Below are 144,179 nucleotides of genomic sequence, written 5' to 3' on the forward strand. Positions count from 1 at the left end.
GTCACTGCCTGGAGCTTATCAGAATTGCCAAGGTATAGGCTGCATCTTCTAAAACGATTTCTCTTTAAATCCACGATCATTACCACTTTGAGATCTTTATCTTTGACTTAGTTTTCTACCCCCCCTCCCCCAGCATAGACATTCTGTGTGTAGAGGCGCATAAGGAGCAGAAAGGAATTCTTTGACTGCAACTGTCCTGGAAAGAATCCTATGACTATTGCAAGATATGACCACTCATGAATTTGCATCAGCTAACAGAAGTGGTTTAGAAAATTAGAACCAGAAAATTGAAATCACTAAAATGAATCTACTAAAGGTTACTCTTTCTTTCTTCCTTCCTTCCTTCCTTTCTTTTTTTCTTTCTTTCTTGCTTTCTTTCTTTCCTTCTTTCTTTCTTTTTTCGAGTGTGTGTGTGTGTGTGTGTGTGTGTGTGTGTGTGTGTGTACGCATATGTAGAGGCCACAGGTAAACCTCTGGTATCATTCCTCAAGGGTCATCCACCTTCTGAGATAGGGTCTCTCACTGAAAGCTGGGACTCGCCAATTAGGCTAGGCTGGCCAGCCAGTGAGCCCCAGAGATCCACTTATCTATGCCTCCCCAGAACTAAAATCACAAACAAGCCTCACCTTGTTTGTGTTTTTTAAAGTGGGTGCTGGGGATCAAACTCCAGTCCTCAGGTCTAGTAGAAAGGACTTTACCAGCTTAACTCCTCAAGCCCCTCCCCTTAAGGTATACCTTTCCTTGCATATCTGTATCAACACAATGGTTTTAACTCTTCACCTGCTGTGCATGGGGACAGAAGTTCATAATCTGGGGGTGAGGAAATATGGAATAGACTGTCTCAATATTCAGGTTAAAATAAATCGTCTAAACAAAAGCCTTGGTGTTTCTAAGCAGTATGGACACGTCTACAATATTTAACCTAGTGAAACCCAGAGCACCTTCCATCCAATAACCAAGCTTGTTCTGAATCATGAACATATTTGAAGCTGTTTTGGCAAGAATAAACCTTAGACTTACATGGACTGAAGTGTGTGTGTGCCTCTCCCACAAATTCCTATGCTGAATCCATAACCTCTAGTGCCTAAGAAAATAATGTGATGTAACATTAGAATCTTCACAATCAAGTCACAATGAGGTCATTAGGGTAGGCTTAACCCTATATGACCAGTATCCTAAAAACGTAGTCATGTAGAGTAAGCCATGGCAAGAAGTTTGCAACACCCTTTTTTTTTTTTGGCCCCAGAAAGAATCAGCATTGCCAACATCTTGAGTTCGGACTTGTAATTTTCATTACTGTGAGATGATAAATGTCTGTTGGCTTCAGTCACACCGATTGAGGTTCTTTGGCACAGTACCCAGAGCATGCTATCATGGTACCCAACTATCCCATCGGGATTGGAGCCACTGGTCCTGACCAGAGCCTGTGCTTCCCTCACCAGGGTTGTTGATGGCAGCATAAGGGCTCAGGAAAAAGAGGAGGAGTCCAATGTGTCGAAACAGAACAACCGGAGGGATATGGAAAAGAGACACAGAGACACCAAACTTGATTACTCTCATGATTTATTTAATATTCAGATTGAAAAAGGAGCCTTACAGCCTCAAGTTACGCTAATTGGCACATTTGCTTTATTTATTTATTTTTAAAACAAACCGGGTTTTTTTAATTTTTTTTTATCCTTTTTGTTCATTCCATCACATTGAAAATGAGGAAACAGAAATGGTTTTGAATTCACTTAATATTTTGGACTCCTCAGAACGGAACATTGCACACACACACACTTGGAACAGAGAGAAATAGAGAGGAAAGTGGACTCCCACAGGGCCACACGCACCAGATCAAAAAACTGGGGTACAGTGCAAGAAGTTCCCAAGATGACTGCATCATCATTACCAAAAACTCGCCATAACACCAAGAAACAAAATGTTTAAGCCACACTGTTGGACTTGGGATCTTTCCTGCGTTTTTTTTCTTTTTAATGTTTGCCACAGAGGGGGGCGGGGGCGCTTGTAGGTAGGAGAGGACAGGCTCACGCACGTGAGCAGGACAGGAGAGGAAACTTCAGAGTGGAGCTGAGAAAGGGCAGGAGAGACAGGGTTCAGGTGGGGGCAACGTGGAAAGCCATTTCTTAAAGTTCAGGCATGTTCTTGGTCAGCCTCGGGGTCTTCTTTACCCTCGTCCTGTCGGGCACTTTCCTTAGGTTTGGCTTCATCTACAGCATCTGAGAAAGAAAGCAAGATGGAGGAGGGAGAGGAGGGTTAGTATTTTTGTCTCATGAATCGCTTCAGTGGCACAATGTATTTCTTCTCCCCGAATCACCGCATGAGGGATTATGATAACGCCATGATTAATATTCCAGTAACACCAATACCAGGAGATTCTGTTCCAGGAGGCTGCCCAGGCAGCAGATACTACATTTCTTTAGCATTGTTTAGATCAGAGGACAATTTAACTTACAGGGAGTCACTTCTCTCCTCCCACCCTGTGGGCCCCCGGGATTGAACTCAGGCTTCAGGATAGGCACCTCCACCTGCATCACAGCATCCGCAGCCCACAGCCGTGACTGTCAACCTTTTAGCCTCACAACCGAGGCGTCCACAATAACCTTGTTTGCCTGTTGCTTAGTGTCAGAATGATGGAGGCAGATAATTCGCATGGCTCATTGAGCATCCGTTTCAAATGATAATAAATCTTATCATTTATTTCTAGCAGCAGTACATGAATTTGGACCCCTTGTTGGAGCAATGGGCGACAGCTTCATTAGGAGTAAGGAGAATCTCCCTTGCGAGAATGGAGTTGGATTTTGTCTTTCGTGTCCTCCTCTCTCCAATAAAATGAGCACCAAATAATAGCTGGAATTGAGCACCTATGTTATGACCACAGAGATACAAAGGGTACACTAGAAATGGTGGAACAGAAAGAAAATTTATCATTGTGTGTACCACTCTGGAACACCTTTCCCTCACCTTTCTCATGGAGGGAGATGACCAACCACTGCAAAGGGCTATGACGGTTTACGCCCTCTTGCAGCTGAGTACATCCCAAGGGAATACAGAGACCCGGTCTCGAGTATTGCTTTGCTGAATAAGGTAGGTTTATATCTTTCTGAAGGTAAATTCCCCCAACTCCAAAGCTTTCCCTACAGAATGAAGTCCACTGGTTATATGCTGTAAGGCATTTTACCAATATGCCAGCCTGTCGAAAGAGAATTCATTTCCCCTAAAATTACTTGGTAACAGCTAACCACTTATCTTATGCCCCATATGTACAGCACCCCTAAGTCCAGTGATTTTTCAGATAGGACTTGTAGACTCAGCAAACGTCCCTATCCGTGGTTATAATTTTTTTTTTCAATGCAGTTTATTCAGGAACATTGAACAATCCTCGGACCCCGGGGAAAGCCAGCCCACAGCTTAAATAGCCTCTGGGTAGCCAACCCAGGCGTGCCACGGGGGCAATGCAGATAGGTCCACATACATGGAAGCAAGCCAGATCCTCGGCCTTAGCCAAATGTGGAGTTGTTCGTGACAGAGAGCACTCACCATCGGGAAGGTGGAAGGCAGAAACCAGCTCCATCTTTAAGGCATAGCATTCCGCAGCTCTCTACAGTTCCCCCTTTTTGTTTTAGACGCATCAGGCAAGAGTAGAGGTCTGATCTCTGATATTAGAAATAAATTGGGACTTTGTACAGATGTTCATTTAGGTGTCATCCACCCAAAGAGCATCAGACCGTCCGATACCTTTTTCTCAGAGGCGGGACCTGGGGCATCAACCCGCATGCAATCAGACATGCTCTTCTCTGGGTCCAAAGCGGCTGACCCTGAGTGCAGTGCTTAGCCTCGCATCCTGAGCGTATCATTTTAGCTTTTTATGGTATCCAACAGCTGAGAGTGGCCATTGTCACAGTAAATTCTACCGGAGTGGACGCAGGACTAGCCACAGGATTATCAACATGGATTGCTGCAGCCATGAATCATCTGAAGGAATGGGCGGGCATGGGAGGGTTAGCAGGCCTTCTGGTGTTGGTCTCCTTGGTTTGCCTGTGGTATATATGCAAGATTAGAGTCTCACAACAGTGTGATGCAGCCATGATCATTCAGGCCTTTACAGCCATTGAAGCAGGACATTCTCCCCAAGCATGGTTGGATACCGTGGTTATAATTTATGAAAGTGGAATGACACAAAACAAAATAAGCAGAGGTCGGGAGACGGCATGGGGAGAGAGTGGGACAACAGACACAAGGGGCCATGAGTCTTCTTCCTATGATATGCTTATTCCTTCCACCCATGCACTGAGAGCCCACACCTATGATAGCATCTACTACGGATATTCACTCAAGCCTACAATTCAGATATGCACTGGGGGCTGGTCACATAGGCACCTACTGCCTGGCACGAAGAGAAACCAGGCCCCCAGAATGAAAACAGAGTTCTGCCTAAAGCACCCTATTTACACAAGATTTTAGGCTCGGGGAATCACCTTTATCAAATAAGGGGTTGTGAGAACTCTTGAAAGTCCTAGCTCACAGGTGCCAATCATGAGTCAATTTTATAATCCAAGCTAAGGACGAAAGCACCAGGCCTGCTATGCTAACATTTGTTTTCTACAAACTTTCTGGTATTAAAGATACCTATGCCCTTTAAAATGTACCTTGTATTATCACCTTTCCTCCTCTTAATACCTACTAGCTGCCAGTTTTTTTTAGACAGATAAACTGGAGTCAGCAGGGTCTTAGTAGCCTGGCAGATCTGTATTTAATTAAAAGGCAATGGGTAGGCTTTGAAAACACTAAAGCAAAAAAAAAAAAAATGTATAATAGATATTCTTTAAACAAATTAAACTAACAGTATTAAATGGAATGGATTGGTATAGGGAGAAGATGCGGAGTTTAGCAAAATGGACCTCACTTAGCAGGCCATTAGAAGAGTTATAAAAATGTATGTGTGTTTCAAGTCACTCAGACATAGACTAGGGTTCCCTCAAAGCTGAATATTTGCATCTAAGTAAGACTACCACTATCAAACATACCATTGGAATTCATTCTTCATAAATATATTGAAAAAAAAATGTCCTTCAAGATATACATGGTTTCTATTAAGAAGCCATCCTCATCTGGTCAATAATGTAAGTAGCTTTGAGGAATGTCTTAATTATACCCAAAGTTTTAAAGTCTTACTGCTTTTGCAAGTTCACAATTCAGTGTGAGTTACCTCTGCAATGCAGTAGTTACTCAGAAAACTCCGTTAAGGGCACAGCTTACCAAAGGACAACTATTAACTTTTGAAGCACATTGTCTTAATCCAAGTTTTTAGATAAGATAAACTCAATTTTGTCACCATAAAATTGCATGTGCCAGTATCCCCTAAGATACAGACTTTTGGTGACATATTTTCCAGAAAGCTTCCCGACTTAAGTCACTGAGATCCTTGTGTAGCAATCTAGGCTTCTTTTAGAAGATTCATGTGGTGTCCTGCCCTGCCCAAACCTTTGGATATTAAAAGTATACCAAAAGTGGTTTACTATCTTTGTTGGCTCCAAGAAGCAATTTTACAGCAAAATTCAAATGACCCAACAGCATATGGAAGGGTCAAGTATAGAATTTCTCTTACTGAAATAAAACCTTGGGAACTATATGATTTTAGGCAAGTTACAAAACTCAAGAGAAATGAGGTTGTATGTGACATGAGAAGGATTTTGTACTTGCAGAATATAAAGGAAGGAAATTCTAAGAGAATAAACAGAAGACAAAGATGCCCGTGATTCTGGAAGGCAGCCATGCTTCTGTCCTTTGCTGAGGTGGAACCAGGTTAAATCCTCTTCAATTCCAATACTTTTTCCTGCCCATCCTTTGCCTGGGCCAAGGACAAAGATAAAAACTCATACAAAGCTGTTTGTTATGATACAAAGTCATTGCTGACAGTTCTCTATTAGGAGAGCTTTGAGACCTACAATTTTTCCTTGTTACTCCAAATTATATGTGTCTATAAATATGTATTACACATGTATGTAAATATATAAATATTCATATATATTTACTTAATTTATGTGATATACATTTGCAGTGTGGCAAATATTCTCCTATGTGTTGAGGAGATATGAAAACAGTAATAAACATCCCATCCTAATTGAAATTGTTGATTACTTTAATTTAACAGAAAAATATTTACAGCTACAGAGTGTGATCAATGTAGAGGGCCTTTAACATAACAATTCAGATATAAACACCTTGAGGCGGGTGTGTGTGTGTGTGTGTGTGTGTGTGTGTGTGTGTGTGTGTGGAATCTACTCTTGTTCCATCTTGAATCCCTGGTGTCCAGCACAGACTTAATACAGGGAAAGCCCTCAATGAGTGTGGAGTGAAACAATGAATGAATATCTTCATTTCAGAAATGAGGAAATTGAAGTACAGAAAAAGATGGTCCTTAAATCGTATGGTTTTCTGGAAGCCAGGGCTAAAGCACAGGCCTTCTACCTGTATTATATCAGTGGAACAAATGTGAGGAGCAGAAGTTAGGAGAATATCCAACTTACTGCTTAAACATTTAAAAAAAAAATGGTAGCCAGAGTCTAGAAGCTTTTGGTTCCCTATAAAAGGAAGATTTTTTATTTTTTTAAATAAAAGACTCCTTAATGTAAATACTAGAACATGACAATTGATGAGATTCAATTGAAATATCAGTCATCTACCCAGAACTTAATTCAGAGGAACACATAAAATTAATTCTGTGTGTATCTTATTTTGCTTGCAACACGAGTAATTTTTCTGTCTAAACAGAAAGCTCATTTTTGTTTGAGATGAGGAGCTGACTACTTCACGAAAATAAAATGTATCAAACCAGGGGGCTCAGTGAAGCTTTGATAGGTGCCCAAGAAATTATGGCAAAGAAACATAAAGATTGGAAGGAAGAAACCTGGAAAGTACCAGTCTCTCACAATTATAAGGTGAGGGCAACTAAGAAGAACCCATAATATTACTAAAGAAAACCTTACATACCAAAGGAAAAAAAACCACAGTGAGATGTAGGCTATACCAACTCTAACAGGATCCACTTTTATGGACACTAAATGCAGTCTGTGGAGGATCTGAGCATCAGACAGAAGAGAATATGCTAGAATCCTTATAATTTAGAGTAGATTCATTTGAACCTGCACGCTGAAAAGCACTTCTCTGTGTTATTAACTATTTCATCCCCAGTAATGCCAACCATAAACCAGTCTTACAAGACAATAAATCAGATTGGCCACTCAGTTGTAGATATACAATTTTGTGTTATTTTCACACAGTTATTTTCTGGAAATAACTGTAAATTATGACAGTCCTGGCCCTCTGTGTAAGGTATTTTGCTTAAACTAATGCATTTAAGCTGTTGTCAATACTCAGGAGAGTTTTAAGTAGATTTCTATTGTTTCATTTCTATCCTGCAGCTGTGTTAATCACCTTATGTCACCTCTGGGGAATTTGAGACAAAAGATTAATTTATATAAAGTTGTACATAGGGATTGTAAGTGGCAGTTTATCTCAGCCTGTCATAGAACCTGTTCAAGCCTTCTGCTTGATAGCACACCCTTTGCTCTCCCTCACTTTAGCCCAATCAAGATGGATGGATTCAATGGGAACTGTGACACAAGTTCAGAGTTAGAGTGTCAGTGCCAATAAAATCTAGAAGTTAGACTTGCTAAAAGTGGCTCAAAATGGTGGGAAGAACCCTGATTAGTATTTGGTAATATGAAAACAGGCCTTGGCACATTCTGGTGCTAATTATGTAATTTGAAAATGCTAGAGATGAGTTAATATGTAATCTTTGGTATTCTGAGGAAAAAAAAAAAAAAAACTTCAATCATGGTGATGAATGTGAAAGGCATGAATGGCTGAGGCCAGCTGGTCACTTCAATTACCATAGTCCAATTAGCATAAATAACTGCATTCCTCTTGTGGACCATCACCCTCCCTCTGTGACAATTGTTACTTTAGAGGCTGAAGAAGCTAACTGACTGAAGTCACATTCTCCGTGGTAAGTGACACCAAATATAGGAGCAGAGGCAACAGGGCTCAGAGCTGGGGAGAGATTCTGACATGGGATATGGAAGTAAAGGTCAAATCCCATAGGTTAAAGAATGGAGCACGAGCCTTCTTAGCCATTTAGCTAATCACATTAAACACACAAAAATAATACTAATGATGATATTTTGGTCAAGTTATCATAGGAAAAAAAATCATAGCACTATGGTCTGAATGTTTGTATTCCCCCAAATTTGCAGATGTAAATCTTGATCCCGTGTGCTGACATTATAAAGTAGAGTCTTCAGGCAATGACTAGACCGCTGGTTGGAGCACTCCTGATTTGGCAGAGCGTTCTTAAAAAATGGACCACTGAGCACTCGCTATTTCCTTCCACCATGTGAAGACACAGGGGGAATTTAGAGTGTCAAGACATCAGGCCCTCACTTCACAAAGCGTGTTAATTCTAAGCTTGATTTTAGATTCACTGGTTAACAAACACTGAAAAGTAAACTTCTGTTACTTGAAAGTCACCCAATTTTCATATTCATTTTTATATCAGCCAAGCTGAAATTCTTTGACAATACACACATGTATATGTGTGTATGTGTGGAGGAGTGTATCATGTGGCTAGATGATGTATCCCCAAGTTGGTCTTCATCACACCAAAATCAGTTTCTCAAATCTGTTCCTCTTATGAAAACTGGTGATGTGTTTTAGTGGCTTGAGTTTAAAAGAAAAACATATATATTTGTGTGCTGTAAGATATGAGAATGAGAGAACTTTCAAATCAAACATGGTCATATTTTCAAGAGTGAAAAATGTTGAATTCTACTTTCGCCTTGTCATAATCTAAGTGATGTGGGTACCACCCAGTTATAAAAAGAATGCTGGAATAACTTAGACAGATGACTTTAATATTTAATAGTTGTAACTTGCCTCTCTAGCATTTTAGCCTTTGGAAAAGCATGCTCTTCTGAACCCAAAGTCCTCTTAGAAATCATCATGATTATAGGAAGCCTCTTAATTTTATCATTTATTTATGTGTTAACTTAAAAGAGAAAGTCAATATCATAGAAAATAAGGCCATATACTATTTATTCATGCTTCAAAGCTAAAAGACACTTCAAAATGAAGAAAAATGCGTGTTTGTCCATTCATTAATGTATCTAATGAAAGGAAGTGTGCTACATACTGTCCTATGAATTGGGAATACACCAGTGATTACAGTGAAACTCAAATTAAGAATGTCTGTCTTCTGGGGCGGTATATACTACCAGTTTCTAGAATTATGTCTTGTTCATTGGAGAAAATATAGCGCACAAAAGATTAGCTTGGTTAAGAGTTCAGCATGGTTTCTCTTGAGTCACTTCTCTTGAATTTGCAAAGTTGAATTTTCTTGAAGATTGTCCTACATTAAAAAAAAAAAGACTATCATAGTTTCCGACATTTGTGACCCGTGACTACCATTCTCTCCCCACACCATTCTCAGTGCTTGTGAACCCAGGGCCTTGTGCATGCTAGGCAAGTGTTATGCCACCGAGCCACAGCCCTAACTCTACGATTCTATGATTACCGTTCTTAAAACGTGATCAAGGTCACATTAAAAGAACAGTAAATGTGTAAAACACTCCTGTACCATTTGCATAGTGTAACGGTAGTCATGAACGACAAAACCACAACAGAGATTTGAGTGAACAATTGAACCGTTGTCATTCAAGGTGTATGTCCACCTGACTCTCCGATCCTGGCTGAAAAAAAGAGAATCTGGAAGCCGTTCTTGCCTTTGATGGGCTTTATGCCGTTCCTCGAAAGGGCAAGAATAACATGCCGGCGCCTTCCTTCTGTTGATGAGCAAACACCAGGAGCATATGCAGTGGCGGCTGCCTGCGTGCCCAGCCAGGCAGCCTGGTTGCAGGATTGCTGGAGGGATGGCGGTGTTCCCAGCTGTCGTCGCCCACATGGAGCTCTAATGGCCCTGATTCTTGGCTCTTCTCCAGGTCCCTCCACAGCCCTACATTACTGAAATTAGGTTGAGTGGATTTCCGAGTAAAACATTACCTCTTGGGACCTGCCCTGCTCTCCCCAGCCTTGTCAACATTGATTAAATAGAAGCTGCTATCATCCTGGGGCCATGCCCACAATTACTCTACCAATCACCACTGGGCTGGAGTATTCTTCCCTTTCCCTTTTTATTGTCATCTTTCTTGGATATTAAGCATCGGTACCTCAAAAGCTCAAAGGGAAGCAGTGAGGAGTGGTTGGCGCCTTACTTACATATGGCCATTTAGTGACTCACTCCATCTTTTCTCAAGCTTTACAACAGATGTCAATCTGGAGCCTACACTAGCTTTCAGTTGTCATGGGGACCATATTTTTCTTCGTCATCACTTTGTTTCATATTTTAAATTATATTAAAATGCCAAGCCTGTATACATAATTTTTGATGTCAGGATAATGATCTAAATTACACCTTCACCCTTGTCCCTTCTTTTCTGAGCCTTTGAAAGAGAAAATAATCTTTTGTGCACTTACATTTTTTCAAAGAGTAACAAGGAAGCATTCAATTAAGAAGAGATGTCAAAGGCAGCTGCAATGGAGTCTCAGTGATACCCAAACATGCCATTGCCATGTTCTCTTCTGCCTTGGAATTTTCAGGATTAAGCAATTCTACCATTTACCCTGACACTTCCACCACTAGCCATTGAGCTCAGAAAACTTGGATTTCCTTTCTTTGCCTTAGTTTTCTAATCTAGAGATAATAATATGGACAACTGTGCCTGCTCCATCTAATTGCAGGCTGTGGGGAAGTTGTGAAAAGATATTTTAAAATACTTACTCTGCTGAGTATTTTAACCAACCATGAGTTTGATTTCTTCGACCTTAATCTAACTTATGAATTTTTGTAACATTCTCATTCCAAGACCCATTACCCACCTCCAAAAAACATTTCCTAAAGGAAAAAAAAAATACCTATTTTTCTCTTTACTTTTCTACATAAAACAAGAGCCTCCATAATACTTTTGTCTGTTTGTTTGTTTGTTTGTTTGTTTGTTCTGGAGGGCAGAGTTTCTCTGTATAGTCTTGGCTGTTCTGGACTTGCTTTGTAGACCAGGCTGGCCTTGATTTCACAGAGATCCACCTGCCTCTGCCTCTCCAAGTGCTGGGATTACAGGTGTGCATCACCACACCTTCACAATACTTTTATATCTCTGGCTGAAAAAGATACATGTGTTGTAAACAGCTGTACACAGAAAAGCAGACACTCAGAAAAGGATGATTATGAACCAAGGGAAACCACTCCTCCAGAAGCTAGAAGGGAATGCATCCTTTCAACCAGTAAAATGAAAGCTGGTGTTTTTATTTGAAAGGAAAAGAGATCCAAAGATTAAAAACAAAAGTCAAAAAGGATAGGTCAACTCAGTCTGAAACCTCTTAAAATTTATCTGTATATTTAGTCTACACAGTCATCAAGAAATTAATGTCCTGCCTCCTCCCATCACTGATAGGCAGAAAGAGCAACAATTACAACTTACATAACTTGTCTAATACCTGTCAGTCATTTCTGGCATAAGATGCAATAAATATATAAAATTAAATGATTTTACTTGTATTTTTATGTATTGTGTAGGTTATATATATATGTATGTGTGTAGATTATGTGTGTGTGTGTGTGTGTGTGTGTGTATGTGTCTGTATATGTATGTATGGTGCTGGGGACTCAAACCCAGGGCCAGGCAAGCTCTCTACCTGCGCTACATTCCTAATCCATTTACTTCATTTCTTACTGTGATTAAAATGGAAAAGTCAACTTCTGGGAGTAAAAATTCAAACCCCAAGCTTGATAGTGTAGTGTTTTCACAGAAGCATAACCATAAGATAGACTTATCCCTGCATCTCTCCTCACAGACAGATTACACCCTGAAATGGCAGTCATACATGGAGGCGTTAGTCTGTAATACACCAGAGTGATCTGGTGGTTGACCTTCGTTCTAAGGTGTTAGTTCTGTGAGAGAGGAGAGGAAGAGTGTAGAGTTAGCACACAGATAAGCATTTCTGGCACCAGCAGCACAGGAATTTTTCAAAATGTGACATCAAAGATAGAAAGGTAACTATGACACTGAGTGTCATTCTAACATAGTTCAGCCTCAGGACATTTGTTCACTTCCTTTGTTCCTTTATGGTCTGATCTATGGTTCTAAAAGTTAAAAATTCCCATCTGACAAGACAGGTAAACACCTCCAGGCTTCATCAGAGACTTTTAAAAACCTAAGTAAGTTTCGTCTCTGTGCTCTCAAATTGCAGAAATCTATTCTGTTTGCTCTAAGTAGACTGCATGCAATCATTGTAATATTGGCCCAGTTTAACCTTTTCCTTCTGACCTTAAATTTTCTTTTTAAATTATTATAGGAGACTAACACACACACACACACACACACACACACACACACACACACTTACTTCAATATTCTGTTGAGAATGAGTAAAATATATATCTAATCTTTGATTTTGTAAGTAGCATACCATAGCAAAAAACAAACAAACAAAAACTTTTCTCTGTGTTACCTTTTTCCTCATTTGGCATTCAAACCTACTCTGCATCTGTGAATATGTACTGCTGCCTGTCAGAGGTCTTCTGTACATTGTAACTGCTGCTATTTGTGACAAGTGCAAATCTTACCTTACCAGGCCCTGACTCCAGCTCCCAGTTGATGTCGATTTGGCTGCCCAAACCAACACCTGCCTTCTTGACCTATAGATGCAAATTGGGAGCCACCTCTACCTTGGGGATCATGTTCCCCTGCATCTCCACTTCTTTGTCGTGCAATCTCTGCTTCAGAGTTCTTGGAGGAATAAGACAAGACCACACTCTCAACTCTCATCTTTGACCATCTTCTGCTGCCCTTAAATAATTCTTTTCAGTTATTACTTATTTTCTTAAAGGGTGTCGTTAATACTTTAGTTACACAAAACTTTCTGATCTCAAGCTTTGATCCAAAGTTATCCTTTCACCAAAAAAATGGATGTGGTTGGAATACATATTAGCTTGTAACTTACTCAATGTATACAGAAAATACTCAAACTTAAGTCATTTGAATTTATGCTCACCAACTCTAATGACCCAGGTCGACGATATTGCCCATTTTAAACTACTCTAGGGAGAATTAATCACTCTTTTGATATGGAAATTATAGTTCTTACATTATATGCTTATTTGTGGTGTCTTTTCTAGTCTTCAGTTGATCATAAACTAATGTCATTTTGTTTTCAGGGATATTGTTTACACAAATTTTTACTCTGCAAAAGCAGGATTTTAAAAAATTGATTAGCCAATGAATCCTGATGCTTAAAACATGCTTGAAAAAAAGAGCACGTATCTGTATTGTCTCCACATCCTAGAATCATGCTCAATATCTATGCTCACAACATACTAAAAAGAGTAAAAAAACAGAGAAGAATCCATGAATGTATTTTAAATATAAATAAAACTTCAATAACCTCAGGCAGGAAAAATGTGGACCTATAATGAAGCTCCAACTTTTAAATTGGGGTTACAAAATGAATCTCAATAAACCAAAGTTCGTAGCCATGGAAAACTTCCTCCATTTCCTTGCTAATTTTAATTTTATGGTTATTAATTTTACCAAGCTATTGAGATATGCAAGAAAAATATTTAAATGAAAGATATTTTAAGCATAATAATTCTTATTGGCCTAGAGTAGTAGTTATGAGATAATCCCAGAAACAGATCATATTAAATTCCCTTGTAACATTTTACTATGGCTTTGGGTAACTTGCTTAACCTCTTGTAGTTTCAACTTCCTTATCTATAATTGGCAGTAATGTTGGTACCTCTCTCATGGGGTTGTTATAAGAACTAAATGTGTTGATTTAAAGTCCTTCACAATGCACTTCATGTTTAAATCATGTGCTGGCTCTGAAAGAAAATATTGTTCAATATTTTCAATATGCCAAGTATTATATTTAGGAGCTTGGCACAAAACAATTCAATATGTACATTCCCTGATTTTTCATGTTTTCACAAAGTAAGAACAATAAATTCACAGAAATGAAGGAAATGGAACATTAAATGAAGGACCAATAAACTAACAGTGTCACGTCTTTGCTTACACGGATGCTTAATAAATGAGGTTTTTTATTTCTTATATCTTTTTCAATAGTGAGTACTTAGGCAGTCTTACAGAAACTTTTTTCAAGTAATCTAGCAAAAGGAAAAGAAAAGGCTTTTGCTTACAGAGTAAAAAAATACAAATGGAGAGAGTTCTTTGGGGGAAGAAAGCTTTCTAGTTGAGACTAAAGCCCAGAAATGATTTCAAAGGCAAAGATGGACCACTGGCCAAACTGTCAGGGCAGCAAAACAAAGAATCAGAGGTTGGCAGGATAAGAAGAAAGGCTGGGTTTTTTTTTTTTGTTTTGTTTTGTTTTTCCATATGAAACTGAGAATTTTTCTTTCAAGTTCTGTTAAGAATTGTGTTGGTATTTTGATGGGAATTGCATTGAATCTGTAGATTGCTTTTGGCAGGATGGCCATTTTCACTAAGTTAATCTTACAGATCCATGAGCACAGGAGATCTTTCCAGCTTCTGATATTTTCTTCATTTTCTTTCTTCAGAGACTTGAAGTTTTTTTTTTTTTTTTTCAAACAGGTCTTTCACTTCCTCTATTCTCAATAGAGGAATATCAAATGGCAGAGAAACACTTAAAGAAATGCTCAACGTCCTTAGTCATCAGGAGAATGCAAATCAAAATGACCCTGAAATTTCACCTTACACCCATCACAATGGCTAAGATCAAAAACTCAAGTGACCAACACATGCTAGAGAGGATGTGGAGAAAAAGGAACCCTCCTCCATTGCTGGTGGGAATGTAACCTTGTACAACCACTTTGGAAATCAATCTGGCGCTTTCTCAGAAAATTAGGAATAGTGCTACCTCAAGATCCAGCTATACCACTCCTAGGCATATATCCAAAATATGCTCAGTATACAACAAGGACATTTGCTCAACCATGTTTGTAGCAGCTTTATTCTTAATAACCAGAAGCTGGAAACAACCCAGACGTCCCTCAACAAATGAATGGATACAGAAATTATGGTACATTTACACAATGGAATACCAGTCAGCAATTAAAAACAAGGAAATCATGAAATTTTCAGGTAAATACTGGGAACTAGAAAATATCATCCCGAGTGAGGTATCCCAGAAACACAAAGACACACATGGTATATATTCACTTATAAGTGGATATTAGACATATAATATAGGATAAACATACTAAAATCTGTACACCTAAAGAAGCTAAAAAAGAAGCAGGACCCTGGGTAAGATGCTCAATCCTCATTCAGAAAGACAAATGGAATAGGCATCAGAAGAGGGAGAAAACAGCGAACAGGATAGGAGCCTACCACAGAGGGTTTCTGAAAGACCCAGCAGGGTATCGAAGCAGATGCTGAGACTCATAGCCAAACTTTGGGCAGAGTTCAGGGAATCTTATGAAAGAAGAGGGAGATAGAAAGACCTGGAGGGAACAGGAGCTCCACAAGGAGAGCAACAGAACCAAAAAATCTGGGCCCAAGGGTCTTTTCTGAGACTGATATTCCAACCAAGGACATGCATGGAGATAACCTAGAACCCCTGCACAGATACAGCCCATGGCAGCTCAGTTTTCAAGTGGTTTCCCTAGTAAGGGGAGCAGAGATTGTCTGTGACATGAACTTAGTGGTTAGCTCTTTGATCACTTCCCCCTGAGGGGGGAGCAGCCTTATCAGGCCACAGAGGAAGACAATGCAGCCAGTCCTGATGAGACCTGATAGGCTAGGGTCTGATGGAAGGGGAGAAGGACCTTCTCTATCAGTGGACTGGGGGAGGGGCATGGGAGGAAAAGAGGGAGGGAGGGCAGAATTGGGAGAGGATGAGGAGAGGGGCTATAGCTGGGATACAAAGTGAATAAATTTAAATGAATTAATTAATCAAGTAATTAAATGTTTAAAAAAAAAAACACAGAAGGCTGGTGAGCAGAACTTTAAAAATTAGCAATATCTCTACTGAAGCCTCAGCTTACATTCAAAGGAAATCCATTTCTTACCTCAACTTCACACTGGTCCATTTCGAATGTAATCGCCCTTATCCTGGGGCAGCTCTGTTTGTAGAAAATATGTGCACTCATATTGAATGAGTACGAGCCAGTCTGCCCCTTGTCCCTGGCTGTGTAGTGAATCTTGTACAATGGACAAGTTACACAATTAAATGATGACTTTTCCAGACATCAGGTTATCATAGGCAATTGTAAGAGAAAAAAAAAATCTTTCATCCGGTCATGTTTATTAAATTCCATATTTTAAAAGTTCATTGTGGAAGCTTTAAAAGGAATGATAGAGTGACATTTTCTAGCTCTGTTATGAAAAAGATTTTTAATTTCCAGGAAGTCTTATGGTCATCTGGGAAGGGGCATGAGTTGAGGAAGGGAACCCCAGAAAGGATGTCTCTGAAGTGGCCATTCTTTCCACTCATGCACAATAGTTCTTCATTTCTTTACCTTCCCAAGCAAATCCCACCAGAGTCTGAATGTAAACAGGCAGGCCAAGGAAGAAAGTGACTGTCTTCTAAAATGACTTCCCAGGCCAAAAACGTCGTATTTCCTTAGGAGCTTTTGTCAAAAGTGACAGAAATTGGCACTTCTCTTTCTCCTCCTCAACCTAGAAAATATTTTCTACAGTTCTCCCTGACACATTTAAAGAAGTTACAATTAAAAAAAATCAGATATAATTCCCTGCCCATTATGACAGATTGTACCCTCAAACTGTGAGCCAAAAAATAAAAACTATCTTCTTTCCAAAAACAACAAAAAGAAAACCCAAAACCAAACCACCCAGACATGATGTATTCAATAGTATATGTTAGGCTTAAAACACGGAAGAAATTTAACAGAAAAAGCAGTCTTATTAGTCATTTTCATTGATATGCTCTCTTGGTTCTGTTTATCAGAATATTTCATTAATTTAACTGCATATAAGCTCTATACGGCTCATTTAAATGAGCTTCCCCATACCTTATCTACCTTTTTTTATAGTTTCCTTGATTTTTTTTTGAGATAATAATAGTAAGGATGTCTGAAAAAGTCATAAGGAATTAACTATCTACCTAAAATAAAACCTATAAGTAAATCCATATATAAATGTACTTAGGGAATTTAAATGAAATTTTCCCATGTGGGTTGACAATGCTCCCTCTAAGAGCCAAACACTGTCTAGCAAAAAGCCCAATAACAGACATGAGAACCTCCCCCTACCTTTTTATTTAAAATTCAGGTAACTTTCTTAAACCCTATCTACATTATTTATTTGTTTGCTTGCTCGCTTGTTTGTTTTTTACATATGGACTGCAGTTTTCCCTCCCTCCTCTCCTTCTAGTCCCTCCCCACCACCATCTACCTTTCTTCCAGAGAAACTCTCTTTTGAGACTATATACTACCTATATACTTAAGAGACTACATACCCCCTCAAAAAAAATTTTATAGGCTCTTGGCCTTGGTTGACTCCCAGCAGTAGAAGATTAGTCCTTATTCTTGAAGACACCACACACTTCAGAGGCAGGGCCCAGAAACTGACCTCAAAGCCTCCTCCTGTGACTTGTGTCTTCAGACTTTGAGAAAATTTAAAGAGCTGTCTTCCAGGTTGTAGTGTTTTTTATTTAGAAGAGTCTACCCTGATCCTCAATAATGTTTTCAAATATATTGGGCTAACATCGCCTACTATAAAGTTGATAGTCCCAACATTAATCTTTAAAGGCAAACAAAACAAAATGAACAAACAAACAACAGCAAGACACCTCAAGATTTGCTAAATCCTACAATCTGATATCAGATGATATGATCCAATTATCTGATTCCGGGGCTGACATTCAGAAATTGAAACAGGGCATGTCTCCAATTCTAGGAGAGTGACAGTGATCATGTTACAGAGGGCTAACAGTCTCTCCTGCTTGTGAACACCCACTGTCTAGGTGAGATGTAATCTTTTAAGATGAGAGCACTGTACCCATGGATCACACTCAGTTTCTTGTCGTGACTCGCCACCGTGACGTGTTTGGGTAGAACTTGAGCCTAGGCAGACAACTATTTATCCTTGTTGTGTAATTTTCCCTTATGGCTGTGTCTACACAGCCCAGAGAAAACTGGAAACTTGGCAGTTGTCTTGCTAATTTTATCAATGCAAATGGCTGAACTACATAATTCAGGACAGAAAAACACTAAGTCTGTATATATTATCACAGACTTGGCTTGTGATGATTCATAAAATTACAGTAAATTGTTCATGTAATTAGTGAAAGCTGGGGGAACCTTTTAGCTGATCTAATCTCAGCTCCTCCTTCACTGAGAGAATAATGAATGACTGGGATTTGCTTACAATCACACTGAAAGTCAGAATGCAAGGGTCCTTCCAGGCGAGCATAGTGGGTTCTAATGCTGATTTTATTTTCTACCTCTCCCCTATAGTCCTAAATGTGCCGTATATCTCTATTCCCTCCATCTCTCTCTTCTCCCATTCCCATTTCCTTTCTGACATGCAAGGCAATTCAATATAATTTTACTTTAAGAGCTATCAAAAGTAATCTTTGATTCCCTGGAGGCTCACAGAGCCAGTACTGAGAATTACTGCCTTGTAAAATTTCAGTGTTGTGCTCAGTTTGTAGGAGGTGAAATGGAAATCCTACACAGAAAGGGAAAAAAGGAAAAAAAATAGGGGTCTCTAAATGAATTCATGAGGCTGATCATAACTACAGATTATGGTACATTTTATAAATTAAATAATGAGTTACTGAGTGGTCAAAGTCCAGAAGTGGTTAAAATTATTACAAATACTGTTGTATTTATGAAGCCCTAAAAGACCATTTTTATGTCCTGCAAAGGATAAAATAAAAATGAATATCATTCTTCTATCAACCACCCCCCTCTAGATTCCAGTAGTATCAGAACATTACAAAACCAACTGTGAAGGTTTAACCCCATTTTGGAGTTAATTTAAAAAACATTATTGTAACAAGTAAGCCCCATCAAAGGTGTTTGTATTATAAGCTTACACAAGAGTAAATAGATACAATCCCCACCTCTTACTGGGGCAATTCATTTTGTACTCATTGTATGCTTTGGTTTCCTGGGGCTTGTCAAATTATGGTGCTGCCTTTGAGTAAAAGAATTGCTTTAGGAATCAATGGCATTCACTGTAGCACAATCAGAACTGTATTGGAAAAGTAATATTAGTATTTGCACCGATTTTTTTTCTCTTTTTAGTTACAGTCTTCAAGCTCCTCTCTTACATGTATTGAAAGAATGTTACAGCTTTGGCTCTCTGAGGGCATTAGGAGAATAATCAGCAAAAGAATAAAGATTCCTGAGTCTGAATCTTATCTAGGATAGAATCATAGATTCAGTATTTAAAGTGCAATTTGAAAATTTATCCCTCAAGCTGAGCATGGTGGCTCATTCCTGTGATCCCAGAACTAGAAAGGCTAATAGAAGAGGATTTCCATGAGTTGGAGACCAGCTTGGACTAGAGTGAGACTGTCAAAAGAAGAAAGAAAGAAAGAAAGAAAGAAAGAAAGAAAGAAAGAAAGAAAGAAAGAAAGAAAGAAAGAAAGAGAGAGAGAGAGAGAAAACCACCCCTCCCTGTTTCTCTACCCAAAGTTTTCTCTCCAATAAAACCATTCTATAGGGCATATCGTATATAGAAATGATCTACTATTCCTCTTTTTCAAATACAACTTTTGAAATTATTTGAAATTGGTTAGGATATGTACCAACAACACTTTAGTGTCAAAATGTTCTTCGAGACCCTACCACACTCTCAGTCTGTTGCAGGTATCCACACGGATACCTCCAGAGGTGGACAATCTCTACTTCCACAACTCTGAGTATAAATTTTCTCTGGTATTCCACAGAAATCTACCACCATAAGCTTTATGTAGTCCGCCTTCTGGAATAACATACACCAAATAGATTAGTAACCTCTCTTCTATCCAATGCCTTTCATAAACTCCAGAGCAATCTCTTTTCTGGTGGTCCATACTGTCCTATTTATTCTTTTTGTCTCCAAAAAACAAGCTTCATGTGAGGAAAAACTATATTTTCTTCACTCCCTCTTCCCTAATTTTCTACCTGTGCTCTCCTTGAATTCACCAAGAGAACAATTACATTCTAAGCTATAAACCTCAGTTTTTAACCTAGTTACCCCTATTAACAAGCTACCATTGTTCTGGACCTTTGACTGTTTGTTTTTCTTTTGAATATTGACCTTTATCTGAGATCTATGACGGAGAAAACAGCAATAGTTAAGAAACTCGACCATTATTTGGCTTCCTGAACACCCCCTATCCTTTTGTACTCCAGGAAATGGCTAACCACAAAGAACCTCTCCATATAATTTGCTGTTCTCACAATTGAGGAGCCCTGTAAAATTTCAGGATGCCACCCTTGTTTACCTATAACAATGCCAAACATTGACCTTTGCCCCTTTGCCTAAACTACTGACAAGACTGGACCGGACACAGAACCTCTAAATCGGCATTCTTTGTCTATATAATGTTAAGTGAGGCTACAACTGTTGTCCCTTTGAAATGAGCTGGACACATGGAAAATAAATATTCAATTATGTAGGCTTAATTGAATAAAATTCCTCTTATTTCAAAGCAATCCCAACTGTAACTCCCTTCACCAGTAACCAGTCTATTCCTGCCTATAACACTCTTAAAAAACCCCAAGATACTATGATGCCTGTGTGGGATGCCAATTGCTATAACCTACTAAAAATCATCTCGTAGGGTATTGGCACAGGTTGGTTTTTACTTTTTCTTACACTACTTTTCTTTCATATGTTTAGTTAAGAATAGTTTATGCATTTTTTTGCCCCTGTAGAGCCAGACCTCCTTTCCTTGCACCCTAAAATGGCTATAACCCAAGATCCAGCTCTGCATCATCTTTTCAGACTGTTTCAAAGACTCCTTCCTCTAATGACCTTAATGTGAACTGTTAAATGCTGCTACCACCTGTATATCATTTTAATTATATTTATTTTTGTTATGGATGTGTACAAACATATATTCCAAGGTATGTAGGTGGAGATCAGAGGACCAATTGCAGGAGTAAGTTCTCTACTTTTCCTACGTGAATTCTGGGAGTCTAATTCAGGTCATGAGGTTTGGGGGTAAGGACTTTTACTGGGTGTGCCATCTCACTGGTCCTATCACCATATTCTAATCTTTAAATACTCTTGTAAACATATTGATTTTTTTCCAATCAAAACTTTGTCTTTGCATCACATTCCCTAAATCCCAGATTCTATTGCCAAATATGTTTCTATAACCTTAACTGCCTTGGTAACTTCAGCCATATTTTAACTGAACATATACTGAACATCAAGTGGCCATTCTCTCTATAAATACAATCCAACTGGCCTTATCATATCATGGTGACCTACATAAATCATCTATATGTATCGATATCTTTTCATTCTTTTCTCCCTGGCACACCTCCTTACCTGAGGCCATAAATATGAAATTAAAAACTATGCTGACTAAGTAGATGGAAAAGCTTGTTGGATTCAAAAGGAATACAGATGGGCCACACAGCTACTAGTTTGGAGTGAAGCCAGGGAATAGGCGGAAGAGGGTAAGCAAAGTATCTGAAGTACATGGTTAGGGGAATAGTCCAACAGCCAGGAAGTAAGGAGTAGAGACTGTGGGAACACAGGAATTAGAATGAGGCCAGCTTATATCAATCAGAGCTAAATTATAGAAATCTATCAGTAAGCAGGAGAGTCCCTGTCATCATGTGTTTAAGAACAACCGTTATTTCTAGCTCTGTGAGTGTAGATGGCAGAGAGACTGGGCTTGAGTCTCAGATCATCTGGAATTTTAGAAAGAGACAAACGATGTAGGGCCTGAAGTAATGCAAACTAAAGCCTGGTTAGTGGAATGGTTTCCCAACTGTTGATTGGCATGAGCTTACTCGATGATTGTAAGAAGAGCTCTTTCAACTACCTTCACCTAGGAGCAAGAATATTACAAAGTCAGGGACAGAACCCTGCCTGAAAGACATATGGTAACTTCATTAGTGTGACTTACATTGCAGAGGGTAGTAGAGAAGACAGTCACCTCTGAACTAATGGAATCACATCTTAGTAAGCCTTTCTGCTCTCAAGCAGCTAAAACACTCACTTAGAGCTGATAGATGATAATGCAAAAGAGAAAAGAGGTAACTGAAGCTCCAAATAATTCTTTGAACCTTTTGAATCTGAAACTTGGGACATAATTTGCCTTCGGAGCTAAATGAAAGTGTACTGAATTTGAAAGTTATAATATTGCTGCAACAGGTTCAGATTCAGCTGTCTGTCTGATCCACATAGCCCAACTACCACTGCCAATTTCCTTCTAAAGAGTAAAGGAAGAAGTTCTCAAACTCTCACTGCCCTGAGTCATCATCTCTACTTGGTAAGATAAAAAATGAAAAGGTTTTAAAGGAAAAGTCAATTTAATGAATTGTGTTTCTTGAATATTTGTTGGGTGGTGGTGAAGAAGATGACATACATGTTTCAGAGTGTGCACATGAAGTCATAGGACAGCCTCGGATGTCAGTTTTTCCTTTCCATTCGCATTGAGACCAGGTCCCTCATTATTTCCCACCTGGAATAACTGTCCTGCAAATTGCTGGAGAGTCTGTTATTCTGTGTCTCATCTGCCATGGGAACTCATACATTACACACACACAAACACACTAGTATGTCTGGCTTGATTCTAGAAATCTGACCTCTGGTTTTCAATTTCTATTTACCCACAGAGCCATTTCTGCAGCTCTAATTCTGTTTCTAAGTTAATTTTTATAAGATTTTAGAATTCAGTGAGGTATATTTAAAAATAACAACAACAGAAAAAAAACTGTGGAATAAAAACTCATAAAATAATCAAATGTATAAGAAAAGTACTTTTCATTGAAGCAAACAAATAAATTCTATGGAGCATCAACACTATACAAAAAGACTGCCAGCAGTTTCCAGGTTTATTGACAAGTTGGAACCATGAAAACATCCACCATGGGGAACCATGAGACATCTCAGAAGAATCAGAAATGATTTGAGCTTGTGTTTGTGTTTGGTGAATTAGATGAATTTGAGTAAACAGAACACTGCTTGTTCTGCATTGGAATAATGTTCTGGATGGGTAATTTTATGACTGGGCACCTCTAGAAAAACATCATTGTTTATTTAGCTGGACCTAAGGATATAGCTTGCCATTTTGTAATCTGGACAATATTTATACTTAGACTATGTTAAGATACAATCGTAGCTGTATTATATAAAGTGTCTATGTCTAAGTTTTGTGCTGTATAAAATGGCTATATACACAGGAAAACTCTAAAAAGACTAAGAACCAGACTAGACCCTGGTTGTTAAGGACTGCTTTTCTCTTCCTCAGGAGAAATAAAAAGAGTTCAACTTGACTTTAATAGATGTGAGGTGTCACTTAAAGTCCTTTCTTGTATTTTCCTATAATACCAAAGACATGTAATTCCCCCAAGCCACATAGAAAGAGAAATTATATTGATTGCCTGGTGCCGGTGAAAAATTCTGCCTCACCCCAGTGTATCAGCTGAAGCTTTACCCTGAAAGTGCTTTTATTGGCTTTTAAAGATGCTTATGACTCCCGGTGGACTAGGGGCTCTGTTTTCTAATTTAAAATATTTTAATTAAATAAAATCCTTCGTGAGAAAAAAAAAGAGCAAGCGTGATCAGTCTGTCAACTCAGTTGTCCTCTTACTGAACTGATATGACAAGACAGTACGTTTGGTTTCTCACCCTCTCTCTCTTCCCCCTCCTTCCTTTAATGGTCTGTCAAAAGGAAACCTCATCCAGTGTTGGCACTAATGCTTGCTGTAAATAAAAGGGAAATGGGAGGAAAGAGGAGGAGGGGTGTGTGTTAGAATCTAGATTTGCAGTTCAATCGCAAAGCTTCTCTCTGAGTGTCTAGACACCAGCTGCCTGGTTGCCATGGGAACCCACTAACTTTGGCTGATGGGCTGAGTAGCAATGATTCTCTGGAGATCTGGGTGGGAGCTTAGTGGTGGGGGGGAGACAGAGAAAGGTTGGGATAGATGGCACAGAGGGTGTAAGAATGACATGGGGCAGAATAAGAGGAAACAAAAGCATTTTGTGAAAGAATAGCATTAAGTCGGTTACAGGTTCTCACAAACACCTTACTCATGGTGACAAGCTATAAATCTGATGTACCCAGCAGGTGTCAGGACACAGGTTGCTAAAGATGAATAGCTGAGCTGGAATGATTATATTCCCATCAGCCTCCCGCCAGTGCCAAAGTACTTCCTCAGTGAGCCAACGCTTCCCACAGTAAACAGACTCAATGGAGAACCGTCAACCCAAGTCTTGGGAGTAGGAAATCTCCAGGCATGGCTGCCACATTTCCAAGCACTCAGCAGTGAAGGTTAATCACTGCTCTTCTCTCCTTTCCCCACCCCCACCCCGTACTCTTCCCACTTACCCATGTAATAAGTAAGGGTTGGGAAGCAGTTTCAGGAGGTCGTGGCTATGCTGCAAACTGAGTAAGGAATGATAGGTTACTGGTTTAGTCAAAATAATTAAGCACACAACTGAATTTTGTTCTCTTCTTTGCATAGAGTCTCCCATCACTGGACATTCTCAGCCCACAGACTCAGGAGCTTTACAGTTGCTTCCTGGCACCCTGGTCCTTTCGGACACAACTTCCTTCTGGATTGTGATTGCTGTGCTGACACTCTCACCCCTGGCCTCTCTCATCACTCCCTGTGCTCCCAGTTCACACCCTAGCTTCACTCCTCCACTTCACTTTCTAAATGCAGCCATGCACAAACGTCCTCACAGTCCTTTCTCATCAAAGTTCACGCACAGTCATACAGACTAGGTTTATTGTTGGTCTCAGTGTTGTGCCTTTTTACAGGCACCTTTTGTAACCACGGTCAAAATCCAAAGAATCCACTGAGGTTACCGACAGGACTAGGTAAAGCACTGTGCTGGTTGGTTTTTGTTGACTTTGGCACAAACCAGACTTCTGGGAAGAGGAAGACTCGGTTGAGGTAATATGTGTCAGACTGACCTATAGGCAGTATTTTCTTGACAGTTGATTGATGGAGGAGGATCCAGTCTAGCTAGTGCCACCCCTGGGCAGATAGAAGGCATAAAGAAGGTATGAGGAAGGTAGCTGGATATGAGCCTGGGAGAAAGCCAGTGAGCAATGTTCCTCTATGGTCTCTGCTTTAGTTCCTGCATCCAAGTCCTTGCTTGAATTCCTGCCATGGCATCCCTCAGTGAAGACCCGTAATTTGTAAGATGAACTGAACCTTCTCCTTGTCCAAGTTGCTTTTGGTCAGTTTTTATCACAGCAGTAGAAAGGAAAGTAAGATAGAATGAAGAGTAGTAACAGGAGAGAGTAGTAATAAAACGATTTCAAGGTGTAGGAAGTGACTGGTTAAGTATCAGATGCTAGGCAGAAAAGGTGAGAACTTAGAAATGACTATCGGATTTCCCACTGTAGAAGACATCTGTGATCTTGGACAGGGTTCTTCTAGTTGAAGCTGAGGAGATGGGTATTACCATTGGGAACCAAAAGGAAACAAAAAAGCAAACTGGAGTCCGAGTGTAGGCAACCCCTGTGAGAACTCAAGACTCAAGAGCCAGGCTGTGCAAGTGTGAATCTGGAAGGTGTCACTTCCTAAGTGTGATGCCCTAAGCACCTTATGTAATGCCTCCACACCCTGGCTTCCTCAGCTGTAAACCTTCAAAGTAGGGTTGTTTCGGGGTGTGAGGCACAGAAACAGCTAAGTAGTCAAAGAGATTGTCACTTCAACCTGGAAAAGATGACTGTGTTATCAGATTCTGTTCCAAGTCCCAGAGTCCAAAATCACAAATATTACTATCTAAGCAACTTTGGTGAGAATTCTGCCAAGGCTGTTCTAGTCTCATAGTGCTTTGTGACAGCTATGGATTGAGTCACGGCAAGGGCTTGTCATATTCCATTCTTCTGGTTAATGTAACGTTCAGGTTTTTTAAAAAGCAGCCTAGTGATTCTGCATAGTTAATGCATTTGAGGTTTTTTTTCCCCCTCAAATTTCTTTATTTTTGAAAGACCCCCCAAAAGATTTCTTTTCTGATCATGTTGGATTTCAGTGGTGGCTTATGTAAAGGACTATTCAAAATGTTAAGGCAGACATTTCCATGCTACAAAGTCACTCCGTCTGGCATTCTGTCAAACAGAAGTCTTCATCAACTAGCACTTCAGCATTACAATAAAAATTGACATCTGTGTAACGCTCCTGAAGCATTTTATGAGTGTGATTATTCTATTTCTAATGTTGTATGTGCTTTATTATATCCAAACCTCCCACCCTCAAATGGAAATCCAATAATGACATAGATAGCAATTATTAATCAAAGATGAGGAAAACCATTTCCTTAATCACATTGGGTTATACAACTGGGTTGGTCCTTTTAATTCTGGTCTGAGTCGAATTATAGGAATATGAAAATATTAACATGAGCATTGTATGGAAGGGAGAGGCTGAGAGCCTCCACACACATATATGCATGTTGAGCCGTGTGTGCATCCCCAAACATGAAGCGCTGTTGCTCTCTTCTGCATCTGTGCAAAGGAACAAAAGCCCTAAGCACAGAGTGACTGCACCTTCAACAGGATGCTGCATACAGACAAGTCAGCAACCAGTCTAGGACAAATGCATATATAATCTATAGTTTTTCATCAGTATTATGTTTTATATTTACTCCCCCTTTTTTCTGTTTGCTTGTGTGTGTGTTTTGTTTTGTTGAGACAGGGTTTCTCTGTGCATCCCTGGCTCTCCTAGAACTCTCCTTGTAGATCACCCTGCTTTTGAACTCAGCACTCTGCCCACCTCTGCCTCCGGAGTGCTGGCATTAAAGGTTTTCACCACCAAACCCAGCTTACATTTGCTCTTCCAATGACTTTAGGTGAGGACCTAATAAGTGAATGTCAGACCAAAGACTGAGAAACTCGAGGCTGTCAGACACGCATTCGGTTGGTTTCACGTTTTAATTAAGGCTCGGGGGATATTGGAAACAGAGTCACTATTGTTTTTCTGTGAGGAATCCTCAATAAATTACAGGGGTTCAATAGCCAGAAGGAGTATCTACTACATTCATGTAGATCTACTACCGGAGGATGGCTGTTGCCGTGGAGCTGAAAAGGCAGCTATTTCTGAGCTGCCTGACACATCAGTACAGCTCCTGGGCGTTCAGAAGATGCGCTCAAGCCTCCTGAGTGGCCGCAGCTCCCAGAAGGGACAGGGGACAAATGGCTGCCGTCTGGCCACACAACTCCACTTCACTCCTCTCCCACCCTCTTGCCAGCCCACCAGGCACGTGCCAACAATGAGCTGCCTGCCTCACTGGGATCCTAGGCTCCATTAATAAGCCCCGGAAGGCTGATAATTGGAGATTTGCGGAGCCTGCGGTCTTTCAATGAGGCAGGTTGTTATGGAAACCGGAGGCAGACCATCATGTACATATTATTGATCCTTTCAGATAAAAATAAAAATGGAGCATTAGAATTCACCATTCCTCTCTCTTAGCTCACTCAGCTCCCATCGTTTTCTTTTAGAAGTTTGTCACCAATTTACACACGTGACAATTCACAGCTCGATTTCTTTCTTAGCATCCATCCCACCCCTTTTTTAATTACAGTGAATGATTTTTCACCTTTAGCAGGAAAAAAAAAATAGCTGATCAGGGAACTAAAGAAACACCAAAGAGGACACTCTAAATCTAATTTAACACCAAGGCATTAATTCGATTATTTGAGACAAGAAAATCAGTTATGAATATCAATGGGCTTTCCTCACCATTAAAAAACAATAATAATCAAACAGAATTTTTAAATTACCTTGGAACCCTGCCCTAGTTTATTCTGATGGCAAGATGTTCGCCACCCACGATGAATCACGCAGGGCACTCCGTGAAAGGAGCGCCCGGCGCTCAAGCCAAAGATAAAGCGGGACCATTTTCTGAACTACTTTTAAAAATTAGCTTTGCGTCCTTGCAGTAAAAATCCAATTACTCCTTTTAGTTAATGAATACAGGCATAATGCCAAAGCGTACCTGACCGTAAATCTCACTAAATGAATCTCGCCTGGAGGCTGCTGTGGACTCAATGTCACCAACATTCCCAGCATTGAAAAGGCCTGGGCACCATTGTTTTCCGGTGAATTTCCCACATTGTCCCAGCAGAGGGCAACAGCGTAATACTGTTCCCAATCGAGAGGCCTGCGGACCAGCAGGGACTCCAGGAAATGACTCCCAGCAAAGCACACAGCTCTGAGGTGGGGCAAGAACAATTCACTGTGACGAGGCCCTACTTTGAAGCTTTTCTTAAGTTAATTTTATTTTTCAGTCCTTTGTAAGGCTATTGAAAACTAAGTCTAGAAATCCTGTTTACTCAAGTTCACTGAAGCGGATGAACTAAAATTAATATTACACTGTGGAATGGATTGCAAGAATGACTAATGCTTTGTTTGCGTTCACCTTATTCTATAGGATAACCAAGGTCTTCTTTTATATCTAAGGCCTGCAACTCTACAAAATGCTATGACACCAGATAGTCATCCTATTTCTTTCAACATAGTAAAAAACTTCTACTGTTGATTTTTTTAAACCCCCAATCACTTAACACAACTCGCCTTTCTCTTCCTTAGGTTACACCAATGTTTCCTAATTATGTTCATTTCTTTCATTCAGATACACCCACCACCATGGCATCTGAACTCGGTTAGTCTTCAGTTTTCCTCCAAACACCCACTTTTATATTGTTCTTGGGCCCTGAATTAGTTTTGCTGGTTGTTGTTTGTTTGCTTGCTCCCTTTAAAGGCCTTAATTTGCTTCCAACAAGATTATAACTTGACTAAGAACATTTTTTTTTTCACTTTTGTGCACCTGAATTCTTCATTATGCCTACAGCTCTGTAAATTATACCCACTAACAAGTGAAAGTTATCTGAATGACAATGAACCGTGTTCTTTGGGGTATCTTGTCTCCTCTCTTCTGATTCTAACTCATTATGTGACTGTTCAAGGTGATCCTGCCAAGACATGTCACCATTCATTAGAACACACACATGCACAGCCTGTCCTGGGGGATTGTTCAAGAACAGTGGGTTGAACATTTTCGAGAACTGGTCTCAGCTGAGTATGTGATGAAAGACAACAATACCATCCATATGCACACACAGTAAAGCATGTTACAATTTCAGTAGATTCAAGGTTCTCTTGAACCCCAACCTCATCCCTAGGTCAAAGTCATGCCTAACTTTCCCTCTGCATGTAAGCCAATAAGATTAAAATCCAAGTTGAAACAATTATACTGGTATCTTCCTAGAAAGAGCATATTAGCCATTTCTCTTAAGAGTTCCCAACTCTTTCTATCAAATGCCTAGATTGCAGTTTCTGAGGGACCAATTACATGAAGCCTAACTTAATCCTCCCATCACTACCTGGTGGCCTTGGCTAACTTCCAGGCTCAATCATTACTGATAATGTAAGTAGCTGGTAATGTTGCTGAGCTACAAAGTAGGGCAAATAGAATAGCCTCTTACTCCCAGAGGACACTGCCTATCATTATGTGTCTCTCTAGGTGACCATAATAAATTAAGTCATATTTGTGCATTAATTTCCTTTATAAAGACAGGGGGTTGGTACCAAGGCAGAAAAAAAAATGAGTTTTTCAGTAACTTCAGATGAAAGAAACAGGACTAAAAGTAAAAAAAAAAAGGTTGGTTTCTATTATACATTTGCTATATGTTCAATAAGACATACTGTAGATACTTCATTGGCAACCATTGAATGTCAACTGGGTTCATCCATGAGATCACTTCACAATGATGAAACCCACACTGAGCTATTGACAGAGCTCCTTAGGGACCATGTCTGTGCTTCAGGTTCAATTCCAAGACCCATACTCTCTCTCCTGTGTCATAATCAAAGATGAGATTGACCTAAACTTAAGGCTGTTGCAATGAGCTGTCTACTGATGCAACAACTATCCCATACGTATTTTTTCTCTTATGAACTACTTTTTATACACCCTTTACATCGTTTCAAATGCATCACATTATAAATGCCATGTAGTATTTACTGGATAAAATAACAGCTTCTACTAACCTTTTTTTTAATTAAATGTTCTTTGACAATTTCATACATATTTTTAATTCAATCTAGTTGCACTCATTCCCCACCCAAGCAAATGTTTTCTTATCTCTCTATAAAAAGATGACAATCTTTGTTTTTACTTTCTCTAATTTAAAGATTTGCTCCAAGGACCTTCTCCATAGCTCAAGTGAAGAATATGAGGATGAGAAGTAATTATTTCATATATTTATCAGAAGAAAGGGGATGATTGGGGTTCATTTGGCCAGCAGTTCCTTATTAAATACAATAAATAGAAGTGGCATTCATAGTTTCATCTCAGAGAGAAAGAGTGTTGGGGTTGGACAAAGTATTAAAGCTACACAGAGAGCAGCTTTAGGTGACCTCAAATTGAGTCCATGTCTGTCCAGTCCTAAGACTATTACTTCATGAAATATCCGAGGTAAAATTTGCTCCTAAAACTTGGCTTGGAATCAGCAATGCCTTAAGTGTGGAAGTAGCTTGAGTTTAAACTTGGGGCACAGTGAAGCTCACCTCCTCTCTCTCTTCCTTGCTGGAAGCAAGTAGGTAGAGATACTTGGTTGGTTAAGGTAGGGTTGGCTGGAATACGCTGCTACAGAAGTTAGACAGTACTGTGTGTCTAGGAAGTACTCAGAAATGGGTCATGGAAAGGAAATAGATTAATTTAACACTTAGAAGAGAGGGTTATAAGTAATGTAGACACTTTAGCTGAAAAAAAAAGTCTTTTTTTAAACTGGTTGAACTTTTCACATTCGAAAACTGAAGTAATCCTTTTCTTTGCAAGCTGCTTATGAAAAGGGATCTCTCCATGTAGGAAAGTCATGTTATTAATGCATCAGTGGACTTGTATTGAGCACTTCCTATGTGCTGGGCTCTCAGCACTAAGATGCTGAGTATTGTGAGGAAGGATGTTGTCGCTGTCTTCAAGGACTGAAAAGTCTAGTGATACAGAAAAAGAATCAAGATATCAAAGAGCGGTAAACACACTCCTATGAGGCATAAGGACGCTCTAAACTTAGTGGTTCTCAGCCTGTGGGTCACGACCCCTTTGGGGGTCGCAAGTTAGAGAGCCTGCAAATCAAATACTTACAATTCATAACATTAGCAAAATGACAGTTATGAAGTGACAACAAAATCTTTTTATGGTTGAGGATCACTACAAAATTACAAAATGAAGAGCTGTACTAAAGGGTTGCAGCATTAGGAAGGTTGAGAACCCCCTCTCTAGATAATCTAAAGAGGTTGATGTGGTAGCACTGATGATGGGGCTGATGGGTGTGGTGCTAGTCAGGTCAAAGGTCAGGGATGGCCTCTCACAGCAAGCACAGTCAAATACCTGAATGACAAAAGGCAACCTAGCCAAGAGACAGCAAGAAGAAAAACTACCAGTGTTTCAATGGACGTAAACTAAACTCACTAGAGATATTTAGAAAGCATGTGCCTAGAGAAGAGTGAAGAAAGGGGTGGTATCCAAAGACATGAGATCAGGGAGATAATCAGAAGTCAGACCAGGGGAGGTCATGAAGGCAAAAGTAATCATTTCAAATTCATCCCAGCCACTAAGCTAAGTGTTGGAAGAGATTCTGAAGAGGACAGCTTTGGACAAGTATAAATATAGAGCTTTGGATGTGTGGCCTTCAGAACAAAGTACTGGGACTCAAAAGAAGATTGGGCCGCCAAGGTAGCTCAGTGGGTTAAGGGCACTTGTTATCACGTCTAAGGACCTAAGTTCAATTCCCAAAACCCAAATGGTGCAAGGAGTTCTTCTGGTTTCCATGAGTGTACCTCTCCCCTATCCCCACCTAGACACACACACACACACACACACACACACACACACACAAATAACAAACTAAATAAAAAGTGTAGTAAAAGTGAAAGTTAGAAAAGCAATTATCAAAAGCTAAAGCACCTCAGAGCTGAAGCCTGTAATTATTGAAGTGGCTCCTTTACGCAGGTGGGGTTTATCACATAACGTGACTCACTAATATGAAATTTAGGATGTGAATTCTTGGAGTTAACTAGGACTTGGCGCCATAGTGCACAAAGGTTTCCCTTTGGGGCATCTTTTTAGGCAGACATCCAAACAGCTATCATCCACTAGAGCTAAACAGTGGAAGATACACAGGTTATGGATTTTCTTTCTTTTTTAATGTTTAAAACCTATTCACAGATTTTAATGTCTATCAATCTAAATTTTGTGGATGTTTCAAAATTGTATGAGCATATTTCTTAAGGAGGATAACAATGTGAAAAATTATTTTTTATACTAAGATTTTTTTATTTTATTTATTTATTTTTATTTCATTACTTTCTTTTAATTATTTTAATGCAAGTTGGAATAGAAAAATACACTATTGCTCATTCAGTTTGCTTTTCCTAAAGCTTGTTTTAAGAGACATTGGCTGGTAATGTTAGGTGGGTCACCTAAAGTTCAGTGGCTTGTGTTTTACAGCATAAGCAAATTCTTGAAATATAAACAATTTCTATAGTGTTTCTAGCATGAAAATCTGTTTGGAAAATATAGGCTTCAAGTACATGAAAAGGATGAGCTCTGAAGTTTTGGTTGAACTTAGTGATACCAAAATCCAAGGTATTTGTGGGAAAAAAAATGGTCTTAAGTCCAGAATAACAATTATTACTTAATATTGGTTAAAATTTCAAAATTTTACCAAAATCTGTAAATAGCTGAGGACAGGGTTGTGGCACAGAATATTGTACACTGGTGAAATCCCTGACCCCTGACCTCTAACTTCTGCCAAATCTCCCAAAAATTAGCCCTGAGGTACTTTTCCATTGGAAGAATGGACTCTAGGACCCCAGAAGCACAGCCATGCATTGGTTTGGCATTTTAACCCAAGGTTTTAGAGAATAAAGTGTTTCTACAATAATTATTAAATATGTTCTGTATGGTCTTAAGATTGTTGGAGCTTCATCTTATCTAACCCAATACAATGTTTGGGGGTAACCCAGACCAATGAATAAAGGGCAGAACTTTAAAATAGAAGCATTTTCTGTCAGCCCTGTAAATAACGCACTCAATCTACAGCATCAGCATGGCTATGGTTATCCACACTCATGGTGAATGTTGGGATGAAAGGATGTTGCCAGGTTTTCTAGTCCTACCAAGAGACAGCAGCAAAGAATCTTTTAAGATTAGTGTTTTTCAACATGATGTTCAGAGCTGAAAAATGATCCTCTTGGATGAGAGGGATGGACACCAAAGCAAAGAGCTTCTAGCATTCTCCAGACAACTCCATTTCCCCTACAGTCTTCAACCACAGTTGTGCTATATGGTGTCCAGCTTAGTAATTTGTGAAAAAGCAAATCTGATCTTACAATTATTCACTAACCTTGTCCCTCCCTCTTTTAATACATTTTTTTTTCTCAGTGTTCTTCCTAGCACTAAAATTAGTGTGAGGAAAAGAAAGCAGTGAGCATAGAGATTAGAAGAGCAAGTAATGGTTACAATTCAGCCTGAACCCCAAATTTGCCTCTAAAATGAAAGTAAAAATAAAAAGCCTTACAATTCATTCAAAATACGGAATATCAGGTCACACTTAAAAATTATTACATACATTTATCTGGAGGGGGCAGGGGACAGCTTTCACAAGCCACCACACGCATCTTGAGGATCAGAGGACAACTTGCAGGAGTGGGTTCTCCCTTTCCACAATGTGGACTGAAGTCATCAGCCTTGGAGACAAGTGCCTCTCACTGCTGAGTTATTTCACAACACTCAGTTCACACTTCCGAGGACACTGCATTAACCCATTCGGGAGCAATAACGTCTCTCATTAATACCAGGTGCAGTTCTAAGCCTCTCCCTCATCCTTGGCCATTTTAACAAGTGAACAGTGCTCAGCAGATGCCTGCAAATGTTACAGAAGGCTCCCATGATGCCACATACACATGATCATATGGTTGTATAAACGGATCTTTATGTGCTCTAACACTGAAATACGGAGACTCGAAAATTGCTATTGTAGCATTCTAGAGTTAACTTGTTAAAAATACACTGATATATGAGTCTATGCCGGAGAACTCTGACATCTTTTCCCAGCTGCTTATGCAGTGACAACATTGGTAGCCTGAAATAGGCCACAACAGACAACCTAACTAGGCAAATTCTAAAATGTTGAGTTCCATGCTTTGGGAAGCCAACTTATCAGCGTGTAGCTACAGCTATGGATGGTAAAGCCATGGATACTTTAACTTCCTTGGATTTCCTTGTGCATGATGTAAAAATGGTCGTGTCCATGCACATGTGTGTGTCTGTGTATGTAACGGCCAGATGTCGATGTCGGGCATCTTCCTCTGTTGCTCTCCACTTTCTGTTTTGAGCCAGGGTCTCTCATTGAACCTGGAGCTCACCATTTGGCAAGGCCAGATGGACAGTGAACTCCAGGGATCTTCCTGTTTCCACCTTTCCAGTGCTAGGATTATAGGCATGAGCCACTCTACCCATTTTCCCACTTGACAAAGGTCCTTGTGCTAACACAGCAAGCACTTTCCTGACTGAACCATCTCCTCAGCCTCTTTCTGTTTATTTCTTTTCCTTCTCTTCTTTCATTTTATCTTTCCTCCTTTCCTTTAATTTTCTTTTATAGATTATATTATTATGTATTATATACTATATATTATGTATTATATTATTATATCATACATCTAATATACTTATGTATGGTCATAATGCATCCATGGACAAATGACTTAAGTATGCCTAAAATGAAAACAGAGAGAGAATACAAAAAATATTACCCTGCTATCCCTCAAAACTTCATACCTCAAAACTCATAGTTCAAGTGAATTCTGTGGAAAAGACTCTTGTAGGGTAGGTATATAAGCCACATTCCAGCTTAATCTTGGCTATAAGAAACAGAGGAGGACATTGCAGCCAGTCCTGATGAGACCTGATAAACTAGGATCAGATGGAAAGGGAGAAGACCTCCCCTATCAGTGGACTTAGAGAGGGGCAGGGAGAAGATGAGGGAGGGAGAATGGGATTGGGAGGGAATGAGGGAGGGGGGCTACAGCTGGGATACAAAGTAAATAACCTGTAATTAATATAAAAAATAAAAATTATAAAAAAAGAAACATTCTATTTCACTTATTAAATGGAATTCTGACACAACAAATCAATCCTTCTTTAACTTGGTATTAAAACAAATGTAGGTCTCTCCTCCGCTTTTCGAAAGTGTTCTGTAACTTTACAATTGCACTGACCTCCTTCTCCAGACCACCATCAACATGCTGTAAAGAGGAGTGCATCACCAAATGCCCATCCACTGTCGGACTGCGGTGAATGAGCATGTCCCTTCCAGATCTGTGGAGTTCTTTTCTAAACCTTCTTGAATTAACCTATCAGTATTAAAGGAGCAGGAAGGAAAGAAATAAAAACACTTTCATCACTGCTTTTCCTCATCATCAAACCAATAGGAAAATGATGCAAGCAAACTGTTAAACTCCGGGCTGCTCTGCCCTTTAAATTAGACTAGAAATTTTATGAAGTGAGATTGTTGTTGGTTTGTCTGTCTGTTTGCTTCGCTGAATACATGAGAGTTATGACAAGGTGGTGCAGTTCATGCATGTGAAAGAGCCCATTTGGTCTTCCACTCTTATGTTTTATAGTCTGATAGGGCTCACGGGCTGGGCACAAATTCTGTCTGTAGGGCTGTGTGAAAGGAGAATAAACAGCAGGGCTGGGAAAGCCTGTTTTCTCATCTACGACGTTGCACTCTTGGTCTGGGAAGGCATCATCCATTCTTCCTGCAGTGGGGCAGCAGAAGGGTCAGAGGACTCTTACCTTGCAAAGATTACTTAGACGTGTCAGAAAAAGGAACTGAGCCAAGGAACCTGGCAGATTATTCCTTCTCTGAGTGCCTGTCACACACTGGCAAGAGTCAGGCACAGGTCACTCCTGGGGCTTGGATGAAATTAATCACCTCCTTCAGAACGGAGCAGCCCTGCTTTTCCTCCAGTGCTCAGTAGGCTTCCAAACCTAATGCAGAATGTCTCCCTTGGTCTAAGAAGCCCTCAGTGGTTGAATTCCAGCCGCCACAGAGGACAACTTATGTGTCAAGAAGCCCTAGGAAGTTTCCTCTAATTAGTCTAAACAGCAGTTTCTATTTTTAGATGCTGTGTATTTTGTTAACAGAGGCTGCAGAGATGTCTTCGTGGTTGAGAGCACACTGCTCTTGCGGAGAACCCATGTTCAGTTCCCAGCACGCAAAGTTAGCCAGCACACAATAGCCCCTAACTCAAGCCCCAGGAGATCCCTGGGCCTCATCAGCACCGCACTCGCATGACATGCACATGCCCACCCACACAGACATACAACTAAAAGAGCAGTTTTAGTTCGGAAATTGCACAGTCTTAATTCTGAGTTGCCTTTCCACTGTCAATTCCAGGGGAAGAAAGAAAAAGAAGAAAAATACCATTGCTCTCAAAGAAAAGGAAAGCTGGTCCTGGACTCCTTCTGGGCTAAAGAACAAAGAAAATGGTTTATTCATTGTTCTTCCAGATTTTCTGGCAGCCTAAAATCTTGGGCAGGTCTTACCTTACATTGTGTGTGTGTGTGTGTGTGTGTGTGTGTGTGTGTGTGTGTTGGCAGATACAGAACTTAAGCATATTTAAATTATATTCTTCACTTTTTTTATACATCACATAAAAAAGGAACATTTTTTGCTGACAATGAAAATGTTCATTTCCAGTTTTTCAGGAAATGGGATGATTTTAGGAGAATAACTTTTGGTTTCTCTTCCTGATTAAGAAAGAGTCTATCAACTTGCACTGGGGTAGGAAAGGCTAGCCTTCAGAAATGATTTCAACTGCTTGTGCACTGTACATGAGGAGACCCTATGCTGAGCATAATTTATAAGAAAGGGCAAATATTCTTCCTTGTGTATGTTTTTCTCTCTGAATATATTATGAGGACTTGAGTTTTCTCCCAAAATAGAATGGGAGGAGATGGACAAACCAGAGTATATTTTCTTTCCCAGTGTATTAATTGGTTTGAAAATTGAAAACAGGTTTGCAGATTGTTGAGCAATCACATCTAACTTATGTATCAGCTATGCTATCTCTCCCATTTATGTTTGGTGTGACCTCATTGCAGATGCTAAGACTGAGCTAATTTCACCAACGGTTAAATGACCTATTACAGAGAATATAACTTTCTAAGGAATTAAAAGAAAATTCTATTATATTTTTTCCATATGATGTGTCTTGTCTGCTGGCAAAACTTTCCAAAACTCATCAGATGCCTGTTGGATGTAGCCTTCATCTAGTTAAGAAAGAATCCAATTCTCCAAGCTATTGCAGCTGCTTAACCTTTAACTGACTGTGTTGCTCATATCTCCACTGTGACCAAAATACCCAACAGAAACAACCTTGGGGTGTGATGGAAGCTTTTTGGGCTCATAGTTTCTGATGGTCCATTCCACAGTCATTGTGACCCGCACACTTAGTTATCCCTCGTGTCTGTAGTAGTGTGTGGCAGAAGTAGGTGCTTCATGGTAGACAGGAAGCAGAGAGAAGGGACTGCCAGCACACTCCCAGTTTGCTCCTTTCTTTCTTTCCAAGGCCCACAATCAGTATGGCTTCTTCCTCCCAGCAGTTGATCCTCTGGAGTCGCCATTGGAGATACACCTAAATGTATACCTCACTGACCTACTAGTGATTATAAATCCAATCAATCTGACAGTCAAAACCACTGTAATTACTTAATGATATAAAGTAGATATACTAGTACATAAATAATTAAGTCTAAGAGGAGAGTGAAATACTGACAACAAAAATGTGGTCAACATAGTTATAGTTTTCCATCACAGAGTCCTGGTTAGGAGAACTATAAGACAGGGGATTAACCATATTGGAACCATAATTTTCAAGTCCTTATTTCCAATTTCAAGTATAATATAGAGTAAAAAGAGCCCTTTGATAAATAGTCTTGGTTCTGAGTTGCCTTTCCAATGGAAATCAGATTGACAATTAGAGTTTTTGTTGTTTGTTGGGCCTCAAGTATAACCACAGCGTATCTCAGAACTGGTCTCCTTGAGTCATTCCCTTCTAAACAGCTTCCCTCTTCTCAACTCCTTCCCCCAATCTACTGCCAAGTATATAAGAAAAGACAGAACAACAGGAGAGTGACCATGTTTGGGGAAGAGGCCATTTGCCCACCCAAGAAAAGGTGTCTCTTTGGTCTACCATTTGCCTTTTTGGAGCTAGAGAAAAACTAGTCAAACGTATTTTATAGATACCAAAACTAAGTATAAAATACAGAACAGCTAGCCTGAAACGTCAGTGATATCTGATTGAGAACTCAAACCTCATAATTGGAGGTAGTATGCAGTCTATTACACTAAGAGCATAGCAAGATAGCACTAAAGATAGTCTAAGAAATGGATCTATTTGAAAACACAGTGCTACTCATCACTCTCAAGAAGACAATTCATAAATCTTCTTTTAAGCAAGCCCCCAAATGAATATTTGCTTTAAAAAAGCCAAGATTTATTGCTGTGAAATCAAAGTGTGCTATTTTTGAAGAAGGCAAAAATCACAAGACTTTTTTTATTATATAAATTAGGATGAGTTTTTAATTGCCTGATTTACTCAATTTCTTCATGTACAAAACTCAAATGAGATTAAGAAGCATGGCAAAAGTTAGACCTTTTATGCCTTTTCTACATCTTTATTTATGCTTTAAGCTGCCTCATGGTGAGATATCTTTAAGGACACAGTTCTTAGAGCTTGAAGCAGATTGACAACCCCCTTCTTCCCTTCCATTCATGTCTGGATCTAGAAAGCATTCAGCATGTAAGGGAGCGATGGCCACGAGAACAGAATGGTGAGCCCTCAGTGCTTTCTAGTCCATTAGACTGAGCATTCTGTGTTCTCTCTGTGGTTAGCTAAATGAGCTCCAGGTGTAATGCTTACTACTCATGTTTCACTTTTTCATACTTCTGAGACTAAGTGTGTAGTCTCACATGTGTGCAGAAGAAAAAATATTTTATGAATGGCCTATACCTGAAGTTATTCTATATTTTAAGAAATATACTATTTTCAGTGCCAAATATAATGTGACAATTTTGAAATTAGGGCACTGACATGTATGCCTTTCTAATTGTTAGCTTCTTTAATTAAATGAGAGTAAGGATTTTATGTAAATGATGAAAAAGGCATAAAAGGTCTCAACAATACATTTTTTGGTTCTGAGATTTATTTCTTCCTTTTCTCTTTTGCGTAAACTATAGAAATAAAAATTATAATCCATTTCATGTCTTCTAGACTGTTCTTAAGGAATAGGGTCCTAGATGGTGCAAAGGCAGCAGATCCATTGTAAACATTCTTGTGGCAGAGATGGGGACAGTCTGAACAGGTGTCTAAAATGGCTCTGAGTCAGGAAGCCAAGTTTAGAAGGGATACATTCTAATTACACAGCAAGTGACCTGCAGCCAACAGAGACTTAACACTTTCAACCTGTAATTCTCCCATTTTTTCTGGCATATCTAATGATAGTAGTGATACTCCTATTTTGATTTTTGTAGCTCACCTAGTTCTAACAAAGGGGCACTGACACCCATTGGATAAGAACTTCAGTATCAAAATAAGTTTGATATTTCTCATAATTCTGGGATGATGGAACTGAGAAGGAATTGACCAGGATTATGAGTGTTGCTGGATGCCTTGCTGTAAGTGTTATCACTAATAATTCCCAACAACACCAGGGAGTGCCCAGCTATACAAAGCAGGAGATAATCTTATGTTAGCCAAGATACTTGGGACCTTGAGCATCTTTCTTCTCTGATTCTTCCAGAATAGTTCCTGCCTTAGTGTATGCAAGGGTTCAGCAAGTGAGGCTTTCTGGCTTGATGCTTCCAAGCTATAAAAAATATTTAAGTACCTCACTTAATCTCTGAACCTCAAATTTCTCTCATGTAAAGGGGGAAAGGAAATGGTACTAATTTATACCATAGAGTGGTTACAGTGATTTAGTGAAATACTTACCATGCAGCATTTATCATGGGGAGTGGCTCTTAATAAAGTGGGTTTTAAATGCTATGTGCTATCTTGACCAGACCTCCCATCTCCTCATTCCTTATTCAGGCCTCCTTTCCCCTGCCTACCTCAAAGTATGTAAAACAGAGCCTGACCTAGAAATATTCTGGTTGGGACTTCAAAAGAACAATCAGAGATTAGCACAACCACTAATATTATTAAAAAAAAAAAAAGAGGAGGAGACAAGATTAACCATTTTAGCTTTAAAAACTACATAGCTACATAAGTTAGGTAAGGACTGAGAGGGTTGGCAGTTTGAGAATCCCTCTCTCCTTAGTCAGGGACTGTATCTGTGGGCAGAACAACTTCTTTTACTTTGTCTTTAGACTGTAAAAATAGAAAGAAAAATATCAACATATGCGAGTGGAACGTTGTCAAGTAAGGCCAATAAAAATGATTTCCCCAGCAATATAAAAGTGTTCCATAAAAGCTTAATAATCAACGGTGTTTAAACAGTGTACCACTGAGTTAGCTGACAGGGTGCCCATGTTTTATCAACAACATTTATGGACATTCACAACTCAAAACTTCAGTCTTTATGAGTTGTATATAAATCAGGGAAGTGGTTGAAGCAACATCTAAACTGAGGCACCCTGCCAAACAAGCATCAACACCCAGGGGAAATCCCACTCTAACACACAGCTTGATGAAACTGGTTTGTTCTTTTGAGAGCTAAAGAGTGGGATGGTACTAAAAAAAAAAAAAAAAAAAAATTCTGAGAAACATTTTTAAACCTAAATCTGGAAATGTAGGCTGGGTGTTTCTTTTTCCTACACATAATTATTTTAAAAATTATCAACTTTCCTCTGTTTTCTTTGCTCATAGTTTAGCTACTCATGTATGTATGATATAGAGCTTTTTGATAGCACAGGTTAAATTGCATCTGGGCCATGGAAGCATTGTTTGTTTGTTTGTTTTTGCCCTAAAGTATATTGCAAATATAAGCATTCCATACCTATTTGCATGATTCACTTGTGATTAATAATGTAACTATTTTGAATGCTACTCACTGGATTTCATAATACTTTCCCTAACAAATGAGAATGTCTTGATATCAAAGGATCATATCTTATGACTCTTTGTGACATTGATTCTTTGTGACATCAGAAGTTATTCTAAATGGAAGAAAATAAAGGAAGTCAGAATGAAATTAAGAAGGGAAAAGAGAAAGGAAAGATAACAGAGGAAGAGGAAAGAGGTACAAAGAAAGTGAGTAATTTTCTCTTCAAGCAGAGAATTGAAGATGTAAACTTCCTCATTTCTCTGATCAGTGTTGATAATCCCGTTTTGAAAGATGTAATGAGACTAATAACAATAAAATATAGGACTAGTGAGATTGCTCAGTGGGTAGAATCACGTGCTACCAAGCCTGCTGACCAGAATTTGATCTGTAGGACCAACATGGTGGAAGGAGAGAAATGACTCTGAAAAGTTGTTCTGTGAAGTCCATGTGCATGTGGCGACTGCCCCCAACATACACACTTTACAAGTAAGTGTGTGGGATTTTTAAATTAAAATAAATAAATGAAATTTAAACAAATCAACACCCAGAATACGTAGGTGGCATTGCTTATGCTATATCAGCAGAATTTTTGGAGTCCTCTTTGAGGAAAATCCATCAGCAGTGCTGGAGATGGGGGACACAGCAGAGAACTCCATCACTGGAAGCCAGTGTCCATGCTGCCTGCTCAGCACAAAACACCAAGGACAGTATCATTAAAGGAGGCTTCAGAGATCTCCCCTCATTGATGAAGGAGGGAGCATCCAATAGGTGCTTCAACCCACTGTTTCCTGTAAAGGAATCATCTTCCTAGAGGGGAACCAGAAACTCACTGAAATCATTTGGTCAAAGGCACACTGAGAGTTGAGCGTGTGCAAACAGAAAGAGGGACAAATATATACCATGAAACTAAGAAAAAAAAATAACATCAGTGCAAGCTATAGTAGCCATCAAAACCATAAACAGCAAAAGGCATAGGTAAGTAAATTCATAATTTATGAATAATTTCCATATGTATTAAAGCAATGATCAAAGTTGACTTGAAATTTTTTATCTTATTTTCTTAGATTATCTCCTAGAACTTATTTGGTCCCTCCCTGCACTGAACATTTCTAGCTTATCTCTTCATAACCTTTTAGGCAGACACAGAATCTTAAACCAATCCATGATAGCTGTTCATTTACAGGTTGCACAGCCTGCCTGAAAAAACTCTTATTTTAACCAGGGTTAGGATGAAATTCCACGAGGGAGGGAAAAATCATGAGGCAGAGCCTCTGGGAATTTGGGACTAATATGATATGATAGATCTCCTTGTCACCTTTAGTTTCTGTGATTCCATCAGATTCACCATGACTGAATAATTTGTGCTTGTTACACTCAGAAAGCCAGGCTGATAGAACTCAGCCCAGAAAAGCTACAAACTGTATTTCAAAATCTGGGATGAAAGTATCAATCCAAAGCTAAGAAAGATATGCTTAAAATTATACGATGAATTTGCATCTATTCTCCAAACTTCAGAAATCTCAGTTTAAAACATATGACCTGAAGGATCAAAATACATTATCAACTGCCTACTGGATTACCTTCACATTGAACTTCACCTAGACTCCCAATCACCTTTCAATGGACATTATACAGTCTCTTTAGTTCAAATATTTCTCATCTAGAATTTGAAAAGCTTAAGATAGAGAATGATCTCTATCCACTTTCAGTGACTAGACACATTTAAATCAAATAAATGATTAGAATTTTCAAATGTACAAGAGGAATATATAGGCAGGTAAAAAATATTACCTATAAATTAAATTTGGTCAATTTCTATTCTTCCAACATTTGACATTTATTGAATACTTACCACATAAAACATTATAGTTAGTCATTTAGAATGATAAAAACTTAAAAATAAGAAATGGAGTTTCATGCTTTTCTTTATATATCTATATCATATCTACATCTACCTATATCTATAATAGACTTTTCTTTGGTTCACCAAATTCTTTCTATCAAACCAAACTATATCATGTCTCTATTCTCCACACTTTAAAAGTCTCAGTTTAAAAACTATGATCTAAGCATTGTCAAACATGTCAAACAATTCAGAGTGTGATTGACTTGCAAGCTACAGAATGACACTATAGATGTCTACAATGTGATTCCCAGACTTCTTTGAGGTTTGAACTTTAAGCCTAAAGAAAAGGAATCAAGACAATTTTGTTGAATAAACTGAAATCAATGTCCTATTCTCATAGCTTGCTGATGCTGGAAAAATGCTATCATCGTCTTATCTGTAAAGCCTCGAGGGCAGATATGTAGCTACAATGAAGGTTTTTAAAAAGTCACTGGTAAAAAGAATCGTGATTTATTTGAAGCTGGAATGTAAGAGTATGCTGATAACTATCATGGTTATTATACTCAAAATTTGCCAAATGTGAGGGATAAAATTAAAAAAAAAAATGTAGACCTGAAAACATGCTTTAGTATCTAGGCAAATGTTTAGTGGTTGCTTTCTCAATCTGAAGGTCACATGTCTTAACATTTTTTGGATTCGTCTCCTGGTCCAGTACCATGAACTTTGCCAAGGTAGTGGTCTGGCCCAAATTTAGACCCTTAGTCTTTGGGATAAATCTGTAAAGTTCTAAGGGGGCAAACCAACCCAGTTAAACTGGCACAGAAGTAGCATTATCTCTAGAGATCTTTGGAGTTGAATGGTATAATGGTTAATCTTGATTGTCAATTTGGTAAGAGTCACCTAGGATATCAGTGAAGCATACTTCAGAGAGTGTTTGTGAGGGGGATTTCAAGGAGGTTTATACTCAGAGTCTTTGTTCTAATCAAAAGTGGATTACATTGATTGACTAAGAATAGTGTTTAACTGGTAGTAGGGTTAAAGTCTAGCTGAAGAAAATATGTGTGTGCCTTTGAAAAGTAAAATCTATCATCTATCTATCCATCCATCTATCAATCTATCATCTATAATTTCTCTATCTATTGATTGATCAATCTATTTCTCTATCATATGTCACCTATCTATCTATACATTTATCCATCTACTTATCTAGCTATATATCCATCCAACTATCTATTTAACTATCTATCTATCTATCTATCTATCTATTTATCTATCTATCTATCTATCTATCTATCTATCTATCTATCCATCCAACTATCCACTTAACTATATCTCCCCTACCTCTCTCTTCCTAGCTACCATTAGGTACACAACTTTGCTCTGCATTCATTCTTGTCATGATACTCTGCTTTAACATAGCCCATGGCAACAGAGAAAGCTCATCATAGACTAAAATATCTGAAACTGTGGGACAAAAACTATCCCCTGATATTGTTTTCTTGTGTGATTGTCGCAGTGGTGAAGGCAATGTAACAGGTATTCTTGTTCACAGCAGACTAGGGACAGCCCTTAGAGACAGATTTTCACCACTGTAGGTACACTTGGGTGAGGGACAGTCACGTTCCAGAGATGAAAGTCCGTTAGATTTCTCTTGCTCTTAAGATATTCTTTTCTAATTTTGTGCCAGATCTTCCAGCCATCATAATAAAAAGACTCCAAATTCCAAGTTATAGCTTCAAACTGAAGAGAATCCAGTACCTTTCCATATTCACAGTCAACTCACAATTATTTATGCATATGAGAGAGAAGAGTCTTTGATAATAAAATGATAATTTATGGATTTGGAGTTTTTTCTTTTGTTTTTTTGGCAACATCAACAGACTTATTTTCCTAATTGTGTCTGACCCCAATTAGTGTCACAACTAACCTTCTCCAGATGTAAACATATATAAACATTCTCCACATACAAACACATGTCACTCGCCAATTGGTGGTGGGTGAAATGCCCAGAAACACATTGTAGGGTAGAGAGAGGAGGACTGAGATTATATTTTTGTTGCTGGCAATTCACACACTAGATAATCAATAAAGAGTTGGCTGTGTTTATAGGAGGCCCTTCCTAGAGCCAAATAATCACATTAGCTAATTCCCATCCATGAAATAAATGTAGTCTGAGTAATTACTTATTAAACTAAGTCTATCAGCATACAGCACATTTTCTTTTAACCGGGATTATCAAGCTTGACTGTTTATATCAATCCAATTAAGATAATTGTCTGACTCTTCAGGACTGGTTGCCATGTAATTCTTTCTGAGTTTTCTCTCATGCGTGTAGATTTGGGGGAATTCACGGTAATTTTTGTGATTTCTAGTCCACACTGTCTAGACAGTACCCTCCTGTCCCTGCCCCTGGATGGTGAAGGTGGTCTTGCTACGGGGTTAGCATCCTTGGTGGACCCCACTTGTGGTCCCACCCTCGCCACAGTACTCACCTTTCTCCTCCTCAGCTTGGCTGCTCTCTGCAGTCTCCGTTGGAGGCTGCGCTGCCTTGGTGGCAGCATCCTCTGCAGCAGGGGTGGTGGCAGCAGCATCAGTGACAGCAGCAGGCACATCGGCTTGTTTAGGCTCCTCTTTGGCCGGGCCATCTTCGGCCTTGGAGGACGGCGAGTTATCAGTAGTAGCTTTAGCGGCACTTTCTGTCTCAGCTGAGCCGGCCTTCTCATCTGAGGGGGCCGCATCCCCCTCGCCCTTCTTCTCCTCAGAAGGCGCATCTCCTGCCTTGCTGGCTTCCTCAGCCTTGGGGCTGGTGGCTGGGGCTGCATCGGTAGTAGCAGGGCCATCTCCCTCCTTCTTCTCCACACCATCAGCAACAGGGGCATCATCCTTCTCATTGGCCTCGGCCTCGGCAGCTGGTGCATCACCCTTCTTCTCGCCTTTGAGCTTTTTCCTTGTTATGTGTCCACGGAAGCTAGCCTGAATTTTGGTCGCAGCCTTATGAGCCTTATCTTCCGGTTTGACACCATCTTGTTCAATCTTTTGGTCTTCATCATTCTTTTCAACCTTTGTGGAAAAACAAAAAGAGGGACAAAATGGAAAGCTCAAGGGGTGTTCTTTTCCTTAAAATCTTGACATTGGATAACTTTTGAATAATTCATTCTATAATAAACACTTTACTAAGGGGTAAGGAAATTTTGAATCACTCTTCAGAGACACTTCTCCAGCCAGTCCTATTCTTTTAAAGATACGATTTTTATAGGTATCTATAATACCTGCCTGGCCTGGAGGATGACCTCCTTCTTTCTCAGCTTCCCTGTGCAGGGATTACAGACATGGGTCACCACCTAAATACTTCCTTCCTTCTGACCTCCAAGAACCATGGGCATATATTCTGGAAAAGCCCTGCGATTCCAGAACTCAAAAAGGTAAAGTAAGAAGACTATGGCAAACTCAAGGCCACCCTGGACTAAACAGTGGGTTCCAGGTTAGTCTAGGATACAGTCTGAGACCACATGACCCCATTTAAACAACAAAAGTAAACAAACAAACAAACACAAGTCACTCAAGTTAGCACATATGCACTGCCTTTCTCAAGTCAATGTTATTCTACAAACCAATTAAAACAAGCCTTATTTTAGATGTAACTTGATGGTTCAGATCACATTTGCCTTAGGTTTTTATGCAGGAGCTCTCAGAAAAAAAAAAAAAAGTTGGCTTCTCAGGATTTCTGAGGACGCTAAAACTTAACAATTTAAGAACTATGCAACAGTCTGTATCTCTCTCATCTAAGCTTCCAAGCATGATCGAAGATTTAATATACTCAGGTGAAGGAACATGCTAAATAATTCAACAGTATATCTCATCAGGGCTTTATGCAATATATAATGAATTCCAGGGCTTTTCTGAAGTCAAAATAGGATGATTCATGACACTGGCCACCAACTGTTCTAACTATCTCAATGTGTGGTCCAACACCATCAATAAGCACCCCAGGACTTCAAAACTGGAATATGAAAAGCAGTCATTATCACTGAGTTTTAAAAGGTAAGAAAAATTGTTTTTATTGTTGATTTAAAACAAAACAAAACAAAACCTATATTTACTAACTTGTGATCAAAATCCCAAAGTAATTTAAACCTAAAATTACTTTTTATTATCACAAATAAAGTTTTCTAGTAATACAGGCATGAAATAAGAATATAAATTGTTTACCTATTGGCAATAACATTTACAGTCTTGCATGTGCTACAAATGATCTTTTTCTATTTGTAACTTCAATCAAAAGGTAAGAATAGAAAGTATAGTCATGGAAAGAAATGAATCGGCAAATACCCAAAAGTCTGCATTACAATGCTCCTCACTGTGGTGTTCTGACTGGTAATAGCCCTCTATTTCTTCCTTTAGCCTGTCTTCATATGTATTTTTATTCTTTGGACATATGAATTTTACTTGGTTTCACATACCCTCCATTGCTCTCTGCTATCTAACCCCTCCTTCACTTGCCAAAGCATTTCTTCCCAACAACGTACCCTCTTGATTCCACATCTTCCTTTTGTTCGAGACCCACTGAGTTCTGAGTTAGTTGCATACACCTAGGTGGAGAATTGTTTGCTGGAGCACAGGCAGCTTGCCAGAGGCCACACCACAGAAGAAAATGACACCCTCCCATCCAGGCAACTGTTAACAGCCCATAGACCCATAAGAAGGCCTTTCTCATAGGGGATGAAAGGTGGAGGGGCCCAGGCATGTGCTGATCTTGTACTCCACTGAGTTCATGAGTACAATGGCTACGTACAATAGGTTTTGAGCATCTGTCTTTTGGTCACATTTATGATCCCTGTTCTAGGTGCTGTGAGCTGTAGAAGTAAGCAGTAAAGCAACTCGTTCTCAAAAAAAATTAATACAAGTGTTTATTGCGTACTAGGTCCCATGCTTGGTCCAAATCTGGCCTTGGCTTTCCTTTGCCTTTTGCTCTAGTTTATGAAGTAAGCCACAGCTGTCAATACACAGTATGTTTTCCACCTGTCATTCCAGCCTGTCCCAGTGACCTAGATCTAGCTAATCATGACATGGTCCTGTTTGATATTCTTTGGACACATATACAGACCTGTCATTGCTTAAGTCCATCATCATGCTAATGGATGCATAAAAGCATCTTTTTAATACAGGATACATGTAATGCTAAAATCAAGATTGACAATGTTCTCTGTAAAATCCAAGGTAAGTTTTTTTTTTTTTTCTTTTCCCTCAGTTAAGCATGCTCATGATTCCATATGGAAGGAAAGATAAGCAAGGATCATTTTGCAGGGAGCCCCTCCTCCTATTATCCTCCTCCCAAGGCCATGCTGCAACTGCTTCTCTATTGGAGGCACCATCTCCTTCCTGCCATCCTGCTGCTCTTGATGGATCCTACTGGGACACACAGAACACAATCTGGGGCACCAGAGCATCTGTCCCTGCCAGGAGCCCTCTGCTCAGAGATGAAATCATAACCCTGTGAAATTAACAGTTGTGAATGGAGCACAGAGTAGTGCCAAGATGTTATTCATTGTACTCAATTGTGGATTTTCTCAATGAGGCACTATCTTACATGATAGGACATCTGCACTTAGGCACTGATGCCAAGTGCTTCTTCAATATAAGCACTACTTTTTCTGTGAATAAACAAACCAGTTGTTCCAGATTAGTCCAACTTGCAGAAGAGGCCCTCCAGTGACTCACGAAAGCTTGTGTCCCATTAAGAAAATGGACATTAAAAAGATGCAAAAGAGGAGGGGATATGCTAACCAAAACAGAGAATGTATGAAAAACCATTATGGAAGCCCGATACTTTCTAACCTAATCAAAACTATGAAAAATTTTAAAATGGTGTCTGAACTTTTACATGAGTGGATAATGCTTCCCCTAGAAGACGCTGGTTGTTAAGTGAAAACCTCAGTGCCAGGCATGAGATCCCTCACTATGAGCTATTAATCAGAGAGGTCGCAGAGAACCCACCTCTGCCCATACCATTTCCATTGCTTCTAGTTTCCAACTAGAACTAAAGACACTTGAGTGCAGAGGAGCCAGAGATCAAGCTGGAAAAACGACAACTCGGAAAAAATCTACTTGCCTCATCCATTCAGTGATTGAGCCAGTGGCCCAGTCTATGTCTGGACTCAGTTCCTTTCAGAAAGCATACCCAAATCCAAGTTTGTTGCATTGTAAACTTGGGATTACTTGGCGTTTCTTGTAGCTGAGACTCCATGAAACATCATGTTAAGCCTGTTACTATGTACAAACATGTCTATGCTAAGTACACACACTGATGGAGATGGATGCAACATGGTTCCTAAGTGTCTAGAGTTCAGAACTAAAAATAACATCCATTTTTCTGGGATACTTCAGTCCATTTAGGGCTTCACAGTTATCATGGGAACACTTAACCCTCCAAGAAAGCAAAGCTTGGCATTCTATCTACTTCTGTCACCTACAAATATTTTCATTTTTTTTTTACTCTGAGATAGGACTGGTTTTCAAATGCTTTAAAAACCATTAGTGAATGCCAGTTCTTCTTTCTAACTGTGACTCTTCCATTCCAGAATAGGTGTGTTTACTCTGTGTTATTAGACATTATACATTGGAAGTATAGGTGTATCTAATTTTTTGTTTGTTTGTTTTAAATAGGCACTCACAGTTAAAAGACTGTGATGAGACCCTGGCCTAGTGAAGAGTACTAGAATTGTTAAGAAGTATGAGTATTTTAAAGTTCAACTGAATGAATTTTTGCCCTATTCAATGGTTACTTGCCTTTGAGAACAAGAATGGAAGGAAATGGCTTAAATGCGATATTGAGGATCAATTGACAAGCAGTGGAGTTGCGATGGGTTAGCGTTACTTGTTAAGCTGATAGCATATGGATTCTACGAGACAAGGTCCCAAGAACACCCATGCGATTATTTAGCCACTGAGCATGCCTGTGAGGGATTCTATTTATGAAGATACGTGAGCTAGAATATCTATCCTAACAGTGGGTGAACCATTCCTTTGATTCACATCCTGGCCTGACTGGATATTGAAGATAAAAGAAGCTGAACAAATGCCCTTATCTTCCTCCCTCCTATCTGTGGAGGTGATGCAAGCAGCTGCCTCAAGCCCCCGAAGCTTTGCTTTCCTACCACAATGGATTGTACCTTTACTGTGGATGGAAAGAAACACTTTTAAACTTAAGTTGTTTTTGTTAGGGCATTTTTATCACAGCAAAAGAATAGGAAAAAAAAGCCGAGAATATCTTAAGTAAACTAAAACATGAAGAACTTGATTGAGCAAAAGCATTTTTTAAAAAAATATAATCAAAGGGCAAGAGATGTGCTAAATAATGTTTCCTCTAACACAGTAGAGTTTTCATGAATATGAAAAAGATGTGATGTGACGTGACCTATAAAACAGTCAGAGGAAAATATTAATATATAAATATGAACTTTAGAAAAATTAGTTTAGTTATTACTCATTCTATTTTTATTGATAGTGTAGTTCAGTAAGTGATCATAATTTATACTTTGCCAATATACTTTAAAAAAATTTTGCAAGTATCAAACCAGTTTACACTAGTGCCTCTACACTTGCTTGAAGTGCAGTTAAGGGTCCAGAAATGATTGAAATGCCCCCTTCTCAATGAGGAATGCATGAGCCTGCTCTAGGATATTGAAATATCCTTGCATTTTTCTGGGAAGACGTAGAGACTAATCACAGCTGGGGTGCACAAGGTCCCTTCCACACTGTGCTTGCTTAATTGAAAGGTTTGGGGTTTGTTTTGTTCTGTTCTGTTTATGGTGAAAGGAACCTAAATGTAGGGAGAAGCAATGAAGCTTTTAAGCCTTTCCCAAACACTGTCATAACTTGATTCAACTCTGATTCAGGGTCAAGTAAAAGTCCTTTCTTAATTACGGGGTGGGGCAAATGAGATACTTTCATGACTGAGTAATTTCCCAGGAGATGTGTGAACAAAGAGGGATCTCAGAAGCCCTGGAAGGGTGGTGCTGAGAGAAGTTATGATTTTCTTTAAAGAAACAGGCAGCATATTGCTGCTGCTGTGAATCAATAAGACAACAAAAAATGACCTTAAATTATCACAATAGGAACCAAAGAGGAAGATGCTAACACTATTGTTAAATTCTCAGATAATAGCTAATGATAAAAAGAAAAAGATGGGTCTGTAGTATATTTCATATATTATTTAAAATGAACATTTTACCTATTTCCTTAATAATATGAGGTAGCATGTTTTAAACGGCTTAAAACACCATTCAATAGTTATGCTTTCTAACAGAGAAGCCCAGCCTATATTTGAGAAAGAACTTGCCAATATTTGCTGCTGGACTCCAAGTTTTCAGACTGATGTAGATATCAGTACATGGCAGATAATCAACTAAAACTTGTTGGATGAACTAAAAATTCCAACGTCTTGTGCTAGAGAAATGGCTTAGCTTCAGCAGGTAAAGACATAAAGAGACTAATGTGCTGGGCTCCATTCCCAGGACTCCATGCAGCTGAAGGTGAGCAATCACTCCCAAAAATTCTCCACTGGCTTCCACATGCACACTTACACATGCACACATGCATTAAAAATAACACAATTTTAAAAAAGTATAACAAACTTTTAACATTTCAAATAATGTCACTTCATAAAGATGGTAGACAAAGATGTCAGGATCTTCCTTTTGTCAGTTTTGTGACAATCCTTCTCTTCCCAGTGATGAAGTGTAAAAGCATCTTTTGGTGTGGAGATGAGCGAGAGGAGTCCAACAAGAATGCTTGCCATGACTGATACTACACAAGAAGCCAGCCCAGAAATTGCCAAGTCGTGGGCAACTGTGTTTGGACAGAAGGCATATTCATTCCAACCATGGGTTAGCAAGTCTTAGCAATAAAATAATGTTTCCAATATCAACCTCTGCTATATCAGTGAAATTATTTAAGATACTTGAAGACAATTATAAAGGAATCTCTTTTCCTCTATTGATACTTAATCCATGTATTGTTCAAGGCCTGAAGTTCAATGACACTATCCACCCCACCCCTTTGAACTGGTATCGGAAAGAGCTTGTTCTCAAGACAAGGCATATATTTGTGCTAGCCATTTCCTAGGGCACATGCTAGACAGAAATTGACTAAAGTCTTATAGAAAACATGCCACTAGGATCAAAGTAACTGAAAAGAAAAATTGGGTTTTACTCTCAGAGGTCACTATTTCATTAGGGATCACTGAGATGGAAGACAGAGGAGCTCTCTAACAGGCCACTCAAAAGATTGACATCACAGAACCATAGAGGAACTATAAGGTTCCTTCTGCTGTGGTGGTTTGAATGAAAAATGTCAACATAGGCACACATATCTGAATACTTGTTCCCTGGTTGGTGGCCTTGTCTGGGGAAGTTTAGATGTGGAGCCTTGTTGAAGGAAGAGAGGTTATAGCCTCCTTCTGCTTCTAGTTTGCTCTTTGTTTTATGCTTGCTGGGGAAGGCGTGATCTCTGAGCCTCTGGTTCCTGATGCCACACCTGCTACTTGCTGACATGATTTCCCAAAATGACAGAGTCTCATCCCTCTGGAACCATAAGTTAAAACAAATTCTTTCTTCTGTAAGGTGCTTTAGTCATGCTATTTTGTCACACAGCAACAGAGAAGTAACTAATATCTCTGGTGACAATTGGGATAAAAAGGAGAAGAGTTGACAGCCAATACATATGGAAAAATGGATGGGTAGCCCAGAAATTCCCCTGGACCACAATGAGGCGTGAATCCACCCCAAGAAAAAGGCCCAAGAGCAAACAGTATCCTGATCTTGTGGAGAAGATGGTCAGGTCTGCCCAGCAGGAAGGAAGTCCCTGACTTGTAGGTGTCAAAAAGTTTGACACCTACAAAAAAAAAGTTTGTAGGAACAAACTTTTCCCCGTCGGACACTGCAAATATCCCTTTAATTGGACACTCAAACTACAGGATGCAATGAAATGCGCATTTATTTAGATGATGACATCCTTCTATTATTAATTTACTTTCTTGTGAATTAAGTCTTCTTCATACAGTATATCAGAAGTCATTAGGTTCTTGATACATGTTGTTCAATGAATAAAAGAAAGGAAACTTTCTCACTCGCTCTGTCATATCCTTCCCCAAATATTGCCACTCTGTCTGCTTATACTTATTTTCCTTTTCATCTGACACACACTTTCATTCCACTATTAACTAAACCTTTTGAACTATAAACCCTCTGAGAACAGAACTTTCTCAGCCTTGCACACCCTTAGCACCACAGCACTTAAGATAGTGTCAGCACATCATCAATCCTTGGAAAATAAGCATTGGTTGATTTTTAAGTGACTTATGGTAATTTGTGTTGCTGAACTCGAAGTGTAGAAGCTTAAAACACTCAACCACCTGGGTAGATATCCTGGAGATGTTTGTCACTCTCCAGCAGATCTGTCCCTATGTCCCCCTTCACATATAATGAGGGGACAGTATATACACATAATACTTCAATTCAGTCTTCATCATGACCATGCAAGCAGCACATCATGCCGCCAGTTTCATAATACAAACATTTAGAAAATAAAAGGAAGCTGTGTGGCTCGGGTTCCAGACAACTCAGCCCCTTTTTAGCCTCACCTGGTCCAGCGCTTTTAAAAGTAAAATACAGAAAGCCACTCACTCTTCCAGGATTATTTTAGGTCATGAACTGTGAGTATCAAATATAGGTCTCAAATCCTGTTCTACAACAGACTTACCAGCTCACCACCTTGGGCAGTCTTGGGTTCCTTACCTGCAAGATAGAAGAGTGCCAGGACTATCCCCTTGTGAATATTGAAAGAGTTCATGTAAGAAATGACTTAACATGGTGTGTATGTTCAAGATGGTGCTGCAATCTACAATCCCTGCTATAATCCCTCTCATGATAATCACTCTCATATGCCAGACATGGTGGCATCTGCCTGCAATCTCAGCACTTCTGAGGCAGGAAAACCAGGAGTTCTAGGCCAACCTCAACCTTATAGTGAGTTGAAGCTCAGCCTGGGTTACAGGACACACTGCATCAAAAACCGAGAAGGCACAGGAGCTCCACAAGACCAACAGAGATAACAAATTTGTGCCTGTGTGTGTGTGTGTGTGTGTGTGTGTGTGTGTGTGTGTGTGTGTGAAGAGGACTTAGGCCCCTTGCTCAGATATAGACCATAGCCAGCTCAGTCTCCATGTGGGTGCTCTAGTAAGGGGAGTAGGGGCTGTCTCTGACATGGACTCTGTTGCCCTCTCTTTGATCACTTCCCCTTGTCAGGGCAGCCTTGCCAGGCCACAGAAGAAGAGGATGCACTCAGTCCTGATAAGACTTGATAGGCTGGGGTAAGTTAGTAAGGGAGGAGGGCTCCTCCTTTCTGAGGACTAGGGAAGGGGATGGGGGAAGAAGGAAGGAGAGTGGGACATGAAAGAGGTAAGGGGTGGCATTAATCAAGATGTAAAGTGAATCTATTAAAAATATATTTAAAATAAAGATAAAAAGCAAACAAACAAATTTTTAAAAATCACTGACATCATCATTACTATCCCTGTCAGAGCAATATTTACCTCATCAAGGCACTAAGTAAAGATCTTTCAATAAGATAAATTCAAAGATGGTTTGGCCATTAGACCTCATTTATCACTTGTTGGCTTGTCAACATTCCCATCCAGAGATGGGTGTTGGGGACACTTCGTAACTCTCCTGTACTTCCAAGCTATCTATCTTCAAGAGTATAAGCAGTAAACTGTATAAAAATGCCACAATACGCAGTTCATTTCTTTCCTCTCCCAGGGAAGAGAGCTATGTTTACACTGTCAAGATTAAATAACAGTCCCACTCATTTCCACACACCAACCGCTTCCCTCTCCTTGCTCTCTAATGTTACTCATCCTTTTAATCTCTACATGTCCACCAGAAATGATGAAATCTAGTCATTTTCAAAATATATGACCTCCATCTATTACCTCACAAAAACTTCCCATTTTACTATCTTTTAATACGTCCAACTGATCCGCTTATATCCCTTGTATATCTGAATACCTGCCTGAGCTGGTTCTGAGAACCACTCTATGCATTTATGATTGGTAATAACCATAGCTGATAAAAGTAATAAATGCAAACGCCACACATTTGTGGGGGCTTACTTTGTGAATATTTTTCCTATGGGAGAAAAATCATTTTAATTTCAGATTTTCAACTTTATTCAACACACCTCTATGGGCAAATTGATAATATCCAAATATCATGTACCTAATCTAGAAAGGATACATGTTATGTATCACCAGAGTATGTTATTATGAAATCTATTTGGTTCGAGATGAAAAACAAACTCAAAATACCATTTAGAAAAAAAAGAAGACAATGTTTTGAATTGGTGTATGAATCATTTTTAGAGTATTTTAAACTTAATAACATTGTTTCTCAAAGAAAATCCCAATGAGGTAGAGTGAGTAAATCTGCTATTACTATTCCAAAATAAGGAAATAAATAGGGAAAGAGCTCCACATCTAGTAGGATGAATCTGATATATACACTTACAACCTCTCACATTGTATACAACTATCAGAGTCATGCCAGTTATTTAACAATAGACAGAAAGTATCACTGAGTGTGTAGCAATCCTGGTATTAGCGCCAAGTCTGCAAATATACAGTAGCTATAAAAGACATGAAACAGGACCATACAAAGTGAAATTCGTTATTTCACAGACCCCAGGAAACGAGTGAGTTATCTGAAAAAAAATAATTTTCAGAATGTTTTGCATTCTTTCACATCTCAATGCTGAAGAAGTCTCAAGGCTATGTACTCTTAAAAACTCTATGTGTCCCCATTAAAAACTAATATTGAGGGTGATGATGGTATGTGTAACACTAACAACAAATAAAAAAATACATAGTTTTATATATTAAGCATTCTCCTAAATACTTATTATGTTTGTTACACATTCACATTTATGTGCCAAACTTGTTTAGTAAGTACATTTTATACAATAACTAATGCAACTCTAGCACCAGTGCTGTAACAGGGAATATTATTTTTTAACAGAAGGAACTAAGGCACGGGGCACTGACTACATTGTCCAGAATCACACAGCTGGCAAGGACCAGAGCTAGGATTTGAAACAAAATGCTTGAACGGTACCTGGAGGTGGGATGTCTCCATAAAGTCAAGAAGTTGAGAGGTACTTCTTATCTCTGCAGATTTCCATCCCCAACCTCCTAGGCAAGGTGAAAATCAGAGGGGTGTGTGTGTGTGTGTGTGTGTGTGTGTGTGTGTGTAGTGTAGGACTTTGGTGTGTGTATGTGGAATAGGGCTTTGTTGCAGCCAGTGTCCTGCAGTTCTGGTTAATTTCTAAAAGAGTCATCAGAGCTGTCTCTCTAGTTTCATCTCCCCCTCTCAAAATCTGTCTCCGATAGAAAGAAAATAGAAATTAGTCCCCCAAGCAGGGTCTGTGGCATCATGACCTTGTTGCCACAGTGAATAGTTTTCCTTATGAAGATTTTGATGGGTAAGATTCACCGTTGAAATGTTGAAAGCAGCTCTGAGAGCAGCTTTCGTATTAATTTTGAAAGCAGGAGAAAGAAATTATCAGAGAGCAGAGGAAGTAATTCTGAGAGAAAAGGAAAGAAGGGGGTGGGGGACTCAGATCAGAAATTATGGTTATTTAATTAACTAAGAAAAGTAAATGGATGAAGTAGAGTTACCCTTGTGAATTCTTGCTGAAGGAAAAACAGTAAAAGACAGGTTCTGTGATTTCTTCCTGAGTCTGAGGATTTAATTCCAGCCCAACTTTCTGAATTCAATATTGCCTTTTCCATATAGCACCAGCTATTTCTTTCTTCTCATAATTATAGTGAGGCAGATAGTGAAATACATATGCAACCAGCTCTGGTTACATTCCCAGAGTTATCATACTGTGTCATCTATTCCTTCAGATTCTTGAAGGAATGCTTTACCTGTTTTAGTGGCTGTTTATTGTGGTGGAAACCACTGTGACTCCTTCCACTTTGTAGTCCTACAAGAAGAAAACTCTGCATGCTTTAAAGCCATCTACCTAGCTAGGAAGAGGCAATTATCTCCTATGGGTTCTTTTAAATTCTTAAGTAAAATGTACATGTTCTGAATTAATTGTTGTGGCTCTCCAAAGGATTTTTATGACAATTCATTCTTTAAGCAAAACAATTAGGCTAAACTAGGTGTAACAGGGAGGTATTGTCTGGCTTTTGGATAGTTATGTTAAGAAAAGTTACTTTCTAGGCCGGGCATGGTGGTGTACACTTTTAATCCCAGCATTGGGAGGTAAAGGAAAGTGGATCTCTGAGTTTGACGCCAGCCTGGTATACAGAGTGAGCTACAGGACAGCCAGGATCATCCAGGGAAACCCTATCTCAAAAAGAATAGAAAAAAAAAAAAAAAGAAAAGCTACTTTCCTTATAATCTGATGTATAACTAAGTGAAACAGATGGGGGCTCGTGGCAAGCCTGGAATCTCTCCCAACATCTTTGTTCCGGAGACAGGATGCTCCCACTCTCCCTCAAATTCTGGCTTATCCATCGTAAACTAATGATTCCTCTCTTTATGCGTCTCACTATAAAAACTGAGAGGAGTGAAAAAAAAAAAAAAGATTCCCAGGAGGCCTTAGAAACTCTCCCTGTGACAGAGGCAATATAATGGCTCTTAGTTGAAGTAATTCTTTATATTTTCCCCAACCCAAACTCACAGACACCAAACCTAGTGAACCAAGCTGCATGATAACTCTGAGCCTCTAATAAATAGTCTCAATGGAGTGGCAGAGACATGAAATAGAAGTAGCCCAGAAACATAGAGCACAACTTTTAAATCATTGTGTTAGATCAGGGAACTAATGGAGCTGGCAGAGGTCAGAGTGAAGTTTTTTTTTTTTTTTTTTCCATTTAGCACATATCTGAAACCATGCCTAAACAGATTATTTCCATATTTTAAGCTTTAAAACTGACACTGTACGGTACCACTATAATACTCAATATAAAACTCAATCTAAGGATCTTTTACTTAAGCTAAGTAGAAGAGCTAATCGAAAACAGAATGAACAAAAACAGTGTTTTTATCATAGTATTGTTTAAATATGGGTATTGTTTATCAAACTAATAAGCTTTGCATTGCTTTAGAATTTGGATTCAATCTAGGCTTCTAGGTGAGAACTGAACTTCAGCAAGAGAAACCCTCACATCCTTCATATGCCAAGGTCATGTGCTCACAGACAGCCTGGCCCTTCTCAGGATCTGCCCTGCGTTTCTGCCACAGATGTTCACATCCTCAGGACTCACCCCAACCCCTACCAGCTCTTTGGCTAAGGAGCTTTCTTGCTTTGCCTCAGTTATATGACCAAGACATTTAGGACATTTATTCTACAAACGATCAAATTACAAATATTTTTAAACTTTTTTTTTTTATTTTTCTGAGCCACATGGTTTCTATATCAACTACTCCACTCTGTCAAAAATAGTGTGACATAGCCCATGGACAATGCCTAAAAACTGAACATGCTTGTATTCTAATAAAATTCTTTATGAATCAGGAAGGCTTGCATTCTAGATAATACCAGGGAGCCACAACATATTTTTTTTATCAATTTGGTTTTCTTCAAACCACTTAAAACATGTAAAAGCTACTCTCACATTGCACACAAGTTTGCCAACGTCTGGAATAAGTTATTAATTTTATGTTAAATCCCCATAGCATCCCTAGCTAGATGTTTTGTGTTGAAGTTATTCATGTCCTTTCCTCCCCCAATACTATCTACCCTATAAATTCTTGGAAGGGAGAAAAACTGTGATGAAAATAATAATGTGGATAATAGTGGCTAGCATTCATTGATCAGTTTGTCAGACACCAAGCTTGGGCTTTTCGTGGAAATTCTTATATACGTAAAATAGGCATTTGCTATAATTATATGAGTTAAGTAATATTATTTTACAAATGAGAAAATTAACGCTTAGAGAGGGTCTATATTTAATGAATGAAAGGGCTAGCACTTGTCTGCCTGAGCTGCCTGACTCTGGAGTTCAACCCTTCTCAGTGTTTCACATACTACGGCCCTAATAATGCCTAGGAAATATTATACATTATGATGTGAGGTAGCTCTTGATTTTTATCCTGAGAATACATTAGGATAAGAAAGACTGAACATCAGCCTATGGGACAAGCTATAGGGCTATGGCAAAGGCACTTTGGAGGTAAGCAAGCTTCAGAGAACTGAGAATTGAGCAACACTGAAGTCTGCCTGCCTTAGGAGAGCCTTTGCCCAGTTATTTCTTACAGCATGCACAACTGCCCCATACGTGTAGTAACTTAAGTAATGTAACAGGAGGAGTGAGTGGTGGGAAAATGCACAAAAACATTGGCAGGTCCCCAGTGGAAGGGCCAGACCTGCAAGCCAGCAGAGCAGCAGCTGCACTCCCAGAAGGAAAGAAATGAGTGACAGCAGGAAGACATTCGTGCCGTCGAAAAAGACTTTCCTTTTGCCATCAGGGTTGAGCAAATTGCTTACGTGTGAAAGGTTTGTGAAACCAAGCTAAATGGTGCTAAGTCACTAGATAAAAGATCACACCCTTTAGCTCAAGACACCTGCTTCTAGAGATGATTTCTGACAATCTCCAGCCTGGCTGCGGACAGGCAGTGAAAGGCATCTATATTAGCAAAGCCAGCAGTGACCTGTCTACAGGAACATAAAAGGTTTCTTAAATCCCCAGGGCTTCTGTATCAGTGTGAGGGGAAAGCAAGGAGGTAAGGCAGGCTACAGGCAGGTGTTACTGACCACAGGACCAACAGCACCTGTGCTACAGAGGGCAGCTCATGCTGGCCACTCTCAGCACAGACTCTAACCTGACTCAAGCTTTACTGCATCAGCATCTACATCTTTTTTTTAATATAATTTTTTATTTATTACAATTTATTCACTTTGTATCCCAGCTGTAGTCCCACCCTCGTTCCCTCCCAATCCCACCCTCCCTCCCTTCCTCATCTCCCATGCCCCTCCCCAGTTCACTGATAGTGGAGGACCTCCTCCCCTTCCATCTGATCCTAGCTTATCAGGTCTCATCAGGACTGTCTTTCATAGTCTTCCTCTGTGGCTTGGTCAGGCTGCTCCCCCCTCAGGGGGATGTGATCAAAGAACCAGCAACTGAGTTCAGTGTCTACATCTTATATGTGCGTGTATGATCTTATACATCACGTTAACAAACTTAGGCACATTAATAGGAACAGTACTGGACATATTACCCACATCACTCAACATACTTGTTCTGGGAAATCCACAGTTCCTTCTGAATAGCACTCTAAATGAAAAGAAGTTTTCAGGGATTGTTTGTTTATTGGATTCTGAGAAATGGGGAGGAAAAGAGGAGAGGAAGAAGAGGAAGAGGAAGAAAAGGAAAAGGAGGAAGAGGAAGAAGCGGAGGAAAGTTATAAAAGACCAGGATCATTAAGCAGGAGTCCAGGGCTGATTGCTTGATCCTCCAACCTGACTGGAACTGGTGAAAGTCTCTGAGCTTCAGTGAATTCAGACTGTCTATCTGAAGAGTCAAATCTTCCAAGCATCAATGCACTCTCAGCAAATGATTATGTACATTTTTTCCCTTATTTTCTATTTCCCTTAAAAACAATGCATCTGAGATTCACGATCTAATTCTAGAATTTAATATGGACAGGTTCTTCTCCCTGGACTTTGTACTTACTGTAACTGATTTTTATCACATTAGTATATGTATATAGGTTCATATGTACAAGTACATACAACTAGCTGTTTACATGCATTTTTGTAAACAGAAAATATGCCATTTCCAACAGATCACCAAGCTGGAAAGGGGGAAAAACCTGCTCTGGCAGCTGTGGTCCGATGCTTGACTCTGCTGTGCAGGATGCCTTTACTGTAGTGCCTATGAGGTGGTAAATGCATCATTTCATTGTAAAATAGACATTATTGTCCTATAAACTCCAGCTGATAGCATGCTGACTCCAGCTCTCCTCCAAAGGCTGGCACTACACCATTCATTAGTCAGCAGAAAGTCATAGCTTCCCCAAAGCCTTTCTGATAAAGGAGGGGAAAATTCTAAAGGAAAGCCTTAAGTTGCCACTCAGAAAGTCACATTGTGAGTGTATGTAAGAAATCTGAGCACAAGCTAGTTGGAGGAAGAAAGGCAGATTGCTAAAATAAGATGTGCAAACCACTGTTTCTCTTTGCCTCTATTGATTTAAGGCTTTTTCGGCAAGAATAGGAGGTCAGAAAGCATGGAGAGAAAATTCTAGTTCCAACCAACATCCCACTGGCCAGCACAGCGTCATCTTCCTGCACAGTAGCTTCTGCTGGATCCTGGGTCCTTCACAGCCACCACCTCCTAGGAGGAGACCCACGGAAGCGAGCTGCCTGACGGTTCACCCTTTTTCCATTTGTGAGAGTGACGTCATGTTCAGCCTGTGACAAAGCTCATCCTGTTGCCAGTGTCCGAAATTCATTCATGTTATTGAATAAATGAACAACGCCCGTGCCAGGTGTTTCCAGGCTAAGAGGAAATCTCACAACTAAATTTGGCTACATCTACTGTAATTTCACTTCTTTCCACCTGCTTCATTTACTGTTCTCCCAACTTAAAAAAAAAAAAAAAGACTTGTGTGCAGTTAATCAAGAAACATAAAAATCTGAAAAGAATACTAATAATTATGAAGAATTATTGTTTCCAAATGAGTCTTTGGTTTTGCCTTAGCTGCCTTTCTCTCTTTGTGATAACCTCCGTGAGAAGGAATTCTTAGTTTGCAAAAAGGTCTGACCCTGCTGATGTAAAGGAAACATCCAGCCCTATAATATGGTCTCCCTTTGTCCCGCTGAAGGAAAAGGTGAACATAGCCTGAGCGATGCTAATGTGCCCTTTGCAGCCTCCAAGTCAGGAAAAAAACTGCACAGGCATCCAACTGACCCAGCTAGCTCTTCCTCTTCTTTCTCACTCGCTGTGTAACCTTGACTCCACCCAGGTCCCCGTGTGCGTAGGCAGGGGGTGCAAGCGGGCTGACTTAGGGCTTAGGAGAGAGTCCTGCTCATTGGCCCTCACTGCTCTTCTCAGAAGTATGGGGCATAGGATCAAGCTTTTGTTCTCCAAGCCAAGCCCAGAAAGAAGCCATACCTCCCAAACAAGAATTCCCTAGCGCTCTGAGAGAGCAAGAAGCCTCTGAGGATGCTTGCGGGATTGGAGGAGGGGCTCCACTGTTTGCAGGCGTGGAGTCTGCACCTCTGGGTGACACTGGGGCTGTGCAGGGAGGGCGTCCAAGCTGTGAGCAGGCTGTGCTGTGCCACGCCCTGGCGTCCATAGGATCCAGGAGACCCAAGCCACGCCCTTAACTCCCCCAGCAAACCCAGAGGTGGGGGCTCTGAAAGCCACTGAGAGATGAGCGCCGAGAAACAAAGCGATGAGATCACCCGGAAAGAGCCGGAACCATCGCGGAAGACAGAAAATGAAGCGCAAAGAAGGGATGACCAAAGGAAACAGATGTCATAAAAGCACAGAAAATAGGCCAAAAATCAGTGTGTCCAAGGGAGAGCGGAAACTGCAGAGAGGCCAGCGTTACTTAGGGAAAAAGGCGAGCTAGCTTCAGCCCCCTCCTCCGCTCCCCAAAGCCCACAATTTTGTCAGTTCCTTACTTTATTCATGATTTTTATGTTAGGGGTGAGGGGGTGAGCTTCAGGGTGTCCCTAAATCCAAATCAGCATGTAGTGTGTTTAATGTCCATAGCTTTTCTAAGGTCAGTGCTTGCCCATTACTTCTCTGCCTCCAGAAAAGGTTGTTACTAGGCTGAACTACGGAAAATAAAATAAATAAATAAATAAATAAAAATCAGAACATAAGAAACACCTAAACTGTAAATGATGGTGGAGTGAGGAACCTGGCGATTACTGACACCAGTCACCTGACCAAGATAACTTTTTAAGTCAGGACACCGAAGAAGGCAAGTACACCAAAGGGAAGACTGAAGGCTGGATGGTGGGAGAACAAGAGATGAATGAGTTCGATGCCAGGATTTCCAAGCACATGCCCCCGAGGTACCACCCCAGATGTGGGCAGAGTGCTGGAGAAACAGGAGTAGAACACAGGACTAGAGAACCTAGAGAACGTTCAGATTTCCCTGTGGCTGACCTTGACACAGTCAAAAGGGACTAAGCCCGAAATTCACCGCCATTAACTCACAGAGATGAAATAGCGTTTTAGAGTTATCCTTAGTACCCATGAGTGTCTCTCCTTCTTGCCTGTCAAGTTGACTGAAGGCAGGAACTTGTCCCATTTTTTTTTTCTCAGTTTAATATCAGTTCCTTGTGTGGTTCGTGGGCCTTAGGGGGCCCTCCATGAACATGAACATTCATTACTTCCTTCATGGAAGTAATGAATGAGCCACTCTAAGTGATTTGGAGTCTTCTCTCTTCCTCATGGGGAACTGACCAATACGCCAGCTGTTCTGGATTAATTTCAGCATGCAGTAATAACTAACTGTGGGTAGCTGAAAAAAAAAGACAAAAAACAAACAAGCAAACAAACAAACAAACAAAAACCTTACCTACCCAATGCCCCTTTCTGCTGCCTGAAGATGACTATATGTTCTCTTTAGGCCTGAGCCACTCTCCTCTGCTCACTTACACCTCAGTGCATTGCCTTCTCCGGTACCCATTAGTTTACCTTTTCTGTGTGTCCACTCTCCTTCCCCAACAGTTTCTTCTGCCATTTAACAGGCAGCAAGAAAGTTCCCTTGCATTGCTCTGAGAATCTCATTTAGAGAAAGGGTTTGTAGTAAACAATAGTTTTGTAATTTTCCTTCCCCCTGCTGTTGAATAGGCTAGCGTAACACACATAGCTCAAAAGGGAGAGGTGTGTGTATGTGGTTTTATGTATACATCCCTTCACCAGTGAAATCAGATATAATTAAATGACTCTTCCAGCAGGATATGGTTTTCCACTCTTGAAAGCTATGTAGCTATGCTTATCTGTGCGAGATTAGACACATGAAGACCCTGTCATGGTTAGAAGTGGCACTCGTGGGGACACACCTCTAACTGACAATTTATATGAAGTTAAAGGTTGATGGAGAGAGAGAGAGGGGCGAGAGATAGAGAGAGAGACAGAGAAATTTTCTTTGGTGATACAGCCATTGGTAAGGTACCTATGATACTGTAAACAAGCCTAATGAAACTAATTGTTGTATTTGGTACACATGCACACACACACACACACACACAGAGAGAGAGAGAGAGAGAGAGAGAGAGAGAGAGAGAGAAGGGGAGGTAACTGAAAAGAGAAAGTAGATTAGAAGGTGTGGGAGAGGGATAAAAGAAGGGAAGCCCAGCAATGTTATTTTCTCCTGTTTCCATAAGAGATACAGCTTTCCAGATCCAATTGTTATTTTTGAGATACAGTCACTGGGAAGTGGCTTCTTTTCTAAGAAGTTGTTCACTAACAGGCTGTTCCACCAAGATACCTTTGCTTTCTGGAAAATGGAAGATTACATTGTTAGAAAGTTGAGGTTTAGGTAGATTAAATGGTTATCTCTCAACCAGATTTCAGATTAGCAAGAAAAGTGTTCTTCCATCTATATCAGGGATTTGGATTTGCAACTTTCACTGTACATATCTGCCAACTAATATGATTACAAAAAAATAGATTTATTCACTCTACCTTCAAGGATGTTGAGAAAAGGAGTCTGGTGAGTACTCAGATGCGTTTTTGATCGATTGTAGTAAGTGATTCAGAGATTACACTGAGGCCCAGCTATCACCTGAACTACACTTCTGTTTGAAAATACTTTCCTTGAATATATTGAAAATGGCTATATTGATCAAGTAAGAATTTTCTATTTTACTCCTTTGCTTCCGATGGCTACCCAGAGGTAGTGGCTTCCACAAAATGAGCACTAATCCCTTCCTGAAATCCCAGTTTAACAAGATCATAATGTCATGTTATCTCACAGCCGTAGAAACAAGCTTCTAGAGTTGGCCAAGCCGTGACAGAGCTGAGTCTGTTTAGCCCTCTTCACCTCCTTGTGTCCTCCCGCCCCCTCTGAGCTCCCAGGGCCATGGAGAATGAGAAAGCTAAATTAGGGACACAGTAGATAACTGAATTAGATCATTAGTGTCAAAGGCATGCTTTAGCCTAAGGCATTTGGCAAGGCTCAATTTATTATCCCTCCATTCTGGACCTGAAAGATACAGATTAGCAGACAAGCTGGTTTCCCCAACACAATTCAATCACAGAGATGCTTTGGTGCTTCTGGGTAGGGACTGCAGGCTCATAAAAGCTGAAGAGAATGGCCTGGAAAGAGCAGATTATGCTTTCCTGCCCCAGGAGCAAAGCTCCTGTTGCATAATTTCCTCAAATATAATATCCAATATAAATGCAAATTAACTTTCACTGTTTTATCACATCTACTAAGTTATAGGCTACCTATTAGTCTACAAAGTTTCAATGCATAGGAAAGTACAGATAACTCCCATCCAGGACACATCCCATCTTTCAGGCGCATGTTAGACCATAGTGCAATATTCTGCACATTCCACACACACTGCTTGTCATCGTTTAAGAGCAAGATGGATTTTTATACAGAGTGAAGATAGTGAAGATGACGGTGATGTAATCTGTGGTAACAGCCCTTCTTGGTATATTATTCTACTGCAATGCCCTGGGTGATGTTCTTCTGATTTTCGGGATAATCTTGACTACTGTGTTTTCCCATCAACATGCATCCTGGAGGAAGCAAGTTGCTACAAGACAATATATTTAACAGCAGAAATGCTGTCATATGATTTGTTCTCTCCGAGGTGCTAGAGGTGTATGAAATGAGCCATCAGACTCCAGTTTTCAAGATCCCTGCCAGACCCTTCAGTCATACATTTAAGAATAACCTGGCATACACAGGCTAAAATGTCAACTACTCTGATACAAGCAGACCTCACTGAGTCTTCTTTACATCTAAAATGCACTCGCTTGCTCAAAAGTCCATGGGGCTTAAGTGGCTCCTGATTCCACTCTTTGTACTTCTTGCACAAAAAACTCTAGAAACAAAGGTGGTTGCCCTCTCCTTTGAATATTGAGATTTGTCCAACACCAGCAAACAAAATTAAATTCCTTCAAATCACCAGGATCATTTTCTAGGTCTCCCTAGACTTTCCTGCTAAGTGTTCCTGAATTTTCATATTCTCTAAGTGTAGGCACTGAAGGGAGCTCTGTGCAGCGTGTCACAGCTGCACTGCACTGTGTCCATTTCTGGAAAGTGGACTTGGCATTATTTTCCCCCAAGAAACCACCAATTTACACATCTGTTCTTTGCAGCAGCAGATATAATTACCATGATGATGCTGTTTGTAGTCACATGACCCTGCGAAGGGAGCACAGCTTAAACATCTGTAAACACGGATAAACATCATATTGTGTTTCTTTCTCAAGCAATTTGAGCAATTTTTGCTGGAGGGGAAAAAATATCTTTCGTCAGTGTTCAGCAGTCTCTCCCTTTCTGAAATTCTTTCTGGGTAAGATTGGTTTTGCCCCCAAGGAAAACTGATTTTGTTGAAGCACTCTTTTGACTCGGGAATATAGTGTTCAAATAAAATAGAGTCTTTTAAAAGCCAGCCTGTAAGAGAAGAATGCTGCAGCAGTATTAGGCTTGCTCATCATTTCCTGGGATCTTACAGGAAGAGCCAGGCTCTTTACTAAAGATAGTTTACATTGCTTAAGTGTCTTTCTCCAGAGAGGAACTTTTCAGTTAAACTCGTGTCCTTTGTTGTTTTATCTCCTGCAGACAGGTAAGTGCTTGTCTGTGCATGTGGGGTGTGTGTGTGTGTGTGTGTGTCTGTGTGTGTGCATGCATGTGTTTTGTGTGTGTGTGTGTTCAATACTTGAATTACTTAGCACATTACTCTTAGCACCAAAGAATTCTGCTTGATAAGTTAAAATAAACAGAATGAATGGGTGAAATATGTAAGATTATAAAGCAAGACAGAAAACCTCAGACCTAGGAAAATACATTAGAGTGAGTTTCTAGCCTTGATAGAAAAGAAGATGTATCACTAAAGTCATGCCTAAGTGCCTATAGATGGTGGATTTGGTACGAGGAGAATAAACAGAAGAGGGAAGATATTTCCTCTCTAATGGTAGTTCACATATTTTAGGAAACATTTCTTACCACTCATTCTCAAAAATTCAACTACTGCTTTAAAAGTCAGTAGTGTGTCTGCTTTTCATGGGAAAATTCATTAAACAGAAACAAGGTAAAAATGTTACTTTTGCCCAGATAGCAATATTTACATTTGGATGAAATTACCCAGACTCTAGGGTCAATACAGAGCAGGAACGTCAGAGATAAGAGCCAGAAGCAAGACTGGAAAACTTAACTTACAACCAAGATTAGGAACAAGGCAAGGGATCCCCGAAAAAGAGGTTTGAGTTCGTCAAGTCCTTCCCAACCCTTTAGTGCTGAGAACCTGTAAACACAGACCAGGAAGACACAAGCATGCAAGAGCCAGAAGTTGCAATTAGTGAACTAGTGATATAAAACATAATGTGAGGACGGAAGCCAGTCTTCAATTTCTCTAGCCTTCTTTGAGACTGAAAGCTTCATGTTCTGTTCAACAAACCAAATATAAGAAAACGGATGCTCTCTGGTGTTCAGAATTTTTCCCAGTCTCAGGTTTTAGCTCTTCCTACCTCACACTGGGGATATACATAATCTGACGGATGTAGCTAGTCTGACAAGATTCTTCAATTTACCTGATAGCTTTTTTTTTCCTCTTTGAGAGAGTTGAAAAGCTAGATATAGGGCGAAAGTGTATAAAGTTAAGAAGGGACCTCTATCAACAGTAACTTGAGAGCATTGCCACTATCATTTTACTAGCTGCCATTTGGTTTCAAGATGGTGTTCCAAACCAATATTAAATCTTCGTGTCTACTTTTTAATGACTTACCAATGTTTTCAAAACTTACCAAAAGGAGAGAGATCATTACAAACTATGAGCAACTTAGTTGAAATATCTTTAAATTTTTTCTTGTACAGTAGATAGGAGTTGGGAAGACAGAGATTGTAGAGATATCTTCAAAAGAGACATCAATTAGGTACGGTGCGAATAAAATAAAAGACACGAGTGTCAGAAAGCAGCAGTGCTCAGAATTAAGTATGTGTCACAGTTGATATAAATATGTGATTTAGAAATTTCATAGAACCATCCTTGAAGCTGGAGCCTCTTAAGAGACTGAGAAGTAATTCAGAAGAAAAGAGTATGCATCTTGTTCGTGTATGTGCTCAATCAGTATCAAGGTTCTCGTTTCGAATACAGATGAATGTCAGTGATTTCTCAGATATGATGGACCCGGGGCACATGCCAATACATACTCAAAAAAAGTTCTAGTTTTTTCCTTGAAAATATACCCAGTGAAGGAAACACTGAGAGGGCTGTGAAGAGAAAAACCTCCCCCAGCGGAGAGCCACCTATCTTCCTGTTAAGTTCCCAAATCAGTCAACGTTCTCAAATGTTCCACGCCTCCCAGAAAAACCCACTCCTAGATTTTGGCTGCATAAGATCTTGTGAAGAACATATAAATGAAGTCTGTCCTTCAAAGGTTACTTCTAACGGCTTCTCCAGAATATGTCACCTTGTCACCCTTAAACACATGAAAAAGTGCTGCTTAACTCACTCTTCACTCAGTAAGTTCTCCGGAAAGTTTTTCTTTGCCCATTTTTGACTCTGAACACACTCATAAAGGTTCATCACTGTGAAAAAAAAAATAAGGCTCAGACTTTTGGTGGGATCCCAGAATATACTTCTCCCCAAATCAACATTCTCCTCACTCTACTCTTTTTCCTGTAATTTCACCTTCATTTCATTTCTCCACAAGGAACTCTAGAAATCGAAGTATTTTAACCTATCACTTTCAATGATAAGTTTCACTGACTTCTTCTTCAATCTTTCAGGGTTTCTCTCCTCCCCCTTCATCTCTAACATATGTCTGTCTCTGGCTTGAAGAATAGCATCCTTGTGTGTATTCAGCATGACATGGCCATGCTATTTAAACCATGATTGCCCCACGACAATCCTAGTTAATACACACACACACACACACACACACACACACACACACACACGCACACATACACACACAGAGAGAGAAAGAGACACAGAGAAACAGAGACAAACAGAGAGACAGAGATTAAGATTGAGACTGAGACTGAGGGTTTCCCACCATACTATAAACAAAACATTTGGAGTGTCTTGTGGAATTTTTAAGATCACCCTGGAGCTATCAGTGACAGGAATGTGTCATGTCCTTGATAATAGCTTAAGAATACTCAGACACATTCCAGCTTGGATGAAGTCATTTTTGTCCTGACTATATAAGTCTCCTGTTTCCAACACAAATCATAAGCATCTACTTCTTCTTGCAGACTCCCAAGAACATGTTTCTATTTGTAAGTCTCCAATAAGTTATAATCTGCACAGTTCTGGATCTATTTGCCTCTTTTTGGAGTCTCTTGGCCACAGTATTAACAGATGGAGATAGATTGTCTCCACTAGGAGATAATCAAGTCACAAGCATCCAGCCTTCACTAATGAGATTACCATCCTTGCTAAAAAAAAAAAAAAAAAAAAAAAAAGAGTTCATTCCTCTTTGTTCTCTGTCATATCAGAGAAAAACGAGGTGCTAGCAGAAACGAATAAGGCCCTCACTAGACACAAGATTCACTGGTGTCTTGATTTTGGAATTCCCAGATGCCCCAACAGTGAGGAATAACCATATACTGAACATCAGTCATTCAGTCTGTGATATGCTGTGAAGACTGCACGTGAACAAGCAGCAGACTTTCAGACCTGTGCGTCCCATCCATGTGCATGCATTCCTCCCGAACTCCCGAGTCTGCCCTTCCCCCTCACCACTTACTGCACTTTCCCCTAGGAGACTATCAATGACCCACCTAGTTCCCTGTCCAAGGGCCCATTCTCCACTCCCTCCCTTCTTGATCATTTTAGTTCTAGTGCTGATCACTTTAAGGTGCAGCTTTCTCCTCCCTGGCTTCTCTACCAGGTATTTTATTGACTCTTCTTTTTGTTCCTTTCAATAAAGTATTTCTTCCATTGATGGAGGAGTCTTTCTCTCAGCTTGCTTGTAAGTCTCCATCAACTGGAATTATGAAGCCTCTCCGTCACTCTGGGAGTCATTTGCACTCTGTCATCCCTGCTTCCAACTCAGATTCTCCAGGTAAACACTTCTTTTGACGGTTCACTTAGGTTGGGCATGCTGGGAAGCTAGGTTTGAAGTTTTTGCCTCATTTTGGGTTTGTCTTAAGTATTCTTTATCAAATCAACTTTTGCTTTCAAGTTTACCAGTTCTGCCAAAAATACTTCCTAATACAAATCTAAGCTAGAAATCATGCTAATTTTCTATCAATCCGAGAGGAAATTAGGGGAGTTGGCCTGACTTAAATGTTCAGTAGATTTGAACAGGTAATGCTAGATCGTGCCCAGCACTAGAAAGCAGAACAGCTGCATAGACAGATAGTTCCCAGTCTCAGAGACTGATGTAGAATATTCAGCAGAGCACACTGAAGGAGTCAGGAGCAGCAAGAGCAGTATTCGAGTGAGAAATAGCAGATTAAAACCAAAGAAAAAGAAAAATGCGGGGAAGGGTAGCTAACACCAAAGATCTTTGGAAAGGACACATGAAAGCCATCACTGCAGAAGCTTTCTGTTGTGTGAGTGCATTTGTATGTATGTGTGTGTACACACATACATGTATTATAAGGTGTTTGAGCTACCCTATAATAAAATAATAAACTAATAAAAAAAAACTCAAACAGACAGAAAAAAAGCCTAACACCAAGAATGGGTCACGTCTTTTGGGGTTGTGGGCCCCTACACTCTATAAGCTATTGCACTTATTTTCCTGCTAGAACTTGATAGTGAGCCCCTGTTGCTGAAGATACTACATCCTTGAATTAAAGAACATAGAGAAATCAAGCTGGAAGCTTCATCCCTACTGGCTAATTTTTGTAAGTTCTATGCATGCTACATGGTGACAAAAGTTATATCAATCTTAACCAGCTGTGAACCCTGGGAGCTACAATGATGACCAGTCCATCAAGAGATACTCAGTTGTGCAACAGTGGCAGGAATGTCATGGTAGCAATAAATCACTTTCTGATTAGATTTAAGACCCACCCTAAGAGATGAAAGCCCTACCTGGCACCTGGGGCTAGACAGGTCATAGGCCCTAGGGAAGAACCATGATTATGCTGCTAAATAGGCACAGTATCAAAACCAACTTGGAACTACTTATGGTTAGGCCCATAGATTAGTGCATCTTCAGCTCTCAGCAGAGAAGCTTCTTATTTCAGTAGATGGCAATTAATATAGACAAGCTGGTCAAGGTATGAAAACAAGAGACTAGGAAATAGCCATCCCTAAGTGGGACATCAATATCTCATATCCCTTTTCCCAAGGCTCAGTGATTTTTGGAAAAGTGGGCAGAAAGAGCGTAAGGACCAGAGACGAACAAATGATGACCTCAAGAAAACATTGGCTTCTAGACACACAGGAAAGTTGCATACATGAACTCACTGTGGCTGAGATGGCATGTGTAAAGGCTGTGCAAACTCAAGCCAGACAAAATGTCAGCATGGAGGGGGGAGGTAAGCATGAAGTCCCTCTCCTTTCTGAGGGGCTATGGGAAACTGATGGCTATGGGGAGAGAAGTGTTCAGAAAGTTCAGAACTGAAAATCGGATCTTCAGAAGGCCCCATGGTAATTCCTTAATGTGAGAGTGATATAGCTCTTGTACACTGTATCAACTGGCCAGCAAGTTCAGAAAGGTCACAGTACATATGTTAGCATAGACTTTTCTCTGCATAAGCACTGAAAATGCCTCATTTTTTCCCCCCGAAGTTCTCCAAGTAGCTTTACATTTAGATTTCAACTTTGAAAATCTTAGTGGAAGGTGTCATTTCCTCCTATATATGTGTTTGGAAAATACACTCTGAATATGTCTTCCTGTACTCCGGAGCAATCTGGCATGCACAAGATACTCAGTATGTCTTGTGTCAGCCCTTTAGCTGAAAGCACAAATCCCTTGCTACATACCACAAAATGATTTTGGTTAGGTCACATGGTACACGCTCATGTCTACGATCTAGTCCTCACTACCCAACAGTCTTCATAGTTTGCAGGATGGTCCCCTCAAGGATGACAAGTGAGAGTGCCCTCATACCACTGCTGTGCCTACTGAGCACGCTCCTAGTTTCCCCATCTTTAGAGCTCTTAGCCTGCCTTGCCTCCTCCGAGGAATGCTCACTGGGCTCTCACAGTGCCTCTCTTTTAAAAACTCTAACTTCTTAAACTGTGGGTTGGACAGTACCCTTGTAAAGTCAGCATTAATAAAATTTAGTAATAGTGAAAGGTTTCTGAACATTCAACAACCCCAAGTTAGTGATTAATTCGAAATCAAATGCTTAATGATTCAAAGTGTTTATAGAAGTTTCTTGCTAATGGTGTGTCCTGTGATTTCACTGGAGCCTTGCTTCCAAACACACTGTACTCACGGGACATTGCATCCCCACCACACGCCCACTGCAGCACCTCAGCTAATATTACTGAAGACTGTTGTATAATGATGATTGCAATGTTTCTACTCTATGTAGAAGATTGCCTGTTCTTACAGAATACATAGACTCGATTACAGAAAACAAAGACATAATGTTTTCTTACTGTCCTATAAATTTCTTCGTGAAAATGTTGGGTTGGTGTCTTTGGGGGTTCTATTGTTTCAGAATATCTGACTTTCAGCATTGCTGTTTGAGGTTCATAAAAATTGAGCCAATGAGTTTTGGCTTGAAAGTGATACAGAATTTCAGTTTCTGGAACGGCAACTGCTATCCTTCTACTGTGTTGTGTACTTGCATGTGGACTGGCCTTTATAGCACTGACAATTCTGAAATTAATCATCACTGAAAAGCACTGTGGAATTTAGAGGCTTTGTAGCCTACAGTGTTGAGTATTCACCCAAGATTCAATTACGAATGTAAAAATAAATAAGCATAAATAGTCATCTCATTAATAGAAAAATTTGCTTACATCCTTAATAAATGAGAAATTCCAGCCTGGTCTACAAAGTGAGTCCAGGACAGCCTAGGCTACACAGAAAAATCCTGTCACAAAAAAAGGGGGGATAAAGTTATATGCATATGAATTGTTTTAAAGATATTTATAATTTGTTATCAGTAAATGTTTTATTTGTATACTCATTTTACATACCTACATACTAGGATTATATAAAAATTTCATAGGTGAAAAAAAATCACTTGTGAAAAGAGATTAAGAAGTCCTCCTTGGTGGTGGTGGCCCATGCCTTTAATCCCAGCACTTGAGAGGCAAATGCAGGTGGATCTCTGTTAGTTCTAGGACAGCCTCATCTACAGAGTGAGTTCCAGGATGGCCAGAGCTACACAGAAAAACCCTGTTCTGGAAATAAAAAGGGGGGGGGGAAGAAAACCTGCTTTAAACAAAAGCCTTGTTTTGTTAATATTCTTAGTTTGTACTCGTGTACTAAATATCAGCCCTTTTCCTCTCTGAGTCCATGTTGCTATAGCAAAATAACAGAAACTGGGTTGTTTATAAACAACAGAATTGTGTTTCTGAGTCCTGGGAGCTGGGATGTCCAGGACCACAGAACTGGCAGAGGTCGTGTTTGGAGATTTCCTTTCTGGCTCACAAACAGTGCTTGATCATCACATTCAGGTTTAAAGTTCCAACAGGTGAGGCATGATCATTCATAGGCTAGCATCCTCTGCCCCCATTACCTCCGATGGGTAATTGGGATTTTAACCCACTCTCCCTATCAAAACACACCCCGAGGCATCAATAAACTCTTATCTATGATAGTGGCTTAGAGAACACAAGCTGGTCGCTAATGTGTAAAGCAGGGTAGGAGGAAGGTTTCTGATGTGTCACCATATGGTGCCAATGTGCAAATGAGTCTCAGCTGAGAAGTCGCTTGTATTAGGGTTTAATCCTAACTATGTACCGCAAGAGATGGCTGCCTACTAACTTAGAGTCCTGCAAATATTTCTGAAGGTTATGTTTAATATAGAATGCTGGAAGGCTTCCTTTTTTCCTTTGACCACCTGTGATGACCACTCTAGTCCTTCCTGCACAACAAACACGTTTTGAAGCTAAAGTGTCATAATCTTGACGTTTTCAGATCCTAGCCTTTGACCAAATGGTACACCTTCATTAAGCCTTTATTGAATCCAAAGAAAAACAGGAAGAGGGGGAGGAGGACAGGACAGTAGTAACTAGTTGTATAAGCACAACAAACCTGAGAAAGGACAATTTAGGAAGTTTCCACTGTGCACACAGAGATGACACAAGCAGAGCTGCCTGCAGGAAAAATCTTTATAGGTCACAAACGTTGGACAGATTGGTGGCTGAGCCAGACAATCTGTTTATCCAAGGCTGACTTACCCTTGGCACCAAGACTCTGGATCCTGGCAGTGATAGAATAACAGGAGCTTCTTAGGTCATGATTTAAGAATAATCCTGCAAGAAGGCAGACTTCAATAGGCTGTTGTGTTTTGCTTAAAAGTTTGAAAATTAGGCTGATATTTCCTTTTTATCCATTATTATTAAATCAAACTTTTGATTAATGGAAATTAACCATTTTAATACTTCATCCTTACTTTAAGGCTTGGATATGTTTCTATACAAATGAAACTAAACAAAGTTGTTGAGGCTTCATTTAATAAACCAGGGGCAAGCGTTCCGAGACACATGGGGAAGCTTTGGAATTCTTTTTGTGGCATTAATTTTAGCACATAGCTGTTATAAACAGATAACTTTCTATTAGTTCCATCTCTACCATAGCTTAGGGAATGGCCAAAGAGAGTAAAATTTGAGGAATAAAATAAGAGTTTGTAATCCTAGCACAGGAGAGATAAAGGTAAGAGAATATGTGTTTAAGGCCCACCTGGGTTACCCAGCCAGCCTGCACAGCAAACCCTATCTCAAGAAGCAAAAGTACTACCACTGCCATCACAACAACAATTAACTGTTTAGCATGTGCACTCACTTTCTGATCCTTTATCTAACTGTGCAGCTGGAATGGCTTTAGATGATGTACTTTATAGCAGGTACTTAATAAATATTTCCTAATAAATGAATGAATAATTCACAAGAGCTCTTAAAATCCTTTCTAACTTGGAGATCAATGGAAGTATTAATAGACTGGGATATATTGGGACTAACCATACATATACTTTAAAGATATTTCTTTCTCTCTGGGGAAAGATGAAAGAGTAAATAGCTTCTGTAGCCTTCCTGCCACATCAAGACCACGAGATGGACTCAGACATGCTGAACACACCCCCACATTAACAGAGCCACCACCACCTCAAATGAAAGGTTTTCAAGAGGTGGGGCTTTGAGAAGGCCAGGGCAGGAAGTGGTGTGAGGTCACATTATTAGAGCCCCAAGAACTGTACCTGCCATTGTTCCTGTTCTGTCCCACACTTTACCCTCCAGCTCTCCTACATTTTTCAGAGTATTTTTAAAAGCCCTGTGAGGGTCCCTTTAAAAATCATCCCCAATTATATGTCACTAATGTTAGGAAGTTTATAAAATTCTAGCAGCAGCCACAAAACCTAGGTAGAAGAGTAACCACAAGGGTTTTTTCTTTTTACTTTGAAGCTTAAATCTCTTCTAGAAGATCTTGCTACTTTTATCTTGAGTATCTTGTGTTGCCATGTTTAACTCTTTGAGGGTAAAGACAGAATGCAAATGGGATGTGGGTGGAGACTCTGTCTTAGTGCTTAGAATGTCTCCTGGTCAGACTCACTGTTTCAGGTTTGCTAACCGTCCTCATCCAGAGTCTGACCTCCTCCTACCTTTACCCATTTATCACCCTGATAGTCCAGCCCAGAGACTATCAGGTAAAAATGCAATAATCAGTCAAAGCCAGATGGTGCCAGTGGCAAAAGCAAGCAGTTCCCCAGCAGTGCCTGAAATAAATAAATAAATAATATGGTCACGTTTGACAATTTAATAAGTATAAATTTAGCACAGCAGGAAAATCCTCCCCAAATATCTAAACAATTAAGAAGTAGAAGAAGAAATAAATAAGCCTTGTCTTATAGCTGTAGGCAGAACCAAATTTTTCTTTCAATCCTCTGTGGAGATTCACTTTATCATACATTTTACACTGGCAGCCAGATTGAAAGAAACATCTGAGATGCTGCTGGTCAAGATGAAGCGATAAAAATCAAGAATGACATGGGGAGAAGTGGAATGGATTCTCCAGAGACTGCATTTCTTAGCTTTGAGGGTTAGCTTATTCTTATATGTCTCAGCAGAATTTAAGTGCATGAATTTCATCCTTAAATACATATTTCTTAAATATCTTCTATATGTCAGGCACTGAACTAGGCTCCAGAAAATATATGTCACTACCAGAGTCACAGAACCTTCATGCAGTTCACATCCCACTGGGTAAGGAGATTATAATAAATTGGTACCTAGGGCAAAAACCATGGCTAGAAGTAAAGATGAAAGTGCAGGAAAGGTAACAGATGAGGACTGCATGGTGCGTGCTCTTTCATATAAGGTAATAAGATGTTTCTTTGATGAGATTCAACAGCTGAGATGTTTGCAGACCTAAGGGAGCCAATCATCAATATTTGTTTCAAACAAGCCTTCCAAATAGAGAAAACACACAGAACCAAAGTCCCAACACTATCAAAATTAACCAGGTTAAAAAAAATACTGTGACTTCAAACCTTATTTCTGGACAGAGTGTTATATTCACAAGATTCTTGCACAGACAATTGAATATAGCTTAGGTTAGGATAATTCTTGAGTTCACGCTATTGATGGGAAGGCCAGAGAAATGGTTTCAAAACACAGGCAGGAACCAGAGAATAGTGGTCGGGGAACACAATCAAAAAGAGACCAGCTGGATAGGACATGGGTGTGTTAGTGGTACAGCCACAGGATATGCGTGACACAGCCACTGAGGATGGCCTGTTGCTGGCTTTGCATCTCTGCAAAACTGACTGAAGGTTCAAAGTGGGTAATCTAGTCAGGCCCATGTCCAGCTCCCAAGAAGTGACTAGCCATGCCAGCCTAAATGAGGCAGGCTCAGTCTTCCTTTATGTTGGCCACACCTGTTAATTATACCTCTGAGTTCCAGACTCCAACAACCAATAGATTTAGTGTTGAAGGCCTAGAATGTACAGAATTTAGTTCAGCAGCATCAATATCTTTCCTTTGTTAACCAGTTGTGTGTCCACCGACCTCCATGCAAGACATATATGTACATATGTACACATACACAAACCTCAATCCAGAAGCCAGCCTTCTGAGAATCTCTACAAAAAGATACCTAGATACATGGTTCTTTTAACATGGATCTATCAGTAATAGCATCATCAAGAATAAGCAATAGCTAAAATTAAGTCTTTGCCACATGCTGGCTAGGTTTTAAGGTTTTATTCTCTCTCTCTATCTGTGTGTGTGTCTGTGTCTCTGTGTGTGTATGCACACTCATTAATCATTAAAATCTTTGGGGATTGTACTATTTAAATTTTTAGACCTGTGAATGTCTTTTTGTTTACCAAATTCACCCCCCAAGCCTTCAAAGCTGGTTAGATAGTCTAACTTTACAGATAGGAACATTATTCTATCATTTCTCTGTTAGGAAATATTCTTGAACAAGCCTGTAAATAGTACCTTAGGATAATAAAATAATGAAAAGATAGTACAGAACAAGGGCTTTTGACACCTGCATACACATAGTGCTTATTATATTGTATTACAACCAACTTTAGAGTATAACTATTTTCTTTTTAAAATGAATATCACGTCTATATTTTCATTACTTGTCATAATCCTGGACTCAGAGCAGATGGTTCATATTAAATGAAAAAATATATTTTATGATAATAAAAAATATTGTCTTTAGAGAATAAAGTCTTATTAAAAAAAAAAAAAAGACTAACATAGACATAAGAGCCAAAAGTCAAAAGGCAGCAAAATTTAACTTGTGGCCACCATTTGTAAAAAGAACCGGGCTCATTAATGGCCTGCATCAAGGCTAAGTTAAGTTTTAAAAGTGCAAAAATATGAGTATCCAAAGAGCTGCCACAAGATCTCATTTTAGCTCCCTCAAAGGATTAACACTGATACTGGGAAAATAAATCCAGTTTGGCCCTTTCCAAGATGAAGGACCTTGAGTCCTAACCATCCCAACATCAGCTCCAGAGGAAACTGCTCATACATTAGTGTTCCAAAACCTTCAGTCTCTAGGCATCATCCGAGGGCTTCAGAAGAGGCAGGATGGCATCGCTGAAATGAATCACTGGATCATCAAACTTTGCTTTATCCAAACCTGAGTCTTTTAGCCATGTAATGTGTTTTGGGTTTGGGCAATATTTCTCCTAAGACAAAAGGTATATTTAGCTAAAATTATTTTAAAATAATTACTAGTCCCCAAGTTCTTTTGTGTTCTAATGATCAATGGTAGTAATTACTATTATCTATATTTATCATGAGGATGCTATTCTTGATAAGATTTAAGAAAAAGTCAGTAGGTGGATTTGAGAGTAGACCTAGTGTGTGCATGAATTATTCAGTGCCCATATAGTCTAAAGTTAAAAGGTTAGGAATGGGACTTGAGATATTTCTATAGAAACAATAATTATGTTACACATAATAATACAAATATTAAGGGCTGGGAAAATGGCTGAGTAAGTGCTTGCTCCGGAAGCATGAGCACCAAGATCCTCAGCATCTATGTAAAAACTAGGCATGACAGCACCACAGGCCTGTCCACTTAGTGTTGTGAGGAGAAAGACAAGAGAATTCACAAGGCTTTCTGGTCAGCCTCTAGCCAATTGCTGAGATCTGAGTTTGGTGAGAAACCTTATGGGTCAGAAGGAGGAAGGATTTCAGTGGAAGAGATAGGAGGAAGAAGGAGGGTAATGAGGGTTGAAAATGACCAGAATTCATCTTTTGCATGTACAAAACTGTCAAAGAATACAAAAACTAGTGATGCCTTAATAAATGAGGTGGAATGCAATCTAAAAAGACATCAGACATCAATCACTATCTTGTACATGCATGTGTGCACACACAGACATGTGTACACAAACTTATATACACACATAAAATATAAATAGCTTATATACACATATGCACACTTGCATGCTCTATATATGTGTTTGTAGTATATGCTTTTGTGGAGAAAAAGAGACAACAGAACGTAAGAAGAAATTGCAATGGAGGTCACTATAAAGAGTGTGTATGGATGAACAAGCAGAGAGTGTGGGAGTATCAGAAGTGATTTTATAAAATCGGTGACATTTCAGTCGAATGTTTGGAATCAGAACCATATCACACAGAGCGGAGGGAGAAAAAGCATTTTTTTAAGCATTGGTTTTAACATTAGGAAGTAGTATCCCCTTATTTGAAAGAAAGGTGCCTAGAAATAGTTGTCATGCCCTAGTCCTACTTTCTCATACACGGGCCTGCTGCAATGCTACCAGAATCCAGGGAAATGCCCGGGTTCCACAGAATTCAGCTTCAGAATGTATTAACTGAAATAACTGATTTGTTGGCCATTCCTGGGAGACCACATGGCTACTGGTCACTAATTGCGCATTTACTGTGGCCTGAACTGTGGTATGTCAATCAGGGTTAACATCAATTAAAGAGTGCAGATTTGGGAGTAGTTTTGTATTCCATCCAAAGATTCTCGTGTGAAAATTACCTAGAGGAATAATCTGTGAAGACTGGAAGCAGAGGCTATGGGGTCCATCACTCATACGGAAAAAAAAAAAAAAAAACAACTGTCTTTCTTTAGTAAATAGCTCTTTCTGTTTTTCTCTGTTACTGGTTTGTCTCAGTTTTACCAGACCTCACCAAATACATTTCTCCAGAGCTGAAGGAGTAGAATCTCTAAACCTAAACTACTCATACATCCTCTCCACCTCCCACACAATCACCAAAATAAAAAGTGTACAACTGAGAAAGGTGACTCAAAGTTTTTTCAGCTTAAGTCAGTTTCATCTTGCTTTTCTTGTAATCGTTTGCTCTCTGAACAGGAAAAGCATACTCTTTTGGTCCTTGCTAAATCTGCTGTGTGCAATGCATGCCAAACGTTGTTAGTTTAGAGCTTCCTGTTTTTATAGTTATTGGTTTAAAATTTATATTATCATTTCCTGGGGGGATAATTATTTAAAAAAAGAAAAGAATATTTGTTCTCTATGTCAGTTAGCTTTTTAGTTCAAAAGTGACCTAGTTTCCTAATGTTTGTGGGCCATTCATCTCCTTTTGTGATTCTCAACTGTTTTTATAGAAGAGAAGGGAATATTCCCCTCATCAGAATTTCATAAAGAAGCTCAGTCCCACTTCCCAGAAGTCTTATCACTGTGTGTAAGAGGTATTGGATGTTGGAAAGTCAGCAACTTCCTGGCCATTGGTGTGTCCATACCCATATCCACTGAAATCTATTAGTATCTTCACCTGTGTTAAGGAGTTTGGGAATGAATATAACAGCATCAGAGAAATGCCTCCACAGTCAATGAAGGCCAAGAAAAACAACAGAAACTAAGCATTGTTGTATATAACTTCTTCCAAGGAGAAATTGAAGACTAGAGTCATATACATACATACATACATATATATATGCATGCATATACATATAATACACCACGAAATTGAACCAGAAATCCCTTAGAAGCAATATGAAACCTAGCAGTTTTACGTGTAATGAATGGGCAGAATGTTCAAGACTCGGTTTAGGAGACAGAATTATTGGCTGAGAAAGCAAAGCTGTATATTTTGAAGTGACTACTCATAGGTAGTAAGATGGTGGTGGATAGTGTTAGCATTGCTGTATTTCTGGTCACAATAAAGAATCTTTGCACAAAATGGTGATTGACATTTGCTGAAGCAGCCAGCTGGCACTACTTGGGTGAAATCCAGGACTGTGTGGTCTTAGCTTGGTGTGAGATATCAGGTGTCCTACTATGGGCTGTGCCAGAATTGGGCAGTTCCTGTGATTGATCAGTGGGAATTTGGCAACTTTTGCCTTATTCCTAACCAAATTTCATTATCACTTGGTATTCATTAAACCCTAATATTTGTTAGTTTGTATGCGTTGTTTACTCAACTCCTATAATGACAGCCTACCAGTCATTGAACTAAAGGTATACATGGCCAGTAAAGGAGGCCTGACTCTTAAAGGAACTTCTAGTTCAGAAAGAGATAGTGGTACACATGCCTATAATAAAATGGGTAGGATGCTAAAGCAGCGTACAGGAAACAGAGAGAGGTCCATCATGCGTTAGTAGTTGGAACGTTGTTAGGTAGGTAGTGTAAAGAGGACTCTAATTAGAACAAAAGAATGCTGAGGAAGGAAGAAGGAGATGGTAAAACAATGTACATCACTCTTCGAGACCACAGAACTTGAATAAAGTCTGAGATATAAACGTGATGGCTTGCAAATTTAAAAAGATAATTAGGGGCAAGAAAGTTAACAAATATTTCTTCCAATGCAGATTGTGATGCAATCTTAAAAACAGATGAAATATGGTATTTCCAAAGTAACTCAGACATTGCTCAGATGAGAAATAACCCTTTCAGCAAAGATGGAAAGAGAAGTCTTGGCCTGGAGAACAACACATTGCAAACAGTTCGGAGAGAAGTGTTTAATGTACATTGAAAAGAAGTCACATGATTCAGTGACCAAGAGGAAAGTGAATCTAAGAAATCTGAGATGAAGTAAAGGCCTGCATGTGTAGGCCTCAGTAATTATGAGTTCAAAGACCTCAATAATTAGGATTTTGTTTTCTATTGTAGGTGAAGGGGAAATCTATAAGAAACACATTTTGAAGGACACGTTTAAGATATAACTCTGGCTTCTGAAAGAAGAATGCTTTTTGATGAATCGAGAATAGAAGAAGGGAAACTAAAAGGCAGACTGTTTCTTGGTTTCCACCAAAACGGTTGTGGTAGAGGCGACCAGAAAAGGAAAGAAGAAAGTTTGGCGGTAAGAAATTGAATAAAGGAGAAAAGAATGGGCTTTCATTTATTTATTTGTTGTTGTTTTCAGAGAAACTAGGGGTACCCACAAGCATCTGATGATGAAAAAAAAAGATAATGGGGAAGATTGAGTGTCCAACTTATGAATTAATTACATGAATAGATGAGACAGTGGTTTAATTAAGAGACCAAGGCTTACATCCAAGGGACAGTGATATGCAAAATTCAAGAGGGTAAGTCTCCAGGCTGAGGCTCACAGATCCACATAAGAGGTGTGGCCACAGATGAAATCATGTGCCCTGCATTAAGTCATAATAATGACAAAAACCTGATTAATCAAAATTATTTTAGAGAGTGATAGGGACAAAAAGAAGCCAAGGTGAAGTTGGATAGGGGATCCGCAAACAAAACCACAGAGGAAAAGGTGTATATTACGGAGGTTAAGAAAATAGATTATAAAAAAAAAAGAAGAAGAAGAAAAAGAAAATAGATTCTAGAAGGGAGGCATTGTTCATACTTTTGAAGATCCTAAAGAGGGCAGGCAAGATAGTCCCATTTGTCTTCCTGAGGCTCTACTGGAACATTTGTTTGTCTTGCTCAATATCTTCAAGTCCAATACAGAGTTCATCGCAGAGTATACATCAATCGATATTTCAATCAATGTGTTTTGAGCTAGATGGTGAACTGGATATCTTAATTTCAGAGAGTTTGTACAGTAGTTATGGGACTCATGTACAAGCAAACACAGATGATGATTAAGGCAAAGCTCTGCTTGATGAATGGCAAGGGGGAGTTCACACACACTACGAAGATCTAAGGATGGTGGAGGTGTGGAAAGCTCTTGGCGAACCACGGCAGTAGGTAAAAACACCTCCATTTGGGTTAAGGGGCAGTTGGAAGAGATGTAACCATCAAATGTCTTTCCAAAGCAGTGAGAATGACAATGAGAAGAAGCAAAGGACAATTAGTACTTAAGTTTACACTAAGTGTAGTGAGACAGTATCCAAGAAAAGGTTAAGATTTTTTTCTATGAAAAATGAGTTACATATTCTGAGATGAAGACAAGAATAAACATTTTTAATGTCTAAAATTCTCACATGAAAGAAAACTGATATTTTCACTGGTTCAATTTTATTACCTTAGATGGATTTATATAAACACACCCCTCGCTCTCCCTCTTCCTCTTTCTCTCATACACATGTGCTAACACACACACACAAATACACCTCAGCATGTACACAGTTTCCAATGTTACTGAACTGCTCATTTAGGAAAATGGCAAACACTCTAAGCTACTGAACATTCTTATTATGATAATAAAAGGATCATTTTTGCTATTACCTAATGGTCAATAGTTTCTTCCTTCTAAATGAGACTATCTTAATTTAGCCCAAGAATAGACAAGTATATTTAAGTACCCTTGTAGTCTATTTCCTTGGTTGGCTTTCTGAATATTATTTTTCTTGGGGGATTTGTTTCCCAGATGATATTCTTGAAGTAGGGTCTGAACCATTTGTGGTCATCAATGTTCTTAAAGAATATTTTATTAGAAAACTAAGTGATTCTATTTTATAACCTTCTCAGTTGTATAAACCTTCCATTTCTTCCCTTTCCAGGTTGTACATATAAGAAATGTAAGGAACCAAGGTTAAATCTAGTATGTACTGAATAAGACATAAAATCTTTTAGCAAGAGTCCTCCCTCTTGATTAGTTTCTTTAGGTGTACAGATTTTAGTAGGTTTATCCTATATTATATGTCTATATGAGTGAGTATATACTGTGTGCATCTTTCTGCTTCTGGGATAGCTCACTCAGAATGATCTTTTCCGGATCCCACCATTTACCTGAAAATTTCATGATTTCCTTGTTTTTTATTGCTGAGTAATATTCCATTGTGTAGATATACCACAATTTGTGCATCCATTCCTCCACTGAGGGGCATCTGGGCTGTTTCCAGCTTCTGGCTATTACAAATAAGGCTGCTACAAACATAGTTGAGCAAATGTCCTTATTGTGTACTTGAGACTCTTTTGGGTATATGCCTAGGAGTGGTATAGCTGGATCTTGAGGAAGTGTCAATTCCTATCCAGAAAGGCAAAGAGGCTGGACATCAGAAGAAGGAGAAAAGAGGGAACAAGTCAAGAGCCTGACACAGAGGACCTCTGAAAGGCTCTGCCCTGCAGACTATCAAGGCAGATGCTGAGACTTATGGCCAACCTTTGGGCAGAGTGCAGGGAATCTTAGGAAAGAAGTGGGAAATAGTAAGATCTGGAGAGGACAGGAACTCCACAAGGAGAGCAACAGAACCAAAAAATCTGAGCACAGGGGTCTTTCCTGAGACTGATACTCCAACCAAGGACTGTGCATGGAGATTACCTAAGACCCCTGCACAGATGTAGCCCATGGCAGTTCAGTATCCAAGTGGGTTCCATTGTAATAGGAACAGGGACTGCCACTGACATGAACTGGTTGGCCTGTTCTTTAATTACCTCCCCCTGAGGGGGAAGCAGTATTACCAGGCCACAGTAGAAGACAATGCAGCCACTCCTGATGAGACCTAAGTGACTAGGATCAGAAGGAAGGAAAAGAAGACCTCCCCTATCAGTGGACTTGGGGAGGGGCATGCATACAGAGGATGGAGGAAGGAAGGGATTGAGATGGGAGGAGGGAGGGAACCACAGGGGGGATACAAAGTGAATAAAGTGTAATTAATAAAGAATTAAAAATAAAAAAGACATAAAATCTTGTCAGTATAAAACCAAATCAGACCATCAAAAGGCAATCAATCACTTTATGCCTTTGAATTGAAGGCAATTAAAGCCCTTAGAGCGACTGAATTAGAAAGCTTCAATAGAAAACTTACTTGAAGAAATACACAATACCAATGTGGGTGTTCCTGTTGACTTTCCAGATGATAGTAGAAATAGTCCCAGTCTTTTCATTGGAGTTTTGTAAATTCTGGAGCATTAAGGAAATACTACAAATGATACTCCTTGGAAAAATATTTGGATAAGCCAACTCCCTACTCTAGTTTTACTGAATGAGACGTTGGTCATTTTTTAATGAAGCAATATTGTTCTTCCCTTCACACACATTCTTTTAAATCTCAAAATTAAAAATAAATATCCCAGAAAACTGGATTAAGAAGAAAAATTCTCAATATATTCTTCATATTTGTAGATAAAGATAATACGGAAGGAGTTTACAATGGATCGACATTTCTTCTTCTCAATAAAATAAAATGTTTTTTTTTCCTATTTAAAATAAAGGGACTTAGCCTGGAGTGGTGGTACCTATCTTTAATCCCAGCAGAGGCAGGTAGAGCTCTGTGAGTTTGAGGCCAGTCTCATCTACAAAGCATGTACAGGACAGCTAGGGCTACACAAGAAACCCTGTCTCAAAAAAGAAAGAAGAAAGAAAGGATGAAAGAAAGAAAGAAAGAGAGAGAGAGAAAGAAAGAGAGAAAGAGAGAGAGAGAGAGAAAGGAAAAGAAAATAAATCCCAAATCCCAAGGATACTCAACCTACTTAGCACCTATCTCTTTCCTTTGTTATAACCCACTAAGAGCATAAGTAACGAAAACAAGATGGCTGGAAGAATAATTTGCAAGAATATACAACAGCTAAACACAGGTGTCTAGGAAATAAACTTCAAGATAAATAAATAAAAATTGGAAATATTTTAAATTTTCTTCCCTTTCTTCCTTCCTTCTTCCTTCCTTCTTCTTTTTTTTCCTTCCTTCCAATAATACAGGGACTAAAATAGAATTGTATACTACATCTTCTGAGACTAGCTATTATGAGATCTAACATGCACTCAAATTAACATGTCTAGGTGGATTGGCTTGCAAACCATAGGTAAGTAAGAATGGGCTGAGGCTATGTACTCTGACAACCTACAGTCAAGCAAAGTTACTAGGCTAGTTATGCTAAAAATGTCCTAAAGCTGATTCTGAGTTTGCTTAACCTTTGAAGTTTATTCCACTTATTTTTATCTTTGCCTCAGCTAGCTATTTTATGCAATCATTAATGGGAAGATATTAGGGTTTTTCCAATTTCCATTTAAAAACAACATTTTGAATAGCTATTGGAACAGGGGTTACAAATAATCAATGTGAAGCTAATTACCAACAGTCTACATTTAGAGCAAACTAGTGCATATGGAGACAACAGCTCAGTATTTTAGAAAGTGCCAATTTGCTAAAAATAGATAAATATGGTGATGATTGCTGGAATTACTTCAAGAACATTCAAAACGAGATGACTAATATCAAAGAGTAGCGCTTTCCTGATATAAATTGAGTAGATCTATTTCACACCCATCCCAACTGATTCCATAAACTAAAAGAGTTAGAACAATATGCCATGCCAAGTTAGCAAGAGTATATGACAGTTGGGTTCCTCTTAGAACCATGGTACCTGGCAGGTGTAGGCTTCTAGGAGACAGTAGAAATGTAGTGTTTATCATCTCTAGGCATAGAGATGGGCTCTAACTGTTACCAGGTGTATAAAATCAATGATCTGTGAGATAACTGCTTCCTTTTAGAACTCTACTTACTAATAAGGGTATTGTGAATGCAAATGAAAAATGTCTCCCGTAGACTCATATATGTAACACTTGGTTGCTAGTTGGCGCTATGGTTTGAAGAAGTTAGAGAATCTTTAGGAAGTGAGGCCTTGCTAGAAGTGCTTCCCAGGGGATCAGGGTTCATAGTCTTCCCCATGTCTCTCTCTTTGCTTCTTGGCTAGGGATGAGAATGTGATGAGCCAGCCTCCTCCTGCTCCTGTCACCATGCTTTTCCTGACTGCCATCTTGCATTCTCTATCATTAGTTCTATACCCCTAAACCCATAAGCCAAAAGGAACACTTTTATCCTTAAGCTGCTTTTTGTCAGGGCACTGTATCACAGCAACAGAAGGGAGCTAGTATGCCTAAGTGAAGCAGCAACCCAAAGGAAAACTCAGTAATCCACCCACCATAGTTGAGGCAAAGTCTTCCTGACCATGGTAGCTGCACTGTGATAGGTATGTGGAAATACGTGCAGTGACTCTTTCTCAGTGTTGACTCCTCCCACAGGTGCAGGAGGGTGACAAGTTTTCTTACAATCAGAGAGAATTGTCTAAATGATAATAGCTGATCCAAGCAAGACAACAAAATATTCTCTCTCTCTCTCTCTCTCTCTCTCTCTCTCTCTCTCTCTCTGTGTGTGTGTGTGTGTGTGTGTGTGTGTGGTGTGTCTCCTAGTCCTCTCTCATTCCTTTTCTCTCTATCCCTTTATAAAAAGGAAGAGAAGCTGTGGCTCAGGAAACTGTTTTAAATGAGAAGACTGAGTGAAGGGGTTCATGAGTCTCTGCTGTTAATATTTCCACATCTGCCCTGGTTACTTTAGGTTTGGGTTTTGTTTGTTGGTTTGTTTGTTTTGTTTGGTCGGTTGGTTGGTTGCTTACTTTTTTTTATTTGTTTGTGCTTTCTATGACTCATAGAATGTTTAGTTTCCTTCCAATGCATCTGTTTCATGGACACTTAAAGTCAGATTCTGATACTTATTCTTAGTCAAAAACAAGAGAGACAAGAGAGAGATTACAGATGATATTGACTATTAACAAACTATAAATATAATTGAACAAATTATTTTTGTAGTCCTGGATATTGCTAGCATACTCTATTACAAACCTATATGAGATCCTTTTTTTTATGTGAAATGTATAAACTGGTTTTCTTATGCTAGGTGTTTGGCTTCTAGGAAAGACAAAATCTTTATATTAACATGTTCTGATTATTGTATTTTTTTTAAATTCCAAATATTTTCTATGCATATAAAACTCAGTTTCTTGGGGGAATTCTGCAAGTTGCAGAATTCCTTTGCTTTGTGTGAAAATTTGACAAATTTTGTTATGTTAAATAGGCACATCCCCCTCCCCCATCCTAAGAACCTAAGAGACTAAAGTGTCTTTTGTAGAGATCCTGGGACTTAGAGGATTACTTATGGTGTTTAGAGTTGAGTTTTACAAGATTCAGGGTTCCATGCTCTCCTAATCAAGGCTTATTAGTGGTGCACTGAGGAGCCTTAAAGCTGCTGTGGAAATGGTGCCAGGTGATAATCTGTGGGGCTTCCAACCAGGCTGCATCTCCATTTTCAGGCTCCAGAGAGGCCCTACCTTCCCTCTACCCTCTTCTGCCTGACTGAGATTTCATATGATGGATGTGAGCACAGCATGTCTGCTAATATTTAGAAGCCAGTTTGGAGGTGAAGTGCGGGGTGGGGGCATGGGGGCAAGCAGCAGACTTAGCAAATGGAGATGAGATTGGAATATGGAGGCTGGATAAAAAAACAAACACAGGGAAACAGTGGCTACTTCTCATGTTCCTGACATTTTGGAGCGAAGGACCATTTAAGTATGTGCTTATCAGTATTCTGTCACTCAAGTTTTCAAAGGAAACGATAAAGATATTCTATGCTCTCATCCATCAGTTCGGTTAACATTTACTTAACAGAGAGTAGGAGCGAGATATGAAGGGTATATATTTCCTATGCAGTAGTAATGTTTCTTCTTTGTGTAGCACCATGAACACTTTAGGAGGATCAAAAAGGCATTGTGTACAAAGTACTTTTATTTTTATCACTTTATTTGAGCCTCATACCAACCTAGACAAGAAAGTGAGTCAGGATTTGGAGGCTTTTATTATGCCCGTAATACAGATGGATAAACTGAGGCTCGGAGAGATTAAGTTACTTACCTAAGATCACAGGACAAGCAATGGGCAGGGCCAGGTCTAGAACCCAGGGGAGGGATTTATTCCACTACAAAGACATGGAACAGGACATTAAACAAACAACATCTAAGAAAGCAAGATCTGTTACTAATTAAGGATTGGAAATGTGAGAATTCACAGTCCCACACTAACCCCAAAATTACTTGATATATGCCATACTAAGCAAATAAGACAGAGAATTGTAACTTCAACCATAGTCACCCTGTTGAAAAGGACAGTAGCACTGAGTGGGATACCTAGTCGGCTCTGAATAGGTACACAGGGATGGTCTTGGTGTCAAAACATCTCTCCTTGGGTCTCATCATGATGACCCCTCCATCCCTGCATGCATCCCCTCAATAAATGAATATTGAGAGTTCACTCTGTACTAGGCATCCCTTAAATGCCAACTCGGTGCCTGATTTGCTTAAAACGGGTATTGGAAATTTGAGCAAGATACACTTTTTCTTAACCTTCTCTTCCTATAGCCTCAGACACCAAGCACTAAGAGACCTGGTGCACTAACCTGAAAAACTTTATTTGCATTGGAGGGGAGGAGAAAGGAGTAGCAAAACCCCAAGGTAGAGATGCTTAGCTCACCAAGTAGGCTATAGGAGAAGGGCATCAGGGTTGAGAAGCACCATTCAACTTTGGCTATGAAACACAAACTTCACCTACAAATACTTTCTTTTTTTAAATCTTGTTTCTTCTCTCAAAGACATCCCAACTAAGTTAGCAGAAGATGCCACTTAAAGTTGTAGAAATGTGTGGTTGCAATCTTCCCCATACTGGATGCTATGGTATTGCATCAGGACCCAAATCCCTAAAGTCTAGTCGAAACTAGAAAAGACTCAAATGGTCTAATTCCTGTATAGTTAACACACACTTAAAAGACTCCTTACTATTCTCCCTCCCTTCAGCTCCATACAAGCTATGTGCTGGCAGATAGGATTATTCAGACACTTCAGTGAGAAAGAAAAATTTCAAATGTAGGTAAAATTAATTATTGATCATACACTCTTCAACATAGGCTAACGTTACCTGCCAAGTAAATAAATCAGCGGCAAGCAATAGAAGATGGACATGGGGTCTTTTATGATAATGGGGGACAAAGTAAGGATTATGTGTACACCAGGCACCAAAGAAAGGCCACATGGGGCTTCCTAAGAATCTAGCTGCATATCTAGACTGGAATTCTTCACCTCTGAGGTTGAGACTGGCATGTTGTTTGCCAGGAGTAGTGGGTGTGGGAGGGAAGACTCCAGATAGTTCCAGCTATGGCAATTTGGAGAAATGCTGTGTACAAATGGATTTACTTTTGTGCCTGCTTGCATTAAAAATAGAAGGTTGCCATGTCTATAAGTTTGCAGCAACAGTCAATGATGATGAATTCTACCTTAAAATTTCACACCAATAGTCTCTTTAAAGTCTACTAGTGATTCTATCTATTTAAATATGCCACAACTTTTGGCAAAACTGAAATTCTGGTTCCGTACTTATTTAGCGAGCTGATCATTCATAGTTCAAGGTATCCACCTATGTACTAGACCACAGGCCTAGTACATGGATAGAGAGAAGATAAACATTTATCATTTTTTTCACAAGATGCTGGCAGTGTGGACACACACACACACACACACACACACAAATGAACACTAGGTAGTACAACAAGTGGCAATAAAGTTAGTGCAAAATGCAATGTGGTCAGAAAAATAGTAGGAGTAAGTTCATGTATGAGAGAGTGGATTTAAAGCGCTAACTTTTGTGAGGGAAATAATTTTTCAGGCTAAGGAAGAAGTGTGAAGAAGTGGGTGAAAGAGTGAGGTGTGAGGAGGAGGTATTGAAGGATGGTGCTGGGCAGACAGGCAAGACTAGATCATGCCATGCACGCTGATGGGTTGTTTAATAGTTTGTAGCCAACAGGGAGACATTATAGAATTTTAATGAGAAAATTAGTGTGACCAGATTTACATCAAGTAAAGACAGTTTTTGTTTGATTGTTTTTCTGTTGTTTGCAAAGGGAATGAAAAGAGAAAGCGCTAGGGTTCCCTATAGGCAGTTGTTGCCTTTGGCCAGATGAAAGATAGTGAAAAGACTGAATCAGGTCATTTATACAAACAGGTAAGTAATGAAAAGCAGAGAATACATTCAAAATCTTTTTAGCTAGGGTTAAAAGATTCTGTACCTGAGTTGGGACACAGGACCACATGTGGGACACACCCTAGGTTTCTAGAGCTCCGAAGCTGGAAGGGCAGTGCTAGGGCAATGATGCAGGAAGCCCAAGAGGAATCCAAAGCAGAGGACACCTGGCACAGTCTACACAGGGGAAACTGGGGTTTCTCTGAAAAGCTCCAAGGTATCTATAGGTCAGGAGGTCAAGATGGACTTCTGGAAACTGCATGACAAGACTGAAGCTCCAAGTGTGTGTGTTGTCAATGTGGGATTAATGAGTGCAATGACAAGAGAAAAGACACAAGGTTACAGATGGCCTTCAGGGATGGGGCAGTGAAAACAGACATCAAAAAGGTTTTTAAAGGTCCTTTTTGAGGAGAAAGGGGACGAGGAGAACTACTCAGGAAGCACAGTGAGAAGGCAGAGCCACGGAAAGCATGCCTCAGCTTTCAAGTAAGACATAGACTAATAGCTCACCTGAAATGGTACCCTATGTCAGTGGAATCATGGGAACAGAGGCCTCTTTTAAGTAAGTGGAATAGCAGTGAATGACAGTGACAGAGAGGGGCATGAGCATAGAATACTTTTAGAAACTTTGTTCTAAATGGAGAATGAGATGGAGCTTGTAGAGATGGCAATGCGAGGTCAGAGGACCTAAGCAGAGGGGACAAGGCACAGTCACAGACCATAGGGCAACCAGCTAACATGATACAAAATGGGAAAATCTCAAGAGACTGGAGCAGGAGTGAATAAGGAAACATGGAAGAGAGAGCAAGAATCCAGGTAGAATGCTCCATGTGACATCTCTAAACTGAGTCTGTACGTGGCACAAACTAGGGACTCATAGAACAGTGCTCCTTGGAGACTTTTATAAAGATTTTACTTCAAGGACCTGGAGACAACCCGTTTAAACTTCAAAATTCAAGAGGCAGGACTTGGTGCAATCAGCCCCTTTGGTTCCAAGTAATACTCTCTTAGAATTAACAGAGAAGTGAAAGAGTTAAATGCTGCTGAAAGAGTTTAATGCTGTTAAATCAACCTTCTCTTGATAAACTCTGAGAGCCTTCTCTTGAGATGCGTTTCTTAAGATGCTCATACAGGAAGATTTTAGAGTGTCTTAAAGTCAGTAGGACCAGTAGTGGGGAGGGGTGGGACTACAATGAGTTAATACATAGCTCCATTATTGCATGGAAGCCCTCCACCCCTTCCCTATGGGACCAAGTAAAACTCTGAAGTCTGTGGATTCATTCTGCCCCAGGCATGTCACTAGTAATTTCACTATGACAGAAGACCCTGGGCCACCCTCCCTCTCGGTGAGCAGGGGCTTCACCCTTTACATTGCAACATCAAAGGAGTTTCTGCAGTTTCACCAGCTCAGCAAGAAGGAAAATTAACCCTGTGCTTTCCTCTTCCAGTTGCTTCAGCATAGCTCACAGGAGTAGAGCGGGCAGGGAGCAGAGTGACATTCAGAGGACTCTCATAGCATGTAGGATCAGGGGTCACTGTGCATGTGCCATAAAATAACTTTAATAATCAAAAATGATCACACTTTTAAATTCACCACAAGCTGTGGAAGGTTCTCTGCAAGTCCAGATGATTTGGGAATGAAAAAGAAAAAAGAAAAAAAAAACCTTTTAAATGATTTCTCTGTTGAACATTTGGAAATACATGGCAGATACCATGATTTTTAAAAATGGACAGCTTCAATTATATTAATTAGGAGGCCTCCATTGAATCTGTTCACTAAGTCCCTGGATGGCACTGGGTGTGGCTCAAAGAGACTGAGCAGGAATCTGATTTCTTACTAGAAAGCATGTTCCCCACCCAGCAGCAGAGCTGGACCCTTCCACACCTCCTGGTACTGTTAGAGGGAGGGAAGAGCAAGGCTGGAGTTCTAAACCAATGACTAATCTCTCAAAGATAAGAGTAATTTACTATGGCGGGGGGGGGGGCATGAAAAGGCAGATGCTAACAGAATGAGGGGTGGGGACAGGTCTCCTTGCTTGCAGGATAATTTTTTAACACTTCACCTACAAACTAAAGTCATTATTTTTAAACAAAGGAAACATCTCACAGTTTTTTTCCCCTCTGTAAACTATCACACCTTGCAAGTTTTTAATCGTCTGCAATATGCATGGTAATTGAGCTATTTAAAGTAAGCCTCAAGATATTTGAAAATCATGAGCCAATAAAATCTCCAGGATTCTTTTATTTTAATCCTCCTTTGCCTACTACTCCTCTGTAATCCTTCCTCTCTCTCTCTCCTTTTCTCTCTCTCTCCTTCTCTTCCTTCTGCTTTAATAATGAACAGTGGTAAGTAATGGCTAACAGAGATCATTTATGTGTTCTTCTCACCCACTGACAATGTATTACAACTTGGAAATATCTGAGGCTGCTGGCTTTTGCTGCTCAAGTGGAAGAGGAAGGAAGTGCAAGCCCTCCAGCCCCCCTCCCACTTTGCTGCTGGATTTTCATGGGTGTGGCAGAGTTAGACCTTTGCAGGTTTGTGCCCTTGTTTCAGACCCCCGTTAAGAGCTAGAATGATAAATACCTTCCAGAAGAAAGGAAACCCTTAGATTCTGACTGGAATGATAGAGGGTCATTTCCACAAGAAGGAAACTGCCTGGTGCCTGATGCCTGAGACTTAAGTATCCATACTATATGAATGCTAGTCAGTGCAACGTGAGCCCACGCCCTCAAGACACCATTTCCTTCTGTCTGGTTTAGTGATTTCTTAAATACTGACATACGCAAATGACACATAACACTGTTACATAGGGCACATAACCATTCCACACCTAAGAACTATTCAAAAAATGGGTGGGTAAAAAGGACAGTGTCTATACATTCCATTTCCCTTCTTTGCATCAGTGATGTTAAAACACAGGCGGGCATGTGAAATCCATACAGCATACATGCGTGATGGTTGCATGGGAAGTATGCATGTGCTATACACATTTACATGCAAATGCCTGCAAATCCCTCAACACGTAATTTCATCTTCATCACTTTGCACATAAGAGCGCTTCCTCAAAGCTGTCAGTGAGATGAAGACCAGTGAAAGCAGCTGTCTTCATTTTGGGAGGGAATTCCTTTAGCCCCAGTTCCCTGTCTAAAAACCATGCTTGGTTCCCTTTACTGAAAGAGATGTGAGGACACTCCCATGCATGAAAATAGGGTGGAAGCAAGCGCTCAGGAAGCACACTTTTCCTTCCAAAATTCAAGTCTTTAAAATGAATACCATTGGTTTCCTTAAGGCTCCGCGTTCCTAAATTTTATTTTATCAGCTGGCCAGTGCAGTCATCTTGGAACCTTTTTCTGAGGGTGTGCTTAATCCCAGCAACTGTACCTGCCGCACTTGTATGTTAAAATGAAGGAAGACATGGGAATAAATGTTTTACTAATGTTCCAATGGAAGTATCCATTCCTGGAAGCAAGAGCTGTTAAAGGGATACAGCCAGCACCACCCCCTGCCCCGCCTTGACAGACTTTTCTCCATGCATCCCTTCACAAGCAAGGATTTGCATGTATTTGCTTGTTTGTTTGTTTGTTTGTTTGTTTGTTTTGTGGGTTTGCTTCTCTCCTAACTACTTGGACATCCGCCTTTACCTCTTTTCCTCTTCCTTCCTCATCCCCACTCCTCACTCCTCCTTCCAGGGCGCTGGCTACATGTGGCCAGGCTGAATGGCTCTTTCCTCTTCACCCTCCTCCACCCCCTATGGATTCAGAGAGTGTATAACAAATTGCCAAAATTCAAGATACTTGCACAAGAATAATACCACCCCCCCTCTTTGCACCCCACCCCTAAAGCAATCAGTTCGCAGAGGGGTTCTACAACCACGACTGCCCACCCCACCCCACCCCACCCAGGCACACACACACACACACACACACACACACACACACACACACACTGATACCCCACACCCATTTTTTTTTTCTTAACCTTCTCCAAAAATCACTGAAACGTGCTCCTAGGCAATGTTTGAAGGCTGCGTTTATAGAGCGTCACTGCACAGTGGCTGACTGCGGGGTACTAAGCTTCTCACTTCTCTCCAACCTTACCCCTTTAGTTAAGTTTCTAAAACGTCTTTCAAGAAATAAGTGAGCAATTTGAAATGAAAAGGGGTGGGGTGGGGGATCTAGGCGGTGGGGGAGGGGAGGTGGGGACTGGGAATCTAGCTCGTCTCGGACGCTCCTCATCCTGATGAGCATGAGTCACCACGCTCATCCTCCACGATATTAACACTCCTCCGGTCACTGCTAATGCAAGGGAAGGCTTACAGAAAGGGGAAACCAGAAAAGCCCCGGTTTCCAACAGGTAATACCGGATCGGCTCCCTATTCCCATCCCATCTAAGCTCAAAGCTCCTAGGGGCGTGGTCCACCCTCTTCTCGGACCAGCTGGCGCACAATCCGCTCCCGATCTCAGGAAGGGGATTTTCCCCCTCGGCACAGCCAGTTCTCCCCCAACCCTTGTTGTCTTTAGGCTCTCTTTAAAAGTAAATTTAAAAAAAAAATCTCCTAAATCAGTTTCATTCATTCATTAAATAAATAAATAAAACCTCCACATGTTTTCCCTCATACCTGCGCCCCTTTGAAGCCCATACAAGCACGAATTCAGGTATCTCCCGCAGCACATGTGAGAAAATTTGAATCACAGAATAGGCAATGCTCAACTGTGAATATAATCCCCCAAACCACGCTTTTCACAAATAATATAAAGGATAGCTTTCTTATCTCGTAGATAGAGCCCAAGTCGTCCCCACACCCCCTTCTACATCCACACCCTCCAAACCAGAGACCTAGCCGCTGAACACTTACTAATAGGCGAGAGGGAATCATATTTCTAGCCAAGCCGGCATATTTCTCTACCCTCACCCTAATTAGTAACAGCATTCCAAAAACCAGAGCATGAAAGACAGAAAAGAATAAAGCTGGGATGCAACCGTCAGTTACCATATGCTAAGGGAAACCAGAGCACCATGCCAGGGCAGAAGCAGTTTTAAAAAAAATTTTTTTCTGCCTTTCATAGGGAAATACTGTACTCTGGTAATTTCATAACAGCAAGAAGTAAAAAAATCTTTAGCTCTACCTGTTTGGTTCTTCTCATACAGCACAGCATGGTGGTATCTTCCCCTGCCTTCTTCCTGCCTTCTCTCCTTTCCTCCTCTCTTCCTTATTCCCCCCCTCTCCACCTCTTTTCTGCTCGCTTGCTCACTCGCTCTCTCGCGCTAGCGCGCTCTCCCTCCCTCCCTCCCTCCCTCCCTTCCTCTCTCTCTCCCTCTCTCTCCCTCACACACACACCAGGGCAGTTAGCAGCAACTGTAAGGTCCACAGCTATTGCTCACCGCACATATCTATCTCTCTCTCTCTCTCTCTCTCTCTCTCTCTCTCTCTCTCTCCCTCTCTCCCTCTACCCTCCCTTCTTCCTTCTCTTTCCTCTCTCCTTTTCCTTCTCTTCTCTTTCCTCCAATCCCCACCCAATCTGTCCTTTTCTTCCTTCTCTCAGGGTCTCTTTCTCAGAATTGTTCACTAGCTTTCAGTGACTAATCACTTCCCGTTAGCCCCTACCCCCATTCTAGGCAGTCGCCCCCTCCCAGTCCCCTGCCAGCCTCATGAATATTTAAACACCTCCAATCTGGACCCAATTACCCACCGACTTTCCGCACTGCATTGGGAGGGATATGGGGTGGGGGTAGAGAAAGATATTCCAGACAGTTGGAGAGATTGGATGGAACCGGTTTTAGGGAAGTGGGGCCTGAGAAACGCTTGTGTTGCTTTCCTAACTCTCCTCTTTCCTGTACCACAAAAAGAAAATTACAGAGAGGAGCTGAAGGTGTGTATAAGTGATAGCTGCCATTTAGATTTTATGTGCAGTTGATAGTCGTGGAGGTCCAGCTTCCTCAAAAATGCCATTTTCATTTATATAACCTAAATGTACACACTTGTACAAACATATGTCATCTATGCTTCAATACACAATCTATACATATATGTGTGTGTGTGTGTGTGTATATATATATATATATATATATATATATATATATATATTTCTTAGGTGTTCTAAGCATTTGAATTTGAAAGACTATTGTCTAGGAATTAGCATCCATATCTAAAATCAAATAGTGGGATTTTTGATTCTGCACACAAGTTTATTTGACAGTTGTGATTCCTTCTAACTTTACTGAAAAGCAAAGGCTGAGTATCTGTGTAACTTTGTCAGTGATGTTGTACAATTTGAGCACAATGAGTCTACAAGTAGACTCTGTCTTGAGGGAAGATGCTTACCATGAAGTCTACCTCAGGTCATCCTAGTGCCTTCCCTAATTTGGGGAGAAATGTGTATTCGTATTGTGCAAATTTTAGACATTCAGTATTGTATGGATTTGGAGAGCCCTTTGCCTCCGTAAAAAATGGTAATAATAACGTCAGTCTTGCCAACATGTTATAGGATGAGATGGGTTGTACCACAAGGCACACTGGAGCATGGTAGTTTTACAGGCAACAACTTTTCTGAAACATTGGTAACATTTCTAGTGACTACTTCAAAGAACTTTCCAAATTATTCCTTGTTGTTCATTAGTGGTGACAAGCACCTCTAATTAAATAGCTCATATTGTTCCTTATCCCTCCTAGACATAAACTTGTTTAACAGACAGCAGCCAGGCAGCTTGTTATCATGTATATTTCAGGACTGCCGAGAGCCATAAGTACTTAATATAATAAGGTACACACCTCCTAAAATGCACCATCTCAGAAAGATGACCACAGGTCATGGTGATACCAAGGATGAAGGTTTGAAATTATCCCTGTGGGTTTCCCCTGAGAATGACCCACTTTAGATCCAAGCCACTTGGTCTTTTTTCCCCCTGTTTGTTTCTCAGTTTTTATATTTTATGATTTTATTTAAAAAATACTTACATTCTGGGTTTAATATTCTTTTAGCTTTAAAATAATCCCTGTCAGAGCTGAGTCTTCAAAACCAGCTTTCATGGAACTCAGTGACAGGAGTTCCATGAGAGGCAGAGAATGAATGAAAAGTGACTTGTAATGGAGACATTGGAAGTTAGGGATTAGGATCACCCTTCTGGTGGTAGAAAAGTACCTAAGGAAGGAAGCAGAGAAAAAAATAACTTCTGTTTACCACTAAAACGGGTTTATTGCTCAAGTGATAAGATCATTTTCTTTCTCCTTTCATGTACTCCACCATCTCAGCTCTCCTATTTGTGTTTTCCTTCCTGTTTTATTTATGGGAAGGAACTTGAGAAACAATATGGCAATATGGCACAATGTAGTCATTAAAAGGAGGAATCAAAATCAGACATGGGTATGGATGAACCTTAGAACTGAATGTAACCAAAATTGCAGTGTTGGCTTCCTAGTAGCTTCTATGACTCATTGTGTCTGATATTCAGTGGTGTGGATAGAGCCTGAATCTCATTTTAATGGGATTCAAAGACTGAGAGAAATTGAATTTTTTGACTAGCTTACCCAGCTAATGGGAGAAAAAAAAAATGAAGACTCCAACACCTTTTCAACAGCTAAACTACATGACCACTCAATAAGCATCTACTTCTCATTGCTTCTGGTTCTTAGTGATTAACTTATGTAGGTTTTGTATTGAAATGAACATTCATCAAGGTTCACCTATTAGGATCAGCCACATTCTTCAAAAGCCATGAAGAACAGACTGATATTTTCACCCCAGACAGCCCTCTGTACATTTCAAACCAGCTCTCCCAACACACTCTTGATTCAGGGTGCACACTCCTCATTGTTTTGAATACCTTTCTCTGGACAAGAGTAGTCCATATTGCCAATGAGCCTCTAAAATTTACTCCCCAAGGAGAAAACTCAGGATTTAAAGCTGAGTTTGAAAACTATGGAACCAATTCCAAGAGATTTTCATCCCATATAAGCAATGGAAATTGTGGGCTGCCAAAAGAATGGGGAAGGAAAAGAATGGGAGAGAGAGAGAGAGCTTGATTTGACTTTAAACAAACCAAATAACAACAAAAACAAAAAAGCAACAAACAAAACATATATGTAAGCACACAAAATTAAAAAAAATAACATAGCCAAGGGTCATCTTCATCCTTTTCTAGGCAACTACCCTATTTTTTTTTTATTTCCTTATCACCAGCCTCAGCCTATGTGTGGTTTTGAAACTTGTGGGTGAGAATTATAAGTTTTATGCTAACAAATTAATTCATAAAATGATTAGTCAATTCCCTGGCTCTTGAAGAAGAGGGGAATTGGGAAAGTAGAGGAAAATAGAGTCCAGTTCCACTCTCAGATTTCTTTGATCTTTGCATTAAAATTATTCTCTTTAATAATAAACCAAGTAGTTTCTTGTCATGCATGTAAACACACAGACACACACACGCACACACATGAGATGGGGGCAGGCAGGGAGATAGAGAGACTAAAAAAGATACTGTTAAATAATTTAATTTTTTAAAGATTTGACTAAAACAAAAAACTGAAATACTGCCATTTGCAACAATGTAGAGATTGTTAAAATAAGTTAGGTGCAGAAAAACAACTTGTACATATGCTCACTCAAATGTGAAACCTGATAGATATTGGTCTCATAGAAACTGAGAGTACAATGGTGATTACCAGAGGCTCTGCATTTGATGGTGTTGGGGGAGGAAGTCTAAGAACAGTTTAGAAATGAGGCTAGAGAAGAGTGTGTCAGCATAGACAACCATGTTGGTCTTGTTCCTCTCCTCTTTCTAAACCTAGCCTTACAGCCCTTTACCTGCTGTACTAGCTTGCTATGACTTTCATAACAAACTATTGAGAGAGGTAGCTTATAAATCATAGTTTTCATGTAGTTCTGAAGGTTGGAAATCCAAGGTCAAAGTGCTAACACATTTGGTTTTCTTCGGGAACCTTGGGTGAAGTGTCTGTTTCAAGTGTTTTCATAGATTTGCACATGGCCACCATTTTGCTGCTTTGTGGGTAAAGTCTTCTCTCTTATAAAGATGTTAATCAGATTGGATAAGGGATCCCTAAGACCGCCATTTAGGTTTATTAGGTTATTATTTTTAAGTAATTTATTTTATTTTTATTTTATGTGCATTGGTGTTTAGCCTCCATGTATACCTGTCAGATCTTGAACAATTGTAAGCTGCCATGTGGGTGCTGAGAATTGAACCCAGGTTCTCTGGAAGAGCAGTCAGTGCTCTTAACCATTGAGCCATCTCTCCAGCCCTCATTACCTTTTTAAAGTTACAATACCAGCACACAGTCCTCCTGAAGCACTATGTCAAGCTTTAACATACAAATGTTACGTAGCACAGTACAATTGAACCATAGCACTTGCATTCTATATCAGAGCAAGCTGACTTCAGTTATGTCATCCATACCTTGGATGTTGTGAAAAGCACCATTCCCTCAAGGAGATTCACACACATATAAGAAAGCAAAACAAACACTATTCAAACAAGGTATGATTAACTGTCAAATGAGTGCTATAAACAATCAAAATGGAAAATAAGCTTGTGGACTAGATTGGCTTTGCATTGCATGATCAGAATTTGAACAATGAACACAGACACAATGAGTTTCAGAGGGTTTGTCCTGGTTAGTTTTATGTCAGCTTGACATTAAACTAGAGTTGTTTGAAAAGAGGAAAACCTCAACTGGGAGAAAAATGTTCCATAAAATCCAGCTGTAGGGCTTTTTCTTAGTGACCTACAGAGGAGAGCCCAGCCCATTGTAGGTGTTGCCATCTCTGTGCTGGTGGTACTGAGTTCTATATGAAAACAGGCTGAGCAAGCTCTGAGGAGCAAGCCAGTAGGCAGCACCCCTCCATGGCCTTTGCATCATCTACTGCCCTTCAGATTCTTGCCCTGTTTGAGTTCCTGCCCTGATGTCCTTTAACGATGGACTACAGCGTGGAAGTATAAGCTCAATAACCCTTCCTTCTCCAGCTTTCTTTTGGTCATGGTGTTTCATTGCAGCAAGAGAACCTCTAACTAGGACAGAAGGGAAGGATACTATTAGAAAAGGCAAAATGCAGATAATAACTGAACGATTGAAGGGCTGTTAGTCTACAGAAGTATGAAAGCAGAAGTAGAAATAGACAAGATTGGAAGGGCAGGCTAAATTCAGGTGTCTTAAAGATGCAAATACGTAGGCCCATGAGGTGGCTCAAGAGGTAAAATACCTTGTTGTACAAGCCTATCAAGTTGAGTTTGAGCCCCAGAAACTTAAGAATGGATATGGCAGAATGCACATCTATAATCCCAGCACTCCTGTAGACAGACAGGAAGTAGAGGGAGAAAAACAATCTGCACGATTTCTGGAATACATAACATAGCAGAAAGAAAAGCAAGGTGGAAGGAGAGAAGTGATTCTTCAAAGTTGCCCTCTGATCTCCACAAGACCTCCACAACATGTGCCTATACACACACACACACACACATACACACACACACATACACACTATTAAATAAATAATTGTTAAAAGATTTGACTAAAACAAAATTATGAAATACTTCTATTTGCTACAATGTAGATGAAACTGGAGATCATTAAAATAAGTCAGACACTCATATGTGGGACCTGATAAATATTGGTCTCATAGAAACTGAGAGTGCAATGGTGATTACCAGAGGCTGGTGTGTGTGTGTGTGTGTGTGTGTGTGTGTGTGTGTGTATGTGTGTGAGGCTGGTGTGTGTGTGTGTGTGTGTGTGAGAGAGAGAGAGGCTGGTGTGTGTGTGTGTGTGTGTGTGTGTGTGAGAGAGAGAGAGAGGCTGGTGTGTGTGTGTGTGTGTGTGAGTGTGTCAGATGCGGAAAGTTTAATCAATTAATGCTGATGCTGGTGCAGTACACCTACAATACAACGAGTGACTCAAGATAACAATACTATACCGTACACTTCAAACACCCAGAGGAACGAGTTGTAGCAGTTTTACCAATAAAGGATTGAGAAATTCTTCAAAATGAGGAACAGAATATTATACAATCTATATATCAATTAAGAGATAAATTTTGTTTTAAAAATATCAAAGAGGATATATTAGCTTCCTAAGCCTGAGATAACAAATTCCCACAAATTAATTCTCTCACATTTCTGTAGCCCCGAAATCCTAAATGAAAGTACATGGGGGCACACTCTTTTTGGAGGCAATGAAAAATAATCTATTCTAGATCTTCTTCCAAGCTTCTGGTGGCTGGGGTCAACCTTGGGCACCATTTGGTCTGACGCTACACCCCTCTTATATATACTTGCATTCTCAAATGGCCTTCCATTCCCTGTGATTTAGTTTTATCTTACAATATACCTATTTCTGAGTTCAGGGTTCATTATTACCTGGAAGGATTTTCTCTTGCAGTCCTCAATTGTATCTACAAAGGTATCCTTCCAAATAAATAAATGGAGTCACAGGAACTGGTCATAGAACTTAGAAGTTGGACATAGCTTTTTGAGAGACAGAGTCAACTCATATTACAAAGAATCAGAGCTACGTCTGGGAATGGTAGCGCCTTAGGGAATGTCTGTAGTGACGTCGTGTAATAGGGAATGGAGAGAAAGATACAGTTGAGGCCCCATGAGAAGAGTGTGGAGTTGTTCCTTTGCATGGATCTGGGAGGAATAATGTTAGAAAAAAAAAAACTGCCATCTGTCAAGTACCCAACATATTTCAGCTGTTACACACTTTATGCTTTATTTGTACTACCATAACAACCTCGCCAGAGAATATCTAAGGGGAAGAAGAAAGTAAAAGAAACAAAAATTGTCTAGAGGTTGACCTAGGGAGCCTAGAGAATAAGACACACATAATCAGATGTGAACAGGCGTAGTGAGGTAACTAGGTGAAGAAGATGATGAAGAAACTCGTGTACATCTTACGGAGGCATTGAAATGTTCACATGCCACATGGAATCAGATTGAAACAAAGCCCACTCAGAACTATCTTCTATGAATGATTATTGGGCCAAATTCTGAGTTACAACATGCTATAGAAACTAGATGGTGAAAGAATAAACTTTGAAAATTGTTCAGGGTTCTAGAACTTAAAGACAAGATGAAGAGAGGTAATAGGATGAAGTAGAGAGAGGCAAACTAAGGGCCAACAGTATCCTCAAAAAGTCCTTGAGAAAGTTTTCTTGAGTTTCTCTCCTTAGAATTTTATTAAGTGTAAAGGACTTATCATTGTTTAAATACTTGCCTAGCTAAATATACTTAGGTGAGATTTTATAAATGTGTATCTATAGCTAAACTATAGAACGATAAAGCCTCTTTTTAAAAAGGAGATTTTTACATAATATTAAAAATCCCAAAATCAGAAAGGGATCAATCAACATGTATTATAGGAGTCTCTCCAAGAGTCTTAGTGTCCAAGGGCTGTTGAGGCTGATGTGTTTAATTGCTTCTCATGTAGGATCATGTAGGATCAAGAAGAAAGGTAATAGGATGACTCTAGCTCCTTAAATCAAACTTGTTTTGCAAGACCCAAGAATTTATCCAAATTGTAGAAATATGTTTTCACCACTCAGTTACCAGAACATCTTCTATTTAGATCAGCAACAGCTTTAATTGCAATTCAACTCCCTTAGGTTCTAAAAGTATGCATACCATCATAATCATTCATCATCCAGAGCTCCAAGAATTTCAAATGTCACAAATTCCCCACCTTGCCATAGCTTCCATATTCTTGGTTTCATGTTCCAAGTCTTCATCACCTTTCCTGCACCAGCTATCTTTCAGCAAGGCCAAACTAGTAGGATATGATTCTGATTTCCTGATTGTACCCTGAGACCCCTTTTCTCTCTCCCATCACCCACAAAAATCTTGCTGATCTTCACTTACAGGGAAGAGTTTTGCTCCTGCTGGTGCTTTCCTTGTCCCTGCCCTTCCTGAACACTATACCTTTACATATTCTTATGCACTATTATTTCACCCATGTTGTCAAGGGAGCAGTTGATGCTCCAGGTTGAGATCTTGTAATACCCAGCTCTTCATATAGACTGGAAGAACAGCAACTTTGAAAGTCTGTGGTCAAGGCGTGAGTTGTCTTCATAGGAAAACCTTGAAGTAACTCTATCAGAGGAGGTGGGACAATGACAGCTCTTCCCAAACTCCATTTCCTCTTTTCTGGACTTCAACAAAATCTGGATCTGGTCGCTTCTCACATCTTCTACTGTCAAGCCTCTTTTCTCTTTCTTCTATTTCCTTTTATTTCAAGGTCCCACCACCTCTGTTGCTCTTCTCTTTGGTGCTTTGCTATTGTCTTACAATGATTAGAAACAGGATCATATTCATCAGCTGCAGGAATCAGAACACCCACCATCACCCCTGCAGAAAACCCACTGGGAACAGGATTCTTCATTCTGGCTGCTATATAAGACGGTGTGTCCACAACCTACTGGTTTTCGTCATTATCTCTGAATGTGTTTTTTTCCAAATATCTCTTCTTTTTCTTATTCAAGTCCTCTAGCTTAGTCCACCATCATTTCTTAAGAAGACGGTTACAGTACCATTCTAATCAGCTTTGCTGTTTTTATATCCACCCACCACTTATCTCCAGCTTTCATATTGGACCTAAATGTTTCTCTCTAAAATAATAATCATGGAGGCAAGAGAAATGGCACAGCTGTTAAGGATGCTGCTTGCTCTTCCCGAGGACCCAAAATTGTTTTCCAGAACCTATGTTTGGCAGTTCATAACTGACTAAGCTCGTGGGGATCTGACATTCTCTTCTGGATGCACACATGTGGCATATATCCAAATACACACTAATAGTAATAATGATAACAATAATAATAATAACGATAATAATACTTTAAAAACTAAATAATATAAATAAACAAAATTTAAAAGTAACAATTATGTTACTTTTTTCTTTTGTTATATATTCTTCTTCTTAAAATCCCTTTGGGGATGTGTATGTCACTGTCAACATTTCAGTGCACGTAAGAATATCCTAATGAATTTGCTAGACTAAGAATTATTTGGATGTCTTTAACAAGTAGATGACCTTCATGACCATATGCTAAACTTTCAAATCTGCAGTGTTACAGTACAATGAGAGAATTTTGGCATAGATATCTTTGGGTCACTCTTGAAGAATAGTCAGAGGAGTAAAGGCCAAACTTGAATTCCCAAGCTCCTTTCACTGTTCCAAACATTTGTTTTATTTAACTCATTCCAGTTTTTAAAATACAAATAAAATGTATTTATTAAACACATGATTTTGTTTAAATTTGTTATACCATTCTTAAAAAAATACACTATATGAACCTTAAATATGGAGTGATTATTAATCAGATATATAATAAATCTCTCCAAATAGTCTTCATTGAACTGCAGATGCTTGTTCGGCCTGCTCCAGGTCCCATGGCAGCCAAGCAGAGCAGAGCATTTTATTATTACCATTTCAAGATTTAATTTTTATTTTCCACATTAAGATATAAACCTTTTTTGTTTGCAAGGACCTTCCCTTATTCATCTTTGTATTTCTAGCACCTGGCCCAGTGGCTGGCACAAAAGGGCCAGACCTGGATCACTGGCCTAAGATACTGCTGCCAGACAGAGCCTGCCAAAGGCTTCCAGGAAGACATGGCTACATCTGTTCCAGGCTGAGGCTTGCCTCTGTGATATGATGTCACCATATTAATTAGGCTGATAGCATCACAGTATGGTCTCACTGCCAGAATTCTTTGTGCTTCTTGTAGTCAGACAAGGTTTCTAAAGCCAGAGATTGTATGATTTTTAAAATCCTCAGATTCATGTCCATCTTCCAGATGTGTCTCACATCCTATGAGGATATCCCCTCCCCCACCCAGTTCCAACACACTCTGAAGACCATCTGACTCACAGAGTACCCAGTATTACCCACAAAGGAAATCTCAGACAGGGGACCACGTAGCAGTGGAAGAAAAGAGAAAAGGCACATAGCCCATCAGCTAGGGTTTAACTTTCCACTCTGATGACTGCCTGGGTGAATAGATGTACCTCAATGGCCTATGAGTGTATCAGGCAGCCTGGGCAAAAAATGTTCCAGGAGGTGAATGGCATCATCAGTCTGTATCATCAACACTCCCCTAGAGGCTGAAATCAGCTTCCCTTGACTCACCGCTGAGCTAACCACTGAATTCCTGGCCTCTTTTCTATTATCTATTCAGTAATGTAAAAGTCTGTTTACCTGGCCCAGAATGCACATTACCAAATAGCAAACACAATGTCTTAGTTTTCAGATTTGTTCTTGGTACTTCCAGTGGGTCCATACACTGATTTCATTGGACCTCACACTTTTATAATTTGGTCAGCTTTTTAAACTTGATAACAATAATAACACGAAGGGCTAAAGAGATAGGTCAGTTAGTAAGTAATGTGCTTGTCACACAGGCAAGAAGATTTGAGTTTGAGTCCCAGAACTCAGATACAAAGCCTGGTGTAGCCTTGCAATGTTCATGTGTAGCATACACAAGAACACACACACACACATACACACACAGATTAAGTATAGGAATGGAAGCATAGCTCAGTTTGTAGACTTCCTGATTAGCCTACATGAAAACCTGGGTTTTATCCCCACCACAATATAAACCGGACAGAGTGGCACTTACCTATAATCTATTGTGAAGGTAGAGGTAGAAAGATCTAAAGCTCAAGATCATCCTGAGCCACATAGCAAGTTTGAGGCCAGTCTGGGACACATGAGACACTATGTGAAAAACAGGAGAAAACAAAAAAAAAAGTATGAAATGAGTATTTAGAACAAGGAAAGAAAATCAGTTTTCTGTGTTGGGGAGGGTTAAGGATAACACTGGCGGTTAATGATGACAACACCTAAAATTTAGTAGTTTATAACTGTCTGATATAGGTCTGTATTGTTTCCCCACATTTTAAGATTCATAATCTGATGGTTTCTTTTGTATAACCTTTTTTGTGCCTATGCACAAAAAAGAGAATATTTTCAAGACAGGATCTTACTATGTAGCTCTGGCTGTCCTGGAACTCATTATGTAGATCAGGCTGGCCTTGAACTCACAGAGATCCACTTGTCTCTGCCTCCCAAGTGCTGGTATTAAAGATGACCACTATGCATGACCCATGTGGTTTTCAAGACAAGGTTTCTCTGTGTAACCTTAGCTGTCCTGGACTCATTTTGTAGGCCAGGTTAGCCTCAAACTCACAGAGATCAGCCTTCCTCTGCCTTCCTGAGTCTTGAGGTGTGTGCCACTGCACCCTGCTCAAAAGAAAATTTTAATGTCCAGTGAGATGGCACGCTGTTCCTTCAAGCCATTCTTACTCTGGGAACACTGGCAAGAACTTAAAGGTAAACAGACATCCCCAGAAGCAACATTAAAATATCCCATTAAGCCCATTCTACATGCAACTCTGTGACAACACCTCATTTAGCTGATTCCCAAACTGTCTGTGGTCATTCAATGTAAAACTGATGTAAGGAAAAACGTTGTAAAGGGAGAACATTGTGTGGAAACAGGCAGAAATTCTGATGAATTGCTGTTAAAACATTTCAGTATTTCAAGTTCTACACAAACACACAGTGTGAACCATGGCCCATTCAAACTCTGTGAACTTGCCAATTGATCTGCTTCTATCTTCTGGATAACTGTGAAGCCATTAAATCATTAATTAATTGTGTGTGGTGTGTGTGTGTGTAGAATTCATGCAGGGATGTCTGTATGTTAGTTAGCACATGTATGAGTATACATGGTACACATGTGTATAGAGGCCCACAGTCGACACTGGGTCTCCTTCTATCATTCTTTACAGAACTGTGTTCTGTATACTAGTCTTTTGGCTTATTTTTCTACTTCTGCCCCTGCCCCAACTTAACACCATCTTATCAGGTGTTACTCTTTCATGCTTGAAAGCTCATCCTCCCTTCTCCTTTACAATAAGATCAGGCTTATGAAGCACACCCCAAGTAGCCAATGGGCTCCGACCATAGAATTCCTCAAACAAACCTTTCCATCCCTTTATTTTAAGGGACTGGAGTAAATGTTCCTATTACTGCTCACTTGCTTTTTGCTTAAAATGATCCTAGTACCCACCTGTCTGTTTCTGCACTGCTCTTCTGGCTTTCGGCTCTGTGCATCTGAGGTCTTTAGAGACAAGACTTTGCCCTTCCCTTCATCTCAAAAATCCCAAATGGCCTCAAAGTATGTCAACCATTCAAGCATCTTAAAATTAATTGTTGACAAAAGTGCCCCTCTGTATCTCCAAGACAAAATTACCAAGTATTAATTTTTGAAAGCTGTCTGCAGCTGCTCTACACATTCATTCATGGCATCATCTTTCAAGTGCACATAAAAACGGTGAGTTACAGAAACTGGTGTGTTGGCTTTAGCTTACACTTTTTAATCCAAATTCAATTTCTTTAGCTTATTTGAACCATTGGAAGACTAGCATATTCTAACTAGAGTTCACAAATGTCATCTTGTTTATCTCCCCACTGCCAACTAATCTCTAAAATGTATTGTTCTTTTAAAAAAAATTCAGAGAGCTTTCATTAAAGTTTTATCTGTTTCATTCCTGATATTGGCTATATTAGGAGTCTGGCTAATGTGAGTAAATTGTCATCTTCTAGGCTTCCATCAAAATGGATGTTTAATGGTCTGAATGACAATGAGGATGTGGGCTCCCTCTTAATCAGCCATGAAATAATTAGCTTCACAGAAATTGGTCCCTGCTGCATGCCTTTAGGCTTACCTTGCATGCTGCTGAGCTTCAAAGACTCCAGGTTAAGCAATACCTATAAGATCTGGGCACATCTCCCTACTTGATGCTTATAAAGGTTAAAATGTTTTGTACTAAGAAAACTTATAACTTCCAAAAGGCTTTCATGTTAAAGTTTGGATTATTGTTGGGATATTTGTCTATTTTTTATTACAATTTATTCGCTTTGTATCCCAGCTGTAACCCCCACCCTCACCCCCTCCCAATCCAGCCCTCCCTCCCTAACTTCTTCCCCAGTCCACTGATAGAGGAGGTCCTCCTCTTCCATCTGACCCTAGCCTATCAGGTCTCACCAGGACTGTCTTTCATAGTGTTCCTCTGTGGCCTGATCAGGCTGCTCCCCACTCAGGGGGAGGTGATCAAAGAGCCAGCCACTGGGTTCATGTCAGCAACAGGCCCTGTTCCCCTTATAAGGGAGCCCATTTGGAGACTGAGCTGCCATGGGCTACTTCTGTGCAAGGTGTCCAGGTTACCTCCATGAATGGTCCTTGGTTGTAGGGTCAGTCTCAGAAAAGAACCCTAGGCCCAGATTTTTTGGTTCTGTTGTTCTCCTTGACCCTTCCAGGTCTCTCTATCTCCCCTTTCTTTCCCAAGATTCCCTGCATTGTCCAAAATTTGGCTATGAGTCTCTGCTTTAATACCCTGATGGGTAGAGTCTTTCAGAGGTCCTCTGTGGTAGGCTCCTGTCTTGTTCCTTATTTTCACCTTTATCTATCCATGTGATTATCTTGTACATTCTGTTTGCATGACTTGTGACCACAGAGACTAAGCCTATTCCACCTATGATTTCAGCAAATGTTTTGATACAGTTAAGGTATCCTACTTCAGTGTTCTTCTTGTCAAGCCTGTTTAGGGCTCTCTGGAAGTGACTCTGAGATTGGATAACCCTGTTGTTGTGGGTTGCTTGACGTGAGTGCTGGGAAACAAAGTTGAATACTCTGCCTGAACAGGAAGTGTTCCTAACCACTGAGCCACTCCTCCAGCCCTTATTTCTGACTTTTAAAATGTAGCATCCATAACTAATATTTGAAGTGAGAAACAATTTGATTGGAAGAGTGAACCAGCCATCATCAGAACTTTCAAGTATTGTACTTCAATGCATATATTTGAGAACTGTAAGAACTTGGTGTGTTTGTGTGTGTGTGTGTGTGTGTGTGTGCGTGTGTATGTGTGTGTGTGTGTAAAGGGGAACTATTTGCATGAATTCTATCAACACAGTTAACAGTGAAGTTATTCAGTAATATACTAATAAATACTTAACAACTGGTTCTCAGGGATAGGAGAAGTAATATGTAGAATTTCCCTCTTTCAAAAGTACAATGAAACCCATCTAACAAAAAGGACATAGATAATTAGAAGTGGGTGCATTTTGTACTTACTTTAACATATTGTTAATTTTTCATTTCTATAATTCAGTTTTTAATAATGACTGTACTTACTACTGGCTTTCAGGTTTCTGAAAACAGTTGATTCACAGAAGTTCGGACAGCCATTGGTGTGTTCCAATCTGTGTTTTAACATGCCACACTGCAAAGCTAAGTGTCCTTTCTATAACCCAAAACCTCTCTAGTCCTGTTGTTAAGATCTGTTTGATTTTTCTTCTTTCACTTGAGTGAAATACTATATATGTGTGTGTGTGTGTGTGTGTGTGTGTGTGTATGTGTGTGTGTGCATTGTTTTATATTCGTCTTCTAAATTCAACTGATTATTTCACCTTGTCAATAACTGCTTAGATCCCAATCCTGTGACCACTCATCTCTCTCCTTTCTAGTTTCATGTTATCCCCACATCTGATGAAAGAGACATTTTTTATTCTAATAAAAAATTCTGTTAGGACAGAGCCAAGGAGAGTATATATGGCCATGAAAATAGATTACTCTCTCCATAAAAGGGCCAAACCATTCATTACCAACAAAATATTTGTCTGCTCAATTAACTCAGTATCCAGTCCAAATGTCTCTACCTTGTCATTGATACTCTAGAGATTTCATTAATGAAGTGTGAGACTAAGTCTAGAAACTGTCACTACCTCCCCATGCCAGAGAAGAGGATTATACTGCCCCTCTGAAGAGCCAGTCCCTTTCCCCAAGATACACCAACTGTCCCTCTTCTTGCTGCTATAAGCCTCTCTGTATACTCACCTCAGCTTTCTCTTAGAAACACAGCATCACAGCAGTGCCTGGGAACCTCTGCTTTTCTATTCTGTTTTCTTCTTCTATTAGAAAGAATTTACATTTCAGCTTTTCTCTGCTCCTTGACCTTACAAGAGGGAAATCTCCCCTCTTTTATTTCGAGACAGATGACTAACACCATGACCTTGTTGTCACTTGCAAAGTGAGTGGATTTGGTCAGCAACACAAGCCATTTGCTCATTTGCCACCTTCCTGTTTAGCAGCCTCAGGACCTGGCCAGCTGGGAGGCAGAAGTTTCTCCTTTCTAATTGGAAAAGCATCTTTTTGCTCCACAGAGACCCTGGTTCTTCTATTCCCTCTCACACCAACACCTTCTTCCTCTCACCTGAATTTTTAGTCTTATTATTTAAGAACACTGTCGCCTGTTCCATCTTTCTATTAATAAAATGTCCTTCAGCCTTAATTCTCTATATCATTGTGTCCCTCTGCCTACCATCTTCATCTTCACTTCCTCTTCTTCAATTCTCAGCTCACAGCAATTTGCCTTTTTCCTTCATTACATTGGTGATTAAAGCCCCTGGGAATCTCATAGCCGCCCCCCCCTCACAGACACACACACACATACAGACACCTTTTCATTTCTTACCTTTCAAGGGCTCTCTGAAGCTTTAAAACTCACTAGTCTTGTTTATCTCATTTTTCGTTAGTTTCCTTTTATCTTTGTTTCAGTGACATCTAGCTTCTACTTTTGATTTCCATCTCTGAATGCCTTCTCCTTCTTGTCAGGTTCCTCTTTCTGCCACCACTTGCCTGGGCACTCTCAGCAGTGCCCACAGATTCCACCACCACCACCACCACCACAGTTTTGTGTATGACTCCCAAACCTCTATTTTCAGCCCAGACATTATTGGAATCCTGCTTCAAATGCAGTCCTCCATATTCATGATTCATTCTCCCAAAATGAACATCTTATCTTCCTCCTTGAATCCTCTCACCACAATCTGCACCTCTTCCTGTAATTCCTATTCTGGTATATAGGGCCACCACCTGCCCACTTGCCCAGGCCAGAAACATCCCAAAAGTCTTTGCTTTTCTCCACCTCCATTCAGTAACTCATGAAATCCTCTAGGTGTCAATACTTATAGTTCTCATGGCAAAGCAGGTTTTTCAAGAATACCCCTCTAATCACTTCTCCTCGTAGAGGCTCTCACTTCAGTCTCCTGCTTAGAGACAGAATCATTTTTCTTAACAGACCGGTTCTGTACTTCTAGCCCCACGGCACGTCGTTTTACTGCAGGAAAACACCCAAGCACCTCATCCTTATGCAGCCTGCCCACGTTTCTCTCCTGTACCAGCCCTACGCATCCAATTTGCTGCATTCTTCCCAGACGTCTACACTTTCATTATCTCCATGCCTTTGTGTACACTGACTTCAATTCACCAAATGATTCCCCCATTGTTTAGTGATCGAATTCTCATTCTTCCAAATAACAGCCGAAATAGACTCTGCTGTGAAATGAGAGCACTCCTCCCAGGTCCCCTGTTCTTATGTGTTACTATTCTTTCTCGCACAGGCATTTACCACGTGCTATTGATGGTGTTTATTTGCCTACCTATTTTCACCATCAAGTAGAGAAACTGAAAAACCACCAATTGTTTTAAGGGAAGGAATTCAGTTTTGCTTATCTCTGTGTCTCTGGTTTCCCTGAACTGGGCCTAGGACATACTCATGTGACATAAAGAGCCTTCACTAAAAGGATGACTCTCAGTTTCTTGTATTTCATGTCTAAATAGTGTTTGTTTGTTTGCTTGTTTGTTTACTGTGTGTGTGTGTGTGTGTGCGTGTGTAAGGAGTGAAGATTTCAAAAGCAGCTCCCATCTTCACTATAGAACCCGATCAGTTCTCCTCCTAATCACTGTTCTATATTTTGCAAATAGTCTTGACTATTAATTTCTAGTATTCCATTGCTTCCTTAACTGAAAATTTTAACAAAGTTGTCACTGCACAGTCTGGACATGGTTTCTACACTCTTTACACTGTTTCTAAGAAACACCTGTTTGAATCACTTTTCTCCCATGATAAATTCATTGATATTTTTGTAACCAAAGTTCTAATTTTTTTTTCTGTTCATCTTCCTAGCTTTTGTAGCTTAGTGTGGATCATTCCGTTTTGCATAACTAAAACTTATTTACAGCTGTGAGTATAAAATTTAATATAGATGTGTACCACCATCATGCTGCCTACTTCCCTTCCCATATCTGAATCTAAGAACTAAGGGAACCTTATTAGACGGTAGAATGTTGACTTTTAGTCACCCTGGTGTACACATTCCTAACCAACTGTTTGTATACTCACTTTACAGTGTCTTCACATCTCTATGCCAAAGCTTCAAGCTTTTTATAGAGTGAAAGGGGATTATACCTAAAGGGAGTTCGGGCCATCATGCTCTAACACCCTTCATTTCACAGTTCAGATAACAGATCTGGAAAGTCAAAATGACTAGTTAGGATTACCGAACTAATCCCTTTAAGGTCACCCCATTATTGAATTCATCGTTGAGACAATGCTAAAAATTCTAGTTTCCTTGACCCTACTCTGATATTTCCTCTGCTAAATGAAAGCCCAAGAGGGTTTTGCATAAGAAACATTAGTGTTGGAAATATTGGACTTGTGGAACAGGAGCCATGAAGATAAAAGAGGAGGGACAGTTCAGGAGAGAGCAAAGACACAGAGAAAGCAGAAGCATGGTTCAAGCAATCTTGAGCGTTTGGTCCAATGTGGAAGGACAGGGCACAGCAGTGGATGAGCCCTTGGGAGCCAGGCAGGTGGCAGTCATGATTCTAGGGGATGTGCCCATATGCTGCAGAATCCCTGACAGAAGGCTGAGTTTGGGCAAGGCTTAGGTTCCTGGGGTGGAGTGACAGGTGCCAGGTGGGGCCCAGGGGCTAGCCAAATGTACTGCAGTAGAGCCTGGCACTCTGGGCAGAGAGAGAGAGAGAGAGGCCTGTCGTGGGATGATTGGTTACAACCAAGGCAGAAGTTAGACAAATGCAAATACATGTAGGGGCAACATCAAGGGCAGAGCTATGGCATGGACTCCACAGGAAGCCAGGACTCACCCTGGAATTTCAGTGTTTGGTTCTGAAGAACAGCAAAGGATAGTCACAAAACATGAAGGAAGTTCATCAACCATAGCTAAACTTTGAGGCCTCAGGCCCAGGGATCCAGGCTTACTCCCCAGCCTCACTGAACATTCTTCCAGGGTAAGAGGCAAGGTTAAGGCTGGTGGTTGCTACCACTATGAGTACAGCCTGGAGATAGGGTGCTGTACTCTGCAGCTGCTAGAATCAGATTTACTTCTAAAATTTGAACTGAAATTCTGCTGGGCATGGATTATGGAAGACATTCTGTCAGGGCTGTAAACCTTAATTTAATAATCTCGTAAAAAAAAGGCTTATCTTGTAGTCTTTAAAAAACAGCATCTCAGTGGTAAGTGGTGTTCATGAATTTATTACTTACCATGTGTTTATACATTTGTGTGCATTCATATAGTTATGTTGTTGGTCTGTGTTAATTTTAGATCTTCTTTGGCTGCAACGTGTTTCTCCGAGACTGTTTTGAAAGCAAGGCTATAGCACGAAAATAGCCACCAGAACAACATATAGATTCTATAAGAGTGCATCTACTGGAGAATGCACGGTGTTCACGTCTCTCCATAATCAATATTAATGTTATTTAGGTGACCAAGATCATCAGACCATGAGACACTTGGTCCAATCATTTCATCCATCTTAATGACCAAATCCAGCCAACTGAACAATGATACAATCAACTGCTCGCTATCTATCCATTATAATGGCAGGAAACAAACCAAAACAAATTGGCAGTGGTTTGATCTGTTCAGCGAAGCAACAACACACACAAGCTCCAAATACACACTGGCTCCAGTTGCCCTGAATTTCATGATTCGGCTGTCACCCCACTCCCCTTCCTATTGCTTGGAAACACTTTGTTTTACTGTTGTTATCCCTAGGCTTGCTCATCCTTGTTAGATTCTCACTACTTTGCTTTCCTTAATTTACATTATTAGCAACAGATCTGCAAAGCCATTAGTCTTCATTCTGGACTCATTCTTCATTTTAGAGACCTACACAAGTATGTTGCAAAATTAGAAAACATATTTTATTCTGTGTTTTAGTTTTTTTTCTGTCACACTTATGTGAGCCTTCCAGTTTGCCTTACTTTTCCTCAAAAGCAAATGCTAGTGTAAATTATTTTACGAATACAAGAAGGTATAATAAATGCAGATGGCATTTTTTTACATTTATGTAAGTATATGCTTAACATAGACACGCATCTGCCTGTATATTTTTGGATTGACTATAATCCATATGCAAATATTAAGACCATTTATTCTGGACATGTCATGTTCATATCTTGCAGATGGATCTGTCTATTTTTTCCCCACTTAAAATCTGCTTAACTTTGTCTTGTTAGAGTAGTTCCATTCCAGTGCCTGGCCAATGCTCTGTGTTGTTGTTTTTTTTTTTTTGGGGGGGGAGAGCTAGGTCTAGCAACACTTTGCAAATAGAAGTTAGTGCTTTGATAAATGAATAATCAGTTTTTTGGTGTGTATTTGGAGGAGGAAATAAGTTTCATTGCTGATTTCTTTAGTGAAGTGATTAGAACAGACTAAGTGTTTTGGTACCTGCAAGCCTTGGAAAATAATTTCTAGAACAAAAAAATCTTTCTATTGAAGAGAATGTTTTGTATTAAGAACATCTTTCTTCAAAAAGAAAAAGGGTCAGAATCATATGTTTTTTTCATAATTAACTGTTAAGAAAGCCACCACTGCTTCAGTGTTGTCTTGCTGCTGTGTGTATACCAATGTGCCTGAATGTTTTTCTTTTTATTATTATTGGCAGAATTTTGCAGAGGACTACTAGGACCCTCCCTGCAAGAACTGGCCTACAGATATATGCATTTGCCTTGCCCTATGCTGGACTACAGACTTAGGGTAAGGTCATATGAGGTTATGGGTAACCAGCAGGGCGAGGGGACAGATTATAAGGATTAATGATGGACATAAGAACGAATGTTAGAGGTTAAATCAAACAACTGCTACGTAGGTGCTCGAGGTAAGAGAGTTAAATTTCTGAGCAAAACAGTCTAAGGGTTGGGTAGCTCTGTGCCTGTAAGAAAGTATTTCAGGAAGAACCCAGCCGTGGTCAGGACAGCTCTAAGAAAGTAGTTTTAACAAATGTCATTTTCTGCAAACCTTTCCTTATCCCAGGCCTGACCAGATTCTGGGTTGTCATTTTTATAAAGTAGAACTAGCTTAGCTGACTCAGACTTTTGCCTCAGGTGTAAATTTCCTCTGATCCTTATATTGTTAACCAGGAGCGGCATCTCCATTATTTATCAGGAATCATAATCAAAGGCTATTGATATCCTTGCCAGTCAGAAGAACCTGCACATCCTATGGTGATGTTAAGTCTTCAGAGGTAAAAAAAAAAAAAAAAAGAAAAAAAGAAAAAAAAGCAAGGTTGATAAAAACTCCATAAACCGCTTAACTAATTTTAATGAATCTATTTATGAAGGAATCCACTTTTCCGGGGGAGGGGGATTCACCCAGGTTAAAAATGTCGTTGTAGTTTCCTTCATATGAAATGTTTCCCACCTGCCTCAGAAAAATCTTGAAATCTATGGAGAATGTGTGATAGAGACTGCAGCTGGCATAAGAGACGTGACTTTCAATATCAACACTCAATGGTTATGTCCATAGTTTCAAGTTGCTCCCCATTGCTTCCTTTTTTGGGTTTGTAAGCTTATAATTTTATGAAGTTAATACCCTTCTTATTCACTGATGGTGAAATGTGAGGCTTTGTGTATCTATTATTTTTATGGTCTCTAGAGGGAGAAAAGAAAATTGGAAAATGAGGTATCATAGGAACGATATTTGCCCAAGTCCTTCTTTATTTGGCCCTTATAGTCTTTCCTAGACACTCCTGTTCTCTTCACTTTGGCCATTTTTGAGCCTCTATATTAACCATCAGCCATACAAAAAGATGTTTCTCTCATGAGGACTGAAAATGACATTAATCTGTGTGTAGAGAGATGCAAACTTAGAAGGCAACTTGATACATGTCTTTAAGCAAAATATTGGTTGTAGAGTCACTCCTTGGCCTCTGAGTTCCCCAAACACAGCATCTTGGCCATACTTATGTATCAGACATGTTTACTTCTGTGAAGAAGAGGGGTCAGAGGAAGTCACACAAATACCATGTATGTCTGTATGTATCAAGAGTAAATAGAAATTATTTTTTAAAGGGAAATACATTTGGACTTCATCCCCTGTCCCTGCCACAAAACCCCTAGAGCCCTTGGAATTCCTTGTGTTATGGAAGTGACTTTTGTGATGCCTAAAGGGCTTTGTTGAGCAAGCTGGTTAAATAAAATGACGTAGGCTGGACTCATAGATAGTCTAATCATGACAGTTCTTCATCAGTGAAGCCATAAGTGAAGACTGGGAATGCTCAGCCCAAACTCCAGAAAGGGAGAGCTGAGGGTGGCTACAAGAGCCCACAAACAAGGAGATTTGGAGAGCATGCAGGTGGATAAACATCCACTTGCTTTGGCATGGTCAAGAGAGGGCATGGCTGCTCCAACCTTCCATCTCCCCAATCCTTTATTTGGCTGTTTCTTAATTGTGACTTTTACACTGATGTAGTAAACACGAGGAACATATTTTTCTTAAGTTCTCTGAGCCATTCTAGCAAATTATCAAGCTATATGAGGGAGCTGTGGAAACCTCAACTTTATACTGAGTCAGTATAACAGGTGGATCTGTGAGTTTGGGGCTAGCTGCAGATGGTAGAAATTAGAACTGACATGAACTGTTCAGTGGCAATCTGACATTAGAGCAGTAGAGACTGGCTGCTTTTAGAGAAAAGCATCCAAGAGCAGTGGTTCTCAACCTGTGGGTTGCGACCCCATTGGGGGTTGCATATCGGATATTCTGCATATCAGAAATTTATATTACAATTTATAACAGTAGCAAAATTACAGTTATGAAGTACCAATGAAAATAATTTTATGGCTGTGGGTCTCCACAACGTGAGGAACTATATTAAAGGATCACAGCATTAGGAAGGTTGAGGACCATGTCCTAGAGGGAAACAGTTTGAAAGTATTTACAGCTATAAGTAACTTATAGTTTTTCATAACTTCAAGATAGATATAGGATTCTTGATTTCATTGCACCATCCTTCCTGTACTCCAAAATAAAATAAAATAAAATCTTCAAGCTCTCCCAGTAATAGATTATAAGGAATGTGTAATCTATCTAGGAGGCAATTTAGGATGCACTAGCTTAAACAATCTGATACACTTTTCCAGTAATTAGGATTAATTTGTATATCTTGCTCCCTGAATGTCAAAACATCAGAAGAACGCATTTATTCCTCATCGCTTACGAATGCAGGGGTTGTGTGATTCTTAGCTTTAGTTGTCAACTTGACATAGCCTAGAATCATCTAGCAAGAGTCTCAGTGAAGAGTTGTCTAAATCAGGCTGGGCTGTGGGCATGTGCGTGGGGGTTGCCTTCCATTAGCTGAGGTCAGAGCTCTTTCTGTCGTGGATGACACCACTGCCTCAGCAGGAGATCTTGGTCTGTACCTGTGTAAGAAGTGTGCTGATCCTGAGTAGGCATGCATGTGTTGATTCTCTTGATTATAGATGTGGTGCGAATAGCAGTTTCAGGTTCCTACCTCCTTGATTTCTGAGAAAACCTAAAAAAAAGAAAAAAGAAAAAAAACAAAGATTACATATGTAAAATAATTATGGCCACAGAATTATGACATAAGTACAGAAACGATTTGTTTGGCTCATACAGCTCAGTCCCTCAAAGCTGACATGACCATCCAAAACCTCTCATATGGACCTACTTTCTGCCTCATCTCCAGCACACTGCTTCTATCTTTGCTGTTACATGATGACCATAGTAATTATGCAAATGGCATTCATGTTCCAGACAGGAGAAGAAGTGAAATGACATAAGAAAGTAAAGAGCCACCTGTCCTTTTTTTTGTATTTTTTTTATTTTTGGGGGGGAAGACTTCTCTAAAATTTCCACCAGTGATTTCAGCTCACATCTCTAGCCAGAAATGTCATGTGACTGTAACTAGCTGAAGGTAGTTTAGGATCATTAGCATTTTAGTGAAACACATTGCACGCTTAAAAACAACAGCAGTGGCAGCAGAGTTTTGAGCCTCAAATATGGGGAGAGAGAGTGTTCTATGAAGCGGTAAGATCCTCTTCTTTTGACTCCAGCAAATTCACAGTGAGCATGTGCAAGACAAAAACACCACAGCACAGTCACTAACCAGAAATTACACAGTTCAAGCACTATGACCACACACCCATTCCACAGAAGACCTGGTAGTTGTTTCTCTCGTTCTCATCCTCTTCTTTCCATCAAATCTCTTCCTAATACCTCATTCCCCTCTGTAGCCAGTTTCTTTTCTGTTCAGTTACCTTTCTCTTCTCACATTTTTTTTGTAACACTCAGTCCTAGTTCAAAGTTTCTTTCTTTTCTATCCTTAGCTTCCTCTTCCCAGATTTCTCTTTTGTTGTAACAACTCACTCCGTCCTTGTAAAAAGTTACACTGTTCTCTAAATACTGGTCTCACTTATCTTCTATGTGACAAACTATTGACTGAGTTACCTGCTTTTAACATGAGGGCCACCAAATGTTTTCTGTGAACGCTGAGTAAGAAATACATAACTGCGTCATACGGCCTCTGTGATTATACTTCAAAAGCAGCCGTGGTTGTTATGTAAACAAATGTGTATGGCACTGTTTCAAAAAAAAAAAAAACTTCACTAAAAAACAAGTGGTAGGCCAAATATGCTTGGAGCATGTAGTTTGCAAACCTTCAACTTCAAACAACCTTGATGCATTTCTCAGAGCCCGTGAGGATGAATCAGAGGCAACTTCATTTTCGCTGTATAGTATAAGTGGGATTGAGTCTTTCCTGAAAATGTCTTACTAGCTGGAGACACTGGAAAGGAGAAATAGTTACATTGTATAAACATCTTGACCAGGAAATATTTCTCCAAATTGAAACTGAAAACGGAAGAGCAATCTCTTCAGCTTCTCCCTGTTTCTCTTCAAAATCTTGTCAAAGGTAAGTTAGAACACCAGTTGTGAGGAGTGGTCTTGGCCAACTTGACACAACTCTAAATGTATCTTGGAAGATGGGATTTTAATTGAGAAAATGCTACTCTTAGAAGTTGTGGTTATAGAGGTATTGTTTTCATTAGTGATCCGCGTGGTAAGGCTTCCACCCCTGAGCCAATCATCACCTTATTTACGTCTAGACAGACAAATTTAGATGATTTCTTCAATGTCCAAACTATGTAACCTTGGAGAGTAGGTCCTCATAAGAATTAGGGTACAGTGGGAGACACAGGCATCTATAATATTTACCAACCTATATCCAATATCCTCCTGCCACTTCCTTTTCCCCACAGCCCTCACCTGTGTTCCCCCACCCTTAATCACACCAGGGGCAGACATTAAATACTTCAAGGCAGTTTCTATTCCTGGAGCCTACTGATACCAGCCAACCCTCAGCTAGACGGACCTAGTCAGCCCTTTGCTCTCATTCTGTCCCATGAAAGGCTCTCATTTGGCCCAACAAGCCTCTGTGCCTTCCCAGGTGGCCCTAAACAGTGGGACATATCCACCTGCACTTAAGAGCATAGAGATGTTGCTCAGTGCCCACCTAGGACCCTGGATTCCATTCCCAGCACCACATACATAACAAACGTTGAATAGAAAACTGTCTTTAAACATCTGTTGTGTCTTATTCTAATGACATGTAGTATCTATTTTTGTTCTAGCAACACTCTATTTATAGGTACCAGTTGCTATGTTAAGAATTAGCTTGTTGCTAATTGACATGTATTCCAAAACTCGGTGTCTTAAAGCATCAATAGTTATCCTTTGTATAATTGGTTTGTTTGTTTGTTAGTAGGGTGGTTACTGGCCCTGCTGAGCATACACTTCTGAGATCACAAGCTGTCTGCTAGAAGCTCATCTAGGGTTGGGCATCCAAGAGGAGTCCTGAAGGTCATTTTCCACCAATCTTCTCATCATTCCATCTTCTAATGTGAGATTCTTTATAATATGGCCACTGACGTCCAAGGCAAAATTTCCCTAAGATAAGCCCAGTGAGCAGACAGCATGCCTCTGCTGTAGGAATGTTTGCTAACCCTTCATTAGTTCATTCATATTTGTATGTGAAGGAACTGTTCAGGGACTGAATGTATAAAAGAAAACCTTAGGTCCCATTGCTAGCACCACACACATGCGCACACACACACATATACATAAATTGAGATTATTTTTATTTTGAGGGCTAGGTTGTGGAATGTGGTGAAAAAGGTGTACATTTAGTGCATGATAGAGCAAAATAAAAGGCCTAAAGAAAGATATAAGCAGAACAAGAATGGTTTGCTTAATGTTTACCCTTTTCAACTGTCCATTTGACGGCATAGAGACACACCCATCTGCGGAGACATATCTCAGCTCAGCATTGAGTGGCATTGAGTTGCCAGTAAGCTTCTGTCTAGTCGTTGCGCTCATCACTGTTACACAGGCCTTCTGTAGCTAACTCTTAGGGTCCATGAGATTTCCTTCTATGTTAGGTTTTCTAGTTCATTATCTCCATTGTTCCTGTTCCTTTTTCTTAGTGAGAATCTTCTGGTGACATTGGCATCCTGAGAAGAGGAAGCTCTCAGTAATTATCCACATGAATATCTACACGGGCTGCTTACGATAGCTGGTTTTGCTTGTTCCCTTTTCTGATCATTTGGAGAAATTGGTTATTTGTGAATAGTTACTTGATTGCAGGAATAAGCAGCATAAGCCTAGCACTGTGGCAAAGGCTTCAGCAATTAAGGTCATCTGTATGAATGAGCATCACTGCCGTGAAAAGAAGGAACATGCAGATTTCCATCTGGCAGCTCAACATTTAGATGTTTTGAGATACCATTGGCCTTTCGATGTCCATAGAAAAGGCCAAGCCGAGAGGTAGTTTACTGAGAGGTTTAGCAGAGTATTACTCACCTGTCATACTACCCACTTCAGAGGGTTGTGAGCCAGGCCCTCCCAAATAGACCTTATGCAAATTAGCTTCTCACCATGCACCTCTGTATTCCAGATTCACATCTGTAACAGTAGAGCTGAAGTCTTCTGCAAGCTTTTTAAAACTGGATCCACTTACAACATACATAAAAGTTACTTGAAACACTTCCCCAAGACTAACTGTGTCAGTGTTTGGGGGATTTGAATACAGAAACCTGCAATTGTTCTCCATTATTTTTTTTTTTAATTTCAAAAGTTTAAAACTTACTGAAAGGCTGTGTGAGTAATAAAGAAAACTTGCATATGCTCCTTACCCAAATCTCATCATTTCAGGGAGCTGCAACTTAAAAAGTGGCCACATTTGCTTCCCTGTGTAAGTTCAAGAGTTTCCCTCTTAAGAGGAAGGGAAGGGGGCTGGGTAGGCGGATCAGGGGTTAAGAGTATCCACTGCCCTTGCAGAGAAGTCTGGGTTCAGTTCCCAGCTCACAGCCAGCTGTAACTCTCTCTCCAAAGACCTATTGCGGTTTCCACAGGCTTTGTGCATATATGGACAGGTCCATACTCAGACATACATGTCCACATAATTAAAAATAAAATAGCAACATCTTTTTTTAAAATAAAAAAGAATGGGTCGTGAGATCTAGGTAACAATAATGCTAATTGCAGGAGCAGTAGCAGGAAAAGATCACATGAGCTAATCAGCAAAGAACAACAAGGCAGAGGCAGGCAGATCTCCATGATTTCGAGGTCAGCCTTGATTAGCCTTGTTTACATCGTGGTTCACAGCTACACAGTGAGACCTTGTTTCAAAAACAAGGCAAAACAAAAAGGCGGGCAGGCATCAGAGCTAACAGACACAGGTGGATTCTGTTAGCCCACTACACAGGCTTCTTTCTATTTGTCACTGCCAGAAGGTGCTGTCCAATTTGGGGGAAGAGTACTCCCTTCTCAGTCAATCCATCCAGGAAATAGCCCCACAGACCTGTCCAGAGATGTTTGCTTAGTTGAATCCAGATGCTATCAAGCTTAAAATCTATATTATCCACCAAAATATAATAAGATCTGTGTTAAAAGTTTAACAATGAGAAAAGTGACCTCCCAGAAATGCTAACCCTTCCCTTTGCACTGACTTCAGTTAGAAACAAGCTGCGATTTATTTTTATTTTATGGTCATTAGCGTTTTGCCTGCATGTATTTATGAGGGTGTCAGATTCCACGGAACTGGAGTTGCAGACAGGTGTGAGCTGCCATATAGATGTTGGGAATTGAACCTGGATCAGAGCGATCAGTGCTCATAAGCACTGAGCCATCTCTCTAGCCACACAAGCTGAAGTTATAAGTTATAGTCAAGGACTATAACATCTGGGCACACGATGATGAGTATCTATACAAACTAAAGCTGCTTACTTCCACATATACCTATGTATTTCTCATTTATTCAAATTAAACTTTCCTAATTAAACAAATATTTACTAAGCACATACTATGTACGTACCAGACATAGGTAGGCTCTGAAAATACAGCAAGAGAAAAGCATCATTAAAAACCCAGGCTTCAATAGCTTATTACATTCTTCTTAGGGTCTGAAAGCAGGGCAGCTGGTTAGCAAAAAGGAAATCAAAACCCTTCCTAGCAGTATAGTAAATAAACACTCACATTCACAGCAGAGGCTTGTGAATTGGAAGAGGGAGGAGAGATCACTTGAGTGTGAAACATGAGGGAGTTGCAAATGCATGGCCCTTTCTTCACAGGGCTATAGCTCTAGAAAGGATTGCTTTAGGGATGGGCTTGGTCCGGAGGAAAAAAAAAATGATGCTGGGAAACGATGTTGCCATGGTGATGTTCTCTAGTTCACCCCCTCCTCTCTGCAGATCCTTAGCAGTCTGCATTGCTACACTCAAGATGGGAGGTCAAAAAGAATGTTTCCTCATCACTATGGGCTCACTGTACAGGTTGTGCTTGTTTTGAGTGCTACAGAAATTCTAAGTTTCTGAATCTTTGGGAGCCATCATGGACTGAGTAACATGTGCCAGGCAGAGGTTGTACCTGAGCGTGAGATGAAGTTGCCCAGAAGACCATGCACCCTGATCGGCTGTCTTTCTTAGGACAAAGCATACCTGGCTTGGGCCTCAGTAATACGGGAGGTTTCTTGTTTCTCAGGACTCAGGAGGATTTTTCTTTTTGAGACTGTAGGCTTATTTGGTCCTCTCTTCTACAAAACCAGAATCCCATGTGTATTCCTCTGAGTTTAGTATTGACGTTTGTGAATTCTTCCCTTCACTAGTCTGTGGCAGAATGTGGGCCTCATGGTTGGTCCCTGAAATATCATTTTCTCCCCCTCTGAAAAATCTAGTGATCTGCTCCTACTTGATGGATTGGTACATTTTTATCAGTATCTCATTCTGTTTCCTCTTAAAATACAGATCTTCAGGGGAGAGTTAAATGACCAAGTTCCTACCATGTGTGGGAAGTAATTTCTTAGGCACGTAAGAAGAGAATCAGAAATCTAAGAGAGAAAATGGGAGATGACCATAGAATGTAGAGTGGTGCTGACTGGGGCAAAGAAACTGAAAGAAAGCAATGCTGACCATCCTTCACATGTATAGCATGCATCCCAAGGCAACCAGAAATCAAAGCCCTCCTTTGCTAGCCTTGGGACATACCTCATATGTAAAATGTCAATTGTGAGCACTGGAAACAGGTGTTCCCCCCCCCCAGCCCCCAAGGAACCGGACCACTGGAGTCCTAACTCCACATCATTCTTGTGAATCTGTCTGACCCACTATAACTCCTGGCATTTCTCTGTAAATAAGGACAATAAGATTCATTTCATTTGTAAGAGTGTTCTGAGGAATAAATAAGGTGTGGGGTGTTAAGTGACTGGCTTGGTTTGAGCACTGGGCTCCAGAGTATGTTTGGGAGGATTCTAGTTGGAGAGAAGCTTGGATTCCTAAAGTTCCATCATCTCTGTTGCATGTTATTTCTTCCAGGAGGATGAAGGGTGGGGGAGGTGTGGCTGGATTGATGATAACTCTTTACTGGTCCAGCTGGATGCACCAGATTCTGTAGTTTTCTCTCTGTGGATCATTCCTCTCATTGCATAGTGATGAGATCCTCTAGCTTCTAGTTCTGCAGCCAACACACAATTTAGCACAATTCCCTTGTTCCGGGGGAAGCCTGAGGGAGAATAGAGGTCACAGGTGACAAAAAAGAGTTGAGTGGGAAAAACTTGGTGTCCTTCAGAGCTGGGACAGGTTCACTCTAACAACAAATATAAAGCCTCCGCCCCCACCCCCACCCGCAACTGTTCACTTTCTCTCTGTTGTCTCTCACTTGTGAGGAGGTAGAGAGACAAGACCATTGTGCCTCCTGCTCTCAGTCTAAGGCTTTTACCAGGAAATTTTGGAGTTATAGTAGCAAATGCACACACACACACACACACACACACACACTCCCCAATATCAGCTTCCATCTCCCCATTTCTTCGAGTCCAGCCTCAAACTGTGTCCTAAAGTGGCTTGGTTTCTTGATTTAGGTGTTCCAGCAAACCTATAGTAGTAATGACAAAGCAAGGCATATTCCCTGGACTTCGGGCAGGAAGAGAGCAGTTGAACTAACAATTCCTCAGCTTGTTACCGCTGTCAGCTAACAGATTAATCTGTGCCATTGTAGCAAGCTGTGAATATTAGTTTCAAATTAGTTTGGTTAAATACCCAGGGCTAAAGTGGACGTGCCTGTGCATACATGAGGCAAAGGGATCTTTGAGTCTCCTTAGAAATGTTTTTATTTTATTTTATTTTTTCCCTCTCCAAGACTTTGCGTTTCCTCTTTCACCAGCAGAGGACTTAGTTTAAGCCAAAGGATACTCCAAAGCTTGCACGTGGGCACCACTGGGAAGATTAGCGGGATGTGCAACCCAACTGTAGACACTGGCCATGCACCTGTTTGGCATTTCCAACACTAGCAGAATCTGTGAGAATGAGCAAGTGGAGACTGTAGAACAGGGTTGATCCAGACAGAAATCTCTTGGGAACAATACTCAGGCTGATAATCCCTGTAAACCATGGTTTCTTTCGCACTGAAATGTAGATAACGATATGTATCTACCTTCAAGGGTTGCAGAAAAGTTAACTGAGCTGAGGGAATATAAAATGTCAGCACAGTGCCCAGGCCCATAAGTATTTAATCAACATGAGTCACAATTAATAACCTTCTACAATTTTATGGCACTTAATTACTCTCAAAGTACTTTCACACAGGATCACATGAGTCTCCTAACCAACCACATCAGGTATGAGATACAAAGCATGAAGTCATTTCTTCATTTTTACAATTAGGAAATTCATTTAGTAAAAGATGAAGTGTTGTAGCTGTGATTAACGAGAACTTGTTCTCGAAGCTTGTCCACACTGTTTTTTTTTTTTTTTTCATTCTACATTTGCATTGAGAAATCAGACCAGGAGAAATATCTTAGTCACATCAGAAAAGCTGGAGGCCAGAGATGTGACAGAACTTGGGTTTCTCACTGAGACTGGGTCTCACGTTATGTTTTGGGAAGGGTTTCATCAAGTCTTCAGCACTCCCTTAACAATGGGACTGGGCCAGAGAAGCACAAGGAAAGATGGCTCACTGGTCCTCATTTCCCTCTCCCTCTCCCCCTCTCCTCCTCTCCCTCCCTCTCTCTCTCTCCCTTCCTCTTTCTTCTTCCCCACTCCCTCTCCCCCCTCTCTTCCCTTCTCCCTCTGTGTACCTTTCTCCCTCTTCCTTTACCATAGATAGTTCCTGTAATAGCCACTGCTGTGAATATATTACCTTCTCAGTTGAGCGGCAAGAGAATGAGGGGACTATGTTATTCCATTGTGTTTTCTCTCGGAAATGTATAGTGCATGATGTCTACACACTTAGTCCTTAATCACTACATAATGGTCTGATGATTTGGGGCTTTCAGTTCAAACCTAATGAATGCCTATGCCAAGGTTAGCCTCATTATTCCACCAATTATCTTTATATTCTTTTTTAATTTTTTTCTTTTATTATTATGAAGGAGGAATGCAGGAAATAGTGGGGATGGAGGTTTAAGTGGGGAAAGAGATGGAAAAATAGGGTAGAGGAGGCAGTTGGTTGATAACTAACACCAAAGCTGTTTGAAAAAGACATTTGAAAACCTAATATATAGTATAATTTATTCTATTTTATAAGACACAGATGATAGATAGATAGATAGATAGATAGATAGATAGATAGATAGATAATTTGACTTATTGTCACCTTACAATGGGGATTTTACTTTTCTTAGAAGTTGTAAGTTGCCAATAAAAATCCCAATGCCATATGTGGGTTCTCTCCCCCAAAAGTGTTGGTCAGAGATGTCTCAGAGACCTCCAAAGCAATACAGGCTATCACCGCTGCTATTGCTTACCTACCTGGACTTGGTGCTGAGATACTGTTGCTGAAGACAGAACAGACATTCGTCACAGAACACTGTAAAATCAAGTTGTTACGGACCAGAAGCTTCATCCCTGCTAGCTAGCGTTCATAGTACCAGAGGGTGCAATCTAGGCTGCTGGAGTAAAAATTCATCAACAGCTTTACCTAGCTTTGAATTATGTGAACTGCAATAATGACCAGTGTGGGTGCAATAGTGTAGAATGCCATAGAGATAACTAACCAATTTCTGATTAGATTTAAGGTCTATTCTACAGAAAGATACATGTTCCCGGAACTATAAGTCTTGATAAAAACCTATAGTTGGGGAACTCATAAGCTACAGAGATGAACTTACTACCATCAGTCTGCTAAGTGGAGGAAGCATCAGAGTAAAAGCCTCTAAACTTGCATTTCTATAACCACACATTAGTGTCAGTGTCACTGTCATCATCAGAGAAGCTTTTGTTGGTGGTGGATTTTTGGGTTTCTTTGTTTGTTTGTTTAGGTTTTGGTTCGGTTTTGGTTTTGCTTTTGCAACTGGACAATGTTTAATACAAAATTTCACAACTGGCCAAGGTACAGCAAATAACTGTCAGTGGAGGGCTCAACCAAAACTGGAAAATTTTTTATCATTTCCTCTCCTAGGCTCAGGGACCATCAAGGAAGATAGGGTAGAAAGACTGTAATAGCCAGAGGTCAGGGAGGACTGGGACAAAACAGTGTCATTAGAACATCTGTACTGCACAATACCTGCACAAGATCAAACCAAAAAAAACATAACTGAAAACTTATGGAAGGTTCATGATCTCTGGTTTATGAGAGTCTTTCTATCTATCTATCTATCTATCTATCTATCTATCATCTACCTATCTATTTTCAACAGAGAGTCAGTTTTCTTTCAGGGTGTGGATCCAGTTAGGCCAACCACATTCCAGTGATGTCCCCACACCCAAGAGTCTTATCAGTACCATAAGCTGGAATCAATGAGTTAAAAAAAAATAAGATCATGAAGTTGGGAACTAAGAGAGAAATAGGTCTGAGAAGAGCTAAGGAGAAGAGTTGAGGGTGAATATGATTAAAATACACTGTGAAATTCTCAAATAATTAATAAAAATTTAAAATATTATTGTATTGTATGTATGTGTGAGAGAGAGAAAGAGAAAGAAAGAGTAAGAGAGAGAGAAAGAGAGATGTGCAAGTGTGGGTGTATGCATGCCATGTCTTATATAGTTAGGAGGTCAGTGGATAAGTTCTGGGAGTCAGAAGTTGCTTATCTTCTTCCAGCATAGGTTTGCAAAGCAAGCACTGTTAGCAACTGAATCATCTTGCCAGCTCTAACTTGGCATTCCTATCTCAAGACATTCAAGCAAGAATACCAGTTTGGTCTTACCAAGAGAGTAGAAAGGGAACACATTTCTACAATGTAATTACTTGTTAAAAACAAGAAAGTTAGCTTCTTCACAGTCTCTGTGGATACCAGCCATAATCCCTGGCTAGTGAGTCGAGAGAGAAATCTTGCTAAGTTAGCATTTGTTTTACAAGATCTGACTAATGTAGAGCGTGGCCTTGAAATGCACACTCAACAGAGTATGGAGGAGCTAGTCCATTGGCAGAAGCTGACAATGACCTAGTCCATGAGAGGGCAAGTCTTGAAAGAGTACACACACCGCCATCCTCCATCTGTACTGGTTCTCTCACACTGCTAAGTAGTTTTGCAATCCTCTGGAACAGATTTAAGATACCCTAATAAATGAGTTGCAGTTGCCATGTCAGACGAAATGTATTTGACACCTCAAATCTACAGAATAAGTTGATAGGAAAAGTTAATTACATCAGCCACAACCATCTTCTATAAAACTGGATTCCAAAGAATGCCACCTGAAAGTATCATATGTGTTCTTTCTCTTAGTTAATGGTAGCATCTTTATATGACATCATGGATCATGATCATCATGATCATGAATTGAGAACCTCCAAGCCAAAGTTGAACTGTACTATGAAAGCAGAAATAAGAGCTTTATTCATCAGGAGGAAGTTTACAAACTAGATAGGTTACTTGGAAGAATATAAACACGTAAAAAGAAGCATAAATATGTGTTTTTATACAAATATAACTCTTTTTAAAAAAATTTTACAAGTCTGTGTATAATGTTTCAAATATCATTTTGATTCTTTTAACAAAATGTGTTTTGTGTTTCTCTTTCTTTCCCCTATCCCCTCATGCCCTGTTCTCTGCTTGTAGCCAATATAAAACTCTTAAATTCTGCAGATGTATATTTAGTTTAATCCATCCAGAAATTTTTCGTAGACAAAACATTCTGAGATTCACACTCAGTTTCTGTTTTTTTAGGGTACTGGCTTGTCATCAAAGGCCTCTGTAGAGCTTACTCCTAGCATCCATGTCATACTCCATTCAGCTGTTCTATTTACTCTTTAAATTCTTGAAATGTCACAATGGTGATATTTTGGCTTCTAATTCTGCAGCATGGTATTAAAATAAGCATATAAGATTACAAAGCCCTTTGTGAAAGCCTTTTTCCAAATAGCCTTTTTCATCTAACAATTATTCCCTTTACAAAGCAATGTTCTCTGAGAGTTAGGATGACCTCAGTTGCTAGATTATTTGCTTAGCATACATAAAGTCCTAGTACCCTTATAATCTCAACAGCTGGAATAATGATAAGGTCAAGGTCGTCCTTGTCTGTATAACAAATCTGAATTTGAGGTCAGTCTGGGATACTTGAAATGCTGTCTTAAAAATGTATTCTGAAATTTAGGGCTGAATATCAATTCATAAAATTAAGTGTGCTTCTATGAATGATTTTTTTTACTACAATTTCCAGGCTGTCCTCTATTACAGGCATATTGACAAAATCACTAAAATGGCTTTTAAAAACACAATTAGAGATCACAGAGATTGCCCATTGGGTAATATTACTTGTACAAGTGAGAACATCTGAGTTGTAATTCCAACACTAACAAAGAGCCAGGCATGGCCATACACATCTATAACCCCAGATACAGGTTGAGACTTGAAGCCAATCTATCTTCAGTCCAATGAAAGACCTTGTGTCAAGAGAATGAGTGATAAAGCACTGACATTCCCTGGCTTCTGTGTGCACATGAAACACACATCTGTATACACACATATAAAGAATAAATAAATAACAGACTACATTCCAAAGAGTTGGCAACATAGTTCAGTAGTAAAGAGCTCTCTAAAATGCACTTGGTCCACAGACGCAATGCCAAATGCTAGTTCCTAGCACTACAAACAAACAAGCAATAATAATAATAATAATAATAATAATAACACATTCAAGGCTGAGCAGATACCTAAGCTTCATCCCCTGCACCCATATAGAAAAAAAAAGACCAGATGTTAAGATGTGTTTGTAATCTATGCATTGGGGTATAGTCAGGTAGATCCCAGGAGCTTTCTGGCCAGCAAAAGCGGCTAGCTCATCGTTCAGTGAGAGATGCTGTCTCAAGAAATACAGTGGAGAGTGATAAAGGAGCACACCTTGACCTCTGACTTCTACATGAGCAGGCATGGGAATGTGTGCCTGTACATACTCGTGCACACTTGCACTGCATGCGTGCTTGAGGGGACACATACACTCAGTGAGAATAGCAACGTATAGAAAAAAAATTTAATTTATTTTAACATCATTTCAAAGGTAGAGAAAATGATTACGAATAATAAAAGCAACCTCTGTGTTTTTCCAAATACAGATTTACCAACTAATATTTTTCGTACCTATCTACCTGATTCCCCATATGACACGCAATTATCCCATACCATTTACAAAGAGCTTGTGAAAAATTGTGCCTCTTCCTCTCCAGTGCTTCAGTATTTCCTGGGAACATACATACGTTCTTGTATAAATGTAGGGAACTTATTTAATTCAATGAGACATTGAATCAGTATTGTTATCTATTATAAGATTTATTGGCCAACACTGCCAATTATTTAATTAGTTTATGCTATGGCACCACCTTCTGCTCCATCCCTAATTCAGAACATAATCCAGGATAACGTATTTCATTAACTTAACAAACCATGCCTTTAATCTAGAACAGTATTCACTGTCTTCTACAAAGGTAATTTTTTTTTTCCATATAGGTGAAGGGTTTGGAGTCCAGGTGATATTTCTCCAGGTTCCCAGGCAGGTGACAAATTCCCATCAGGTACAGTGCATAAGAAGTGGGTGCTGTAGATAATATAGAAGTGTGGTCGAGTTATATCTATTACCAGCCCTATAGTTATTGCAGTGGTATTATCTAGCCTGCTATTATAATCAGTAAAATACAGACACCTGATAGATTTTAGAATAGCCTATTTCACCTGGGGCAGCATAGATAGTACCTCCTGAGCTACCTTTACCTGCCAAGCCCCCATCCCACACCATCTGTTTTAATAGTTTCTATTTGGACTACTTCCCATCCAGAAGTCCATACATACTTGCCTGTTCTCTCATCTGGGATGCTTTCTCCATCCATGCCAATCTGCCATGTACTCCTCTCCATGCTAACCCATCACGGTTTTCTTCTTCCTTCCTCTCCTGGTACCTGTCTCCTTCCCAAGATCCTTTTCTCCTCCTTGGCCACGCCTCCCTAAATTCTGCCCTTCCCAGGTGTAGGCCTTTTAATCAGCCAATCAGGAATAATTGGGGAATATTCCTTATTATCATATGGTTACAGGAGGTAGTTCAACATTATAACAATACCCATAGCATGGCTGTAACCAGGTCTCAAGGCACTGAAATCAGCATCTGAAAACACTGTTGGACCTCCCTCCAACAAGAAGATCTTTTCACATGTGCTACATTAAGAGGCACCAAATGCCAAGCTGTGGTATAGCTGGTGACATTAATTCTGGTGACTTGGTTGAGGCATTAGGTGTCCAGTTGGTCCATTGTGAAGTTACGAGTCTCCCTTCATAGTCACAAGACAATTTTTTTTTCATCAAACTTCCACCAGCCATGAAAGCATTCCATAATCATTCCCACCCAATCATTGTGACTATTTAACAATGATTTCTAAATATGGCCATTTTTGCATACAATGCTTTAGAGATAACACTCTACCGTCTTATCTCCTTTCATATTATTTCCTTATTATTAATAATGAGTTTGTTTCTGTTACAATGAAGCATTGCAGCACTTCCATCATAAGTTGATACATGGTTGGTAAGCGAGCCCTTTTGTGTGAAGTACTATGTCCTTTGGACAGGTCTTGATCATTTTGTCAGCTACCTCCTTGCTTTGAATCACAGAAATATGTTCTAAACTTCTCTTGTATTTTCTATGCATCATCTCTGGAATAAGCCTTGGTCCTTTCCCATAAGAAATGGTATTTATATGGCTAACAGTTATAGTTTAAAACACATTTTAACCAAATATATCTGGGCACAGGTTGTTTTTTTTTTTTTTTCTGAAACTGTTTCTCCAACCAAGGACCATGTATGGATATAACCTAGAACCTTTGCTCAGACGAAGCTCATGGTAGCTCAATAACCAATTGGTTTCCCATAGTAAGGGGAACCAGGGACTATTTCTGACAGGAACTCATTGTCAGGCTCTTTGACCTCCCCACTCCCCAAGGGAGGAGCAGTCCTGCTAGGCCACAGAGGAGGACTTTGCAACCAGTCCTGAAGATACCTGATAAAACAGGGCCAGACGAAAGGGGAGGAGGTCCTCCCCAATCTGTGGACTTGGAAAGTTGCAGGGAGGAGCTGAGGGAGGGAGGGAATAAGGGAGCGGGATACACCTGGGATACAGAGTTAATAAAATATAATTAATAATAATAGTAATAAAAAAGTAAAAAAAAGAATTAAAAAAAACACATTTTAAGAGCGCCTCAGTATTTATTCTCTTATGATTAAGGGCTAGGCTGGACAAATCTAATGGTTAAAAGGCAGGCATTATATTCTGAATCTTAACACCAATGTAAAATGCATCAACATTTCTTCTATGCTAAAAATCTAACATGCATCAGACTTTTAATGCAGGCTTTTTTGTAGGATGGAAGGAAAGTAAAGAATTCTACATTAATTGCTTATGGTGATTATAAGGCAGTCATGAGTTTAGAAAATCATCAAAATGTAAAAATATTCTTTCTGAAAATCAAGAAAATAAGCAATTTACCTCAAATCTCATGTCGTTATAACTTCACGCAGAATCATTCAAATGACTTAAGGAAAATGTTGAATAATGTCACAAACAAATTTACCATATTTATTCTCTTGTCATCTAAATTATATATTCTTTTATTTTCCACCAGGCTGCAATGAAAGCTTAGGAGACAGATTGGATAAAAGTCTATATTTTATATTTTCATTCTTATTCTGCAGTATTGGAGATTAAACATATGTGTGCTAGGCAGGTAATCTACCACAGGAGTTATTTTAATCATGGAAGGTGAAGGGTGTTTTTACTCCAGCCCTTATTTTAATTTTTATAGATACATAATAGATGAAACTAAAGCTTGACTGCATCTGCTATCCCTCAGTGGTTGAGTCTGAAGAGGATGTTAGCATTAGGAGCATACTGGCTTTCCTTGTGTTTTCTCATGTGTCTACGTTTTAGTAGGTATGGCAGATTTCCCTCAGTCAGAAAACCTAATGATACTTAATGATCTTAAATACCAAAGTGTTTTACCTGTGACTATGACTCATAGATAACATTTTGAAGATCGCACAGTGTTTTAATTCATCCCCAGCTCTGTCTCTAACAACCCGGGACAAGGCCTGCCCCTGCTGCTTTCTGGGTTTGCACTCTTACGAGGTTAATTGACCTTACTAGTCCTGTCTTCTCATATGTGAAAGAAAGGTAATGTCCCAAAGGAAGACCTACAACAAAAGGTCATTGTGAAGACTGGATGAGAGAATTCTTGAAAAACACAGCCTAGTGACTGATATTCAATAGTGTCAGCTAATGAAAAGTTGCCTAACGGTTGGAGAGAATGTCATTTCTGTATCTCAAATGGATGTTTTCCTTTGCACATCCCGAATAAACAATCCCATGCTTTCTTCCTATATACAAGCAAATGTGATTCAGCAGGATATCTTCCTAAGTCTATAAAACAGGAGTGACAGTTAGGAAGCTGCCCTAGGTGTTCAAGGGTTCTGTGGAAGTCAGTCTCCAGCTCTCCAAACTCATCTTCTGCTACAGTATCTCCTGCCCTCACATCTCTAAGAAAGCCTTGGATCCCAAGAGCTCTTACCTCAGAAAAACAGAGTCAACATTTTGAGCACTAATTAAACAGAAAAGGACCGATGAGCACACACAAAGCAGTGTTGGCTCAGCCTTCAGTGAGTTACATAGGCTCTCAGTGAGTTACATAGGCCCTCTCAAGCCTAATGCTTCTAGTCCTGAAGGCACTTAAGCTAAGACAAAACAACATAGATGATTAACATTTTGAAGAAAGCAAAAGACATCCTCCATCTTCCACGATCAAGGCTTCCCCATCTCCCTTTTAATTCGTTAATTGTCCTTTCTCCTAAGAGGGATTTGCTGCTTTGTTTGGCAGGCTTCAGCTGTCATATGTTTTGTTTCTGCAGGGCTGGGCCAGAAGGTTTGCCTCTTAAAGACGTTCTGGGGGATTCCCTGTCACTTTCCAGGGTTTCTTTCATGCTGTTGAGGGTTTAGAGAACCGAGGTCAAGGATAATCCATCCATGTGCAGAGGAAGGACACTGGGACTCCCTCCTTTCTTTCAGAGCAATTACATCACTCGCTCTGGCTAGACTCCCAGAATGGCACGTGCAGCTGTGGATGAAGCAATAGGTGCCATGACAGTGACACAGGTCCCCTGCCATCCTCCCAACTCACCTCCTGTAAAGTCTCAACAGCCACACTACTACCTCCTGGGAGCATCTCCCACGTTTTTCTTGCTGGACTGGTTAGCCTAAAGGTTCTACCTAAGCTGGGAAAGAATTTTCAAGAAGATTTTGAAGCATAAAGAAAGAGGTGGGGAAACCAGCACTGAACACCATTCACCGGGTGCTACACTACGATGTGACTTAAACAAAGAGCATTAGAACAAAAAGGTAATTATGTTATCATCATAAGAAGCAATTTATAACAATTACCTCTTCAGGGAGGACTATTTCCATCTTGCCCTGAGGAAGCCTCAGGTGTTTGTCTCAATGGATGAAACCCACAAGTGATAAAAAGTCTTTATAAAACCAGGTCACCAACTGAGTTTACATCTACATTTTACTGCTCAGGCATTTCTGCTCCATCGGTGTCCCTCCTACTACTTTCAAATCCCCCATCTCTTGTCAGCCATGGTTCAAATGCCTCAGAAGTGCCTCACATAACCATTTTCCTCTAGAAGCTTAATGCTGCTTGTAGACTAGACCCATGGCTGCCTCAGCCCTTCTAGCTGCTTGTTTACTGGCTAAGATCTCTTATCTGACTCCTGCTATCAGCCTGAATGCTCTCTGCCTTGGGGGTTTCATGGCCATTCCAGGTCTGCGATTTTCATCCTTGCGTTCAGTGGTTTACCAATGATCTAATTCAGCCGACTGTCTGCTTCTGGCTTCTTAATTAGCTCCCAAGGGGCTTTTCTTAAAAGTCCTTCTGGATCATTTTGAAAGGGGCATTTCTGATGCAGAAAAGCTCCTTTCCCATCAGGAGGCATAGCTTAAAGCTTGCTTAACTCATTCTACACAGGCCACCAAGGCCCTTGATTATGAAGACATGCTACAAAGGGGATCAAAGCAGAAATAATTTCTCTCTATGCCTTTGTTTACTCAACCAGTATCATATGGCCACCTATTATACTTAACACTGGCAGGGCCACAGTGGCAAATATATTTCCATTCCTATCTTGGAGCCCAGAGCAATAGATCTTAAATTTCATTGTGCATAAAAATTACCCAGGGAGCTTATTAAAAGCCAGATACAAAATGTTCTGTAACTCAGGGGTTACAGTTCCATTGTATAGAATACATCCTGAGACTCTGTAATTTTTGATAAGTACCCTAGAAAAGTGAAATAAGAGACCATGTGGGTACTTTGAGAAACAGATTCTTTAAGTTTTTATCATGGGCCCTGTTAACTATATAACACTGGAAACCAGCTGGAAAACTCTGGATGTCTGGTTATTCTAGGTGCTTAATAATTCTAAAGAATATGTGGAAGTCTTGTTCAAATTGTATAGCTCAACTTGCTTTACAAGCTTTTCTTTCTCTACCTTTTGTCGTAGAGGTGATTATTATAATGATGGAGCTGTTAAAAACTATAACATGCTCAGTGATGGACTATATACATTGGGTTGGTGTGCAGCTTTATATACAGGGTATTGACTTAATTAACTTAATTGGTGTGGAAAAACCTATCTCACTGTGGGTGGCATCATTCCCTAAGTGAAAGGAGCTCTTGAACTGCATGAGAGTGGAGAAATCGATCTGAGTACAATCAATTAGGTGAGAATCTATGCATTATTTTCTCTCTGCTCTTGATTGTGGATATGATGAGACTAGCTGCTTGATATTTCAGCCTTGACTTTCCCAAAATAAATGATGGACTATGACCTGTAATTTTGAGCTAAAAAGAAACCTCTTTCCACTGGAAAAAAAAAAAAAGCCGACCACCAAAAACAACCATCATTTGATCTGCCATGTTCAAATAAGTTGAGAAAAAGGGCAGGTATGTAGCAAATAGAATCATCACCTTTACAATATTCCAAAAAAGGATTGTCTTCCAGTTCAGAGAAGAGCTATCTCCAGGCTTCTGTGTTCACTGATTAGTCAGTGATACAAGAATACAGGGCATGGTGAATGTCAGAGGTGCATTGAGCCATGAGCAGGACCTGAGAATCTGAAACATCTAGATTTCCAGATGGTGCTGCTGTGGGGAACCACTGTGATGGGAGGTTGCTGGAATATGTTAAAGGTATAGGAGGAGATGGAGATCTCTATACCTATTTTCTAAACTGAACCCACAGAAATTTGGGCTGGTATATTTTCATTCTCCTCTGGAATCCTAACCCCAAGCTTTTTTTTTTCCCTCTTGGGAAAATGCTCAAGATGAAATTTGACCTGTCTTTTTGTAGCTACAAATGCCCCTTTTAACCATCTGTGGTTGTCTGAATCCATTCATCTGCAGTGGGGGTCTTGTGAGCCTTCTGTGGTCTTCTGTTGTTATCTGAATTAGGCTGGTCTTAAGAGGTCTACTTGGAAATACTTAAAAAATAAATAATCTGTGTGTTACATGTAACAGACACATACTTTAAAAATCCTTTTAAAATGTGCATTTACTATCAATCCTTTTCTTTCAACTCCACATATCACTACATGTCACTTTCAATATTGTTTAGTCTTTATTAAAAACATTTTCTAATGAAAACTGTTAAGGACTTATTTTCTATCTCTATTCCACAGCAGGGAAGATGCTTTGAAGGCAGACAAGTCAAACTCAACATAGGCATCCTAAATCTTTGGAGAGAAGGAGTAGGGAAAAAATACCCATATATACCCTAGTTAATACAGTCTCAACTTTTGAGATGGGTTTACAATAGAATCCTTCAGAGCACAAGATATTGTTCTGGGCTCCTGCTTCAGCTATTTCTCTGAGTGCTGCAAACACTTATGTGTTAATAACACTTTTGGTCTGATTCAAGCATCCTCTCAATTCTGGAGGACATACAGATGCTGTCTTTTTTTCCTGTGAGAAGAAGTGAAAAATTCTTGCTACAACATAACAAGTGGAGGCTTAGGTTCCATAGACTCTGGTCAGTGTGAACTTTCTTAACCTCAGTTTCTTTCGCTAAAAAATGAAGCTAATATTTGAGCCTTTCTCTCGAGCAAATAAGAAAACCCACATGAAATAATTAGCATGACCTGGGCCCATAAGAATCTTGTAATCTTAAATATTAAATATTAAATCATTATTATCATCATCATTATTAATTATTTATTAGTTTCAAGAACATTTTGTAGCTTTATTGGCATCAGAATTTTTAGAGAAACAGAGAAAGCCCATTTCTAAGCATATCGGAAAACAAGGTGTACTAACAACATGATTCTAAAGATCAGGAGGCAGAGGAAGAAGGATTATGAATGCTAGGCTGGCATAGGTCACTGCCTTAATTTTATTTCTATTACTATGATAAAACCTCCAGCCCAAAAGCAACTTGGGGAAGATGCCACAACCTGCACAGCTTTGCACTTGACCTGCGGGGCATTGGAGAATGAAGAAACGATAGACATAACTAAGTTAACTATGACTGGAAGTGGATCATCCCATGCACCATCACCAGCAGCCTGGAAGTGCAGCTTCCTTGTTATATATAGAAGGAAACAGGTTAGCTAGTCTCCACAGTGGTGTCTCTGAAACAGTCTCAGGCTGCAGTCTTTCTGGGGGAGGAAGCTATGGTGCGTGCTTATTGCATATACTGTCAAAATCCATTGCCCAAAGCTTCGCTCAGGAAAAGCCTTGCCATCCCTGATAGCATGGATCTGAGACATTGGGGTCTTAGATGTGACCATGCTTGGGTCAAGAATATAAGTTCATCTCATCTTTAGCTTATACCTCCTGTCTATTGTTGCTGAGGCAGGATCTTAAAGTACCACATCCGCAATCAAGAGCAGAGAGAGATGAGTGCATCTACACTACCTGCTTTCTTTCACCCGCCTTTATAGTTGAGGACATCCTGTTTAGGAGATGGTGCCACCTGCCATGTGATCAGTCTCCTGCATCAATTAACAGTCAAGACAATCGTCCACTGAGATGCTCACCAGCACTTGCCTATCTGCTTCTGAATATGAACATCATGTGACCTGTGACCTCACTCTTTTAATGGCATGCCTTCCCCAATGTGACTGGTGACTGACTGTGTTGTCAAACTGTGAGCCACAATAAACCTTTTCTTACTTTCCCATTTTGCCTTTGCCTTGTCTTTTGTGGCAACAGAGAAAAAGGTAACTAATGGGAATACTTTGTTCCTAGGGTCAGCTACATCTTTTGCTCTCCCTGACTCTTGTTCTGCTGGCACTCACTCAATTTAGACATTCTGCCAATTACTTTTCAGCATCCGAACCTGATTACAGGTTCTCTAAGAACCTTTAATCTAGATCTGCCACTCACTGAGCCCCTGGATCATAGACCGTTTTCATAGCGTTAGCATCCTTCTCCAGTCAGCATCCAACTTAAATGCCTGGTCCATGCTTTTCATGCTTTTCAACTTTAAGCTTACACTCATGGTCTCTAGTTTGTCCCATGAGAAAAAAAAATGTAGAAAGTGAAGAGAAGAAATTAATGTCTCTGACTCTAGAATCATCTATATTGAGATGTTAAATGAAAGAAGAATCAGCCAGTGGAACTGAGACAGAAGAGCATGAGTAGTGAAGGGTTCTGGGTGGGGGAGATTGGGGAGATTGCTCGGTCAGTGAAGTGCTTGCTATGCAAGCATGAAGAGCTGGGTTTGATTCTCAACATGTGTGCAAATGAGGGGACACAGTGGCATGCACCTGTAGTCCCAGCTCTAGGGTCTTTGGAATCCCACAGGCTCCTTGACCTATCTAAACCTATGAGCCACAGGTTCAGTGACAGACCCCATCTCAAAGGTAAGAGGGATAGAAATTGAGGAAGATCCCAGTCTTCATCTCTGATTCTTACACACATGCATACACTGGTGCTTGCACACCCCCACAAATGTGAACCCATGCCTGTATGTACGCCTGTACACACATGTGCACAAACATATTGACTTCACACACAAAACACACACATATGAAAAGTGCTAGGTTTGTTCAGTTATGATGAGGAGCAGTGTTTTGTAAAAACAAAAGCAAGCAAGCAAACAAAAAACTAAATTAAAAGTAGCTGAGAGATTCTTAGTATGATAAGACTTCCATACATAAATTATTCACAGCTGATGTCTCATGCATTCAGTAGGGACCTACTGAGAGCCTAGCACAGGCATAAAAAGTTTGAAGTGGTAGTGACCCAGAAATTAACTAGGGAAGAAGGCAAAAAATAAAAGAACACCACATCCTTGTATTCAAGGAGCCTGGGAGTCAGTATTTGGGACTGAAAACTGACACAAAGACAAAACCAAACACAGGGTGTTGTCCCAGGAGACATGGCCCTAAAGAATCCAGGAAGCTACTTCATGTGGATAATGATGTGGAGCTTATTTGAGATTCTTTAGACTCGGTTCACCCCAGAGGGCCATGTGGTGGTGGCAGAGTTTGATATACACAATAAGTAATCATTAGGCTCTAAGTTACAGTAACCTAAGACTCCAGTCACACTAAGACTTGAGTCACACTTGCTTGGGTGGTAGATATCATTCCCACACGTTATGACCTGTGCTTCCTTAGTCTGGATGGACAGTGGTATTCATCTAGCTTCCTCTATTATGCTGGGCCTCTTCCCCTTGTCATTAGTATCTTGTGATTGCTGGTGTCTATCAAATGGCCGATTATGCCTCTTCTGGCTTCACCTTGTGATGCTGTAGCCTTCTGCCAGAGACCACTGTCAGGAAAAGAGAATAACAGAAACACAACTCCTTCTGGACATGTCTATTTTCATAGCTCACAGGTCACACAGAACATGTCTAATCTCCTTAGGTGACCCCTGGTTATCTGCATGACCCCTGGTTTGCAGGTCTTTATCTAGGTAGGTTTGCAGGGCTTTATCTAGGTAAGCTCTAATATAACCCGATCGACTGGATTCTGTTCAAACAAGTCTATAACTGACAGAATGTTGGTGCCAACAGCCACATGGCCCAGACAGAAGGAGCAAGACTTGATGAGGAGTTATGTCCTACTTCCCCAGATCCTATTACCTCTCCAGAGGTCAGCTGCTTGCCAGGATGACTGCCAGAGGCAATAACAAGTCTAAGAGAATTATCACCTTCTAGCACTGGAGTGTGACCCTGTTCTCAGACACCACCCACAAGGTAACATTTCAGTAAAGACAATTACACTAATAGTAAATGTTTCTTATTGTGCCAACTAAGTGTCAAGCACTATTCAGAACGCTGGTATTATAAATTTGTTTAATGTTTAAAAAGCGCTCACTGGACCTGTGAGGCAGCTCATTGGTAAAGGCACCTGCTTCCAAGCTTGATGGCTTGAGTTCTATTTTCTAGATCCACATGGAAGAGAAAGAAAGGACTGGTTCCTGCAAATTGTTCTCTGACCTCCACACAGGTGCTATGGCATGTACACACACACACACACACACACACACACACAAGTGTAAATGTATAGAATTGTTCTCCTATTTATTAATGAGAAAATTGAGGCACAGAAAAGTGACATGACTTGCCCTCTCTCATACCTATTAAAAGGTAGGGTTGGTAGTCCACGAAGTCTTGTTCCAGAGCCCAGGCTGTTACTCAGTGAGTCATAGTGGTCTGTGGCCTATTCAAGTACATTTCTCAAATCCTGAACCATTCCTGCTTTAAAAAAATTAAGATTTCATTCACGGTTTCTACAATTGGCTGATTTAAATGATGCAGTTTGGGGTTTTCAATGTGTTAACGGAGCTGCAGAAGCATAGGTACAATTTAATTGTACAATGTCTCCACTTATGAAGTCATTACCTGTTTTCCCCCACCACCATTTCCCAATATCTGCCGTTCTATATATCTGCCAGTTCTCAGCCTTCTACGAAGTGGGTACATACACTACATGGCTTTGGTGACTAGTTTAATTCATTGAGAATAGTGTTCTCATGACTCATCCATGTTGCTCTATAATTCACTACTCATCCATGGAACTCTATAATTTTTTATAAAAAATTTCATTCCATCCCATGGATACAATCATTTTGTTTTTGTGTTCATTAGCTACAGAACACTTAGATTGCTTCTACTTCAGAATGTTACAAATAATGCTGCTGTGACCATTCATGAACAAGGTTCTTCATGGTCATGTCTTTTTCATTTCTCAGGCACTCACCCAGCAGGATTTCTAGTGACCCTTACTCTGTGTTTATTGGACTAGAGATGGGTATTTTTTGTTGTTGTTGTTCTTGTTTGGTTGTGTTTGTTTCAAAAGTACTTCATTTTATGGGATCACACAGATGGGTTTATATCATAGCTCAGGAAGGTCTTAAACATGTGATTCTCCTGTCTCAGACTCTTAATAGCTTCAATAACCATGGGCTTTGTTATAGGAAATTTAAAAAAATTAAAATTAAAAAATGAATGTTGGGTTGTATAAATATTTATTATTAGTCCTATAATTATTGTGGCAGTATTATTTAACTTGTTACTACAAACAGTAAGACACAGACACCTGTTAGATTTTATAATTGCCTTATTGACCTTGGGCAGGGAAGATATTTCTACCTACGCTATCTCAATAACCTCACCATCCATCTCCCATCCCCCATCCAGTGCCAATTGCCTTAATCATCCTCATCTGGTCTACCTTCCATCCACAATCCCAATATACTTGCTTATATTTTCATCATAGTGTTTTTTCATCTATACCATCCTTGCAGCCCTTCCTCCCATGTGGTTCCTTCTTCATTCTAACCCAAAGTGGCTTCCTCCTGCCTCTTCTCTTCCCAAATATCTCTTTCCCGTGATTCTCCTGCTCTCAAAAAAGCCCAGGAACCTTAACCATTCCTACTCCATTCTGCCATGCCCAAGTATAGTCAGTTTAATCGGTTAATCAACTAATCAGGTATAAAGTCTTAGGCAGGTTTACACAACAAGGATAGGTTTATCGAGGCAGTAACCAGATCCTGAGGCCAGTAATTAGCACACACACACACACACACACACACACACACACACAAAGGCAGCAGAACAACCTCCAACAGGCTTTCTATAGTTAGCTATCTCCTTATACATTTCTTCTCTTGAGACCCCAGCCTGTAGGTCTTGCCACATTCTAGAACTCAGAGCAACGATCTTGACAAAGATCCCACAGGCACACACACATACATCAAATGCAAAGCCTCACACAGGCTCATATGCATAAACACTCACCAGTATATATAAACAGTCTGCGTGTGATATAGTCCAAATTCCTACAGAGAAAATAAATATACCCTCAGCCCACTTCGCCTGGCCTCTGAGGAGCCAGTGAAGCAATATTTCTCTGGCTTGGAACCACATTACAATTCACCCCTGGCTTCTCACTGTGAAGCATCTGCATTTAGATGAGAGCTCCCTTTGCAGCATTTATTTATTTATTTATTTATTTTTAGAGGAACAACACATGCATCCCTTCTTAGCATTTCTGTAACTGCAGAGTTATTTAAGGATTTTGTGGCTGTTGTTGACCAAAGGATGAACATGCCTTCCAAGTTAAGTCTCCTTCTCTCATGAATCAAAACATCATTTCAGCTCAATGAAGGCTCCGAAAAAGTATCCTTAAATACTTTATTCTCAAATACCTCTTGCTTCTAAAGGGCTGCACTTCCATACCATTATTTTAAGATGTAAATTTGGGGATCAGCAGAATGACTCAATGGGTGGGAAGTATTTGCGCTGAAGCCTGCCAGCCTGAGTTCAATCCTGGGTATTTGCATGGCGGAAAGAATTAACTAACACCTACAAGTTGAACTCTGAC

General features: G+C 39.9%; 1 protein-coding gene across 1 annotated transcript; it reads right to left on the minus strand.

Annotated features, from left to right (window-relative positions):
• Positions 1–1,546: 1,546 nt before the first annotated feature.
• On the minus strand, positions 1,547–96,462 carry Gap43 (growth associated protein 43). The gene is made up of 3 exons (XM_021649569.2): positions 96,287–96,462; positions 45,651–46,218; positions 1,547–2,222 (listed from the first exon to the last, which is right to left on the minus strand). Exons 1-3 carry the CDS (start codon positions 96,314–96,316, stop codon positions 2,137–2,139), a joined length of 684 nt encoding a protein of 227 aa, XP_021505244.1. The 5' UTR covers positions 96,317–96,462; the 3' UTR covers positions 1,547–2,136.
• Between the last annotated feature and the right edge of the window lie 47,717 nt (positions 96,463–144,179).

The sequence above is a fragment of the Meriones unguiculatus genome, chromosome 17 (genome assembly GCF_030254825.1).
Source record: "Meriones unguiculatus strain TT.TT164.6M chromosome 17, Bangor_MerUng_6.1, whole genome shotgun sequence".
NCBI classification, from domain to species: domain Eukaryota; kingdom Metazoa; phylum Chordata; class Mammalia; order Rodentia; family Muridae; genus Meriones; species Meriones unguiculatus.

Excerpts from the sequence above, each read along its gene's own strand:
- Gap43 (XM_021649569.2), bottom strand. The coding sequence starts at position 96,316 with ATGCTGTGCTGTATGAGAAGAACCAAACAG. Across the intron at positions 46,219-96,286 it reads GTATGAGAAGAACCAAACAG|GTTGAAAAGAATGATGAAGA; the intron begins GTAGAGCTAAAG and ends TTTTCCACAAAG. Across the intron at positions 2,223-45,650 it reads CCAAGCTGAGGAGGAGAAAG|ATGCTGTAGATGAAGCCAAA; the intron begins GTGAGTACTGTG and ends TTTCTTTCTCAG.